The sequence below is a fragment of the Thunnus thynnus genome, chromosome 6 (genome assembly GCF_963924715.1).
Source record: "Thunnus thynnus chromosome 6, fThuThy2.1, whole genome shotgun sequence".
Lineage (NCBI taxonomy): Eukaryota > Metazoa > Chordata > Actinopteri > Scombriformes > Scombridae > Thunnus > Thunnus thynnus.
Window position 1 is genome coordinate 34,716,923 of NC_089522.1, and position 144,179 is coordinate 34,861,101.

Here is a 144,179-nt window from a genome sequence, read left to right on the forward strand (position 1 = left end):
ACAATTTACTTTACTTACTTTACTTTATTTATCTGTGTGACAGGGCACCCGTGAACGCTCCGTCATGCCCTAACCAGCGTGCGTTTCTCTCTCTCTTGGCCGGAGAGAGCGCGCCGGTGCCTGCAGCCAAACTGAGGCACTTCCTGGACACATCATAAATAGCGCTTGGTGGCACCCTAAAGAGGGTCATTTGACCGTGGACCATACCATTAATATTGAATGGACTGATATTTTATGATTTATTTTGGTTTGGGGGTATTTGGCCATAGCTATATGGAGGGCGATTAGTGCCATTTTTCCTTTATGCAAAGTATATCATTGATTTTTGAATTTATGTTTGTTGTGATGTCAAATTTGAACGTAGGACACTATAATTTGTTAATTGGTTTTCCCGGGGGAGGGGCTAAGAATATATAAGGGGAGCTCTGCTCATTTAGGGTTGTTGGGTTTTTGGTCGTGGCCAAGTAACAATGTGGGTGACGAGCTGCCAGTGTGAAACCTGTTGTGTAAATACTTTTTTTTGTTATTGGGTTTTTTCCACTCCTGCACTGTAAATATTTTTGCCACTCTTGTTTGGGGAACTTGGTGTGAATAAAAAATCACCACGCTGAAGTTTCTCGTCATCTGAGCCATCATTGAAAGCGAACCCGCGACAATCTGGCTTTGCTTTGATTCTTCAACTGTGTTTTTACATTTTTCTGTGTCTTTGGTCAACTGTTGTTTTTGAATGTGCTCTATAAATTAATTTGACTTGACTGTTTCTCTGTGTGTTTACAACATGATGATGATGTTGGGACGGGCAGTAGTGTGTTTGGTTATTAGCAATAATTCATAATTATCATAGATAATTATGAATTATGAAAATAAGATATTGTTAACCTTAATCAATAATTCAGGCACCAACTGTTGGATCTGTGAGGAACACAGTTGATTATTTGCAATAATTATCAATTATCGAGGATAATTAACTAATTATGGCAATAGAATTATTAATATGAATTAACAAATACGGGGCACCACCCAGAAACCGGGACCAATAACCAAACAAGGTAGTCTCATAAATGGGAGTTCACCTAGAATGTTAATATCTGAGAGATATCAACATTCGAGGGTGAACAAAGAAGGGTTGAATTCGAGCTCTGACTCCTTCAATCAGCCACTTTTTACATTACACACAATAATGACAGAAGGACTTCTGTCATTATTTATGTTTATTAAACTTAGCAAAATTAACAAAGTTAACAAATGCTTCATTCAATAAACAACTTTTCTAAAATCTAATCCTACCAAACAAAACACAAACAGCTATGTACAGGGTTGGACACATGCAGGGGAATGCATGTTTGTGTGTGCGTGCGTGTGTGTGTGTGAGCGTGCGTGTGTGTGACAAGATGGCGACCGGACCTGACGTGATGACGTCGTCGGTCTGCGACGCGGACGTGACTATGGGAGGAAGTCACGTCGCGCGAGAACCGGATGGCAGAAGTATGGCGGTGTCTTGGTTAGACAGAGGCAAGACGGCGCCACCTGGTGGACAGCGTCTTGCACTCACCCACTTCTGTGAAAAACACACGTGTCTGATGGCGGATAAGGAAAAACAAAGCAAAGCTTTGTCCGACGTTATCTGACCATGTCGGTGCGTGAATGTGTGTGTGCGCGCGCGTGTATGTGTTAGTCAGAAGAGAGAGGGAAGAAGGAGAGAAAGTGATCGTGAGAGGAAGAGAAGCGGTTCCTTTGTCCACAGACAGCGTGTGTATGGACGGCAGTCTGTAACGCACGTTGTCTGGTTTCTGACCGACAAAGCAACTTACTTCCTGACTCACGATGGCACAAACACAGCAGTAGTCCCGAGCGGGACAAACACAAAACAGTTTAGCGTGGTGAACACAACTAAACAGGCAGCAAACTTAAAATACTCCAAAGAGTAAAGCAGGAAAAATGGACTCGGCAGTCCGTCAACAACACAACAAAACAATAGCAAAAGCTAAGAGCTAAATGCTAAACAACAGCAACTGATGCTGATAGGAACACACAACTAACACTGCCTCTGCCCAGACTTATGCCTCTTACTTGGTCGCTTCAGAAAGCGAGCAGGGTGTGTGTGTAGTCCGTCTTTATGTCCGGCTTTGTCCTGGGCTCGGATGCAGACGGTGGCCGTTCTCGCACGGTCAGCAAAAAGCAAAGCAGCTGGCTCTCAGTGGCGTGGCGGAGAGAACAGCAGAGTCGACTCGGTGAAGAAGTTTCTTCCTTCTTGAGGGAGTTTGAGGATGCTGGTTGCAGCAGCGGTCTCTCTCGGATCCGGGAATGTGTTCGGGTGAACACGGGTGAAGTCTTGTCTCGTCCGGCGAGGGGAGTCTTCGATGAGGGGACAACACGTGTGTGGGGTACCCCCTTTAGTCAGCTGACTCACAGAGGAACAGAAGTTACCCCTAGCTCAGTGACACGGGAAAGGCGTGTGCTTCAGGGCACGTTCAGTTTTAAAGGGGCGGTGATGTCACGGCTGCGTCATCAGGACGCTCCGCTGTGCAGGAGCGTCTCCGCCAATGAGACTGTATGTTGACTGTTTCCTGCTGAGGTGTGAAAATCGCAAAGCATCCTTGGAAATGGAGTTTGCAATGGACTCCCATTGTCTGTAAGCAGAATTTTGGCACTATTCCTTTGTCGCAGGGGAAACAAAGGAACAAGCACCTCGTGGTCAGGCCTCACAGGTTACATTTAGGCATGATGATGATGATGATGACAACAGTTAAAGGTACATGAATGAATGAATAGTTTTATTTTGGACCAGTTATGTGACACATTATTCAGACACATTAAACACCAACAAACCAAACATTCCAGTATGTAAACACACCAGCATCTCACAGCACAATACATTTTACTTCATACAGATCTTTACATACTGTATAATATCCCAGGATATATCCAACAATGAAGATTAAATAAATATATACACACAGCCTCACAGATATGAATTTAAGTGTAATATTAATTTGTGTAGATCAGTGGGTTCATATTGAAACTGCTGTGAATCCTCTTTGACAAATCTGACTGAAGATAAGGATAATCACTCTACCTCATTTATGAGCACAATATTAACACTGAATATATAGGTATAAGGTATAAGGGCATTTTATTAATGCTCAGTATTCATTATCACTTCTCCTATGAGGACATATTTTATATGAAGGTGTTTAACCCTTTGTTTCCCACACCAAAGAATGTGTTTGCTTCCATCAATTTGCTTCTCAAGGTTTCTCATGAACTTTAAAATGTATTGCACATTTCTTCTTTGTAAATTAAGAAATGTAAGATGTGAATAGCTACATTTGAGATTTATTTTTGGTTATATTTATGTAGACTTTACTTGCCAAAGAAATACACCTACCATAAGCATTTATTAGAACTCTGAAAATGTCAGACATGAACACTAACCGCTGATTAGTGGACGACCTGCTCTACTTCCTCAGTCACAGCCGCCCTGTGAAGTATAATGAAAACAGCTGAAACAAGCCGACTTCAATGCTCTGCCTGAAAGCTGTGCTCCATTTTTGAAAAAAGCTCCTCATAAATATCACAATATAAAGTGACACATAATGATTACAGTCCAGAAAACATGTGATGCAACATGTGATGTCAAACAGGAAAAGGTAGCAGCTCAGATTAAGAAGCTGCAGCCTTCAGAACAATTTGACAATCAAATGTTGAAGCTCTCTGTGTGTTAAGTGTCTTTTTCAATACTGCCACTAGGAGGCACCAGAGTCAGACACTTTTAAATTTTACACAGACTGGCTGTAAAATAACTCACTATGGTGGACAGACCTTCTCACAGTATTGCTGCTGGAGCAGCAGTCACTTCCTATCTAAAGAGGTTCAGATTCATCGTGATGAGGAGATGAGATCTTTTTTAGATTTAAATGTGTCCCAAACTAAAGAAATGATAATCTCACCACAACACACAGACAGTTCCAACAATCATTCTTGGCTTCAGTAAGTGTTGTCCAAATCTACAAATACTTGGGAACTGTGTTTGATGACAGATTGAGATTTAGTGACAGTACAGATGTTATTGTGAAAAAGGCTCAGCAGCGTCTAAGCTGCAAACTAAACTCCTTTAGAATCGATCGGAGAATATTGACAACGTTTTATTGAAGTTATCCTTTTATTGAAAGTATTTTAACTGCTGGTTTACATTTGTCAAAAGGACAAGAATCGAGTGCAACATGTTGTTAACTTCAGCTCTAAAATTATTGGCAAAACACAAAGATCCCTGTTACATCTTAATACTGAACAAGTCCTCAACAAAGCAGAGAAGATTATCAGCAACCCCACACATGATGTCCTCTATGACTACTTTAACCTGATGCCATCAGGAATGTGTTTTAGGTCTCATGCATGTAAAACAAACAAAAGGAAGTTTTTTTTTTCCAGAAGCCATCAGACTTGTGAATTCTAGAAATGACCTTCATATACGACAAAACTGTTTCACAGTAATGTTGTGTTACCAAACATAATTTCTGCCTGGATGATGTTCACAGTAATGAATGAAGCTACATTTCTATGTGTCTCTGCAGTGGGAGGGAGGAGGTCGGGGTGGATGGGGGGCTACAAGATGCAGGACTCTGACAGCAGAGACCCGGGTTCACATCCTGAGTCCTGTGTGTGTTCAGGTTTGGTTCAGGTTAGTGAAAGATGCTGCTGTGGCTTAAATGTTCACTGCAGACTTTTTTCTGTATTAAACAGAGACCAGGATCTTTCTCTGACCTGAACCAAGTGCTGCCAGAGTCTGAACACAACCACAAACACTTTTATACTGTGAGTTTCTACCAGCAGAGATTTTACTGCAACATCAGATATTTTGGTGGAAAAAAAGACTAGGTACATTGTCTCTGAACATTTCACTCATACGTTCAGTATCAACATTTTTGCAACTTAAACACGTTAATTAACAAAATTTTTCATCATTTTGAGAGAAAATGTGATTCAGTAACGTTACGTTTCTAATAAAACATATTTGCTGTTACAATTGGGTGAGTTGTATATGAATGTAATTTCTAGGAGACAGAGTTGGCTCAAAGTGTAGAAGAACAATATCAAACAACATCTACATTTGTGATAACAGAATGAACATTTCAGAATAAGCAAGTAAGAAGTTGTTTAACATCTCAGAAACATGATCAGTTGTGTGTCATCAGCATAGAGGTGAAAAATAGCATGTTTATAGTTAATATCTGCTGATTAAAAAAAAAGAGTGGAACAAACTGGAACCTTGCAGCACATGTTAACCTGCACAGTACAGAATCCAGATCCAAATCCAAACATCATCATGTGTTTTCTTTGAGTGCAGAGTAGGTTTGGTCCGTATCCTTGCTGTCTGGATCCAGGCTCTGGTAGATGTTGTCTTCATACGTGGAGACTGGAGGACAGTTCTCATAGCTGACAGAATGGTTCTTATAGGTGACACATAACTGAAAATAAAACAGGAATGACATCAAACCTAATATAGCAGTAACCAGGGTAACAGACCAGATATTGTTTTCTTCTTAGACAATTGTTTTCTGATATTTTAGTGATAACAACTGGACAGGCCAGAGATCTATTAACAATAATTATGATTTTATTTAATTATAGCTTTGTTCATACTAGTGAAGTAGTTGCAGACATGAGATTTTTTATTCCTAACTGCAAAAATAAAATGTCTGCCAACAGTAAGAGTTAATATGAGACATACAGAGTTAAAGGAAGTCACCTCTACGTTTCTGCTGTCTGAGGTTCCTCTGGTGTTCAAACCAGAGTTCCTCCTCTTCCTCAATTTGTAGAGGAGCAGCAGAACAACAGCCAACACCACAACAATCACAGCCACATATACAGCCAGAGGCAAGAAGTCACATGGACGAGAGACATCAGAGACAGCTGGGAAGGAAGAGAGAGAGAGAGACATGTAGTAGATTGAAAGACTGGAATCTTTTGTCTTGACCACAAGTAGCTTGTTTTTACGTGTGGATCTACGTTGTGCACACGTGGTTGACGTGATACACAATCCTGCCAGTGGTTTCACATCATCCCACTGATCTACAGGATGCAGGAACCTGCCCAGAAACACAGCAATGCACCAACAAAAACAGGAGAGAAGAAGACCGCAAGCAATGCAAGATTTAAAATACTTTAAATATTCAGCTTTGCAAATATTTTATGATTGAGGAAACATATTCAACACTTATGTTGGACCTAAAGGATACACTCAGCATGTTTTGGTGAGTAACACTGAATATAAATATAACCTTGTTTACAAGAAAACTACACAGGGAACCTTTATCAAAAATGAGATCTTCCTGTTGAAAAAACATCTCAGACTTTAGTCTGAATGTTTCTTGACTTTTCATGTGCTGACATCACATGTTAATAATTATCTTACATCATAAGAAACGTAGGATGTGTTTAAACATTAGGTGTGACGATAAAAAAGAAATTTATTGTAAAATTGAATGTGAAATGTTTTACATGTTGGACCATCTTGTTATTCTTATTAGACAACGTTGTTATGCTGAATTTGACTGTTTTAAGAGGACGTTTTGTTGCAGAGAGACAGTGATGGACAGATGGACAGACATGAACTGTCCTGTACCTGTAAACTGCTCTGTGGTTTCAGGGAAAGATGATGAAGGTGTGAAGCTTCCTGAACTGGAGATTAAACTCTGTGTTGTTGTTGGTGTGGAGGCTGATGGGACTGATGTTGGAAAAGGTCGGACAGTCCGGTTTGGTTTTGAAGTAGTTGGAGCCGTGAACAATGAAAACACATTGAAACGATCAGATACTGAATCAATAATGCAGAGAAATGAGATGCTGCTCTAGACAGAAAGATCATATTGACAGCATCCATCACATACACAAGAAAGTATGCAGAATTAAATATGTTAATGAAGTAAATGATTAAGAATATTTGAAGTGGATTTGATCTATTAATCACAAGAAATTATTTTTATTTGTTTTTTGATTACAGAAGAGTAAGAAAATAACATCCACAGGTTGGTTTTCTGACATTAAACATAAAAGCACAAATGTCTGATTTTTTTTTTTGTGAGTTTCATCTTTAGAAACATTTTAGAGTATGATGTCTTGAACATTAAGGAACCTGAGGAACCGTTCTTCTCTATGTTACCTAATGTTAATAGAAATATAGAAAAGGTCCCAGGTTGGACAACTAGTATGACTCTGCCAACCTCAGCACTCCTCTTGTTGTCACAAATCAACTTCTGACTGTAGCCCAAAAAATAAGATATTTGTTTCTGTCATGTCATTTCCATCCACTCTTTAATTTATTTATTAAAGATTCTTTTATGCCTTTATTATAGGGACTTTGTAGATATGACAGGAAATGAAGGGGGCAAGATGGGGGGGGGTGACATGCAACAAAGGTCCGCTGCTGGATTCAAACCGTGGACACTGTGGTTATGTGACATGCGTTTCAAAAAGGAGGCTACAGGAATGGACCAAGTTCTCATCATTTTAAACATTTAACAACTGATATGCACTGAACAGAATGTGGACAAAAATTAAATATAAAACTCACCATCTACAACAAAGATCCGGAACGTGTCGGATGAATTTGGAGACAAAGCTCTGCCGTAACCACACCAGTACCATCCTGTGTCTGACTTCTTCAGCTGTGTGATGGTCAAATAGAGTCCAAATACAGATCCTTCTCTATATTCAATGCTGTATCTGCCATTCTGAGCTCTGTTCTCTTCTGTTTCAACCAGGATGTCTTCTGTTTTGTTACATTTATCCTTACAGAAGAATTTACTGCTTCCATAGACAGTATCAGTGCATCCTCTTGTCATATTTCCTCCCACAGTTTCTGTATGGATGAAACTAGTGTTGTCATCCAACGTTGCAGCTGAAAAGATGAACAATCAACAGTTACTGTCTGTACTTCCTGTAAGATGCTGCAGTCTGATCACAATATTTCCTGCTTCACATTTACACAGATCCACAGAGTCACACTGGGAGCTGCCCAGTTCAACCACAGTCTGACTGCTGGAGTAATGATTTCATCCAACATTGATACACTGAGTCAATATATCATAAACATCTCACATTCTTCAACAATTTAATTAGATTCTATCTGACTTAATTTATTCTTAAGCTTCAAAATCATTAAATGGGATGAACATAGTAAATATATCAGGTTTTATGACTTTCAGTAGAAACTCACCATCTGTAACTGTGATGACAAAGTCCCAGTAAGAATCTGAGACCAAAGATTCACCCAAACCACATCTGTACCGTCCTGAGTCTGACTTGGTCAGCTGTGTGATGGTCACAATCACAATTCTTCTTCCAGAAGATCCGTCTTTATATTTGATGCTGTATCTGCCACTCTGAGCTGTGACATCATCTGTTTTAATGAGAATGTCTTCTTCTTTACATTCTCCTTTACAGAAGAACTTGGTGCTTCCAGACGAAGTCAAATAGCAATGTATTGAACCACTTCCTCCTTCAGCTCCAGCGAAAACAAATATTGCATTGACGAGTCCAGTGTTTCCATCCTGCAGTGCTGTTGGAAAGATGAACAGTGAATACTGATGATCAATACTTTGTGTATTGTAGACTTACTGTAAACAGACTACAGATTAATGAGGGCTAATCCATCAGTTCACAGAGAAGCAGAGATGATACAGAGGCAGCCATTAGCAAAGTTTTCACTGACTGTACAGCAGTTGCTGTTGTTCTACTTGTAGCTGCAGTTGTAGTCACAGTGTCTCTGTGTAACGTCTGTTTTTCAATGTTTTTGTTTCATACTTTCTAATATCAAACACATTAATGAGCAACAAATATTCATGGATGGATGGTTCATATGTTTTGTTAAATTAGATTACATTTAGTTTAGTTAAATTACAAGATTACATTATAGAGATGTTGCAGCAGCAACTAGTAACAGAATATTTTAGAGAACGACAGGAAAACTAATTAACATGACAGCAACATGAAAACTTGTGTGATACAAATCTGACATTTGTTAAAATGAACACAATGAATGTCCAGAAGCAGTTTGTGCTGCAGTTTTACAGACACAGTCAGGTAATCAGTCCTCACCTGATAAGAAGCAGAAGAACAGAACATGGTGGATATTCATTCTGAGTTTGATCCTGATGCAGAAAATCATCAAACTGTCAGATAACTGCCTCTATATGTCTGTCTGATCAATCAGGAATCTGACGATGCTTTAGGTTAACACTCCTTCCTTTTTCTATCTCTCTCTTAAAACCTTTTCTTTCTTTTGGCGATCTGGAGACAGTTTTACATACTTTTATAACCTCATGTCTCGATAACTGCAACTCACTTTATCTGGGAGTGAGTCAGTCCTTCCTGTCTCGTCTGAAAGTGGTTCAAAATGCAGCAGCGACAATCCTGACTGGATCAAAAAAAGAGAGATCACCCTGTACTGACCTCCCTCCACTGGTTATCAGTAAAATATGGGTCTAACAGTTAACTTCATGGAAATTGTAAGTTATATCAACTTCATTGGAAGTTGGTCCCACCTTCCCTCTCTTTGTCTCTTCTGTCTCAGTCCCTCTCTCTCTCTCTCATGTAAAATTTGATTTGCCTTTTTTCTGTGTTTACAACATAGTGATGATGATGATTGTTAAAGGTACATTAATGAATGAATCATTTTATTTTCAATCCATTATATGACCTATATGACCTCTATGGAATTATTCAGACACATTAAACACCAACAAACCAAACATTCCAGTATGTTAACACACCAGCATCTCACAGCACAATATATTGACCTCATACAAATACAAAATACAAAAATCTTTACATAATGTATAATATCCCTGGAGCTATCCAGCAATGAAGATTAAATAAATACATACACACAGCCTCACAGTTATGAACACAAGTGTAATATTAATTTATGTAGATCAGAGGTTTCCTGATGAAGCTGCTGTGAATCTGACTGAAGATAAGGATAATCACTTTACCCCATTTAACATTTATGATCACCATATAAACATTGAATATATAGTTATAAGGTATAAGAGCATTTTATTAATGCCCAGTACTTATTATAACTTCTCCCATGAAGATATATTTTATATTATTACAACTGAGTTTTACTATATTGTCATTCATTATCTGTTTATACAGCAGTTAACACTTCTGGGTGCCAACAGGAGTTATAACCATTTATTAAATATCTTTATACTGCTTATAAATGATAAATATGGGGACATAAAATCCAGTGTTACCAATATATTTTCAAATCATAAATCAAACAAACTGAAGGAAGCAACATGAAATTGTTCAGTGAAGCCTTTGTTGAGAAAAGGAAGAATATGTCAGCAAGAGATTTCCTGGCTCTTACCGAGACTTGGCAAGAAAAAACAGTGTGTTCCTTTCCTCTCTAAAATGCATCAGACAGCCTCGACTGGAACAAAAAAGAGAGCTGATCCTGTAATGATCTCCCTCCACTGGTTACCCATGAAATATGGGTCTAACTTAATTTAAAGTTGGTATATTTTCATCACTCAATCTACTTAATTGGAAATTGTAAGTTACACCAACTTCATTGGAAGTTGGTCTCACCTTCCCTGTCTCTGTTTCCCTTCCCCTCCTCTCATTTCTCATGTATGTATATATATGTATATAAATGTTGGGACTTAGTAGGAGCAGTTTTTGTTATTAGCAATGATTAAGAATGATCAAAAAATCAATAAAGTTATTAATGTAAATTAATAACAACAGGGCACCACCCTGAGATCACGGACCAACAACCAAAAGTGAAAGCAGTTAAAAGAGGGTGTTCACTTTAAAAATGTCAATATCTAAGAGACACTAACATTTACAGTGCTGCTTGAAAGTTTGTGAACCCTTTAGAATTTTCTATATTTCTGCATAAATATGACCTTAAATCTTAAAACTAGATAAAGGGAACCCAATTAAACAGATGAGACAAAAAAATGTTTTCATTTATTTATTGAGGAAAATTATCCAATCTTACAAATTTGTGTGAGGCAAAAGTATATGAACCTTTGCTTTGATTTGGAATCAAATTGAATTTATTTGAATTTTGAATTTGAATTTATGAATAAGATAGCCCCTTGAGATGTAGCATCTCATTTTCAAGGGGGTCCTAAAAAACACAAAATACAAAATATAACATACTTACAAAGACATTGTTACATAACAAACATAGACTACAAATACACAGATACAGACAGCTCTCTCACCATCTCCCACCCACACCCCCCACCCTCAGCTGTTGTGAGAGATCACACCAAGATCACACTAGAGCAGGCGTGTAATAGTCCGGGAGGACAAGGGACTTGGGGGGGGGGTAACGTCTAGGAACTGAAGGCCTCTCTTGCAGTGGCTACAGTCAATGTTCATGGGTCCACCATATCTGAATATGGTATCCTATAATATCTGGACTAAAAACACCCATCCTGTCAATCTGTTCAACTACTGTGTTAATTTAGATGTTAACTTACACTTTGGTGTGAGTTTGAGAAGTGAGCGCTTGTGATTTGTATGTAAATATTGGCCATAATGTTGACTAGCTTGCTGTGTATGAGTAGAGCACCTATTGAGTGGAAATAGTGCAGGGTGAAGAATTAGCTTTTCAGTTATTGTCTGCTATCTGTCTTGTTATGTCATTTCATTTATTTTCACACTAAATCATATGTTAAGAGTGCCATATTTAAATTAAACATGCATTAATTTGTAATTTTCTTATCGTTTTTATTCTTTTGCACTATTTATTTTGAACATACTACAACATATTTCCTAAAAAAAAGTTTACTTTCACTGCTTTGCAAGGTTATGGAGCCAGCAGCCAGTGTAGTGGACCAGCAACAGAGATGAAACCTCCAAACTGTCCGTAGGGAAATGTAACAGGGTGGACCTGTATCAGCCTGATTTTGAATGCAGTGATTGACGCTATTATTGTTTAGCACCTATTGTGTGTCCTGTGGGTGTGGTCTTCACGTGTGGTGGGGTGAATTGCATGGTGATGGGCTGATGGTATACAGGTGTGTTTGAGTGTGACCTCCAATCTGCAATTACTTAACCAGCCACACACACTAGAGTCAGTCACTTTGTTTGTCTTCTTTTGTGTGTAGATACAGAGTTTAATGGTTGGATTTAATGTAGTTTTGAAGTGCTTCCCTGTGCTTCGCCACACGCAGGAAGAGGTTGAGCACACCCAGCCACAGGCGTCCTATTCCCTCTTGTCTAACTGACTTAGCCCCCCCGGCTTTGGTCTTGTTTTACCTCTATTTATTTATTAGCAGCTATTTAATAAAATATTGGGATTTTTTTTTTTTAACTACACGGTCTGTTGTTTTTTTGCCCATTTTATACACTGGTTGGTCAAATCTGAACTGGGTGTTTTACAGAAACCGACCACAAATAACGAAAGTAACAACACCAAATCTCTGCAGGGAAGCAAGTGAAACAACAGGCAGGAGCCCCAGTTTGAACTAATATCACAGAGAGCGATATGAGTCAAGAAAAGAAGCTCCGTGTGTCACCAACTTCCTGTGCTGGAGTTCTCCACCAGAGAGGCTTCCTTCCCCAGCATGCAATGCGCAGGCTGACCCACAGTGATGACACTTCATGTCTGTGACATATTCTAGAGATAAAGACATTGAAACTTTAGTGAGCCGCATGTGAAACATATGGCTCATGTGGGCTGTGTGGCTGCTCTAATCTGTTAACATGGGTGCCAAAATGAAAAGCAAGTTCCGTGATTCACATGTGCTGCTCACGCAGGCTATGTCCCAGGCATTAGACATGGAGCTCCACAAGGTTCTGTACTAGGACCAATACTATTCAGCTTATATTTGCTACCTTATTATTAAGTAATATTATTAAGAAACACTCCATACATTTTCATTGTTTTGCAGATGATACCCAATTATATTTATCAATGAAGTAAGATGAATCCAACCAGTTAACTAGACTCCAAGCATGCCTTGAGGACATTAAGACCTGGATGACCTGCAATTTTCTGCTACTAAACTCAGACAAAAGTGAAGTTATTGTGCTTGGCCCTAAACACCTTAGAAACACATCATCTAATGATATAGCTACTCTAGATGGCATTACCCTGGCCTCCAGCACCACTGTAAGGAATCTGGGAGTTATCTTTGATCAGGATATGTCCTTCAACTCCCACATAAAACAAATTTCAAGGACTGCCTTTTTTCACTTATGCAATATTTCAAAATTCAGGCAAATCTTCTTCTAGGCTGGACTGTTGCAATTCCTTATTATCAGGCTGCCCTAACAAGTCTCTAAAGACTCTCCAGCTGGTCCAAAATGTAGCTGCAAGTGTACTGACAAAAACTAGTGTAGCAGAATGGAAATGTATTCCTGTCTGGTCTAAGCAGGACTGTAGTGTTTTGCTTTCTTGATTACTTCGGTGATCACTAGCCAATCATCGTCTGTGGGCACTCTATAAAGGCAGGTAGCTGTTTTCTGAGCACTCCTCTGATGCTGACTGCACGCCCCGTCCTCTGTTCACCTGACTTCTGCAATAGCTACAGGTATGAGAATAGTTTCTGTGTTTGGTTCTTAGAGTATCCTCTCATGCTGTTGCTCATATTAGACTTTTATGATTTTGTAGATCCCTCCGTGGTGATTCACCTCCCTTGGAAGTGACCCTCTCACAGATCACTGTTGGTAGGTCCACTTCTCCCTTGCTCTGCAATTTTATTATGCTGTGTGTAGTAAATGAAAGAATGAATGAATAGCTTATTTTGGTCATATATAAAAAGGAACAAAACAACAATATATGTGTGGATATGCAACTGACAAAAACATCATCATCCATGTTTATACCAATCCATTTCACATAATAAAAAAATCACACAATCAATTACCGAAAAAGGAATAGGCTGAAGCCCAAGGCTTATTTTTTCCTATCCTATATAATCCATAAGATTACCCAGAATATCAGCAGTATGAAAGAAAGAAAAAACAAAAATTTATACCCCGTAGTTACCCTGTAACTAAATGTTACAAGGGGGGAACTAACAGTGCTTTAGATTACAGCCTGCATACCCTGTACTTACCAACATAACTTACTCTGTAACTACAGAGGACAATGTGAGAACAGTTTGTTTCAATTTTACTTTCCTCAAAACATGGAAGATTAAACTAAATTAACTTCACAGTTTGCAGGCAGAAGGGGAGGGGAGAAAAGAGGTAAACAGTAAGAAAAGCAAAGATATAAGTAGAAATGAAGAAGTAAGGAAGGAAGGCAAATGAGGAGGGAACAAGATGAGAGGAGAGGAAACAAGAAAGAGAGAAAGGAGAGGAGGAGGAGAAAGGGAGTCCCACCCTGAAGGACAGAGGAGGGGATTTCTGCTGAAGCTAAATGACAAACAGAAACAGAGTCAGAACTAAATCCAGTCAGTTTTTCTCCACACTGACCTCCAATAAGTGAAACAGTGAAACTTTCCTGTCACATCTCTGACAATTAAAACTCCATTAAACAGATTACATGCTATGTGAAAGAGTTAGTAGAACTTAAAAACTCATCCTTCATATGAACGGATTTGGAAAACATCGTGCTGTCGTGGCTCTAAACTTAAACTCCCTGACTGTTCAGTTAGCTTTGTTGCATCTGTCAGACAGGACAAGTTATAACTTAATCATTTTTGTTAGAACATGGAGCCCAGTGAGCTCATAATTACAGCAGAACTCCCCACCTGAATCTGAGCATACGTCTAATGAAACTGATTAACTGGAACACCTGTGTAGGTGTGGAAGGCATTTAACAATTTTACCAACTGCTACCTTTTATCTGCTACCAACCAGCTGTGAAGCAAAAGTTTGGTTCAGGAACTTGCTCCCAAAGTGGGGGTAGTTCAGTGAAAAGCCACAACAACACACCTTAAGTTAGGCTAACTGTCGTCAAGTTCTGTAGTGGAAAAAGCCTGAAAACCACCACAGTTGAGGTCCAACTGAAATCACATGTAATCATCCCTCTTTGCAGTCAAAAGTAATGTTTTTAAATATTGGTAAGAGTTTTATATTAATAGGTCTTAGCTCGAGGGGCATGTCAGTATCTGTGTTTGATTGACAGCATATGGCAGGTGAGTACTGGTGTTTTTATTTTTTATTTTTATGTTTTATTTACTTGAAATGGAGTATCTTAGGCTAGAGTATTTTTACTTTTACTTAATTAAAGGATCTGAATACTTCATCCACCACTGAACTCCAGCTACATAAGAGGATGATGGGATGGTATTTATTTGAAAAATTGCAAAACTAGGAGGCACCATCATGAAACCAAAGAATTTAAAATATAAATCAATCAATATAAATCCATTTGGTTTCAGATTTTTTTTCTCCTCAAATATATTGATTGTTACAGCTTTAAATGGACTGTAATATATTCATGTTGTTGTCTGAGCAAACATTTAGACATTAGTCAGGCTCAACCCTGAATGACCTTCTGATTTGTTTAAAAACAGAATAAATCTGTTTGGTGGGTTAATTAGTCTGTAATTTAGACCAGTGGGTCTGAGACTATGAGAGCAGAAGAGCCAGAGACGCTATTACTGCTTTTCACCATTTTATCTTCATTTTTTCATCAATGTGAGTGAAACAAATAATCTTTTATCATTAAGGTGTTTGTTTCATGTCTCTTGAGCATCCTTGAAACACAATCATGGGTCCAGATATCGTCATACATGATCGTTTAGCCTTGAATGATACAACATGGAGGCTGAAATTTACTTATTCTTCACATGAAACATGGGGTAGACATCATAAAAAGGGGAAATATTTTTGTGTGATGGACATATATTTTTTTCCCCTTACAGTTTACATGTCTCATGATCCCCAAAATCATCGCTGGAGGTCCCTGCAGGATCCTGAGCCCCAGCTTGAAAAAAAACACAGATTTGTCTGATGATGATTAAACACTTTGGTGCTGCTTAGAGCTCCTATACTGCCTCCTTCTGACAGCTCCAAAGAATTACACAACTAGAGCTTTAACTGAATAAATCCGGAATCTCACTGTTTATTGAATTAAAGGCTCTGAAATTTAAAGATTTTGTTGACTTTAAAAGGGTTCAAATTATGTAAGGAGGCAAAAAATCAGTTATTCCCCATTAAAGAATCCAAAAGTTGTTTAAAATGAGAGAAAGTCGATGTGATTTGAGAGAAATTTGCATGTTCAAAAAGCACTGAGTGAGGGCTGAAAAGTCATTGTATTTCAGTGAAATACAATTTGAAAAGATATTCTCTCATTTGGTATTGTAATGATGGTGGTGGAGGGCGCTGTCTAACACATCAGTCCTAAATCTCTCATAGCAGCCAAGGCCTGCTTGTTGCGTTAACTGACAAAGTTTTGGTGATTCAACACTCAGGTTTTACTGATGCACATAAACATTTGAGTGATCTTGCCTGTCAGCTGACAGCAAATGTGAACTCTGAATGGAACAAGTGCTTTAAAGTCACTGGAGTAAAAGTACAAGTAAATGTCTAGAAGGGGTCACTGTTGGTGGTAAATGCCCTAGAAATGATGATGTGTCCATGAAACATATCTTGCGTAATACCAGCAGTGAGATAGCTAGTTCAACATAGGGGGATAAAATGTAAAAAAAGGAGTTATATGCCAAAAAAGGAATACAAGTGTGTAGTAAATGTATAATTGAAACATATTTTCACAAACGTATTGATATTTATCTTCAAGACTGTATTTTCAAAAAGGGATCCATTAGTGAGTTATGGATTTGTTTCACTTGTCATTGAAAAATTCTTGTTGGTAAAATTCCTGAAGAAAACATTATGAACAATTTGGCTTTAGATCCTATTCCACCTCAGCTAAATGGTTCACTCAATATAACAACACTTGATTGCAATGTACATTCCATTCATGAAAGTGCTTGCTTTGCCAAAAGGTAGACAAAATGGTGTTTATGGACCAGTTACATGTGCGCCATCCAATATTACAAGTGTGACTGATGATCTTCCAAGACCAGATAATCATGATCTTATGATTTATGTCAAACTGAAAAGAAACTTAACTTACAAAGGACATTATGAATATCAGTATACTCACACAGATAAAATACAGGGAGCACTGGCATATTTGAAAGAATGCAACAAATGGTATAAACATGCAAATCAAGTAAATGTGAGGAAGAAGCTGACGATGATGATGATGATGATGATGATGATACATCAAAACGTGTGTAAAGACAAAATCCAAAGTGCTAACGTACAATTAGAAGATGAATCCACTGATGAATCATTACATGAAAGACAGCAACATGACATGTTCATGGTCACATTTGCAACCAGTTGATATTGCACAAGAAGTTTTGGATCTGCACTTTGATGACATTTTATCTGTCGCACCAGCAGAAGGCAACAATCCTGTGAGATCATTAACTGAAACCAACAAAGCAAAATGTTTCCCACCTCTGAAATGTTAACAAACAAAGATTCACTTGGAAGCATTTTAAACTTTGATGAAGGATATGAATTTCTGAAACCTATACGAGGTACACCTGCTTGTTGGCAATCTGTACAAAAGGATTTATTTGTTATGGTGAGACAACTGGGTATTCCAAGATGGTTTTGCTCATTCTCGTCTGCTGATTTGTGATGGACAGAACTTCTACAAAGTATAATGAAACAAGAAGCCCAAAAATGCATTGATGACCTGGACTTGTCTGACACATTGGACATGTTAAAAAGGAATCCTGTGACAGCTGCAAGAATGTTTGATGGTTCCACTGTTTCCTATCATGTCGCCAGCTCAGCCAATTGGTAAAATAGTTGATTACTTCTATCGTATTGAATTTCAATAGCATGGAAGTCCACAAACTCATTGTTTGTTGTGGGTTGAGAATGTGCTTCAAATTGACCAAGATGATGAAATATGTAGCATTCATGGATCAATGTGTGACATGTGAAATGCCACCAGAGACAGATCAGTAAATGTATGAAACTGTGTTCATTGTAAAACAACACAGCAAAAGGCACTCAAAATATGCAAAAAGAAGGGAACAACTTGTAGATTCAAATTTCCACGCCCACAAAGCAACAAGACATTTATCACAAGAGGTAATCCTGATGACAAACAAGATAAGAAATGCAATAATGACCAGTGTGATAAAAGTAAGGATTGTGAAACTTGTATCAAAGAAAAACAAGAAATGCAAAGAGAGCATGCAGCAGCTACTATGAAACAAGTGAAAGAACTGTTCAAGTTCACTGTTGACTCTTTGCTTCTATTGGTATATTTCAAGAAATATTTGAAGCAGTGTACAAAAAGCTGACAGAGAAAACCAGCATTCTTTTGAAATGAAGGTTATGATATCTGGATGAATCAATACAACTGTGAACTTTTACGATACTGGAATCCTAATATGGACATTCTATATGTTGTTGATGCATATAGATGTATAATTTACATAATATCCTATATTTCAAAAGCTGAGCCCACATACCTTGTAGTTACCCTGTAACTACATGTAAAAAGGGGTGAACAACCTACATAACTTACTCTGTAACTACAGAGGACAAAATTGGAATCCCAATATGGACATTCTATATGTTGTTGATACATATAGTTGTATAGTTTACATAATATGCTATATTACAAAAGCTGAGCCCGCATACCCTGTAGTTACCCTGTAACTAAATGTAACAAGGGGAGAACTAACAGTGCTTTAGATTACAGCCCACATACACTGTACTTACCCTGTAACTACGCGTAACAAGGGGTGAATAACCAACATAACTTACTCTGTAACTACAGAGGACAATGTGAAAACAGGCCTCCCTCCACTGGATACCAGTGAAATACAGGACTGATTTTAAGCTCTGAATGGTTTGGCACCAGCTTGTCTTCAGTCCATATTCTACATTAAGACCCCTCAGATCCTCTGATCAGTTATTCCTCTCTGTTCCACGTTCCCGGTCAAAATCCAAAAGTGACAAAGCTTTTTCCATCGCTGTTCCCAGACCGTGGAACAGTTTGCCCCTCACCATCAGATCCTCCCCATCTATCACCACTTTTAAATCCCAGCTACAGACCCTCCTTTATAGAATCACTTTTGAGTCCCCTTAATTTTTTTTATAGCATATTAAAATTGTTAATTTTATTTATTACAATTCACTTTACTTACTTTACTTTATTTATCTGTGTGACGGGGCACCCATGAACGCTCCGTCATGCCCTAACCGGCGTGCGTTTCTCTCTCTCTTGGCCGGAGAGAGTGCGCCGGTGCCGGGAGCGCACAGCGCGCAGCGCTCCCACTGTTCCTGCGGAGCCATGCTCCAGTTAAAACTGTTCCTTGCAGGCCCGCACTTGTGTCCCGCGGTCCTGCACTTTCACAAACTTTTCCCCACTGTCCGAACTCTTTTCTTCACGCTAGGCGTTCGAGGGTGCACACTCGGCGCTGACGCGACACACACACATATACACTTGCCTGCTGCTGCTGCCTCTGGTTGCCTCCGGGCATGGGCCAAACTGAGGCACTTCCTGGACACATCATAAATAACGCTTGGTGGCACCCTTAAGAGGGTCATGTGACCGTGGACCATACCATTAATATTGAATGGACTGATATTTTATGATTTATTTTGGTTTGGGGGTATTTGGCCATAGCAATATGGAGGGCGATTAGTGCCATTTTTCCTTTATGCAAAGTATATCATTGATTTTTGAATTTATGTTTGTTGTGATGTCAAATTTGAACATAGGACACTATAATTTGTTAATTGGTTTGCCCGGGGGAGGGGCTAAGAATATATAAGGGGAGCTCTGCTCATTTAGGGTTGTTGGGTTTTTGGTCGTGGCCGAGTAACAATGTGGGTGACGAGCTGCCAGTGTGAAACCTGTTGTGTAAATACTTTTTTTTGTTATTGGGTTTTTTCCACTCCTGCACTGTAAATATTTTTGCCACTCTTGTTTGGGGAACTTGGTGTGAATAAAAAATCACCACGCTGAAGTTTCTCGTCGTCTGAGCCATCATTGAAAGCGAACCCGCGACAATCTGGCTTTGTTTTGATTCTTCAACTGTGTTTTTACATTTTTCTGTGTCTTTGGTCAACTGTTGTTTTTGAATGTGCTCTATAAATTAATTTGACTTGACTGTTTCTCTGTGTGTTTACAACATGATGATGATGTTGGGACGGGCAGTAGTGTGTTTGGTTATTAGCAATAATTCATAATTATCATAGATAATTATGAATTATGAAAATAAGATATTGTTAACCTTAATCAATAATTCAGGCACCAACTGTTGGATCTGTGAGGAACACAGTTGATTATTTGCAATAATTATCAATTATCGAGGATAATTAACTAATTATGACAATAGAATTATTAATATGAATTAACTAATACGGGGCACCACCCAGAAACCGGGACCAATAACCAAACAAGGTAGTCTCATAAATGGGAGTTCACCTAGAATGTTAATATCTGAGAGATATCAATATTCGAGGGTGAACAAAGAAGGGTTGAATTCGAGCTCTGACTCCTTCAATCAGCCACTTTTCACAATATTACACACAATAATGACAGAAGGACTTCTGTAATTATTTATGTTTATTAAACTTAGCAAAATGAACAAAGTTAACAAATGCTTCATTCAATAAACAAGTATTCTAAAATCTAATCCTACCAAACAAAACACAAACAGCTATGTACAGGGTTGGACACATGCAGGGGAATGCATGTGTGTGTGTGCGTGCGTGTGTGTGTGTGTGAGCGCGTGTGTGTGACAAGATGGCGACCGGACCTGACGTGATGACGTCGTCGGTCTGCGACGCGGACGTGACTATGGGAGGAAGTCACGTTGCGCGAGAACCGGATGGCAGAAGTATGGCGGTGTCTTGGTTAGACAGAAGCAAGACGGCGCCACCTGGTGGACGGCGTCTTGCACTCACCCACTTCTGTGAAAAACACACGTGTCTGATGGTGGATAAGGAAAAACAAAGCAAAGCTTTGTCCGACGTTATCTGACCATGTCGGTGCGTGTATGTGTGTGGGCGCGCGCGTGTATGTGTTAGTCAGAAGAGAGAGGGAAGAAGGAGAGAAAGTGATCGTGAGAGGAAGAGAAGCGGTTCCTTTGTCCACAGACAGCGTGTGTATGGACGGCAGTCTGTAACGCACGTTGTCTGGTTTCTGACCGACAAAAGCCTGTTTAGTTGTGGTGAACACAACTAAACAGGCAGCAAACTTAAAATACTCCTAAGAGTAAAGCAGGAAAAATGGACTCAGCGGTCCGTCAACAACACAACAAAACAATAGCAAAAGCTAAGAGCTAAATGCTAAACAACAGCAACTGATGCTGATAGGAACACACAACTAACACTGCCTCTGCCCAGACGTATGCCTCTTACTTGGTTGCTTCAGAAAGCGAGCAGGGTGTGTGTGTAGTCCGTCTTTATGTCCGGCTTTGTCCTGGGCTCGGATGCAGATGGTGGCCGTTCTCGCACGGTCGGCGAAAAGCACGGCAGCTGGCTCTCAGCGGCGTGGCGGAGAGAACAGCAGAGTCGACTCGGTGAAGAAGTTTCTTCCTTCTTGAGGGAGTTTGAGGATGCTGGTTGCAGCAGTGGTCTCTCTCGGATCCGGGAATGTGTTCGGGTGAACACGGGCGAAGTCTCGTCTCGTCTTCGATGAGGGGAAAAGACATGTGTGGGGTACCCCCTTTAGTCAGCTGACTCACAGAGGAACAGAAGTTACCCCTAGCTCAGGACACGGGAAAGGCGTGTGCTTCAGGGTACGTTCAGTTTTAAAGGGGCGGTGATGTCATGGCTGCGTCATTAGGACGCTCCGCTGTGCAGGAGCGTCTACGCCAATGAGACTGTATGTTGACTGTTCCCTGCTGAGGTGTGAAAATCGCAAAGCATCCTTGGAAATGGAGTTTGCAATGGACTCCCATTGTCTGTAAACAGCATTTTGGCGCTATTCCTTTGTCGCAGGGGAAACAAAGGAACAAGCACCTCGTGGTCAGGCCTCACAGGTTACATGTAGGCCTTCTCTGTGTGACCTCATGGTCTGAGGCCCAACAATGATGATGATGATGATGATGATGATGACGACGGTTAAAGGTACATGAATGAATGAATAGTTTTATTTTGGACCAGTTATGTGACACATTATTCAGACACATTAAACACCAACAAACCAAACATTCCACTATGTAAACACACCAGCATTTCACAGCACAATACATTTTACTTCATACAGATCTTTACATACTGTATAATATCCCAGGATATATCCAACAATGAAGATTAAATAAATATATACACACAGCCTCACAGATATGAATTTAAGTGTAATATTAATTTGTGTAGATCAGTGGGTTCATATTGAAACTGCTGTGAATCCTCTTTGACAAATCTGACTGAAGATAAGGATAATCACTTTACCTCATTTATGAGCACAATATTAACACTGAATATATAGGTATAAGGTATAAGGGCATTTTATTAATGCTCAGTATTCATTAAAACTTCTCTTATGGGGACATATTTTATATGAAGGTATTTAACCCTTTGTTTCCCACACCAAAGAATGTGTTTGCTTCCATCAATTTGCTTCTCAAGGTTTCTCATGAACTTTAAAATGTATTGCACATTTCTTCTTTGTAAATTAAGAAATGTATGATGTGAACAGCTGCATTTGAGATTTATGGTAGGTTATATTTATGTAGACTTTACTTGCCAAAGAAATACACCTACCATGAGCATTTATTAGAACTCTGAAAATGTCAGACATGAACACTAACCGCTGATTAGTGGACGACCTGCTCTACCTCCACAGTCACAGCCGCCCTGTGAAGTATAATGAAAACAGCTGAAACAAGCCGACTTCAATGCTCTGCCTGAAAGCTGTGCTCCATTTTTGAAAAAAGCTCCTCATAAATATCACATTATAAAGTGACACATAATGATTACAGTCCAGAAAACATGTGATGCAACATGTGATGTCAAACAGGAAAAGGTAGCAGCTCAGATTAAGAAGCTGCAGCCTTCAGAACAATTTGAATCAAATGTTGAAGCTCTCTGTGTGTTAAGTGTCTTTTTAATACGACCACTAGGAGGCACCAGAGTCACACACTTTTAAATTTTACACAGACTGGCTGTAAAATAACTCACTATGGTGGACAGACCTTCTTACAATATTGCTGCTGGAGCAGCAGTCACTTCCTATCTAAAGAGGTTCAGATTCATCGTGATGAGGAGATGAGATATTTTTTAGATTTAAATGTGTCCCAAACTAAAGAAATGGTGATCTCACCACAACACACAGACAGTTCCAACAATCATTCTTGGCTTCAGTAAGTGTTGAACTCGTCCAGATCTACAAATACTTGGGAACTGTGTTTGATGACAGATTGAGATTTAGTGACAGTACAGATGTTATTGTGAAAAAGGCTCAGCAGCGTCTAAGCTGCAAACTAAACTCATTTAGAGTAGATCGGAGAATATTGACGTTTTATTGAAGTTATCCTTTTATTGAAAGTATTTTAACTGCTGGTTTACATTTGTCAAAAGGACAAGAATGGATTGCAACATGTTGTTAACTTCAGCTCTAAAATTATTGGCAAAACACAAAGATCCCTGTTACAGCTTAATACTGAACAAGTCCTCAACAAAGCAGAGAAGATTATCAGCAACCACACACATGATGTCCTCTATGACTACTTTAACCTGATGCCATCAGGAATGTGTTTTAGATCTCATGCATGTAAAACAAACAGAAGGAAGTTTTTTTTTCCAGAAGCCATCAGACTTGTGAATTCTAGAAATGACCTTCATATACGACAAAACTGTTTCACAGTAATGTTGTGTTATCAAACATAATCTCTGCCTGGATGATGTTCACGGTAATGAATGAAGCTACATTTCAATGTGTCTCTGCAGTGGGAGGGAGGAGGTCGGGGTGGATGGGGGGCTACAAGATGCAGGACTGTGACAGCAGAGACCCGGGTTCACATCCTGAGTCCTGTGTGTGGTCAGGTTTGGTTCAGGTTAGTGAAAGATGCTGCTGTGGCTTAAATGTTCATAAACATGTTGAGCTTCAAGTCACTGCAGACTTTTTTCTGTATTAAACAGAGACCAGGATCTTTCTCTGACCTGAACCAAGTGCTGCCAGAGTCTGAACACAACCACAAACACTTTCACACTGTGAGTTTCTACCAGCAGATATTTTACTGCAACATCACATAATCTGGTGGAAAAAAAGACTAGGTACATTGTCTGAACATTTCACTCATACGTTCAGTATCAACATTTTTGCAACTTAAACACATTAATTAACAAAATTTTTCATCATGTTGAGAGAAAATGTGATTTAGCAGCATTACGTTTCTAATAAAACATATTTGCTGTTACAATTGAGTTGAATATGAATGTAATTTCTAGGAGACAGAGTTGGCTCAAAGTGTAAAAGAACAATATCAAACAACATCTACATTTATGAAGACAATGAACATTTCAGAATAAGTGAGTAAGAAGTTGTTGAACATCTCAGAAACATGATCAGTTGTGTATCATCAGCATAGAGGTGAAAAATAGCATGTTTATAGTTAATATTGGCTGATTAAAAAAAAAGAGTGGAACAAACTGGAACCTTGCAGCACATGTTAACCTGCACAGTACAGAATCCAGATCCAAATCCAAACATCGTCATGTGTTTGCTGTGAGTGCAGAGTAGGTTTGGTCCAGATCCCTGCTGTCTGGATCCAGGCTCTGGTAGATGTTGTCTCCATACTTGGAGACTGGAGGACGGTTCTCATAGGTGACAGATAACTGAAAATAAAACAGGAATGACATCAAACCTAATATAGCAGTAACCACGGTAACAACCCAGATATTGTGTTCTTCAATTGTTTGCTGATATTTTAGTGATAACAACTGGACAGGCCAGAGGTCTATTAACAATAATTATGATTTTATTTAATTATAGTTTTGTTCATACTGGTGAAGAAGTTGCAGACATGAGATTGTTTATTCCTAACTGCAAAAATAAAATGTCTGTCAACAGTAAGAGTTAACATGAGACATACAGAGCTAAAGGAAGTCACCTCCATGTTTCTGCTGTCTGAGGTTCCTCTGGTGTTCAAACCAGAGTTCCTCCTCTTCTTCAATTTGTAGAGGAGCAGCAGAACAACAGCCAACAGCACAACAATCACAGCCACACATACAACTGGAGGCAAGAAGTAACCTGGGCGAGAGACCTCAGAGACGGCTGGAAAGGAAGAGTGAGAGAGACATGTAGTAGTTTAAAAGTCTGGGATCTTTTGTCTTGTATTAGAAGCTTAAAGATTCCCTGTGGAGTTTTTGACCACAAGTAGCTTGTTTTTACATGTGGATCTACGTTGTGCACACGTGTTTGACGTGATACACAATCCTGCCAGTGGTTTCACATCATCCCACTGATCTACAGGATGCAGGAACCTGCCTAGAAACACAGCAATGGACCACCAAAAGCAGGAGAGAAGAAGAATGCAAGCAATGCAAGATTTAAAATACTTTATATAATCAGCTCTGCAAATATTTTATGATTGACGAAACATTTTAAACATTTGTGTTGGACCTAAAGGATACACTCAGCATGTTTTGGTGAGTAACACTGAATATAAATATAACCTTGTTTACAAGAAAACTGCACAGGAAACCTTTATCAAAAATGAGATCTTCCTGTTGAAAAAACATCTCAGACTTTGGTCTGAATGTTTCTTGACTTGTCATGTGCTGACATCACATGTTAATAATTATCTTACATCATTAGAAACATGGGATATGTTTAAACATTAGATGTGAAGATAATAAGGAAATTTATTGTAAAATTGAAATTGAAATGTTTTCTTCTAGGTGCTGAACTGTCTTATGTGCCGAAACACATGTTGGACCATCTTGTTATTCTTATTAGACAACGTTGTTATGCTGAATTTGACTGTTTTAAGAGGACGTTTTGTTGCAGAGAGACAGTGATGGACAGATGGACAGACATGAACTGTCCTGTACCTGTAAACTGCTCTGTGGTTTCAGGGAAAGATGATGAAGGTGTGAAACTACCTGAACTGGAGATTAAACTCTGTGTTGTTGTTGGTGTGGAGGCTGATGGGACTGATGTTGGAAAAGGTCGGAGAGTCCGGTTTGGTTTTGAAGTGGTTGGAGCTGTGAACAATGAAAACACATTGAAACAATCAGATACTGAATCAATAATGCAGAGAAATGAGATGCTGCTCTAGACAGAAAGATCATATTGACAGCATCCATCACATACACAAGAAATATGCAGCATTAAATATGTTAATGAAGTAAATGATTAAGAATATCTGAAGTGGGTTTGTTCTATTAATCACAAGAAATTATTGTTATTTGTTTTTTGAGTACAGAAGAGTAAGAAAATAACATCCACAGGTTGGTTTTATGACATTAAACATAAAAGCACAAATGTCTGAAAAGGTTTTTAAAAATCGTACAAACTGATTGTTGTAAATTTAAAAACTAACATTATAAAGGCAACACATTTTACATCCGATTACTTTTTGACTCTACAAATGAGTTTCATCTTTAGAAACATTTTAGAGTATGATGTCTTGAACATTAAGGAACCTGAGGAACCGTTCTTCTCTATGTTACCTAATGTTAATAGAAATATAGAAAAGGTCCCAGGTTGGACAACTAGTATGACTCTGCCAACCTCAGCACTCCTCTTGTTGTCACAAATCAACTTCTGGCTGTAACCCGAAAAATAAGATTTCTTGTTTCTGTCATGTCATTTCCATCCACTCTTTAATTTATTTATTAAAGATACTTTTATGCCTTTATTATAGGGACTTTGTAGATATGACAGGAAATGAAGGGGGCAAGATGGGGGGGTGACATGCAACAAAGGTACCTGGCTGGATTCAAACCGCGGACACTGTGGTTATGTGACATGCGTTTCAACCAGAAGGCTACAGGAATGCACCAAGTTCTCATCATTTTAAACATTTAACAACTGATATGCACTGAACAGAATGTGGACAAAAATTAAATATAAAACTCACCATCTACAACAAAGATCCGGAACGTGTCATTTGAATTTGGAGACAAAGCTCTGCCGTAACCACACCAGTACCATCCTGTGTCTGACTTGTTCAGCTGTGTGATGGTCACATACAGTCCAAATACAGATCCTTCTCTATATTCAATGCTGTATCTGCCATTCTGAGCTCTGTTCTCTTCTGTTTCAACCAGGATGTCTTCTGTTTTGTTACATTTATCCTTACAGAAGAACTTCCTGCTTCCATAGACAGTATCAGTGCATCCTCTTGTCATATTTCCTCCCTCAGTTTCTGTACGGATGAAACGAGTGTTGTCATCCAACGTTGCAGCTGAGAAGATGAACAATCAACAGTTACTGTCTGTACTTCTTGTAAGATGCTGCAGTCTGATCACAATATTTCCTGTTTCACATTTACACAGATCCACAGAGTCACACTGGGAGCTGCCCAGTTCAACCAGTCTGACTGCTGGAGTAATGATTTCATCCAACATTGATACACTGAGTCAATATATCATAAACGTCTCACATTCTTCAACAATTTAATTAGATTCTATCTGACTTCATTTATTCTTAAGCTTCAAAATCATTAAATGGGATGAACATAGTAAATATATCAGGTTTTATGACTTTCAGTAGAAACTCACCATCTGTAACTGTGATGACAAAGTCCCAGTAAGAATCTGGGACCAAAGATCCACTCAAACCACATCTGTACCGTCCTGAGTCTGACTTGGTCAGCTGTGTGATGGTCACAATCACAATTCTTCTTCCAGAAGATCCGTCTTTATATTTGATGCTGTATCTGCCACTCTGAGCTGTGACATCATTTGTTTTAATGAGAATGTCTTCTTCTTTACATTCTCCTTTACAGAAGAACATGGTGCTTCCAGATGAAGTCAAATAGCAATGTATTGAACCACTTCCTCCTTCAGCTCCAGCGAAAACAAGTATTGCATTGACAAGTCCAGTGTTTCCATCCTGCAGTGCTGTTGGAAAGATGAACAGTGAATACTGATGATCAATACTTTGTGTATTGTAGACTTACTGTAAACAGACTGCAGATTAATGAGGGCTAATCCATCAGTTCACAGAGAAGCAGAGATGATACAGAGGCAGCCATTAGCAAAGTTTTCACTGACTGTACAGCAGTTGCTGTTGTTCTACTTGTAGCTGCAGTTGTAGTCACAGTGTCTCTGTGTAACGTCTGTTTTTCAATGTTTTTGTTTCATAATTTCTAATATCAAACATATTAATGGGCAACAAATATTCATGGATGGATGGTTCATATGTTTTGTTAAATTACATTACATTTAGTTTAGTTAAATTACAAGATTACATTATAGAGATGTTGCAGCAGCAACTAGTAACAGAATAATTTAGAGAACGACAGGAAAACAAATTAACATGACAGCAACATGAAAACTTGATACAAATCTGACATTTGTTAAAATGTACACAACGAATGTCCAGAAGCAGTTTGTGCTGCAGCTTTACAGACACAGTCAGGTAATCAGTCCTCACCTGATCTTCTTGTTCAAAAAAAAATCCCAAAGACTTTCTTCTGAATGTTTCCTGACTTGTCATGTGCTGACATCACATGTTAATAATTATCTTACATCATAAGAAACGTAGGATGTGTTTAAACATTAGGTGTGAAGATAACAAGGAAATTTATTGTAAAATTAAATGTGAAATGTTTTCTTCTAGGTGCTGAACTGTCTTATGTGCTGAAACACATGTTGGACCATCTTATTATTCTTATTAGACAACGTTGTTATGCTGAATTTGACTGTTTTAAGAGGATGTTTTGTTGCAGAGAGACAGTGATGGACAGATGGACAGACATGAACTGTCCTGTACCTGTAAACTGCTCTGTGGTTTCAGGGAAAGATGATGAAGGTGTGAAGCTTCCTGAACTGGAGATTAAACTCTGTGTTGTTGTTGGTGTAGAGGCTGATGGGACTGATGTTGGAAAAGGTCGGAGAGTCCAGTTTGGTTTTGAAGTGGTTGGAGCTGTGAACAATGAAAACACATTGAAACAATCAGATACTGAATCAATAATGCAGAGAAATGAGATGCTGCTCTAGACAGAAAGATCATATTGACAGCATCCATCACATACACAAGAAATATGCAGCATTAAATATGTTAATGAAGTAAATGATTAATAATATTTGAAGTGGGTTTGATCTATTAATCACAAAAAAGTATTTTTATTTGTTTTTTGATTACAGAAGAGTAAGAAAATAACATCCACAGGTTGGTTTTCTGACATTAAACATAAAAGCACAAATGTCTGAAAAGGTTTTTAAAAATCGTACAAACTGATTGTTGTAAATTTAAAAACTAACATTATAAAGGCAACACATTTTACATCAGATTACTTTGTGACTCTACAAATGAGTTTCATCTTTAGAAACATTTTAGAGTATGATGTCTTGAACATTAAGGAACCTGAGGAACCGTTCTTCTCTATGTTACCTAATGTTAATAGAAATATAGAAAAGGTCCCAGGTTGGACAACTAGTATGACTCTGCCAACCTCAGCACTCCTCTTGTTGTCACAAATCAACTTCTGACTGTAACCCGAAAGATAAGATATTTGTTTCTGTCATGTCATTTCCATCCACTCTTTAATTTTTTTATTAAAAAATCTTTTATGCCTTTATTATAGGGACTTTGTAGATATGAGGAAATGAAGGGGGCAAGATGGGGGGGGTGACATGCAACAAAGGTCCGCTGCTGGATTCAAACCACGGACACTGTGGTTATGTGACATGCGTTTCAACCAGAAGCCTACAGGAATGCACCAAGTTCTCATCATTTTAAACATTTAACAACTGATATGCACTGAACAGAATGTGGACAAAAATTAAATATAAAACTCACCATCTACAACAAAGATCAGTAACGTGTTGGATGAATCTGGAGACGAAGCTCTGCTGTAACCACACCTGTACCGTCCTGTATCTGACTTCTGCAGCTGTGTGATGGTCACAGACAGTCCATATTCAGATCCTTTTCTATATTCAATGCTGTATCTGCCATTCTGAGCTCTGTTCTCTTCTGTTTTAACCAGGATGTCTTCTTCTTTTTTACATTCATCCTTACAGATGAACTTCCTGCTTCCACTGACAGTATTGAGGCATCCTCTTGTGATATTTCCTCCCACAATTTCTGTACGGATGAAATGAGTGTTGTCACCCAACGTTGCAGCTGAAAAGTTGAACAATCAACAGTTACTGTCTGTACTTCCTGTAAGATGCTGCAGTCTGATCACAATATTTCCTGCTTTTACACAGATCCACAGAGTCACACTGGGAGCTGCCCAGTTCAACCACAGTCTGACTGCTGGAGTAATGATTTCATCCAACATTGATACACTGAGTCAATATATCATAAACGTCTCACATTCTTCCCACAATTTAATTAGATTCTATCTGACTTCATTTATTCTTATGCTTCAAAATCATTAAATGGGATGAACATAGTAAATATATCAGGTTTAATGACATTCAGTAGAAACTCACCATCTGTAACTATGACGTCAAAGTCACAGTAATCATCTGGGACCGAAGATCCACCCAAACCATATCTGTACCGTCCTGAGTCTGACTTGGTCAGCTGTTTGATGTACACAGTCATAGTTCTTCTTCCAGAAGATTCGTCTTTATATCTGATGCTGTATCGGCCACTCTGAGCTGTGACATCATCTGTTTTAATGAGAATGTCTTCTTCTTTACATTCTCCTTTACAGAAGAACTTGGTGCTTCCAGATGAAGTGAAGGAGCAACTCCTTGAACCACTTCCTCCTTCAGCTCCAGCAAAAAGGTCTATTGCATTGATGAGTCCAGTGTTTCCATCCTGCAGTGCTGTTGGAAAGATGAACAGTGAATACTGATGATCAATACTTTGTGTATTGTAGACTTACTGTAAACAGACTGCAGATTAATGAGGGCTAATCCATCAGTTCACAGAGAAGCAGAGATGATACAGAGGCAGCCATTAGCAAAGTTTTCACTGACTGTACAGCAGTTGCTGTTGTTCTACTTGTAGCTGCAGTTGTAGTCACAGTGTCTCTGTGTAACGTCTGTTTTTCAATGTTTTTGTTTTATAATGTCTAATATCAAACACATTAATGAGCAACAAATATTCATGGATGGATGGTTCATATGTTTTGTTAAATTACATTACATTTAGTTTAGTTAAATTACAAAATTACATTATAGAGATGTTGCAGCAGCAACTAGTGATAGAATAATCTAGAGAACGACAGGAAAATGAATTAAAATGACAGCAACATGAAAACTTGTGTGATACAAATCTGACATTTGTTAATATAAACACAATGAATGTCCAGAAGCAGTTTGTGCTGCAGCTTTACAGACACAGTCAGGTAATCAGTCCTCACCTGATAAGAAGCAGAAGAACAGAACATGGTGGATATTCATTCTGAGTTTGATCCTGATGCAGAAAATCAACAAACTGTCAGAGAACTGCCTCTATATGTCTGTCTGATCAATCAGGAAGCTGAAGATGCTTTAAGTTAACACTCATTCCTTTTTCTATCTCTCTCTTAAAACCTTTTCTTTCTTTTGGCAATCTGGAGACAGTTTTACATGCTTTTATAACCTCATGTCTCGATTACTGCAACTCCTTTAAATTGGGAGTGAGTCAGTCCTTCCTGTCTTTTCTGAAAGTGGTTCAAAATGCAGCAGCGACATTCCTGACTGGAACAAAACAAAAGAGATCACCCTGTACTGACCTCCCTCCACTGGTTACCAGTGAAATATGGGTCACTTAACAGTTCACTTCATGGAAATTGTAAGTTACATGAACTTCACTGGAAGTTGGTTCCACCTTCCCTCTTTGTCTCTTCTGTCTCCGTCCCCCTCTCTCTCTCATGTAATATTTGATTTGCCTTTTTTCTGTGTTTACAACATAGTGATGATGATGATTGTTAAAGGTACATTAATGAATGAATCATTTTATTTTCAATCCATTATATGACCTATATGACCTCTATGGAATTATTCAGACACATTAAACACCAACAAACCAAACATTCCAGTATGTTAACACACCAGCATCTCACAGCACAATATATTGACCTCATACAAATACAAAATACAAAAATCTTTACATAATGTACAATATCCCTGGAGATATCCAACAATGAAGATTAAATAAATACATATACACAGCCTCACAGTTATGAACACAAGTGTAATATTAATTTATGTAGATCAGTGGTTTCCTGATGAAGCTGCTGTGAATCTGACTGAAGATAAGGATAATCATTTTACCCCATTTAACATTTATGATCACCATATAAACATTGAATATATAGTTATAAGGTATAAGAGCATTTTATTAATGCCCAGTACTTATTATAACTTCTCCCATGAAGATATATTTTATATTATTACAACTGAGTTTTACTATATTGTCATTCATTATCTGTTTATACAGCAGTTAACACTTCTGGGTGCCAACAGGAGTTATAACCATTTATTAAATATCTATAAACTGCTTATAAATGATAAATATGGGGACGTAAAATCCAGTCTTGCCAATATATTTTCAAATCATAAATCAAACAAACTGAAGGAAGCAACATGATATTGTTCGGTGAAGCCTTTGTTCAGAAATGGAAGAATATGTCAGCGAGAGATTTCCTGGCTCTTACCGAGACTTGGCAAGAAAAAACGTGTAGGAAACTAAAGGCCTCTCTTGCAGTGGCTACAGTCAATGTTCATGGGTCCACTATATCTGAATATGGTATCCTATAATATCTGGACTAAAAACACTCATCTTATCAATCTGTTCAACTATTGTGTTAATTAAGATGTTAACTTACACTTTGGTGTGAGTTTGAGAAGTGAGCGCTTGTGATTTGTATGTAAATATTGGCCATAATGTAGACTAGCTTGCTGTGTATGAGTAGAGCACCCATTCAGTGGAAATAGTGCAGGGTGAAGAATTAGCTTTTCAGTTATTGTCTGCTATCTGTCTTGTTATGTCATTTCATTTATTTTCACACTAAATCATATGTTAAGAGTGCCATATTTAAATTAAACATGCATTAATTTGTAATTTTCTTATCGTTTTTATTCTTTTGCACTATTTATTTTGAACATACTACAACATATTTCCTAAAAAAAAGTTTACTTTCACTGCTTTGCAAGGTTATGGAGCCAGCAGCCAGTGTAGTGGACCAGCAACAGAGATGAAACCTCCAAACTGTCAGGAGGCAAATGTAACAGGGTGGACCTGTATCGGCCCGATTTTGAATGCAGTGATTGACACTATTATTGTTTAGCACCTATTGTGTGTCCTGTGGGTGTGGTCTTCATGTGTGGTGGGGTGAATTGCATGGTGATGGGCTGATGGTATACAGGTGTGCTTGGGTGTGACCTCCAATCTGCAATTACTTAACCAGCCACACACACTAGAGTCAGTCACTTTGTTTGTCTTCTTTTGTGTGTAGATACAGAGTTTAATGGTTGGATTTGATGTAGTTTTGAAGTGCTTCCCTGTGCTTCGCCACACGCAGGAAGAGGTTGAGCACACCCAACCACAGGCGTCCTATTCCCTCCTGTCTAACTGACTTAGCTCCCCCGGCTTTGGTCTCGTTTTACCTCTATTTATTTATTAGCAGCTATTTAATAAAATATTGGGATTTTTTTTTTTTAACTACACGGTCTGTAGTTAACAAAAGTAACAACACCAAATCTCCGCAGGGAAGCAAGTGAAACAACAGGCAGGAGCCCCAGTTTGAACTAATATCACAGAGAGCGATATGAGTCGAGAAAAGAAGTTCCGTGTGTCACCAACTTCCTGTGCTGGAGTTCCCCACCAGAGAGGCTTCCTTCCCCGGCATGCACCGCGCAGGCTGACCCGCAGTGATGACACTTCATGTCTGTGACATTTTCTAGAGATAAAGACATTGAAACTATAGTGAGCCGCACGTGAAACATATGGCTCATGTGGGCTGTGTGGCTGCTCTAATCTGTTAACATGGGCGCCAAAATGAAAAGCAAGTTCCGTGATTCACATGTGCTGCTAACGCAGGCTATGTCCCAGGCATTAGACACGGAGCTCCACAAGGTTCTGTACTAGGACCAATACTATTCAGCTTATATTTGCTACCTTTAGGTAATACTATTAAGAAACACTCCATACATTTTCATTGTTTTGCAGATGATACCCAATTATATTTATCAATGAAGTAAGATGAATCCAACCAGTTAACTAGACTCCAAGCATGCCTTGAGGACATTAAGACCTGGATGACCTGCAATTTTCTGCTACTAAACTCAGACAAAAGTGAAGTTATTGTGCTTGGCCCTAAACACCTTAGAAACACATCATCTAATGATATAGCTACTCTTGATGGCATTACCCTGGCCTCCAGCACCACTGTAAGGAATCTGGGAGTTATCTTTGATCAGGATATGTCCTTCAACTCCTACATAAAACAAATTTCAAGGACTGCCTTTTTTCACTTATGCAATATTTCAAAATTCAGGCAAATCTTCTTCTAGGCTGGACTGTTGAAATTCCTTATTATCAGGCTGCCCTAACAAGTCTCTAAAGACTCTCCAGCTGGTTCCGAATGTAGCTGCAAGTGTACTGACAAAAACTAGTCTAACAGAATGGAAATGTATTCCTGTCTGGTCTAAGCAGGACTGTAGTGTTTTGCTTTCTTGATTACTTCGGTGATCACTAGCCAATCATCGTCTGTGAGCACTCTATAAAGGCAGGTAGCTGTTTTCTGAGCACTCCTCTGATGCTGACTGCACGCCCCGTCTTCTGTTCACCTGACTTCTGCAATAGCTACAGGTATGGGAATAGTTTCTGTGTTTGGTTCTTAGAGTATCCTTTCATGCTGTTGCTCATATTAGACTTTTATGATTTTGTAGATCCCTCCGTGGTGATTCACCTCCCTTGGAAGTGACCCTCTCACAGATCACTGTTGGTAGGTCCACTTCTCCCTTGCTCTGCAATTTTATTATGCTGCGTGTAGTAAATGAAAGAATGAATGAATAGCTTATTTTGGTCATATATATAACGGAACAAAACAACAATATATGTGTGGATATGCAACTGACAAAAACATCATCATCCATGTTTATACCAATCCATTTCACATAATAAAAAAATCACACAATCAATTACCGAAAAAGGAATAGGCTGAAGCCCAAGGCTTATTTTTTCCTATCCTATATAATCCATAAGATTACCCAGAATATCAGCAGTATGAAAGAAAGAAAAAACAAAAATTTATACCCCGTAGTTACCCTGTAACTAAATGTTACAAGGGGGGAACTAACAGTGCTTTAGATTACAGCCTGCATACCCTGTACTTACCAACATAACTTACTCTGTAACTACAGAGGACAATGTGAGAACAGTTTGTTTCAATTTTACTTTCCTCAAAACATGGAGGATTAAAATAAATTAACTTCACAGTTTGCAGGCAGAAGGGGAGGGGAGAAAATAGGTAAAACGGTAAGAAAAGCAAAGATATAAGTAGAAATGAAGAAGTAAGGAATGAAGGCAAATGAGGAGGGAACAAGATGAGAGGAGAGGAAACAAGGAAGAGAGAAAGGAGAGGAGGGGGAGAAAGGGAGTCCCACCCTGAATGACAGAGGAGGGGATTTCTGCTGAAGCTAAATGACAAACAGAAACAGAGTCAGAACTAAATCCAGTCAGTTTTTCTCCACACTGACCTCCAATAAGTGAAACAGTGAAACTTTCCTGTCACATCTCTGACAATTAAAACTCCATTAAACAGATTACATGCTATGTGAAAGAGTTAGTAGAACTTAAAAACTCATCCTTCATATGGACGGATTTGGAAAACATTGTGCTGTCGTGGCTCTAAACTTAAACTCCCTGACTGTTCAGTTAGCTTTGTTGCATCTGTCAGACAGGTCAAGTTATAACTTAATCATTTTTGTTAGAACATGGAGCCCAGTGAGCTCATAATTACAGCAGAACTCCCCACCTGAATCTGAGCATACGTCTAATGAAACTGATTAACTGAAACACCTGTGTAGGTGTGGAAGGCCTTTAACAATTTTACCAACTGCTACCTTTTATCTGCTGCCAACCAGCTGTGAAGCAAAAGTTTGGTTCAGGAACTTGCTCCCAAAGTGGGGGTAGTTCAGTGAAAAGCCACAACATCACACCTTAAGTTAGGCTAACTGTCGTCAAGTCCTGTAGTGGAAAAAGCCTGAAAACCACCACAGTTGAAGTCCAACTGAAATCACATGTAATCATCCCTCTTTGCAGTCAAAGATAATGTTTTTAAATATTGGTAAGAGTTTTATATTAATAGGTCTTAGCTCGAGGGGCATGTCAGTATCTGTGTTTGATTGACAGCATATGGCAGGTGAGTACTGGTGTTTTTAGTTTTTATTTTTTATTTTTATGTTTTATTTACTTGAAATGGAGTATCTTAGGCTAGAGTATTTTTACTTTTACTTAATTAAAGGATCTGAATACTTCATCCACCACTGAACTCCAGCTACATAAGAGGATGATGGGATGGTATTTATTTGAAAAATTGCAAAACTAGAAGGCACCATCATGAAACCAAAGAATTTAAAATATAAATCAATCAATATAAATCCCTTTTGGTTTCAGTTTTTTTTTCCTCCTCAAATATATTGATTGTAACAGCTTTAAATGGACTGTAATATATTCATGTTGTTGTCTGAGCAAACATTTAGACATTACTCAGGCTCAACCCTGAATGACCCTCTGATTTGTTTAAAAACAGAATAAATCTGTTTGGTGGGTTGATTAGTCTGTAATTTAGACCAGTGGGTCTGAGACTATGAGAGCAGAAGAACCAGAGACGCTATTACTGCTTTTCACCATTTTATCTTCATTTTTTCATCAATGTGAGTGAAACAAATAATCTTCTATCATTAAGGTGTTTGTTTCATGTCTCTTGAGCATCCTTGAGACACAATCATGGGTCCAGATATCGTCATACATGATCGTTTAGCCTTGAATGATACAACATGGAGGCTGAAATTTACTTATTCTTCACATGAAACATGGGGTAGACATCATAAAAAGGGGAAATATTTTTGTGTGATGGACATATATTTTTTTCCCCTATCTTACAGTTTACATGTCTCATGACCCCCAAAATCATCTCTGGAGGTCCCTGCAGGATCCTGAGCCCCAGCTTGAAAAAAACACAGATTTGTCTGATGATGATTAAACACTTTGGTGCTGCTTAGAGCTCCTATACTGCCTCCTTCTGGCAGCTCCAAAGAATTACACAACTAGAGCTTTAACCCTGAATAAACCCGGAATCTCACAGTTTATTGAATTAAAGGCTCTGAAATTTAAAGATGTTGTTGACTTTAAAAGGGTTCAAATTATGTAAGGAGGCAAAAAATCAGTTATTCCCCCTTAAAGAATCCAAAAGTTGTTTAAAATGAGAGAAAGTCGATGTGATTTGAGAGAAATTTGCATGTTCAAAAAGCACTGAGTGAGGGCTGATATAAAAAGTCATTGTATTTCAGCGAAATACAATTTGAAAAGATATTCTCTCATTTGGTGCTGTAATGATGGTGGTGGAGGGCGCTGTCTAAAACATCAGTCCTAAATCTCTCATAGCAGCCAAGGCCTGCTTGTTGCGTTAACTGACAAAGTTTTGGTGATTCAACACTCAGGTTTTACTGATGCACATAAACATTTGAGTGATCTTGCCTATCAGCTGACAGCAAATGTGAACTCTGAATGGAACAAGTGCTTTAAAGTCACTGGAGTAAAAGTACAAGTAAATGTCTAGAAGGGGTCACTGTTGGTGGTAAATGCCCTAGAAATGATGATGTGTCCATGAAACATATCCTGCGTAATACCAGTAGTGAGACAGCAGGTGATGCTCCAGTGAAGTCACACAGTGATACTTACAAGCCTTTGTGCAGTAAAATACGTAGGGATAAACACAAAGTATGTGATGAGAGTTAGTGGTTAATGCCCTTGAGGTCATGATGTGTCCATGAAAGTAATCTTGTGTAGCCCTAGTACCCAGCCACAAGGTGGTGCTACAGTGAAAACAAATATTGCTACTGATAAGCCACTGTACAGTCAAGTATTGAGAAGTAAATGCAAGATATGTGATGCCACAAATATACTAAGAAATGAGTGTTTGGACAGAGATCTAGTTAAGAGTACTCATCACATAGATGATTCATATTCCAAAAAGAAGTGTTTTGGCATAATGAAAAAATCAGACAAATGTGCATCTTCAAACAACTCATCTGTTTTGATCAATGAAAGAGAGAATGTAAGAGTGTCCAATTTGAATGCAGATGAAATTACTCTGATAAGTGGGTCTGAGGCTTCAAACTTTGAATTTTGTCCTTTGATGATACAACAACAAAAGAAGCTGAAACTGAATATTTTCTAGTCAAATGAAGACTGTAGCAGAAAAGAATCAGTTTTAATGGAAACAAAAACTATTGCAGGTGATGCTGACTGCTTTTCTAGAGCTCTATCATTTGTTATAAGTGGGAATGAAAATAGTCAGAAAAATATCACTTGTTATGGTTAAGCATATAAAGAAGAATTCATCTGCCTTCATTAATTGTCTTTGACATGGGTTTTCTTCTGTTGAGGGTTATTTGAATGAATCATGCATGAAGTATGTTGGAGTTTGGGCAAGTGAGGTGGAAATACAGGCAGCTGCTGACTTATTTGGTGTTCATGTACAGTAGGAATAAGTGGTTTTAGTACTGCACATCCGAGCAGCAATCAAATGAGGATGGAGCAATTTACCTGAAACACTATAACAAGTGTCATTATGAAGTGTCAAAGAAGTGTGTACCTCTCTGTGCAAGAAATATTCAACCTCCAAGGACAATAGTGTATCAAATCAGTGCAAACTGGAAAGAAAAAAAAGCTATGTGACACAAACATGCTATTAAGAAATTAGACAGTTCAGAGAGAATTTTGAAGATACCATGAGGGTGTCCAGTACATAGGAAAAAAATAAACGTGAGCAAAGTGAGATATGCAAATGATTAACAACACCAGAAGAATGTCAGAGCGTATAGTGTAAATAGGTACAAAACTGACAAATTTCATGCAGAAAAGAGTAAGAAATATAGAGAGAAGAATGAAAACACGTAAATTAAGGCAAGACATTGACTTTGTGACTGAACAGTTTAAAGTAAGTACTGGTCCAGAATATGTGTGCTCAGTATGTCATTGGCAGCTAGTTCAACATAAGGGGATAAAATGTAAAAAAAGGAGGTATATGCCAAAAAAGGAATACAAGTGTGTAGTAAATGTATAATTGAAACATATTTTCACAAACGTATTGATATTTATCTTCAAGACTGTATTTTCAAAAAGGGACCCATTAGTGAGTTATGGATTTGTTTCACTTGTCATTGAAAAATTCTTGTTGGTAAAATTCCTGAAGAAAACATTATGAACAATTTGGCTTTAGATCCTATTCCACCTCAGCTAAATGGTTCACTCAATATAACAACACTTGATTGCAATGTACATTCCATTCATGAAAGTGCTTGCTTTGCCAAAAGGTGGACAAAATGGTGTTCATGGACCAGTTACATGTGCGCCATCCAATATTACAAGGGTGACTGATGTTCTTCCAAGACCAGATAATCATGATCTTATGATTTATGTCAAACTGAAAAGAAACTTAACTTACAAAGGACATTATGAATATCAGTATACTCACACAGATAAAATACAGGGAGCACTGGCATATTTGAAAGAATGCAAATAATGGTATAAACATGCAAATCAAGCAAATGTGAGGAAGAAGCCGACGACGATGATGATGATGATGATGATACATCAAAACGTGTGTAAAGACAAAATCCAAAGTGCTAACGTACAATTAGAAGATGAATCCACTGATGAATCATTACATGAAAGACAGCAACATGACATGTTCATGGTCACATTTGCAACCAGTTGATATTGCACAAGAAGTTTTGGATCTGCACTTTGATGACATTTTATCTGTCGCACCAGCAGAAGGCAACAATCCTGTGAGATTATTAACTGAAACCAACAAAGCAAATTGTTTCCCACCTCTGAAATGGTAACAAACAAAGATTCACTTGGAAGCATTTTAAACTTTGATGAAGGATATGAATTTCTGAAATCTATACGAGGTACACCTGCTTGTTGGCAATCTGTACAAAAGGATTTATTTGTTATGGTGAGACAACTGGGTATTCCAAGATGGTTTTGCTCATTCTCGTCTGCTGATTTGTGATGGACAGAACTTCTACAAAGTATAATGAAACAAGAAGCCCAAAAATGCATTGATGACCTGGACTTGTCTGACACATTGGACATGTTAAAAAGGAATCCTGTGACAGCTGCAAGAATGTTTGATGGTTTCATTGTTTCCTATCATGTCGCCAGCTCAGCCAATTGGTAAAATAGTTGATTACTTCTATCGTATTGAATTTCAATAGCATGGAAGTCCACAAACCCATTGTTTGTTGTGGGTTGAGAATGTGCTTCAAATTGACCAAGATGATGAAGTATGTAGCATTCATGGATCAATGTGTGACATGTGAAATGCCACCAGAGACAGATCAGTAAATGTTTGAAACTGTGTTCATTGTAAAACAACACAGCAAAAGGCACTCAAAATATGCAAAAAGAAGGGAACAACTTGTAGATTCAAATTTCCACGCCCACAAAGCAACAAGACATTTATCACAAGAAGTAATCCTGATGACAAACAAGATAAGAAATGCAATAATGACCGGTGTGATAAAAGTAAGGATTGTGAAACTTGTATCAAAGAAAAACAAGAAATGCAAAGAGAGCATGCAGCAGCTATTATGAAACAAGTGAAAGAACTGTTCAAGTTCACTGTTGACTCTATGCTTCTATTGGTATATTTCAAGAAATATTTAAAGCAGTGTACAAAAAGCTGACAAAGAAAACCAGCATTCTTTTGAAAAGAAGTTTATGATATCTGGATGAATCAATACAACTGTGAACTTTTACGATACTGGAATCCTAATATGGACATTCTATATGTTGTTGATGCATATAGCTGTATAATTTACATAATATCCTATATTTCAAAAGCTGAGCCCACATACCTTGTAGTTACCCTGTAACTACATGTAAGAAGGGGTGGACAACCTACATAATTTACTCTGTAACTACAGAGGACAAAATTGGAATCCCAATATGGACATTGTATATGTTGTTGATACATATAGTTGTATAGTTTACATAATATGCTATATTACAAAAGCTGAGCCCGTATACCCTGTAGTTACCCTGTAACTAAATGTAACAAGAGAAGAACTAACAGTGCTTTAGATTACAGCCCACATACCCTGTACTTACCTTGTAACTACACGTAACAAGGGTTGAATAACCAACATAACTTACTCTGTAACTACAGAGGACAAAATTGGGATCCCAATATGGACATTCTATGTGTTGTTCATACATATAGTTGTATAGTTTACATAATATGCTATATTTCAAAAGCTGAGCCCACATACCTTGTATTTACCCTGTAACTACATGTAAGAAGGGGTGAACAACCTACATAACTTACTCTGTAACTACAGAGGACAAAATTGGAATCCCAATATGGACATTGTATATGTTGTTGATACATATAGTTGTATAGTTTACATAATATGCTATATTACAAAAGCTGAGCCCGCATACCCTGTAGTTACCCTGTAGTTACCCTGTAACTAAATGTAACAAGGGGAGAACTAACAGTGCTTTAGATTACAGCCCACATACACTGTACTTACCCTGTAACTACGTGTAACAAGGGGTGAATAACCAACATAACTTACTCTGTAACTACAGAGGACAAAATTGGGATCCCAACATGGACATTCTATATGTTGTTGATGCATATAGTTGTATAGTTTACATAATATGCTATATTACGAAAGCTGAGCCCGCATACCCTGTAGTTACCTTGTAATTAAATTTAACAAGTGGAGAACTAACAGTGCTTTAGATTACAGCCCACATACACTGTACTTACCCTGCAACTACGTGTAACAAGGGGTGAATAACCAACATAACGTACTCTGTAACTACAGAGGACAAAATTTGGATCCCAATATGGACATTCTATATGTTGTTGATGCATATACCTGTATAATTTACATAATATCCTATATTTCAACAGCTGAGCCCACATACTTTGTAGTTACCCTGTAACTACATGTAAGAAGGGGTGAATAACCAACATAACTTACTCTGTAACTACAGAGGACAAAATTGGAATCCCAATATGGACATTCTATATGTTGTTGATGCATATACCTGTATAATTTACATAATATCCTATATTTCAAAAGCTGAGCCCACATACCCTGTACTTACCCTGTAACTACATGTAAGAAGGGGTGAACAACTTACATAACTTACTCTGTAACTACAGAGGACAAAATTGGAATCCCAATATGGACATTCTATATGTTGTTGATGCATATAGTTGTATAGTTTACATAATATGCTATATTACAAAAGCTGAGCCCGCATACCCTATAGTTACCCTGTAACTAAATGTAACAAGGGGAGAACTAACAGTGCTTTAGATTACAGCCCACATACACTGTACTTACCCTGTAACTACGCGTAACAAGGGGTGAATAACCAACATAACTTACTCTGTAACTACAGAGGACAAAATTGGGATCCCAATATGGACATTCTATATGTTGTTGATGCATATACCTTTTTCATGCTTTTAACACTGACACCAAACAGAGAGAGCACATTACCACTGTACTGGCCTCCCTCCACTGGATACCAGTGAAATACAGGACTGATTTTAAGCTCTGAATGGTTTGGCACCAGCCTACATCTCTAATGTCTTCAGTCCATATTCTACATTAAGACCCCTCAGATCCTCTGATCAGTTATTCCTCTCTGTTCCACGTTCCCGGTCAAAATCCAAAAGTGACAAAGCTTTTTCCATCGCTGTTCCCAGACCGTGGAACAGTTTGCCCCTCACCATCAGATCCTCCCCATCTATCACCACATTTAAATCCCAGCTACAGACCCTCCTTTATAGAATCACTTTTGAGTCCCCCTAATTTTTTTTATAGCATATGAAAATTGTTAATTTTATTTATTACAATTCACTTTACTTTCTTTACTTTATTTATCTGTGTGACGGGGTACCCATGAACGCTCCGTCATGCCCTAACCGGCGTGCGTTTCTCTCTCTCTTGGCCGGAGAGAGCTCGCCAGTGCCGGGAGGGCACAGTGCGCAGCACTCCCACTTTTCCTGCAGAGCCATGCTCCAGTTCAAACTGTTCCTTGCAGGCCTGCACTTGTGTCCCGCGGTCCTGCACTTTCACAAACTTTTCCCCACTGTCCGAACTCTTTTCTTCACGCTAGGCCTTCGAGGGTGCACACTCGGCGCTGACGCGACACACACACATATACACTTGCCTGCTGCTGCTGCCTCTGGTTGCCTCCGGGCATGGGCCAAACTGAGGTAATTCCGGGACACATCATAAATAGCGCTTGGTGGCACCCTTAAGAGGGTCATGTGACCATGGACCATACCATTAATATTGAATGGACTGATATTTTATGATTTATTTTGGTTTGGGGGTATTTGGCCATAGCAATATGGAGGGCGATTAGTGCCATTTTTCCTTTATGCAAAGTATATCATTGATTTTTGAATTTATGTTTGTTGTGATGTCAAATTTGAACGTAGGACACTATAATTTGTTAATTGGTTTGCCCGGGGGAGGGGCTAAGAATATATAAGGGGAGCTCTGCTCATTTAAGGTTGTTGGGTTTTTGGTCGTGGCCGAGTAACAATGTGGGTGACGAGCTGCCAGTGTGAAACCTGTCGTGTAAATACTTTTTTTTGTTATTGGGTTTTTTCCACTCCTGCACTGTTTTTGCCACTCTTGTTTGGGGAACTTGGTGTGAATAAAAAATCACCACGCTGAAGTTTCTCGTCGTCTGAGCCATCATTGAAAGAGAACCCACGTCAATCTGGCTTTGTTTTGATTCTTCAACTGTGGTTTTGCATTTTTCTGTGTCTTTGGTCAACTGTTGTTTTTGAATGTGCTCTATAAATTAATTTGACTTGACTGTTTCTCTGTGTGTTTACAACATGATGATGTTGATAATCATGTCATAGATAATTATGAATTATGAAAATAAGATATTGTTAACCTTAATCAATAATTCAGGCACCAACTGTTGGATCTGTGAGGAACACAGTTGATTATTTGCAATAATTATCAATTATCGAGGATAATTAACTAATTATGACAATAGAATTATTAATATGAATTAACAAATACGGGGCACCACCCAGAAACCGGGACCAATAACCAAACAAGGTAGTCTCATAAATGGGAGTTCACCTAGAATGTTAATATTTGAGAGATATCAACATTCGAGGGTGAACAAAGAAGGGTTGAATTCGAGCTCTGACTCCTTCAATCAGCCACTTTTCACAATATTACACACAATAATGACAGAAGGACTTCTGTCATTATTTATGTTTATTAAACTTAGAAAAATGAACAAAGTTAACAAATGCTTCATTCAATAAACAACTATTCTAAAATCTAATCCTACCAAACAAAACAGCAGCTATATACAGGGTTGGGTCAAACAGCTATGTACAGGGTTGGACACATGCAGGGGAATGCATGTGTGTGTGTGCGTGCGTGTGTGTGTGTGTGAGCGTGCGTGTGTGTGACAAGATGGCGACCGGACCTGACGTGATGACGTCATCGGTCTGCGACGCGGACGTGACTATGGGAGGAAGTCACGTCGCGCGAGAACCGGATGGCAGAAGTATGGCGGTGTCTTGGTTAGACAGAAGCAAGACGGCGCCGCCTGGTGGACGGCGTCTTGCACTCACCCACTTCTGTGAAAAACACACGTGTCTGATGGTGGATAAGGAAAAACAAAGCAAAGCTTTGTCCGACGTTATCTGACCATGTCGGTGCGTGTATGTGTGTGTGCGCGCGCGTGTATGTGTTAGTCAGAAGAGAGAGGGAAGAAGGAGAGAAAGTGATCGTGAGAGGAAGAGAAGCGGTTCCTTTGTCCACAGACAGCGTGTGTACGGACGGCTAATAACTTTACCTCATTTATGAGCACAATATTAACACTGAATATATAGGTATAAGGTATAAGGGCATTTTATTAATGCTCAGTATTCATTATTACTTCTCTTATGAGGACATATTTTATATGAAGGTGTTTAACCCTTTGTTTCCCACACCAAAGAATGTGTTTGCTCCCATCAATTTGCTTCTGAAGGTTTCTCATGAACTTTAAAATGTATTGCACATTTCTTATTTGTAAATTAAGAAATGTATGATGTGAACAGCTACATTTGAGATTTATGTTTGGTTATATTTATGTAGACTTTACTTGCCAAAGAAATACACCTACCATAAGCATTTATTAGAACTCTGAAAATGTCAGACATGAACACTAACCGCTGATTAGTGGACGACCTGCTCTACCTCCTCAGTCACAGCCGCACTGTGAAGTATAATGAAAACAGCTGAAACAAGCCGACTTCAATGCTCTGCCTGAAAGCTGTGCTCCATTTTTGAAAAAAGCTCCTCATAAATATCACATTATAAAGTGACACATAATGATTACAGTCCAGAAAACATGTGATGCAACATGTGATGTCAAACAGGAAAAGGTAGCAGCTCAGATTAAGAAGCTGCAGCGTTCAGAACAATTTGACAATCAAATGTTAAAGCTCTCTGTGTGTTAAGTGTCTTTTTCAATACTACCACCAGAGGGCACCAGAGTCAGACTCTGAATTTTACACAGACTGGCTGTAAAATAACTCACTATGGTGGACAGACCTTCTTACAGTATTGCTGCTGGAGCAGCAGTCACTTCCTATCTAAAGAGGTTCAGATTCATCATGATGAGGAGATGAGATCTTTTTTAGATTTAAATGTGTCCCAAACTAAAGAAATGATAATCTCACCACAACACACAGTCGGTTCCAATGATCATTCTTGGCTTCAGTAAATGTTGAACTCGTCCAGACCTACAAATACTTGGGAACTGTGCTTGATGACAGATTGCGATTTAGTGACAGTACAGATGCTATTGTGAAAAAGGCTCAGCAGCGTCTGAGCTGCAAACTAAACTCATTTAGAGTCGATCGGAGAATATTGACAACGTTTTATTGAAGTTATCCTTTTATTGAAAGTATTTTAACTGCTAGTTTACATTTGTCAAAAGGACAAGAATGGATTGCAACATGTTGTTAACTTCAGCTCTAAAATTATTGGCAAAACACAAAGATCCCTGTTACATCTTAATACTGAACAAGTCCTCAACAAAGCAGAGACGATTATCAGCAACCACACACATGATGTCCTCTATGACTACTTTAACCTGATGCCATCAGGAATGTATTTTAGGTCTCCTGCATGTAAAACAAACAGAAGGAAGTTTTTTTTTCCAGAAGCCATCAGACTTGTGAATTCTAGAAATGACCTTCATATACGACAAAACTGTTTCACAGTAATGTTGTGTTATCAAACATAATCTCTGCCTGGATGATGTTCACAGTAATGAATGAAGCTACATTTCAATGTGTCTCTGCAGTGGGAGGGAGGAGGTCGGGGTGGATGGGGGGCTACAAGATGCAGGACTGTGACAGCAGAGACCCGGGTTCACATCCTGAGTCCTGTGTGTGTTCAGGTTTGGTTCAGGTTAGTGAAAGATGCTGCTGTGGCTTAAATGTTCATAAACATGTTGAGCTTCAAGTCACTGCAGACTTTTTTCTGTATTAAACAGAGACCAGGATCTTTCTCTGACCTGAACCAAGTGCTGCTAGAGTCTGAACACAACCACAAACACTTTTATACTGTGAGTTTCTACCAGCAGAGATTTTACTGCATCAGATATCTTTGTGGAAAAAGAGACTAGGTACATTGTCTCTGAACATTTCACTCATACGTTCAGTATCAACATTTTTGCAACTTAAACACATTAATTAACAAAATTTTTCATCATGTTGAGAGAAAATGTGATTCAGCAGCATTACGTTTCTAATAAAACATATTTGCTGTTACAATTGAGTTGAATATGAATGTAATTTCTAGGAGACAGAGTTGGCTCAGTGTAGAAGAACAATATCAAACAACATCTACATTTGTGATAACAGAATGAACATTTCAGAATAAGCAAGTAAGAAGAAACATGATCAGTTGTGTATCATCAGCATAGAGGTGAATAATAGCATGTTTATAGTTAATATTGGCTGATTAAAAAAAGAAAGAGAGAAAGTGGAACAAACTGGAACCTTGCAGCACATGTTAACCTGCACAGTACAGAATCCAGATCCAAATCCAAACATCATCATGTGTTTTCTGTGAGTGCAGAGTAGGTTTGGTCCAGATCCCTGCTGTCTGGATCCAGGTTCTGGTAGATGTTGTCTTCATATGTGGAGACTGGAGGACAGTTGTCATAGCTGACAGAATGGTTCTCATAGGTGACACATAACTGAAAATAAAACAGGAAAGACATCAAACCTAATATAGCAGTAACCAGAGTAACAGACCAGATATTGTTTTCTTCTTAGACAATTGTTTTCTGATATTTTAGTGATAACAACTGGACAGGCCAGAGGTCTATTAACAATAATTATGATTTTATTTAATCATAGCTTTGTTCATACTAGTGAAGTAGTTGCAGACATGAGATTGTTTATTCCTAACTGCAAAAATAAAATGTCTGCCAACAGTAAGAGTTAACATGAGACATACAGAGTTAAAGGAAGTCACCTCCATGTTTCTGCTGTCTGAGGTTCCTCTGGTGTTCAAACCGGAGTTCCTCCTCTTCTTCAATTTGAAGAGGAGCAGCAGAACAACAGCCAACACCACAACAATCACAGCCACACATACAACTGGAGGCAAGAAGGCACGTGGACGAGAGACATCAGAGACGGCTGGGAAGGAAGAAAGAGAGAGACATGTAGTAGTTTGAAAGACTGGGATCTTTTGTCTTGTATTAGAAGCGTTAAGGTTCCCTGTGGAGTTTTTGACCACACGTAGCTTGTTTTTACATGTGGATCTACGTTGTGTACACGTGGTTGACGTGATACACAATCCTGCCAGTGGTTTCACATCATCCCACTGATCTACAGGATGCAGGAACCTGCCCAGAAACGCAGCAATGCACCAACAAAAGCAGGAGAGAAGAAGACCGCAAGCAATGCAAGATTTAAAATACTTTATATAATCAGCTTTGCAAATATTTTATGATTGAGGAAACATATTCAACACTTATGTTGGACCTAAAGGATACACTCAGCATGTTTTGGTGAGTAACACTGAATATAAATATAACCTTGTTCACAAGAAAACTACACAGGAAACCTTTATCAAAAATGAGATCTTCCTGTTGAAAAAACATCTCAGACTTTGGTCTGAATGTTTCTTGACTTGTCATGTGCTGACATCACATGTTAATAATTATCTTACATCATTAGAAACGTAGAATGCGTTTAAACATTAGACGTGAAGATAACAAGGAAATTTATTGTAAAATTGAATGTGAAATGTTTTCTTCTAGGTGCTGAACTGTCTTATGTCAACAAAGATCCGGAACGTGTCATTTGAATTTGGAGACAAAGCTCTGCCGTAACCACACCAGTACCATCCTGTGTCTGACTTGTTCAGCTGTGTGATGGTCACATACAGTCCAAATACAGATCCTTTTCTATATTCAATGCTGTATCTGCCATTCTGAGCTCTGTTCTCTTCTGTTTCAACCAGGATGTCTTCTGTTTTGTTACATTCATCCTTACAGAACTTCCTGCTTCCATAGACAGTATCAGTGCATCCTCTTGTCATATTTCCTCCCTCAGTTTCTGTACGGATGAAACGAGTGTTTTGACCCAACGTTGCAGCTGAAAAGATGAACAATCAACAGTTACTGTCTGTACTTCCTGTAAGATGCTGCAGTCTGATCACAATATTTCCTGCTTCACATTTACACAGATCCACAGAGTCACACTGGGAGCTGCCCAGTTCAACCACAGTCTGACTGCTGGAGTAATGATTTCATCCAACATTGATACACTGAGTCAATATATCATAAACATCTCACATTCTTCAACAATTTAATTAGATTCTATCTGACTTAATTTATTCTTAAGCTTCAAAATCATTAAATGGGATGAACATAGTAAATATATCAGGTTTTATGACTTTCAGTAGAAACTCACCATCTGTAACTGTGATGACAAAGTCCCAGTAAGCATCTGGGACCGAAGATCCACCCAAACCACATCTGTACCGTCCTGAGTCTGACTTGGTCAGCTGTGTGATGGTCACAATCACAATTCTTCTTCCAGAAGATCCGTCTTTATATTTGATGCTGTATCTGCCATTCTGAGCTGTGACATCATTTGTTTTAATGAGAATGTCGTCTTCTTTACATTCTCCTTTACAGAAGAACATGGTGTTTCCAGATGAAGTCAAATAGCAATGTATTGATCCACTTCCTCCTTCAGCTCCAGCGAAAACAAGTATTGCATCGACGAGTCCAGTGTTTCCATCCTGCAGTGCTGTTGGAAAGATGAACAGTGAATACTGATGATCAATACTTTGTGTATTGTAGATTTACTGTAAACAGACTGCAGATTAATGAGGGCTAATCCATCAGTTCACAGAGAAGCAGCGATGATACAGAGGCAGCCATTAGCAAAGTTTTCACTGACTGTACAGCAGTTGCTGTTGTTCTACTTGTAGCTGCAGTTGTAGTCACAGTGTCTCTGTGTAACGTCTGTTTTTCAATGTTTTTGTTTCATACTTTGTAATATCAAACACATTAATGAGCAACAAATATTCATGGATGGATGGTTCATATGTTTTGTTAAATTCGATTACATTTAGTTTAGTTAAATTACAAGATTACATTATAGAGATGTTGCAGCAGCAACTAGTAACAGAATATTTTAGAGAACGACAGGAAAACAAATTAACATGACAGCAACATGAAAACTTGTGTGATACAAATCTGACATTTGTTAAAATGAACACAATGAATGTCCAGAAGCAGTTTGTGCTGCAGCTTTACAGACACAGTCAGGTAATCAGTCCTCACCTGATCCTCCTGTTGAAAAAGAATCCCGAAGAATTTCTTCTGAATGTTTCTTGACTTGTCATGTGCTGACATCACATGTTAATAATTATCTTACATCATAAGAAACGTAGGATGTGTTTAAACATTAGACGTGAAGATAACGAGGAAATTTATTGTAAAACTGAATGTGAAATGTTTTCTTCTAGGTGCTGAATTGTCTTATGTGCTGAAACACATGTCGGACCATGTTGTTATTCTTATTAGACAACGTTGTTATGCTGAATTTGACTGTTTTAAGAGGACGTTTTGTTGCAGAGAGACAGTGATGGACAGATGGACAGACATGAACTGTCCTGTACCTGTAAACTGCTCTGTGGTTTCAGGGAAAGATGATGAAGGTGTGAAGCTTCCTGAACTGGAGATTAAACTCTGTGTTGTTGTTGGTGTGGAGGCTGATGGGACTGATGTTGGAAAGGGTCGGAGAGTCCGGTTTGGTTTTGAAGTGGTTGGAGCCGTGAACAATGAAAACACATTGAAACAATCAGAAACATTTTAGCGTATGATGTCTTGAACATTAAGGAACCTGAGGAACCGTTCTTCTCTATGTTACCTAATGTTAATAGAAATATAGAAAAGGTCCCAGGTTGGACAACTAGTATGACTCTGCCAACCTCAGCACTCCTCTTGTTGTCACAAATCAACTTTTGGCTGAAACCCGAAAAATAAGATATTTGTTTCTGTCATGTCATTTCCATCCACTCTTTAATTTTTGTATTCAAAATTCTTTTTTTCATTTTCAATTAAAACAAAACAATTTTTCATAATTTTAATGATTTAACAATTGATATTCATTGAACAGAATATTAAATATAAAACTCACCATCTACAACAAAGATCGAGAACGTGTAGGATGAGTCTGCAGACGAAGTTCTGCCGTAACCACACCAGTACCATCCTGTGTCTGACTTGTTCAGCTGTGTGATGGTCACATACAGTCCATATGTAGATCCTTCTCTATATTCAATGCTGTATCTGCCATTCTGAGCTCTGTTCTCTTCTGTTTCAACCAGGATGTCTTCTTCTTTTTTACATTCATCCTTACAGAAGAACATCCTGGTTGCATTGACAGTATCGAGGCATCCGTGTGTGACACTTCCTCCCTCAGTTTCTGCACGGGAGAAACGAGTGTTTTGACCCAACGTTGCAGCTGAAAAGTTGAACAATCAACAGTTACTGTCTGTACTTCCTGTGAGATGCTGCAGTCTGATCACAATATTTCCTGCTTCACATTTACACAGATCCACAGAGTCACACTGGGAGCTGCCCAGTTCAACCAGTCTGACTGCTGGAGTAATGATTTCATCCAACATTGATACACTGAGTCAATATATCATAAACGTCTCACATTCTTCAACAATTTAATTAGATTCTATCTGACTTCATTTATTCTTAAGCTTCAGAATCATTAAATGGGATGAACATAGTAAATATATCAGGTTTTATGACTTTCATTAGAAACTCACCATCTGTAACTGTGACGTCAAAGTCACAGTAAGAATCTGGGACTGAAGATCCACCCAAACCACATCTGTACCGTCCTGAGTCTGACTTGGTCAGCTGTGTGATGGTCACAGTCACATTTCTTCTTCCAGAAGATTCGTTTTCATATTTGATGCTGTATCTGCCACTCTGAGCTGTGACATTATCTGTTTTAATGAGAATGTCTTCTTCTTTACATTCTCCTTTACAGAAGAACTTGGTGCTTCCAGACGAAGTCACGGGGCAAATAATTGAACCATTTCCTCCTTCAGCTCCAGCATAAAGGTCTATTGCATTGACGAGTCCAGTGTTTCCATCCTGCAGTGCTGTTGGAAAGATGAACAGTGAATACTGATGATCAATACTTTGTGTATTGTAGACTTACTGTAAACAGACTGCAGATTAATGAGGGCTAATCCATCAGTTCACAGAGAAGCAGAGATGATACAGAGGCAGCCATTAGCAAAGTTTTCACTGACTGTACAGCAGTTGCTGTTGTTCTACTTGTAACTGCAGTTGTAGTCACAGTGTCTCTGTGTAACGTCTGTTTTTCAATGTTTTTGTTTTATAATTCCTAATATCAAACACATTAATGAGCAACAAATATTCATGATAGATGGTTCATATGTTTTGTTAAATTACATTTAGTTTAGTTAAATTACAAGATTACATTATAGAGATGTTGTTATTAGTAACAGAATAATTTAGAGAACAACAGGAAAATGAATTAAAATGACAGCAACATGAAAACTTGTGTGATACAAATCTGACATTTGTTAAAATAAACACAATGAATGTCCAGAAGCAGTTTGTGCTGCAGCTTTACAGACACAGTCAGGTAATCAGTCCTCACCTGATAAGAAGCAGAAGAACAGAACATGGTGGATATTCATTCTGAGTTTGATCCTGATGCAGAAAATCATCAAACTGTCAGAGAACTGCCTCTATATGTCTGTCTGATCAATCAGGAAGCTGAAGATGCTTTAAGTTAACACTCATTCCTTTTTCTATCTCTCTCTTAAAACCTTTTCTTTCTTTTGGCGATCTGGAGACAGTTCTACATGCTTTTATAACCTCATGTCTCGATTACTGCAACTCCTTTAAATTGGGAGTGAGTCAGTCCTTCCTGTCTCGTCTGAAAGTGGTTCAAAATGCAGCAGCGACAGTCCTGACTGGAACAAAAGAAGAGAGATCACCCTGTACTGACCTCCCTCCACTGGTTACCAGTGAAATATGGGTCTAACAGTTCACTTCATGGAAATTGTAAGTTATATCAACTTCATTGGAAGTTGGTCCCACCTTCCCTCTCTTTGTCTCTTCTGTCTCCGTCCCTCTCTCTCTCTCTCATGTAAAATTTGATTTGCCTTTTTTCTGTGTTTACAACATAGTGATGATGATGATTGTTAAAGGTACATTAATGAATGAATCATTTTATTTTCGATCCATTATATGACCTATATGACCTCTATGGAATTATTCAGACACATTAAACACCAACAAACCAAACATTCCAGTATGTAAACACACCAGCATCTCACAGCACAATATATTGACCTCATACAAATACAAAATACAAAAATCTTTACATAATGTATAATATCCCTGGAGATATCCAACAATGAAGATTAAATAAATACATACACACAGCCTCACAGTTATGAACACAAGTGTAATATTAATTTATGTAGATCAGTGGTTTCCTGATGAAGCTGCTGTGAATCTGACTGAAGATAAGGATAATCACTTTACCCCATTTAACATTTATGATCACCATATAAACATTGAATATATAGTTATAAGGTATAAGAGCATTTTATTAATGCCCCGTACTTATTATAACTTCTCCCATGAAGATATATTTTATATTATTACAACTGAGTTTTACTATATTGTCATTCATTATCTGTTTATACAGCAGCAAACACTTCTGGGTGCCAACAGGAGTTATAACCATTTATTAAATATCTATTAACTGCTTATAAATGATAAATATGGGTACATAAAATCCAGTGTTACCAATATATTTTCAAATCATAAATCAAACAAACTGAAGGAAGCAACATGATATTGTTCGGTGAAGCCTTTGTTCAGAAATGGAAGAATATGTCAGCGAGAGATTTCCTGGCTCTTACCGAGACTTGGCAAGAAAAAACAGTGTGTTCCTTTCCTCTCTAAAATGCATCAGACAGCCTCGACTGGAACAAAAAAGAGAGCTGACCCTGTAATGATCTCCCTCCACTGGTTACCCGTGATATATGGGTCTAACTTCAATTGAAGTTGGTGTATTTTCATCACTCAATCGACTTAATTGGAAATTGTAAGTTACACCAACTTCATTGGAAGTTGGTCTCACCTTCCCTGTCTCTGTTTCCCTTCCCCTCCTCTCATTTCTCATGTATATATGTATATATATATATATATATATATATATATATATATATATATATATATATATATATATATATATATATATATATATATATATATACACACACAGTACAGACCAAAAGTTTGGACACACCTTCTCATTCAAAGAGTTTTCTTTATTTTCATGACTATGAAAATTGTAGATTCACACTGAAGGCATCAAAACTATGAATTAACACATGTGGAATTATATACTTAACAAAAAAGTGTGAAACAACTGAAAATATGTCTTATATTATAGTTTCTTCAAAGTAGCCACCTTTTGCTCTGATTACTGCTTCGCACACTCTTGGCATTCTCTTGATGAGCTTCAAGAGGTAGTCACCTGAAATGGTCTTCCAACAGTCTTGAAGGAGTTCCCAGAGATGCTTAGCACTTTTTGGCCCTTTTGCCTTCACTCTGCGGTCCAGCTCACCCCAAATCATCTCGATTGGGTTCAGGTCCGGTGACTATGGAGGCCGGGTCATCTGGCGCAGCACCCCATCACTCTCCTTCTTGGTCAAATAGCCCTTACACAGCCTGGAGGTGTGTTTGGGGTCATTGTCCTGTTGAAAAATAAATGATGGTCCAACTAAATGCAAACCGGATGGAATAGCATGCCGCTGCAAGATGCTGTGGTAGCCATGCTGGTTCAGTATGCCTTCAATTTGGAATAAATCCCCAACAGTGTCACCAGCAAAGCACCCCCACACCATCACACCTCCTCCTCCATGCTTTACGGTGGGAACCAGGCATGTAGAGTCCATCCGTTCACCTTTTCTGCGTCGCACAAAGACACGGTGGTTGGAACCAAAGATCTCAAATTTGGACCAAAGCACAGATTTCCACTGGTTTAATGTCCATTCCTTGTGTTCTTTAGCCCAAACAAGTCTCTTCTGCTTGTTGCCTGTCCTTAGCAGTGGTTTCCTAGCAGCTATTCTACCATGAAGGCCTGATTCACACAGTCTCCTCTTAACAGTTGTTCTAGAGATGTGTCTGCTGCTAGAACTCTGTGTGGCATTGACCTGGTCTCTAATCTGAGCTGCTGTTAACCTGCGATGTCTGAGGCTGGTGACTCGGATGAACTTATCCTCCGCAGCAGAGGTGACTCTTGGTCTTCCTTTCCTGGGGCGGTCCTCATGTGAGCCAGTTTCTTTGTAGCACTTGATGGTTTTTGCGACTGCACTTGGGGACACTTTCAAAGTTTTCCCAATTTTTCAGACTGACTGACCTTCAGTTCTTAAAGTAATGATGGCCACTCGTTTTTCTTTACTTAGCTGCTTTTTTCTTGCCATAATACAAATTCTAACAGTCTATTCAGTAGGACTATCAGCTGTGTATCCACCTGACTTCTGCACAACACAACTGATGGTCCCAACCCCATTTATAAGGCAAGAAATCCCACTTATTAAACCTGACAGGGCACACCTGTGAAGTGAAAACCATTTCAGGTGACTACCTCTTGAAGCTCATCAAGAGAATGCAGAGTGTGTGCAAAGCAGTAATCAGAGCAAAAGGTGGCTACTTTGAAGAAACTAGAATATAAGGCGTATTTTCAGTTGTTTTACACTTTTTTGTTAAGTACATATTTCCACATGTGTTAATTCATAGTTTTGATGCCTTCAGTGTGAATCTACAATGTCAATAGTCATGAAAAGAAAGGAAACTCATTGAATGAGAAGGTGTGTCCAAACTTTTGGTCTGTACTGTATGTATATAAATGTTGGGACTTAGTAGGAGCAGTTTTTGTTATTAGCAATGATTAAGAATTATCAAAAATAATTATTAATGATTAAAAATCAGTAAAGTAAATTAATGTAAATTAATAACAACGGGGCACCACCCTGAGATCACGGACCAACAACCAAAAGTGAAAGCAGTTAAAAGAGGGTGTTCACTTTAAAATCCGGTGTTAACAATATATTTTCAAATCATAAATCAAACAAACCGAAGAAAGCAACATGAAATTGTTCAGTGAAGCCTTTGTTCAGAAAAGGAAGAATATGTCAGCGAGAGATTTCCTGGCTCTTACCGAGACTTGGCAAGAAAAAACATGTAGGAAACTAAAGGCCTCTCTTGCAGTGGCTACAGTCAATGTTCATGGGTCCACTATATCTGAATATGGTATCCTATAATATCTGGACTAAAAACACTCATCGTATCAATCTGTTCAACTATTGTGTTAATTAAGATGTTAACTTACACTTTGGTGTGAGTTCGAGAAGTGAGCGCTTGTGATTTGTATGTAAATATTGGCATTAATGTAGACTAGCTTGCTGTGTATGAGTAGAGCACCCATTCAGTGGAAATAGTGCAGGGTGAAGAATTAGGTTTTCAGTTATTGTCTGCTATCCGTCTCGTTATGTCATTTCATTTATTTTCACACTAAATCATATGTTAAGAGTGCCATATTTAAATTAAACATGCATTAATTTGTAATTTTCTTATCGTTTTTATTCTTTTGCACTATTTATTTTGAACATACTACAACATATTTCCTAAAAAAAAGTTTACTTTCACTGCTTTGCAAGGTTATGGAGCCAGCAGCCAGTGTAGTGGACCAGCAACAGAGATGAAACCTCCAAACTGTCAGGAGGCAAATGTAACAGGGTGGACCTGTATCGGCCTGATTTTGAATGCAGTGATTGACACTATTATTGTTTAGCACCTATTGTGTGTCCTGTGGGTGTGGTCTTCATGTGTGGTGGGGTGAATTGCATGGTGATGGGCTGATGGTATACAGGTGTGCTTGGGTGTGACCTTCAATCTGCAATTACTTAACCAACCACACACACTAGAGTCAGTCACTTTGTTTGTCTTCTTTTGTGTGTAGATGCAGAGTTTAATGGTTGGATTTGATGTAGTTTTGAAGTGCTTCCCTGTGCTTCGCCACACGCAGGAAGAGGTTGAGCACACCCAACCACAGGCGTCCTATTCCCTCCTGTCTAACTGACTTAGCTCCCCCGGCTTTGGTCTTGTTTTACCTCTATTTATTTATTAGCAGCTATTTAATAAAATATTGGGATTTTTTTTTTTTAACTACACGGTCTGTTGTTTTTTTGCCCATTTTATACACTGGTTGGTCAAATCTGATCTGGGTGTTTTACAGAAACCGATCACAAATAATGAAAGTAACAACACCAAATCTCCGCAGGGAAGCAAGTGAAACAACAGGCAGGAGCCCCAGTTTGAACTAATATCACAGAGAGCGATATGAGTCGAGAAAAGAAGCTCCGTGTGTCACCAACTTCCTGTGCTGGAGTTCCCCACCAGAGAGGCTCCCTTCCCCGGCATGCACCGCGCAGGCTGACCCACAGTGATGACACTTCATGTCTGTGACATATTCTACAAATACAGACATTGAAACTATAGTGAGCTGCACATGAAACATATGGCTCATGTGGGCTGTGTGGCTGCTCTAATCTGTTAACATGGGCGCCAAAATGAAAAGCAAGTTCCGTGATTCACATGTGCTGCTCACGCAGGCTATGTCCCAGGCATTAGACATGGAGCTCCACAAGGTTCTGTACTAGGACCAATACTATTCAGCTTATATTTGCTACCTTTAGGTAATATTATTAAGAAACACTCCATACATTTTCATTGTTTTGCAGATGATACCCAATTATATTTATCAATGAAGTAAGATGAATCCAACCAGTTAACTAGACTCCAAGCATGCTTTGAGGACATTAAGACCTGGATGACCTGCAATTTTCTGCTACTAAACTCAGACAAAAGTGAAGTTATTGTGCTTGGCCCTAAACACCTTAGAAACACATCATCTAATGATATAGCTACTCTTGATGGCATTACCCTGGCCTCCAGCACCACTGTAAGGAATCTGGGAGTTATCTTTGATCAGGATATGTCCTTCAACTCCCACATAAAACAAATTTCAAGGACTGCCTTTTTTCACTTACGCAATATTGCAAAATTCAGGCAAATCTTCTTCTAGGCTGGATTATTGCAATTCCTTATTATCAGGCTGCCCTAACAAGTCACTAAAGACTCTCCAGCTGGTCCAGAATGTAGCTGCAAGTGTACTGACAAAAACTAGTGTAGCAGAATGGAAATGTATTCCTGTCTGGTCTAAGCAGGACTTTAGTGTTTTGCTTTCTTGATTACTTCGGCGATCACTAGCCAATCATCGTCTGTGGGCACTCTATAAAGGCAGGTAGCTGTTTTCTGAGCACTCCCCTGACATTGAATGCACGCCCCGTCTTCTGTTCACCTGAATTCTGCAATAGCTACAGGTATGGGAATAGTTTCTGTGTTTGGTCCTTAGAGTATCCTCTCATGCTGTTGCTCATATTAGACTTTTATGATTTTGTAGATCCCTCTGTGGTGATTCACCTCCCTTGGAAGTGACCCTCTCACAGATCACTGTTGGTAGGTCCACTTCTCCCTTGCTGTGCAATTTTATTATGCTGCGTGTAGTAAATGAAAGAATGAATGAATAGTTTATTTTGGTCAAATATAAAAAGGAACGAAACAACAATATATGTGTGGATATGCAACTGACAAAAACATCATCATCCATGTTTATACCAATCCATTTCACACAATAAAAAAATCACACAATCAATTACCCAAAAAGGAATAGGCTGAAGCCCAAGGCTTATTTTTTCCTATCCTATATAATCCATAAGATTACCCAGAATATCAGCAGTATGAAAGAAAGAAAAAACAAAAATTTATACCTTGTAGTTACCCTGTAACTAAATGTAACAAGGGGGGAACTAACAGTGCTTTAGATTACAGCCTGCATACCCTGTCTAAGTTAGGCTAACTGTCGTCAAGTCCTGTAGTGGAAAAAGCCTGAAAACCACCACAGCTGAAGTCCAACTGAAATCACATGTAATCATCCCTCTTTGCAGTCAAAAGTAATGTTTTTAAATATTGGTAAGAGTTTTATTTTAATAGGTCTTAGCTTGAGGGTCGTGTCAGTATCTGTGTTTGATTGACAGCATCTGGCAGGTGAGTGCTGGTGTTTTTATTTTTTATTTTTATGTTATTTAATCTTTATTTAACCAGGTAAAATCCAATTGAGGTTAGCAGTCTCTTTTTCAAGGAAAAGCTGGCCATGATGGCAGCATTACAAGTTTCAGACAGGACAACAGAACATCTGGAACACAAATAAAACAATACTAAACACCAAATGACGATATATGAAGGCTCAAAGAACAGAGTAAACTGCTGTAGCAACATATCATGGACAGACAGCATGTTGTCAGCAGTGGTGTTGAAGAATAAGAACCAAACCAGCATCTAACAGGTCTGAAGTGACATTTGCAAGTATGTTTACATGCCCTTTAATGTGCTGCAGCTGAGCAGCTAATTAGCTATCTAGCTGCTAACTGATGTTAGCTTTTCCCGAGTGAATGTTTGTTTGGTGACTCATTCAACAAGCTAAGGTGCAGGAAAAGACGGGCGTTCATGTTTTTAAGTTAGATAAGAAGGAGACTTTAGCAGGAAAGCTAATGTGGGTTGTTGTTGAGAGTCTGTGGCTGTTGTGTTGTGTAACAGGATGCTATCAGGCTCAGTGTGACTGTTTGCTCTGACTGTGATAGAATGAGACATTATTGCTTTATGAAAAGATTTGATTTTCTGTATAGAAATAAGGACTCCAGCAGTAGTGGGAAGTAACTAAGTACATTTACTCAAGTACTATACTTTCTACATTCTACTCCACTACATTTATTAGACAGCTTTAGTCACTTTCCAGATGAAGATTTTACATAAAATATTTTAATATTCTGTTGTTTAAATTATCTGCTTATAATATGATGCAGTACTATTACTATTAATCTACCCAAAGTATCTAAAGTTGGTTGCACATTGATGAACTACAACATTTAAACACTCTTACATGTATTTCTTAATGATAAAAACAATCAATATGATAGACAATAATAATATAACAGTATAAAAGAAGCCAGTCTGCATAGTGAGTATTTCACTTTCGATATTTTAAAGGAATACTATGCAGGATTTGTCAGTTGCTGTTTGTAAACATAATATTCAAAGTTGGCCCCTCCTCCCCAGCTTACTGACACCAGAGCACGGGTGAGGGACAGAGAGAAAGATCAGCAGTGGTCGAGCGAGCTAGAGAGTGAATGAAGAGAGGGAGCGGCGGTAGCAAGAACAAAGCAGTGAATCAGAGAAATAAAACATTCTTTTCTGATTGTTTTTTTTTTTATCAATGGTTAAGTTCTAAAGCCCAAATAAACACACCCACACCTCCGCAAACCTCCACACAACCCTGCAGGAAGGTGCCACATTGCTGGATTTTGTGTGAATGCAGCTGAAGCTTCATCCTGTCTGCTGTGGTGTCTATGCTCTGTGTGTGTAGCTCAGACCCGCCCTGGGTCAAACAGACACGGACAGAGAGCATTTAGGGGAAACACTGAAGCACATAACCTGGTCGATACACTACGAGTCCCGACCTCACAACCTGCACGCTGTTATTGGGTGGGGGCTAAACACCCACTGCCCAAAGGCAGAAATGTCCCAGACATGGCAAAATAATAAGAAAATAAGAAACTACAGGGAGAGGGCAGAGTCTGCAGATAAATACGCTGCCACATACTTCTAATGGGTCATAAATGATGATTGAGAGGGATTATTTTTGTATGAGTTTATACCTTGTTTTTAAGGAAAATCCTCCATAGCATGCCTTTAAGTACATTGTTGATTATACTTCCACACTTTAATTTAAGTAACATTTTGAATTCAAGATTTTTACTTGAAATGGAGTATTTTAGGCTAGAGTATTTTTACTTTTACTTAATTAAAGGATCTGAATACTTCTTCCACCACTGAACTCCAGCTACATAAGAGGATGATGGGATGGTATTTATTCGAAAAATTGCAAAACTAGGGGGCACCATCATGAAACCAAAGAATTTAAAATATAAATCAATCAATATAAATCCCTTTGGGTTTCAGATTTTTTATATATATATATTGATTGTTACAGCTTTAAATGAACAGAATAAATCTGTTAGGTGGGTTAATTAGTCTGTAAATTAGACCAGTGGGTCTGAGACTATGAGAGCAGAAGAGCCAGAGACGCTATTACTGCTTTTCACCATTTTATCTTCATTTTTTCATCAATGTGAGTGAAACAAATAATCTTTTATCATTAAGGTGTTTGTTTCATGTCTCTTGAGCATCCTTGAAACACAATCATGGGTCCAGATATTGTCATACAATATCATTTAGCCTTGAATGATACAACATGGACACTGAAATTTACTTATTCTTCACATGAAACATGGGGTAGACATCATAAAAAGGGCAAATATTTTTGTGTGATGGACATGTCTCATGATCCCCAAAATCATCTCTGGAGGTCCCTGCAGGATCCTGAGCCCCAGCTTGAAAAAAAACACAGATTTGTCTGATGATGATTAAACACTTTGGTGCTGCTTAGAGCTCCTATACTGCCTCCTTCTGACAGCTCCAAAGAATTACACAACTAGAGCTTTAACTCTGAATAAATCCGGAATCTCACTGTTAATTGAATTAAAGGCTCTGAAATTTAAAGGTTTTGTTGACTTTAAAAGGGTTCAAATTATGTAAGGAGGCAAAAAATCAGTTATTCCCCCTTAAAGAATCCAAAAGTTGTTTAAAATGAGAGAAAGTCGATGTGATTTGAGAGAAATTTGCATGTTCAAAAAGCACTGAGTGAGGGCTGATATAAAAAGTCATTGTATTTCAGCGAAATACAATTCGAAAAGATATTCTCTCATTTGGTGTTGTAATGATGGTGGTGGAGGGCGCTGTCTAACACATCAGTCCTAAATCTCTCATAGCAGCCAAGGCCTGCTTGTTGCGTTAACTGACAAAGTTTTGGTGATTCAACACTCAGGTTTTACTGATGCACATAAACATTTGAGTGATCTTGCCTGTCAGCTGACAGCAAATGTGAACTCTGAATGGAACAAGTGCTTTGAAGTCACTGGAGTAAAAGTACAAGTAAATGTCTAGAAGGGGTCACTGTTGGTGGTAAATGCCCTAGAAATGATGATGTGTCCATGAAACACATCCTGCGTAATACCAGTAGTGAGACAGCAGGTGATGCTCCAGTGAAGTCACACAGTGATACTTACAAGCCTTTGTGCAGTAAAATACGTAGGGATAAACACAAAGTATGTGATGAGAGTTAGTGGTTAATGCCCTTGAGGTCATGATGTGTCCATGAAAGTAATCTTGTGTAGCCCTAGTACCCAGCCACAAGGTGGTGCTACAGTGAAAACAAATATTGCTACTGATAAGCCACTGTACAGTCAAGTATTGAGAAGTAAATGCAAGATATGTGATGCCACAAATATACTAAGAAATGAGTGTTTGGACAGAGATCCAGTTAAGAGTACTCATCACATAGATGATTCATATTCCAAAAAGAAGTGTTTTGGCATAATGAAAAAATCTGACAAATGTGCATCTTCAAACAACTCATCTGTTTTGATCAATGAAAGAGAGAATGTAAGAGTGTCCAATTTGAATGCAGATGAAGTTACTCTGATGAGTGGATCTGAGGCTTCAAACTTTGAATTTAGTCCTTTGATGATACAACAACAAAAGAAGCTGAAACTGAATATTCTCTAGTCAAATGAAGACTGTAGCAGAAAAGAATCAGTTTTAATGGAAACAAAAACTATTGCAGGTGATGCTGACTGCTTTTTTAGAGCTCTATCATTTGTTATAAGTGGGAATGAAAATAGTCAGAAAAATATCACTTGTCATGGTTAAGCATATAAAGAAGAATTCATTTGCCTTCATTAATTGTCTTTGACATGAGTTTTCTTCTGTTGAGGGTTATTTGAATGAATCATGCATGAAGTATGTTTGGGCAAGTGAGGTGGAAATACAGGCAGCTGCTGACCTATTTGGTGTTCATGTTTTCATGTACAGTAGGAATAAGTGGTTTTAGTACTGCACATCTGAGCAGCAATCAAATGAGGATGGAGCAATTTACCTGAAACACTGCAACTAATGTCATTATGAAGTGTCAAAGAAGTGTGTACCTCTCTGTGCAAGAAATATTCAACCTCCAAGGACAATAGTGTATCAAATCAGTGCAAACTGGAAAGAAAAAAAAGCTATGTGACAAAAACATGCTATTAAGAAATTAGACAGTTCAGAGAGAATTTTGTAGATACCATGAGGGTGTCCAGTACATAGGAAAAAAATAAACATGAGCAAAGTGAAATATGCAAGTGATTAACAACACCAGAAGAATGTCAGAGCGTTAAGTGTAAATAGGTGCAAAACTGACAAATTTCATGGAGAAAAGAGTAAGAAATATAGAGAGAAGAATGAAAACACGTAAATTAAGGCAAGACATTGACTTTGTGATTGAACAGTTTAAAGTAAGCACTGGTCCAGAATATGTATGAACAGTATGTCATTGGCAGCGAGTCCAACATAAGGGGATAAAATGTAAAAAAAGGAGGTATATGCCAAAAAAGGAATACAAGTGTGTAGTAAATGTATAATTGAAACATATTTTCACAAACGTATTGATATTTATCTTCAAGACTGTATTTTCAAAAAGGGACCCATTAGTGAGTTATGGATTTGTTTCACTTGTCATTGAAAATTTCTTGTTGGTAAAATTCCTGAAGAAAACATTATGAACAATTTGGCTTTAGATCCTATTCCACCTCAGCTAAATGGTTCACTCAATATAACAACACTTGATTGCAATGTACATTCCATTCATGAAAGTGCTTGCTTTGCCAAAAGGTGGACAAAATGGTGTTCATTGACCAGTTATATGTGCGCCATCCAATATTACAAGGGTGACTGATGTTCTTCCAAGACCAGATAATCATGATCTTATGATTTATGTCAAACTGAAAAGAAACTTAACTTACAAAGGACATTATGAATATCAGTATACTCACACAGATAAAATACAGGGAGCACTGGCATATTTGAAAGAATGCAACAAATGATATAAACATGCAAATCAAGTAAATGTGAGGAAGAAGCCGACGATGATGATGATGATGATGATACATCAAAACGTGTGTAAAGACAAAATCCAAAGTGCTAACGTACAATTAGAAGATGAATCCACTGATGAATCATTACATGAAAGACAGCAACATGACATGTTCATGGTCACATTTGCAACCAGTTGATATTGCACAAGAAGTTTTGGATCTGCACTTTGATGACATTTTATCTGTCGCACCAGCAGAAGGCAACAATCCTCTGATATTATTAACTGAAACCAACAAAGCAAAATGTTTCCCACCTCTGAAATGTTAACAAACAAAGATTCACTTGGAAGCATTTTAAACTTTGATGAAGGATATGAATTTCTGAAATCTATACGAGGTACACCTGCTTGTTGGCAATCTGTACAAAAGGATTTATTTGTTATGGTGAGACAACTGGGTATTCCTAGATGGTTTTGCTCATTCTCGTCTGCTGATTTGTGATGGACAGAACTTCTACAAAGTATAATGAAACAAGAAGCCCAAAAATGCATTGATGACCTGGACTTGTCTGACACATTGGACATGTTAAAAAGGAATCCTGTGACAGCTGCAAGAATGTTTGATGGTTCCACTGTTTCCTATCATGTCGCCAGCTCAGCCAATTGGTAAAATAGTTGATTACTTCTATCGTATTGAATTTCAATAGCATGGAAGTCCACAAACCCATTGTTTGTTGTGGGTTGAGAATGTGCTTCAAATTGACCAAGATGATGAAATATGTAGCATTCATGGATCAATGTGTGACATGTGAAATGCCACCAGAGACAGATCAGTAAATGTATGAAACTGTGTCCATTGTAAAACAACACAGCAAAAGGGACTCAAAACATGCAAAAAGAAGGGAACAACTTGTAGATTCAAATTTCCACACCCACAAAGCAACAAGACATTTATCACAAGAAGTAATCCTGATGACAAACAAGATAAGAAATGCAATAATGACCGGTGTGATAAAAGTAAGGATTGTGAAACTTGTATCAAAGAAAAACAAGAAATGCAAAGAGAGCATGCAGCAGCTATTATGAAACAAGTGAAAGAACTGTTCAAGTTCACTGTTGACTCTTTGCTTCTATTGGTATATTTCAAGAAATATTTAAAGCAGTGTACAAAAAGCTGACAAAGAAAACCAGCATTCTTTTGAAAAGAAGTTTATGATATCTGGATGAATCAATACAACTGTGAACTTTTACAAAACTGGAATCCTAATATGGACATTCTATATGTTGTTGATGCATATAGCTGTATAATTTACATAATATCCTATATTTCAAAAGCTGAGCCCACATACCTTGTAGTTACCCTGTAACTACATGTAAGAAGGGGTGAACAACCTACATAACTTACGCTGTAACTACAGAGGACAAAATTGGAATCCCAATATGGACATTCTATATGTTGTTGATACATATAGTTGTATAGTTTACATAATATGCTATATTACAAAAGCTGAGCCCGTATACCCTGTAGTTACCCTGTAACTTAATGTAACAAGAGGAGAACTAACAGTGCTTTAGATTACAGCCCACATACACTGTACTTTCCCTGTAACTACGCGTAACAAGGGGTGAACAACCTACATAACTTACGCTGTAACTACAGAGGACAAAATTGGAATCCCAATATGGACATTCTATATGTTGTTGATACATATAGTTGTATAGTTTACATAATATGCTATATTACAAAAGCTGAGCCCGTATACCCTGTAGTTACCCTGTAACTTAATGTAACAAGAGGAGAACTAACAGTGCTTTAGATTACAGCCCACATACACTGTACTTACCCTGTAACTACGCGTAACAAGGGGTGAATAACCAACATAACTTACTCTGTAACTACAGAGGACAAAATTGGAATCCCAATATGGACATTCTATATGTTGTTGATACATAAAGTTGTATAGTTTACATAATATGCTATATTACAAAAGCTGAGCCCGCATACCCTGTAGTTACCCTGTAACTAAATGTAACAAGGGGAGAACTAACAGTGCTTTAGATTACAGCCCGCATACACTGTACTTACCCTGTAACTACGCGTAACAAGGGGTGAATAACCAACATAACTTACTCTGTAACTACAGAGGACAAAATTTGGATCCCAATATGGACATTCTATATGTTGTTGATGCATATAGCTGTATAGTTTACATAATATCCTATATTTCAAAAGCTGAGCCCACATACCCTATAGTTACCCTGTAACTACACGTAAGAAGGGGTGAATAACCAACATAACTTGCTCTGTAACTACAGAGGACAAAATTGGGATCCCAATATGGACATTCTATATGTTGTTGATACATATAGTTGTACAGTTTACATAATATGCTATATTACAAAAGCTGAGCCCGCATACCCTGTAGTTACCCTGTAACTAAATGTAACAAGGGGAGAACTAACAGTGCTTTAGATTACAGCCCACATACACTGTACTTACCCTGTAACTACGCGTAACAAGGGGTGAATAACCAACATAACTTACTCTGTAACTACAGAGGACAAAATTTGGATCCCAATATGGACATTCTATATGTTGTTGATGCATATAGCTGTATAGTTTACATAATATCCTATATTTCAAAAGCTGAGCCCACATACCCTATAGTTACCCTGTAACTACACGTAAGAAGGGGTGAATAACCAACATAACTTACTCTGTAACTACAGAGGACAAAATTGGGATCCCAATATGGACATTCTATATGTTGTTGATACATATAGTTGTACAGTTTACATAATATGCTATATTACAAAAGCTGAGCCCGCATACCCTGTAGTTACCCTGTAACTAAATGTAACAAGGGGAGAATGTTGGTTATTCACCCCTTCTTACGTGTAGTTACAGGGTAACTACAGGGTATGCGGGCTCAGCTTTTGTAATATAGCATATTATGTAAACTATACAACTATATGTATCAACAACATATAGAATGTGCATATTGGGATTCCAATTTTGTCCTCTGTAGTTACAGAGTAAGTTATGTTGGTTATTCACCCCTTGTTACGCGTAGTTACAGGGTAAGTACAGTGTATGTGGGCTGTAATCTAAAGCACTGTTAGTTCTCCTCTTGTTACATTAAGTTACAGGGTAACTACAGGGTATACGGGCTCAGCTTTTGTAATATAGCATATTATGTAAACTATACAACTATATGTATCAACAACATATAGAATGTCCATATTGGGATTCCAATTTTGTCCTCTGTAGTTACAGAGTAAGTTATGTTGGTTATTCACCCCTTGTTACGCGTAGTTACAGGGTAAGTACAGTGTATGTGGGCTGTAATCTAAAGCACTGTTAGTTCTCCTCCCCTGTAGTTACCCTGTAACTAAATGTAACAAGGGGAGAACTAACAGTGCTTTAGATTACAGCCCACATACACTGTACTTACCCTGTAACTACGCGTAACAAGGGGTGAATAACCAACATAACTTACTCTGTAACTACAGAGGATAATGTGAAAACAGGTTGTTTGAATTTTACTTTCCTCAAAACATAGAAGAACAAACTAAATTAACTACACAGTTTGCAGTCAGAAGAGCATATGAACCATATATATGCGTTCTGATTCATACCTCATGTTTTATCTGTAGTTATATATTTATTTCCTGCGATGAAAGGAGACTGTGCACAGAGCTGAAAAAAGGGTAAGCTTGCACCTTGAGGAGCCATAATGCTAGACGAAAACAAAAGCCAGCATTCAACATTTTAATGATGTCACATCTTGTTCTCCTGTGCCTACATATATGTACGTACTGTACTGGTACACCGTTAATGAAAAACATTACACCGTACATTCTCGTTTGCTGATTTGTGATGGACAGAACTTCTACAAAGTATAATGTAGTTACACCGTAACTACAGAGTAATAACCTTTTTTGCTTTTGGCAATCTGAAGACAGTTTTTCATGCTTTTAACACTGACACCAAACAGAGAGAGCACATCACCACTGTACTGGCCTCCCTCCACTGGATACCAGTGAAATACAGGACTGATTTTAAGCTCTGAATGGTTTGGCACCAGCCTGTCTTCAGTCCATATTCTACATTAAGACCCCTCAGATCCTCTGATCAGTTATTCCTCTCTGTTCCACGTTCCCGGTCAAAATCCAAAAGTGACAAAGCTTTTTCCATCGCTGTTCCCAGACCGTGGAACAGTTTGCCCCTCACCATCAGATCCTCCCCATCTATCACCACTTTTAAATCCCAGCTACAGACCCTCCTTTATAGAATCACTTTTGAGTCCCCCTAATTTTTTTTATAGCATATTAAAATTGTTAATTTTATTTATTACAATTTACTTTACTTACTTTACTTTATTTATCTGTGTGACGGGGCACCCGTGAACGCTCCGTCATGCCCTAACCGGCGTGCGTTTCTCTCTCTCTTGGCCGGAGAGAGCGCGCCAGTGCATGCAGCCAAACTGAGGCACTTCCTGGACACATCATAAATAACGCTTGGTGGCACCCTTAAGAGGGTCATGTGACCGTGGACCATACCATTAATATTGAATGGACTGATATTTTATGATTTATTTTGGTTTGGGGGTATTTGGCCATAGCAATATGGAGGGTGATTAGTGCCATTTTTCCTTTATGCAAAGTATATCATTGATTTTTGAATTTATGTTTGTTGTGATGTCAAATTTGAACGTAGGACACTATAATTTGTTAATTGGTTTGCCCGGGGGAGGGGCTAAGAATATATAAGGGGAGCTCTGCTCATTTAGGGTTGTTGGGTTTTTGGTCGTGGCCGAGTAACAATGTGGGTGACGAGCTGCCAGTGTGAAACCTGTCGTGTAAATACTTTTTTTTGTTATTGGGTTTTTTCCACTCCTGCACTGTAAATATTTTTGCCACTCTTGTTTGGGGAACTTGGTGTGAATAAAAAATCACCACGCTGAAGTTTCTCGTCGTCTGAGCCATCATTGAAAGCGAACCCGCGACAATCTGGCTTTGCTTTGATTCTTCAACTGTGTTTTTACATTTTTCTGTGTCTTTGGTCAACTGTTGTTTTTGAATGTGCTCTATAAATTAATTTGACTTGACTGTTTCTCTGTGTGTTTACAACATGATGATGATGTTGGGACGGGCAGTAGTGTGTTTGGTTATTAGCAATAATTCATAATTATCATAGATAATTATGAATTATGAAAATAAGATATTGTTAACCTTAATCAATAATTCAGGCACCAACTGTTGGATCTGTGAGGAACACAGTTGATTATTTACAATAATTATCAATTATCGAGGATAATTAACTAATTATGACAATAGAATTATTAATATGAATTAACAAATACGGGGCACCACCCAGAAACCGGGACCAATAACCAAACAAGGTAGTCTCATAAATGGGAGTTCAACTAGAATTTTAATATCTGAGAGATATCAACATTCGAGGGTGAACAAAGAAGGGTTGAATTCGAGCTCTGACTCCTTCAATCAGCCACTTTTCACAATATTACACACAATAATGACAGAAGGACTTCTGTCATTATTTATGTTTATTAAACTTAGCAAAATGAACAAAGTTAACAAATGCTTCATTCAATAAACAAGTATTCTAAAATCTAATCCTACCAAACAAAACACAAACAGGTATGTACAGGGTTGGACACATGCAGGGGAATGCATGTGTGTGTGTGCGTGCGTGTGTGTGTGTGTGAGCCTGTGTGTGTGTGTGACAAGATGGCGACCGGACCTGACGTGATGACGTCGTCGGTCTGCGACGTGGACGTGACTATGGGAGGAAGTCACGTCGCGCGAGAACCGGATGGCAGAAGTATGGCGGTGTCTTGGTTAGACAGAAGCAAGACGGCGCCACCTGGTGGACGGCGTCTTGCACTCACCCACTTCTGTGAAAAACACACGTGTCTGATGGCGGATAAGGAAAAACAAAGAGGAAGTGAGAGGAAGAGAAGCGGTTCCTTTGTCCACAGACAGCGTGTGTACGGACGGCAGTCTGTAACGCATGTTGTCTGGTTTCTGACCGACAAAGCAACTTACTTCCTGACTCACGATGACACAAACACAGCAGTAGTCCCGAGCGGGACAAACACAAAACAGTTTAGCGTGGTGAACACAACTAAACAGGCAGCAAACTTAAAATACTCCAAAGAGTAAAGCAGGAAAAATGGACTCGGCGGTCCGTCAACAACACAACAAAACAATAGCAAAAGCTAAGAGCTAAATGCTAAACAACAGCAACTGATGCTGATAGGAACACACAACTAACACTGCCTCTGCCCAGACTTATGCCTCTTACTTGGTCGCTTCAGAAAGCGAGCAGGGTGTGTGTGTAGTCCGTCTTTATGTCCGGCTTTGTCCTGGGCTCGGATGCAGACGGTGGCCGTTCTCACACGGTCGGCAAAAAGCACAGCAGCTGGCTCTCAGCGGCGTGGCGGAGAGAACAGCAGAGTCGACTTGGTGAAGAAGTTTCTTCCTTCTCGAGGGAGTTTGAGGATGCTGGTTGCAGCAGCGGTCTCTCTCGGATCCGGGAATGTGTTCGGGTGAACACGGGTGAAGTCTCGTCTCGTCCGGCGAGGGGAGTCTTCGATGAGGGGAAAACAAGTGTGTGGGGTACCCCCTTTAGTCAGCTGACTCACAGAGGAACAGAAGTTACCCCTAGCTCAGTGACATGGGAAAGGCGTGTGCTTCAGGGCACGTTCAGTTTTAAAGGGGCGGTGATGTCACGGCTGCGTCATCAGGACGCTCCATTGTGCAGGAGCGTCTCCGCCAATGAGACTGTATGTTGACTGTTCCCTGCTGAGGTGTGAAAATCGCAAAGCATCCTTGGAAATGGAGTTTGCAATGGACTCCCATTGTCTGTAAACAGCATTTTGGCGCTATTCCTTTGTCGCAGGGGAAACAAAGGAACAAGCACCTCGTGGTCAGGCCTCACAGGTTACATGTAGGCCTTCTCTGTGTGACCTCATGGTCTGAGGCCCAACAATGATGATGATGATGATGATGATGATGACGACAGTTAAAGGTACATGAATGAATGAATAGTTTTATTTTGGACCAGTTATGTGACACATTATTCAGACACATTAAACACCAACAAACCAAACATTCCAGTATGTAAACACACCAGCATCTCAAAGCACAATACATTTTACTTCATACAGATCTTTACATACTGTATAATATCCCAGGATATATCCAACAATGAAGATTAAATAAATATATACACACAGCCTCACAGATATGAATTTAATGTAATATTAATTTGTGTAGATCAGTGGGTTCATATTGAAACTGCTGTGAATCCTCTTTGACAAATCTGACTGAGGATAAGGATAATCACTTTACCTCATTTATGAGCACAATATTAACACTGAATATATAGTTATAAGGTATAAGGGCATTTTATTAATGCTCAGTATTCATTATCACTTCTCATATGAGGACATATTTTATATGAAGGTGTTTAACCCTTTGTTTCCCACACCAAAGAATGTGTTTGCTCCCATCAATTTGCTTCTGAAGGTTTCTCATGAACTTTAAAATGTATTGCACATTTCTTATTTGTAAATTAAGAAATGTATGATGTGAACAGCTACATTTGAGATTTATGTTTGGTTATATTTATGTAGACTTTACTTGCCAAAGAAATACACCTACCATGAGCATTTATTAGAACTCTGAAAATGTCAGACATGAACACTAACCGCTGATTAGTGGACGACCTGCTCTACCTCCTCAGTCACAGCCACCCTGTGAAGTATAATGAAAACAGCTGAAACAAGCCGACTTCAATGCTCTGCCTGAAAGCTGTGCTCCATTTTTGAAAAAAGCTCCTCATAAATATCACATTATAAAGTGACTGAAAATAATGATTACAGTCCAGAAAACATGTGATGCAACATGTGATGTCAAACAGGAAAAGGTAGCAGCTCAGATTAAGAAGCTGCAGCCTTCAGAACAATTCGACAATCAAATGTCAAAGCTCTCTGTGTGTTAAGTGTCTTTTTCAATACTACCACTAGGAGGCATCAGAGTCAGACTCTGAATTTTTCACAGACTGGCTGTAAAATAACTCACTATGGTGGACAGACCTTCTTACAATATTGCTGCTGGAGCAGCAGTCACTTCCTATCTAAAGAGGTTCAGATTCATCATGATGAGGAGATGAGATCTTTTTTAGATTTAAATGTGTCCCAAACTAAAGAAATGATAATCTCACCACAACACACAGACAGTTCCAACAATCATTCTTGGCTTCAGTAAGTGTTGAACTCATCCAAATCTACAAATACTTGGGAACTGTGTTTGATGACAGATTGAGATTTAGTGACAGTACAGATGTTATTGTGAAAAAGGCTCAGCAGCGTCTGAGCTGCAAACTAAACTCCTTTAGAATCGATCGGAGAATATTGACAACATTTTATTGAAGTTATCCTTTTATTGAAAGTATTCTAACTGCTGGTTTACATTTGTCAAAAGGACAAGAATCAATTGCAACATGTTGTCAACCTCAGCTCTAAAATTATTGGCAAAACACAAAGATCCCTGTTACATCTTAATACTGAACAAGTCCTCAACAAAGCAGAGAAGATTATCAGCAACCCCACACATGATGTCCTCCATGACTACTTTAACCTGATGCCATCAGGAATGTGTTTTAGGTCTCCTGCATGTAAAACAAACAGAAGGAAGTTTTTTTTTCCAGAAGCCATCAGACTTGTGAATTCTAGAAATGACCTTCATATACGACAAAACTGTTTCACAGTAATGTTGTGTTATCAAACATAATCTCTGCCTGGATGATGTTCACAGAAATTAATGAAGCTACATTTCTATGTGTCTCTGCAGTGGGAGGGATGAGGTCGGGTGGATGTTGATGTTGAGCTTCAAGTCACTGCAGACTTTTTTCTGTATTAAACAGAGACCAGGATCTTTCTCTGACCTGAACCAAGTGCTGCTAGAGTCTGAACACAACCACAAACACTTTCATACTGCTGGAGTTTCTACCAGCAGAGATTTTACTGCATCAGATATCTTGGTGGAAAAAGAGACTAGGTACATTGTCTCTGAACATTTCACTCATATGTTCAGTATCAACATTTTTGCAACTTAAACACATTAATTAACAAAATTTTTCATCATGTTGAGAGAAAATGTGATTCAGCAGCATTACGTTTCTAATAAAACATATTTGCTGTTACAATTGAGTCGAATATGAATGTAATTTCTAGGAGACAGAGTTGGCTCAAAGTGTAGAAGAACAATATCAAACAACATCTACATTTATGAAGACAGAATGAACATTTCAGAATAAGCAAGTAAGAAGAAACATGATCAGTTGTGTGTCATCAGCATAGAGGTGAATAATAGCATGTTTATAGTTAATATTGGCTGATTAAAAAAAGAAAGAAAGAAAGTAGAACAACCTGGAATCTTGCAGCACATGTTAACCTGCACAGTACAGAATCCAGATCCAAATTCAAACATCATCATGTGTTTGCTGTGAGTGTAGAGTAGGTTTGGTCCGTATCCCTGCTGTCTGGATCCAGGCTCTGGTAGATGTTGTCTTCATATGTGGAGACTGGAGGACACTTCTCATCGCTGACAGAATGGTTCTCATAGGTGACACATAACTGAAAATAAAACAGGAATGACATCAAACCTAATATAGCAGTAACCAGAGTAACAGACCAGATATGGTGTTCTTCTTAGACAATTGTTTTCTGATATTTTAGTGATAACAACTGGACAGGCTAGAGGTCTATTAACAATAATTATGATTTTATTTAATTATAGCTTTGTTCATACTAGTGACATAGTTGCAGACATGAGATTTTTTATTCCTAACTGCAAAAATAAAATGTATAAATGCCAACAGTAAGAGTTAACATGAGACATACAGAGTTAAAGGAAGTCACCTCCATGTTTCTGCTGTCTGAGGTTCCTCTGGTGTTCAAACCAGAGTTCCTCCTCTTCTTCAATTTGTGGAGGAGCAGCAGAACAACAGCCAACAGCACAACAATCACAGCCACACATACAGCCAGAGGCCAGAAGGCATGTGGACGAGAGACATCAGAGACAGCTGGGAAGGAAGAGAGAGAGAGACATGTAGTAGTTTGAAAGACTGGGATCTTTTGTCTTGTATTAGAAGCGTTAACGTTCCCTGTGGAGTTTTTGACCACACATAGCTTGTTTTTACATGTGGATCTACGTTGTGTACACGTGGTTGACGTGATACACAATCCTGCCAGTGGTTTCACATCATCCCACTGATCTACAGGATGCAGGAACCTGCCCAGAAACGCAGCAATGCACCAACAAAAGCAGGAGAGAAGAAGACCGCAAGCAATGCAAGATTTAAAATACTTTATATAATCTGCTTTGCAAATATTTTATGATTGAGGAAACATATTCAACACTTATGTTGGACCTAAAGGATACACTCAGCATGTTTTGGTGAGTAACACTGAATATAAATATAACCTTGTTCACAAGAAAACTACACAGGAAACCTTTATCAAAAATGAGATCTTCCTGTTGAAAAAACATCTCAGACTTTGGTCTGAATGTTTCTTGACTTGTCATGTGCTGACATCACATGTTAATAATTATCTTACATCATTAGAAACGTAGAATGCGTTTAAACATTAGACGTGAAGATAACAAGGAAATTTATTGTAAAATTGAAATTGAAATGTTTTCTTCTAGGTGCTGAACTGTCTTATGAGCTGAAACACATGTTGGACCATCTTGTTATTCTTATTAGACAACGTTGTTATGCTGAATTTGACTGTTTTAAGAGGATGTTTTGTTGCAGAGAGACAGTGATGGACAGATGGACAGACATGAACTGTCCTGTACCTGTAAACTGCTCTGTGGTTTCAGGGAAAGATGATGAAGGTGTGAAGCTTCCTGAACTGGAGATTAAACTCTGTGTTGTTGTTGGTGTGGAGGCTGATGGGACTGATGTTGGAAAAGGTCGGAGAGTCCGGTTTGGTTTTGAAGTGGTTGGAGCCGTGAACAATGAAAACACATTGAAACAATCAGATACTGAATCAATAATGCAGAGAAATGAGATGCTGCTCTAGACAGAAAGATCATATTGACAGCATCCATCACATACACAACAAATACGCAACATTAAATATGTTAATGAAGTAAATGATTAAGGTTTGTTCTATTAATCACAAAAAAGTATTGTTATTTGGACAACTAGTATGACTCTGCCAACCTCAGCACTCCTCTTGTTGTCACAAATCAACTTCTGACTGTAACCCGAAAAATAAGATATTTGTTTCTGTCATGTCATTTCCATCCACTCTTTAATTTTTTTATTAAAGATTCTTTTATGCCTTTATTATAGGGATTTTGTAGATATGACAGGAAATGAAGGGGGCAAGATGGGGGGGTGACATGCAACAAAGGTCCGCTGCTGGATTCAAACCACGGACACTGTGGTTATGTGACATGCGTCTCAACCAGAAGGCTACAGGAGTGCACCAAGTTCTCATCATTTTAAACATTTAACAACTGATATGCACTGAACAGAATGTGGACAAAAATTAAATATAAAACTCACCGTCTACAACAAAGATCGGGAACGTGTCAGATGAATCTGGAGACAAAGCTCTGCCGTAACCACACCTGTACCGTCCTGTGTCTGACTTCTTCAGCTGTGTGATGGTCACATACAGTCCAAATACAGATCCTTTTCTATATTCAACGCTGTATCTGCCATTCTGACCTCTGTTCTCTTCTGTTTCAACCAGGATGTCTTCTTCTTTTTTACATTCATCCTTACAGAAGAACTTCCTGCTTCCATTGACAGTATCGAGGCATCCTCTTGTCATATTTCCTCCCTCAGTTTCTGTATGGATGAAACGAGTGTTGTCACCCAACGTTGCTGCTGAAAAGATGAACAATCAACAGTTACTGTCTGTACTTCCTGTAAGATGCTGCAGTCTGATCACAATATTTCCTTCTTCACATTTACACAGATCCACAGAGTCACACTGGGAGCTGCCCAGTTCAACCACAGTCTGACTGCTGGAGTAATGATTTCATCCAACATTGATACACTGAGTCAATATATCATAAACGTCTCACATTCTTCCAACAATTTAATTAGATTCTATCTGACTTTATACATTCTTATATTTTAAAATCATTAAATGGGATGAACATAGTAAATATATCAGGTTTTATGACTTTCAGTAGAAACTCACCATCTGTAACTGTGATGACAAAGTCCCAGTAAGCATCTGGGACCGAAGATCCACCCAAACCACATCTGTACCGTCCTGAGTCTGACTTGGTCAGCTGTGTGATGGTCACAATCACAATTCTTCTTCCAGAAGATCCGTCTATATATTTGATGCTGTATCTGCCACTCTGATCTGTGACATCATCTGTTTTAATGAGAATGTCTTCTTCTTTACATTCTCCTTTACAGAAGAACTTGGTGCTTCCAGATGAAGTCAAATAGCAATGTATTGAACCACTTCCTCCTTCAGCTCCAGCGAAAACAAGTATTGCATTGACGAGTCCAGTGTTTCCATCCTGCAGTGCTGTTGGAAAGATGAACAGTGAATACTGATGATCAATACTTTGTGTATTGTAGACTTACTGTAAACAGACTGCAGATTAATGAGGGCTAATCCATCAGTTCACAGAGAAGCAGAGATGATACAGAGGCAGCCATTAGCAAAGTTTTCACTGACTGTACAGCAGTTGCTGTTGTTCTACTTGTAGCTGCAGTTGTAGTCACAGTGTCTCTGTGTAACGTCTGTTTTTCAATGTTTTTCTTTCATACTTTCTAATATCAAACACATTAATGAGCAACAAATATTCATGGATGGATGGTTCATATGTTTTGTTGAATTACATTACATTTAGTTTAGTTAAATTACAAGATTACATTATAGAGATGTTGCAGCAGCAGCTAGTAACATAATAATTTAGAGAACGACAGGAAAACAAATTAACATGACAGCAACATGAAAACTTGTGATACAAATCTGACATTTGTTAAAATGAACACAATGAATGTCCAGAAGCAGTTTGTGCTGCAGCTTTACAGACACAGTCAGGTAATCAGTCCTCACCTGATAAGAAGCAGAAGAACAGAACATGGTGGATATTCATTCTGAGTTTGATCCTGATGCAGAAAATCATCAAACTGTCAGAGAACTGCCTCTATATGTCTGTCTGATCAATCAGGAAGCTGAAGATGCTTTAAGTTAACACTCCTTCCTTTTTTTTTTATTTCTCTCTTAAAACCTTTTCTTTCTTTTGGCGATCTGGAGACACTTTTACATGCTTTTATAACCTCAAGTCTCGATTACTGCAACTCCCTTAAATTGGGAGTGAGTCAGTCCTTCCTGTCTTTTCTGAAAGTGGTTCAAAATGCAGCAGTGACAATCCTGACTGGAACAAAAAAAGAGAGATCACCCTGTACTGACCTCCCTCCACTGGTTATCAGTGAAATATGGGTCTAACAGTTCACTTCATGGGAAATTGTAAGTTACATGAACTTCACTGGAAGTTGGTCCCACCTTCCCTCTCTTTGTCTCTTCTGTCTCCGTCCCTCTCTCTCTCGCTCATGTAAAATTTGATTTGCCTTTTTTCTGTGTTTACAACATAGTGATGATGATGATTGTTAAAGGTATATTAATGAATGAATCATTTTATTTTTGATCCATTGTATGACCTACACTGTAAAATGTAATTAGTTGGCGTTACTCAAAAAAAATATGCAAACTCATTGCCTTAAACTAACTGAGTTAAGTAAACTTGATTAAGTTAAGTATATGTAACTTACTAAATATAAGTGTGCAGTACTTGTGAGAACTTGTTTATAATAAGTTTACTAAACTAAACTAAACATGATTATTTTGAGTTCACAGCTCTTGAATTAACTTGCTGGTTATGACTGCATTGGACTTAAAATAAGTAATTTATTGTAACTTTATTGTATTGAAATTAACTCGTCAATTCTGAGTCTTCAGTACTTAAAATAACTTTGTTATCATCTCTTAATTTGAAAGAAAAAAATACTGCGAAAAAGAATGTCATCTGCATTCAATTTATTTAAAATGTGTACAGAATTAACAGTATGCAGATTTTGTGCTCACAATTTTTGATGGATTATGTGCTGGTCACAGTATCCAAATATCCAACATATCACATTTCTTTTAACACGTTAATACCTGAATTCACAAGGCACTATTGTAAAAAAAATTGAAATGAAATGAAAATGTTTTCACGTCACTCTTGAACATTTCAAAATGCTAAAAGCAAACCTCTCTTCCTGTCATAAAAACATTAACAGTATGCAGACTTACTGTGAATCTTAACACGCACAATTTATGCTGGATTACAGGTATTTGCTGGCTAGATCATCCAACATATCACATTTCTTTTTAATCAACATTTTAACATCAGAATTCACAAGAAGGCATTATTGTAAAAGCAATCAACAGGTCTGAGTATCAATTGAACAATGAAATGATGATTATATTTTCACTTGACTCTTAAACAGTTCAAAATGCTGTTTATAAAAGCATCAAACGCCTCTTCTCTGTCATAAGAACATTAACGGTATGCCACATTATCCAACATATATTTCTTTTTACACAACATTTTAATACCTGAATTCACAAGAGGGCACTATATATACCACCAGCATAAAAGCACTGAACAGATTTGAAAATCAACTCAACAAATAAACTGCATCTAGGCAGCTCTTAAAATGTTCAAAATACTGTTTAGTTAAGGCATCTCTTCTCATGTCTCTGTCATAAGCAGTTCTTGAGTGCTACCTCACATCTGACTCCTCATTCGTCAAACAACATGTTTTTAACTGTTAACAGTTTTGGGGGGAGGGCTTTGTTTCCCAAACCAAGCATTACACTTTGAATGAATTTGAATGTGTTTCCAACACATTTTGGGTAATCGAGGTTCAAGGCATATGTGAGGCCAAATATGAGGCAAAATGCCTGTGGCAAGTCCCGAATTTTGTCCATCACAATACCTCCCTCAAGGACGATGGCTGTGGACACGGGCTGCTCAGGATCGTCTTCACTTAGGATGGTCAATACACCGACTGTGACATTGTCTATGGCCTCATCTTTCGTTGTCTCCTGCAAAGAAACAAACAATCAGCAAAACAATGTGTAGTCAGGAAGTATTTGGATAGTTAGACACTATGATCATTATAAACTATACACTAAGATCTGCGATGGAGAGACAAAAAATGAACAATAGAATAACAATCAATAGCTACAATAACACCCTCTAAATTTGAAATGAAGTGAAAGATAAGAAAGTAAAGGAAGGCCTACATTAATGAATACAGGCAGAAATGTGAGGGACATATATCTTTGATGTCGGTATTACAAGTGAATATACTGCATTTTGTGCAAGTACTTACAAAACATGTCTTATAGAACTTGTTTGGGTCATCACCAAAGACGATGGGAAGGCCTTTGAGGACCACGGAGCGTCTTGCAGTTACATCCGATGACTTATAAGACAGAGACAGAAAACATCAATTAGAATAAAAAAAGTCAGACAAAGAATGAAAATGTTGGTCTGTAAGTGTATGTAGATGAGAGTAAGAACTTAAAACTTAAATTATTAAATTAATTTCTTACCAAGTTGGCCATTAACTCTTGAATCTTCAGTCCAGCAGCTCCCTTTTTTGACTGCAGGAGTTCAATGATCCGTGGAGTGTGCTTGTCAAGAGACTCAAAGAAACTGCTTTCAAGATGTTTGGTGGCAATTCTGCTAAACTCTGCAAAGACCTAAGAAAAAAAAAGTAGGGCAATGGGGTAGTGGGGGGGCAGTGAGAATACCAGTTAAGTATGGTAAAATCACACACCATACTATTTCATATAAAACTGAATGACATCAATAAATTCTCACTGTAAGAGCAAGAGTTCTTTACTTGAAAAGAACATGTTAACGCATAAACATTTACAAAGACTTATATCTTTGTGAATCTGCAGTGAATTTATTCTTTCTCAAGTTCAATTTTTATTTTGTTTATCTTATCAAACCTGCTTTCAAATATGCAGTCAAGAGTAAAAACTCCCAGTGACCATTCATGACAAAAATAACTTACCTCTCCCTCTGTAAACAGGGCTGGCCACCGTTCCACTATGTCCTGTACAGCAGGCTCCTTTTTCACGATCTCTTGCCGGCGTAGTGAGAATGTCTGGTCCATCAAGTTTGCCATGAGCAAGCCATTGTGTTGTTTTTTCTTCATTTCTTCCACGAGAACGAGTCTGGCACTTTCAAGGCCTTCTTCATTCTGTCTGTCGGGTAAATTGGGGAGATAGTTTGCTTCCCCCCTCTTCGGCCGTTTGATGTTTTTTCTTGATGATTCACCTTCTGGGTTGTTTTTGCTTCTTTTGCCCCCATTAACTATGACATCCTCACATCCAGCCCTTCTGAGCTTCGTACGATAATTTCCCATTTTAAATTTAAGGCTGTTTTTCCAGCCATAGTATCCTGGCTGAGGACCAGGCTCAGTAAGGCTTGGATGCTTGCTGATAAGAGATTGGGACACACTGGTGTAATCATCATCATCAGGGTACGCTTTAAAACTGTACATGGCCTCTGCTAGTTTTTCCAGAATATCATGCTTCATATCACGTGACAGCAACATACGTGTTCCATCTTTCATAAAGGCAAGATCAGCTTGTCTCAACCTGTATTCAACATCCACCGAAAAATTTGGAATATCAAAAAACTCCGGCCATTGTCTTCTTAATGGAGTTTCAGTGAGAGGCAGTATATCCGTATCTATTGAGCTGCAGTCAGCATCTGATGACAACATTTGTAATATCGGGACATACATAACTGTCTGCTTGTCATTTTTCAGCACAAATTCAATTGGCATTACCACAGAGAAGTTGTTTAAAATGTATGCTTTTCGTTTGCTTGCAGTTGACAACGACCCTCCAGGAGAAGTGAATCTCAGGAATGCATTACTCTTAGTAACTTCTCTCACTATTTCACCCACTAAAGAGTCATTAGGCTGATCGAGTATTCTTTGAAGTGAGGTATGTAACAACGGCTGTGACAGTAAATTAATCTGATTGATCTGTTCTATAACTTCTTGCAGGGAAGTCTCCGAAATGTTAAGAACTGAGGACATTTTCAGAAATAGAGCAGCCAAATTATGTTCCAACTGACTCTCCAGTCCTTCTGCATCTTCGCTCTCCACGACTTCAAAGTCAGAATCATCAGCTACAGAGACATTATCCTCGGCTTGAATATTTAAACTGGGGGGAGGTTCTTCAGGTAACTTCCCTGAAAGAATTTCAGTTTTGAATGGCATTGTACTATGTACTGGATGCTCTTTGGATTTATGTGCATTAAATGTGGAATAATTGCTGCTCTGGAAGTTACATCCTTGATATGGACAACTAACCTTTTGTTTCAGTCTCAAATGCCCACGTAAATGGGTGAAAAAGTTTGAATCAGTGCCAGGCTCAACAAAGTCACACAGCGGACAGTGGAATGCTGTTTCACTCCTTTTGCCTGGATCTTTTTGAGTGTGCCAGGTAGATAAATGCACCTTAAGTGCATTAAAAGACTTAAACGTGCATATGCATTCCTTATGTGGGCAAGGAAGTTGTGCAATCCGTGTATGGGACCCATGTTTTAAGCGGTAATGTTTAAGTAAATGGCCTCTCTTTTCTGCACAAAATGTGCAGCACTTACATGTCCACTGCATTTGAAGGTTTAATCTGGTTTTGAAGGGTCCTGATTGATAAATCTGAAATGAAAGAAAATAAGAAAATGATTAGAATATGTAGTTGTAGCCTGAGAGATAAACACACACACACAGACAATGAGAATCCTCACCTTGGAGGATACTCTAGATGTGTCCACTTCAGCGGAATGAAGGCCAGGCAGGGGTTTGGTCTGCTTGATAAATCTGAAATGATAGAAAATAAGAAAATGATTAGAACATGTAGTTGTAATGATATATTAATTACTGCACAAGGAGAATCATGAGAAAATACCGTCTACTGCTGAGATTGTGCACTGTGTGGACTCCTCATTAGTTTGAGCCTGTGTTAGACATAGTTAAAAAGAATAAAACAATTCAACTGTTAATACTTAATATTCAAGCATTCACAGTATTTTAGCCATCTCCTATATGACCAGGCTTTACAATGCTGTTGGTCAAATACAAGTGAAAACTATGACAAACACATTAGTCACAAAGACAGTTCTAAGGCTGACAGATATGTAGCTTATGAGTCTAACAGTGATCCTATTATCCTTAAAACATTACTGTTTGTCAGTCTTGATGTTAACTAGGTACTAATGGATTTAATTTCAGTTTCAATCTAAACACACACACACACACCTGGATTATTATTTTTTTGAAAGGTTATGTATTACGCGCCATACGAATTAATCACAAACTACATCAACCTCATGTAGGTGTTCCTGTCAGCTGCCAAAGTCACATATGAACAACTAAATCTACATTTTTTTGTGAATATGCTGGAAACTGTCTTAGCCGAGAGGGCTCTCTCCCTGCCTGTGTGTAACGTTACAAAGTCGGATAGACAGAGTTGAGACCGTGATGCTTGCGGACCTGGGCGCAAGCGCCTCGGTCCCGACCGCATCACTGTCGTGCTCAAATGGCGCTAAAGAACACCCACTCGAGTAATATTGCTTAAGTGAACATGACCCACCAGGCATGCACCCTCATGGTTTCACCTAAAAAAAAGCCTACGTTAGCGACAACAACAAAAGCACCTAATTTCACTGACGTTTTGGGATTTTACAACTTTATTCTACGTTTGACAGTCGTGTTTTGCGAGTAACGTGTCCTTGCATCTCCAAGCTAACTTAACTTCTAAGGAAATAACCCCCCTTCCCCCCACCCCCAGCCCTAGACTTGTACTGTGTCTCAAATCACATACTTCTGTACTTACACTTAACATTTTGAGAAAGTAAGTGCGTTCACACTGAGAAGTATGTAAAAATACACTGTGAGTACCCAGATGTTTCACTCAAAACAGTCAAAAAGTTGAGTGTGGAACTATGGACACTTCTCACCCTTAATGGCCACCATCTTGGCTACGTGGGGGGGGGGGGGGGACTACTTTTCAAACTGAAAATCACCACATCACACAAATGTAAGTTATAAATGTGTTTTGAGCACTAAGCACCACTATACTGTTGTTGGATATAAGCCATCAATATATTTTTTGGGTTGATTTAGAGGTCTGTAATTATTTGGTAGCACAAACTATAAATGCTAACGCTAGCGATTGCTAACGCTAGCTAATGCTAACCCCAAATGACGGATAAGACTACACAGAGACACACGTCCTAACATCGTACATGATAGATAATGTTATCCATCGCTCTATCGATTGTTTTCTGGTCGGTTTCATCGAAAACAAATGCATTGGCCGGGAGAACTGTTAGTGAAACAGCAGAAAATCGAACACACTTGCATAGTTCCCCTTTTAGTCAAGCATGGATTCACCATATCAATGTTCCAAGCAGCAGCAGAACGATAAATCCCAAAATTGAAATAATGGCCGTTGCAGCCGTGTCCAAGTCCAACGACATAGGCATACCGCGCCAAGAGGCAGGTGGTTGATGATCTGTGCAGTGCGCATGTGCAGCCGTTGAACCGTTAGAGGGGGGGGGGGGCTGTAGCACTTTGTGGCACTGCCAGCCCTGGTCGTTCAATAAAGTTGTACCAATAATGTTATGTAAAAGCAAGAAAAGAAATTAAGTAAAAAAAAAAAAATAAAAAAAAAAATAGAGGAGCATTTTCCTGTGTAAGTGTAAGGAGGTAGAAATAGGAAGTAACTTAACAAGAAAAAATACTTTAAGTGCCAACACTTCTAATATGTAGGGTGTTTAAGTATAAGAGTAATTGCACATAGTTACATGTAACTAAGTACATTAACTCATGAAAAGGCCTAAGTTGCCAGGACTTGTTTTTTCTAAATCAATACAACTCGAGCATACTGAGTTTGGAAGGTTTTTCAACTACAAAGTACAGGTAACTTATTCAAAATGAGTGTTAGCAACATGTTAATAAAAACTGAGTTTAGTACACTCAATACCTTTTATTAAAGCCAATGTTTAGATTTACAGTGTATATGACCTCTACGGAATTATTCAGACACATTAAACACCAACAAACCAAACATTCCAGTATGTTAACACACCAGCATCTCACAGCACAATATATTGACCTCATACAAATACAAAATACAAAAATCTTTACATAAGGTATAATATCCCAGGAGATATCCAACAATGAAGATTAAATAAATACATATACACAGCCTCACAGATATGAACACAAGTGTAATATTAATTTATGTAGATCAGTGGTTTCCTGATGAAGCTGCTGTGAATCTGACTGAAGATAAGGATAATCACTTTACCCCATTTAACATTTATGATCACCATATAAACATTGAATATATAGTTATAAGGTATAAGAGCATTTTATTAATGCCCCGTACTTATTATAACTTCTCCCATGAAGATATATTTTATATTATTACAACTGAGTTTTACTATATTGTCATTCATTATCTGTTTATACAGCAGTTAACACTTCTGGGTGCCAACAGGAGTTATAACCATTTATTAAATATCTATAAACTGCTTATAAATGATAAATATGGGGACGTAAACTCCAGTGTTACCAACATATTTTCTTTTTTTTTTAAATTTTCTTTTTATTTGCCGTTTTCACATACATTCTGCTTACAACTGGTACACAATGACGTATTCTTTTCTCCATTCCTAATATTATAATATTATTCATTTAAACATGACAGTCTTCCTTAGTTTTTTACTTTGGATCCAGATAGAGAACAACTGTGCCCACTCATACATATCAAGAGGAAAAGTAAAATAAAATAAAATATAGAATATATTATTCATATACCTATGGCTATATATCCATACATGGATACATATACACATGTCCAGAGCACAACAGTTATTCACAATCTTCCATACCTCATGGCCAGTTGAATTAACAGAGTTCTACCATGTGATCGATTCTGCAGATATTATGAAATAGAATAAAATTAACAAAAACAAACAAACAAACCAAAAAAAACCCAACAAAAAAACAGAACCTTTCAACATCTGTAGCTATGAAATATGAACTAGGGGTCTTTGTTCCTATAATGTACATCTCAAATAAAGTCTAATCTAGTTGGTTTTATGTACTCTATCCAATTTTCCCAAATTCTTTCAAATCTGTCCATCTCCAGTCTCACAGAGAAAGTTAACTTTTCCATCCCATATATATTGTGCATAACCTCAACCCAGTCCTCAACCTTAGGTACCTCATTCTTCAACCACTTTCTGGTAATCGCTTTTTTACTTGCAATCAGCATTATTCTGTAAATATATTTGTCCCCAAATCTTGTTAAATCTATGTCCAATATCCCCAAGTATAACACCTCAAATGTAAGTGGAAGATTTACCTTCAATACTTTATCCATACACTTTTTAAGCTCCTGCCAGTAGGTACGAATGGAGGGACAACTCCAGAACACATGGAAGTGGTCAGCTTTCTCAGCTCCACACAATCTCCAGCACTTTGTATCGTGATACTTTGACTGTGCTGGTGTTCTAAAAAATCTTATAATATTCTTCCACCCATGTTCTCTCCAAGATAAAGAACAGGTTGTTCTCCATTGCTGTTCATTTATCTCTTCCCATTCATCCACTGATATAACAATATTTGCATCCCTCTCCCACCTCTCTTTTATATACACTGTGTCTGTTCCCTTTAAGTCCTCCACTGCCTTATATAGTCTTGAGATAAGCTTCGTTCCCAATTTTGATTCATATGTTGCAGTAAACATCTCAATAATTTCTGTCCTCCTCCTGCTTATGACCCCCCTCATTGATTGCTCCAGATAGTTCCATAATTGCAAATACCTATATTGATCCGAATTTGTTAGGTGATATTGGTCTTTTAGCTCCTGAAAACTTTTAATTTTCTTCTTACTTAGGAGCTCCAGGAATAATGTAGGGCCCCTTTCCCAATTTTTAAAACTCTTATCTATTCTATTTGGCATGAATTCAGAATCAAACCCAATCCATCTTAATAATCTACTTTGAGTTTTCAAGTCGTTTTCCACAATTAATTTGAACCAGATCTTCAATGATATATCCATCCATGGGTTTGCCCCTTCTCTAATGTGCTTTCTCAGGTTACTGTCCCCTATTATAGCCTGTATTAGGACCCCATCTGTTGTGCCGGCCTCTATCTCTTTCCATCTCGCTGAGTAGTAAGGATTGTATATATTCAACAATGTTTTTATTTGTGCAGCTTGGTAATAGCTCTTCAGGCATGGAAGTCCTAACCCTCCTTTGTTTTTGGGTAACTGCAGTGTTCTGTACCTGATCCTCAGTCTTTTCCCCTGCCAAATGTATCTAGAGATCATTTTATTCCATTCCCTAAATTCATCTTCTTTTAAATCCTCTGGTAGACTCTGAAACAGGTATAAAATCCTCGGCAGTACATTAATTTTTATCACCTCCACTTTTTGTGTAATGCTCATATATGGTATCAGGTTCCACCTGTTAATATCTGATTTAATTCTACTAAGCAATGGATCGTAGTTGATGGACTTCAATTGTCCTAAGTCTTGAGGTAGATTAACTCCCAAATATTTTAATGATTTTTATTCCCAATTAATTTTGTAATTGTCCCTAATCGCTTGGCCTGGTCTATAGTTGAAAGTAATAATCTGAGTTTTTTGTATATTTATTTTATAGCCTGATAAATGACCATAATCTGTGAGGGTTGTCATAAGTGCAGGGAAGGATGTATCTGGGCTTGTTAAGTACATTAATATGTCATCTGCAAATAGAGCTATCACCAATATATTTTCAAATCATAAATCAAACAAACTGAAGGAAGCAACATGAAATTGTTCAGTGAAGCCTTTGTTCAGAAAAGGAAGAATATGTCAGCGAGAGATTTCCTGGCTCTTAGCGAGACTTGGCAAGAAAAAACAATGTGTTCCTTTCCTCTCTAAAATGCATCAGACAGCATCAACTGGAAAAAAAAAGAGAGCTGACCCTGTAATGATCTCCCTCCACTGGTTACCCGTGATATATGGGTCTAACTTCATTTGAAGTTGGTGCATTTTCATCACTCAATCGACTTAATTGGAAATTGTAAGTTACACCAACTTCATTGGAAGTTGGTCTCACCTTCCCTGTCTCTGTTTCCCTTCCCCTCCTCTCATTTCTCATGTATGTATATATGTATATAAATGTTGGGACTTAGTAGGAGCAGTTTTTGTTATTAGCAATGATTAAGAATGATCAAAAAATCAATAAAGTTATTAATGTAAATTAATAACAACGGGGCACCACCCTGAGATCAGGGACCAACAACCAAAAGTGAAAGCAGTTAAAAGAGGGTGTTCACTTTAAAAATGTCAATATCTAAGAGATACTAACATTTACAGTGCTGCTTGAAAGTTTGTGAACCCTTTAGAATTTTCTCTATTTCTGCATAAATATGACCTTAAATCCTAAAACTAGATAAAGGGAACCCAATTAAACAGATGAGACAAAATAATGTTTTCATTTATTTATTGAGGAAAATTATCCAATCTTACAAATTTGTGTGAGGCAAAAGTATATTAACCTTTGCTTTGATTTTGAATCAAATTGAATTTATTTGAATTTTGAATTTGAATTTATGAATAAGATAGCCCCTTGAGATGTAGCATCTCATTTTCAAGGGGCTCCTAAAAAACACAAAATATAAAATATAACACATACTTACAAAGACATCGTTACATAACAAACATAGACTACAAATACACAGATACAGACAGCTCTCTCACCATCTCCCACCCACACCCCCCACCCTCAGCAGTTGTGAGAGATCACACCAAGATCACACTAAGAGCAGGCGTGTAATAGTCCGGGAGGACAAGGGACTCGGGGGGTAACATCTAGGAACTAAAGGCCTCTCTTGCAGTGGCTACAGTCAATGTTCATGGGTCCACCATATCTGAATATGGTATCCTATAATATCTGGACTAAAAACACCCATCCTGTCAATCTGTTCAACTACTGTGTTAATTTAGATGTTAACTTACACTTTGGTGTGAGTTTAAGAAGTGAGCGCTTGTGATTGGTATGTAAATACTGGCCATAATGTTGACTAGCTTGCTGTGTATGAGTAGAGCACCTATTGAGTGGAAATAGTGCAGGGTGAAGAATTAGGTTTTCAGTTATTGTCTGCTATCTGTCTTGTTATGTCATTTCATTTATTTTCACACTAAATCATATGTTAAGAGTACTGTATTTAATTTAGACATGCATTAATTTGTTATTTTCTTATCGTTTTTATTCTTTTGCACTATTTATTTTGAATATACTAGAACATATTTCCTAAAAAAAGTTTACTTTCATTGATTTGCAAGGTTATGGAGCCAGCAGCCAGTGTAGTGGACCAGCAACAGAGATGAAACCTCCAAACTGTCAGAAGGCAAATGTAACAGGGTGGACCTGTATCGGCTGATTTTGAATGCAGTGATTGACGCTATTATTGTTTAGCACCTATTGTGTGTCCTGTGGGTGTGGTCTTCACATGTGGTGGGGTGAATTGCATGGTGATGGGCTGATGGTATACAGATGTGCTTGGGTGTGACCTCCAATCTGCAATTACTTAACCAGCCACACACACTAGAGTCAGTCACTTTGTTTGTCTTCTTTTGTGTGTAGATACAGAGTTTAATGGTTGGATTTGATGTAGTTTTGAAGTGCTTCCCTGTGCTTCGCCACATGCAGGAAGAGGTTGAGCACATCCAGCCACAGGCGTCCTATTCCCTCCTGTCTAACTGACTTAGCTCCCCCGGCTTTGGTCTCGTTTTACCTCTATTTATTTATTAGCAGCTATTTAATAAAATATTGGGATTTTTTTTTTTTAACTACACGGTCTGTTGTTTTTTTGCCCATTTTATACACTGGTTGGTCAAATCTGAACTGGGTGTTTTACAGAAACTGACCACAAATAACAAAAGTAACAACACCAAATCTCCGCAGGGAAGCAAGTGAAACAACAGGCAGGAGCCCCAGTTTGAACTAATATCACAGAGAGCGATATGAGTCGAGAAAAGAAGCTCCGTGTGTCACCAACTTCCTGTGTTGGAGTTCCCCACCAGAGAGGCTCCCTTCCCCAGCATGCACCGCGCAGGCTGACCCACAGTGATGACACTTCATGTCTGTGACGTATTCTACAAATAGGACCAATACTATTCAGCTTATATTTGTTACCTTATTATTAAGTAATATTATTAAGAAACAATCCATACATTTTCATTGTTTTGCAGATGATACCCAATTATATTTATCAATGAAGTAAGATTAATCCAACCAGTTAACTAGACTCCAAGCATGCTTTGAGGACATTAAGACCTGGATGACCTGCAATTTTCTGCTACTAAACTCAGACAAAAGTGAAGTTATTGTGCTTGGCCCTAAAGACCTTAGAAACACATCATCTAATGATATAGCTACTCTAGATGGCATTACCCTGGCCTCCAGCACCACTGTAAGGAATCTGGGAGCTATCTTTGATCAGGATATGTCCTTCAACTCCCACATAAAACAAATTTCAAGGACTGCCTTTTTTCACTTACGCAATATTGCAAAATTCAGGCAAAACTTCTTCTAGGCTGGATTATTGCAATTCCTTATTATCAGGCTGCCCTAACAAGTCACTAAAGACTCTCCAGCTGGTCCAGAATGTAGCTGCAAGTGTACTGACAAAAACTAGTGTAGCAGAATGGAAATGTATTCCTGTCTGGTCTAAGCAGGACTGTAGTGTTTTGCTTTCTTGATTACTTCGGTGATCACTAGCCAATCATCGTCTGTGGGCACTCTATAAAGGCAGGTAGCTGTTTTCTGAGCACTCCCCTGATGCTGACTGCACGCCCTGTCTTCTGTTCACCTGACTTCTGCAATAGCTACAGGTATGGGAATAATTTCTGTGTTTGGTCCTTAGAGTATCCTCTCATGCTGTTGCTTATATTAGACTTTTATGATTTTGTAGATCCCTCCGTGGTGATTCACTTCCCTTGGAAGTGACCCTCTCACAGATCACTGTTGGTAGGTCCACTTCTCCCTTGCTCCGCAATTTTATTATGCTGCGTGTAGTAAATGAATGAATGAATGAATAGTTTATTTCGGTCATACATAAAAAGGAAAACAACAACAATATATGTGTGGATATGCAACTGACAAAAACATCATCATCCATGTTTATACCAATCCATTTCACATAATAAAAAAATCACACAATCAATTACCGAAAAAGGAATAGGCTGAAGCCCAAGGCTTATTTTTTCCTATCCTATATAATCCATAAGATTACCCAGAATATCAGCAGTATGAAAGAAAGAAAAAACAAAAATTTATACCCCGTAGTTACCCTGTAACTAAATGTAACAAGGGGGGAACTAACAGTGCTTTAGATTACAGCCTGCATACCCTGTACTTACCAACATAACTTACTCTGTAACTACAGAGGACAATGTGAGAACAGTTTGTTTCAATTTTACTTTCCTCAAAACATGGAGGATTAAACTAAATTAACTTCACAGTTTGCAGGCAGAAGGGGAGGGGAGAAAAGAGGTAAAACGGTAAGAAAAGCAAAGATATAAGTAGAAATAAAGAAGTAAGGAAGGAAGGCAAATGAAGGAGGAAAAAAGGAGGGATGAAAGGTTTTGGGATAGGGGAGTCAAAGAAGGAAAGTCTAAAGGGACAGAGGAGGAGGAGGAGAAGGAAGAAAGAAAGTGAAGGAGGAAGAAGACAAGGAAGGTTTGGGAGTGAAAAGTGAGGCAAAAAAGAGGGGTGAGAGAAGGACAGAAAAGAGAGAGTAGAAGAGATAGTGATAGGAAAGAGACAATAAACATTTTAAGAGATGAAAGAAAATCAATGGATGGAGGGAGGAACAGGGATACAGAGAGAGGAAGAGTGATGGAGGAACAATGAAAAGGTCAAATAAAATAGAGGAACCCCACCCAAATAGGGAGGGGGGGGACGGGGTTGTTAAGAGACAAAAAGAGGGGAAAGAGAGGGTGAAATGATGATGTACAAGAGGGAGGACAAAAGAAAATGAGGAGAGAATGATAAAGGAGAGGAGAAAAAAACACAGGAGGGAACAAGATGAGAGGAGAGGAAACAAGGAAGAGAGAAAGGAGAGGAGGAGGAGAAAGGTAGTCCCACCCTGAATGACAGAGGAGGGGATTTCTGCTGAAGCTAAATGACAAACAGAAACAGAGTCAGAACTAAATCCAGTCAGTTTTTCTCCACACTGACCTCCAATAACTGAAACAGTGAAACTTTCCTGTCACATCTCTGACAATTAAAACTCCATTAAACAGATTACATGCTATGTGAAAGAGTTAGTAGAACTTAAAAACTCATCCTTCATATGGACGGATTTGGAAAACATCGTGCTGTCGTGGCTCTAAACTTAAACTCCCTGACTGTTCAGTTAGCTTTGTTGCATCTGTCAGACAGGACAAGTTATAACTTAATCATTTTTGTTAGAACTTGGAGCCCAGTGAGCTCATAATTACAGCAGAACTCCCCACCTGAATCTGAGCATACGTCTAATGAAACTGATTAACTGGAACACCTGTGTAGGTGTGGAAGGCCTTTAACAATTTTAGCAACTGCTACCTTATATCTGCTACCAACCAGCTGTGAAGCAAAAGTTTGGTTCAGGAACTTGCTCCCAAAGTGGGGGTAGTTCAGTGAAAAGCCACAACAACACATCTTAAGTTAGGCTAACTGTCGTCAAGTCCTGTAGTGGAAAAAGCCTGAAAACCACCACAGTTGAAGTCCAACTGAAATCACATGTAATCATCCCTCTTTGCAGTCAAAAGTAATGTTTTTGAATATTGGTAAGAGTTTTATATTAATAGGTCTTAGCTCGAGGGGCATGTCAGTATCTGTGTTTCATTGACAGCATTTTTATTTTTATGTTTTATTTACTTGAAATGGAGTATCTTAGGCTAGAGTATTTTTACTTTTACTTAATTAAAGGATCTGAATACTTCATCCACCACTGAACTCCAGCTACATAAGAGGATGATGGGATGGTATTTATTTGAAAAATTGCAAAACTAGGGGGCACCATCATGAAACCAAAGAATTTAAAATATAAATCAATCAATATAAATCCATTTGGTTTCAGATTTTTTTTTCTCCTCAAATATATTGATTGTTACAGCTTTAAATGGACTGTAATATATTCATGTTGTTGTCTGAGCAAACATTTAAACATTAGTCAGGCTCAACCCTGAATGACTTTCTGATTTGTTTAAAAACAGAATAAATCTGTTTGGTGGGTTAATTAGTCTGTAATTTAGACCAGTGGGTCTGAGACTATGAGAGCAGAAGAGCCAGAGACGCTATTACTGCTTTTTACCATTTTATCTTCATTTTTTCATCAATGTGAGTGAAACAAATAATCTTCTATCATTAAGGTGTTTGTTTCATGTCTCTTGAGCATCCTTGAAACACAATCATGGGTCCAGATATTGTCATACATGATCGTTTAGCCTTGAATGATACAACATGGAGGCTGAAATTTACTTATTCTTCACATGAAACATGGGGTAGACATCTTAAAAAGGGGAAATATTTTTGTGTGATGGACATATATTTTTTCCCCTTACAGTTTACATGTCTCATGATCCCCAAAATCATCGCTGGAGGTCCCTGCAGGATCCCGAGCCCCAGCTTGAAAAAAACACAGATTTGTCTGATGATGATTAAACACTTTGGTGCTGCTTAGAGCTCCTATACTGCCTCCTTCTGACAGCTCCAAAGAATTACACAACTAGAGCTTTAACTCTGAATAAATCCGGAATCTCACTGTTTATTGAATTAAAGGCTCTGATATTTAAAGATTTTGTTGACTTTAAAAGGGTTCAAATTATGTAAGGAGGCAAAAAATCAGTTATTCCCCCTTAAAGAATCCAAAAGTTGTTTAAAATGAGAGAAAGTCGATGTGATTTGAGAGAAATTTGCATGTTCAAAAAGCACTGAGTGAGGGCTGATATAAAAAGTCATTGTATTTCAGCGAAATACAATTTGAAAAGATATTCTCTCATTTGGTGCTGTAATGATGGTGGTGGAGGGCGCTGTCTAACACATCAGTCCTAAATCTCTCATAGCAGCCAAGGCCTGCTTGTTGCGTTAACTGACAAAGTTTTGGTGATTCAACACTCAGGTTTTACTGATGCACATAAACATTTGAGTGATCTTGCCTGTCAGCTGACAGCAAATGTGAACTCTGAATGGAACAAGTGCTTTAAAGTCACTGGAGTAAAAGTACAAGTAAATGTCTAGAAGGGGTCACTGTTGGTGGTAAATGCCCTAGAAATGATGATGTGTCCATGAAACATATCCTGTGTAATACCAGTAGTGAGACAGCAGGTGATGCTCCAGTGAAGTCACACAGTGATACTTACAAGCCTTTGTGCAGTAAAATACGTAGGGATAAACACAAAGTATGTGATGAGAGTTAGTGGTTAATGCCCTTGAGGTCATGATGTGTCCATGAAAGTAATCTTGTGTAGCCCTAGTACCCAGCCACAAGGTGGTGCTACAGTGAAAACAAATATTGCTACTGATAAGCCACTGTACAGTCAAGTATTGAGAAGTAAATGCAAGATATGTGATGCCACAAATATACTAAGAAATGAGTGTTTGGACAGAGATCCAGTTAAGAGTACTCATCACATAGATGATTCATATTCCAAAAAGAAGTGTTTTGGCATAATGAAAAAAACAGACAAATGTGCATCTTCAAACAACTCATCTGTTTTGATCAATGAAAGAGAGAATGTAAGAGTGTCCAATTTGAATGCAGATGAAGTTACTCTGATAAGTGGGTCTGAGGCTTCAAACTTTGAATTTTGTCCTTTGATGATACAACAACAAAAGAAGCTGAAACTGAATATTTTCTAGTCAAATGTAGACTGTAGCAGAAAAGAATCAGTTTTAATGGAAACAAAAACTATTGCAGGTGATGCTGACTGCTTTTTTAGAGCTCTATCATTTGTTATAAGTGGGAATGAAAATAGTCAGAAAAATATCACTTGTCATGGTTAAGCATATAAAGAAGAATTCATTTGCCTTCATTAATTGTCTTTGACATGAGTTTTCTTCTGTTGAGGGTTATTTGAATGAATCACGCATGAAGTATGTTGGAGTTTGGGCAAGTGAGGTGGAAATACAGGCAGCTGCTGACCTATTTGGTGTTCATGTTTTCATGTACAGTAGGAATAAGTGGTTTTAGTACTGCACATCCGAGCAGCAATCAAATGAGGATGGAGCAATTTACCTGAAACACTGCAACTACTGTCATTATGAAGTGTCAAAGAAGTGTGTACCTCTCTGTGCAAGAAATATTCAACCTCCAAGGACAATAGTGTATCAAATCGGTGCAACCTGGAAAGAAAAAAAAGCTATGTGACACAAACATGCTATTAAGAAATTAGACAGTTCAGAGAGAATTTTGTAGATACCATGAGGGTGTCCAGTACATAGGAATAAAATAAACGTGAGCAAAGTGAGATATGCAAGTGATTAACAACACCAGAAGAATGTCAGAGCGTATAGTGTAAATAGGTACAAAACTGACAAATTTCATGCAGAAAAGAGTAAGAAATATAGAGAGAAGAATGAAAACACGTAAATTAAGGCAAGACATTGACTTTGTGACTGAACAGTTTAAAGTAAGTACTGGTCCAGAATATGTGTGCTCAGTATGTCATTGGCAGCGAGTTCAACATAAGGGGATAAAATGTAAAAAAAGGAGGTATATGCCAAAAAAGGAATACAAGTGTGTAGTAAATGTATAATTGAAACATATTTTCACAAACGTATTGATATTTATCTTCAAGACTGTATTTTCAAAAAGGGACCCATTAGTGAGTTATGGATTTGTTTCACTTGTCATTGAAAAATTCTTGTTGGTAAAATTCCTGAAGAAAACATTATGAACAATTTGGCTTTAGATCCTATTCCACCTCAGCTAAATGGTTCACTCAATATAACAACACTTGATTGCAATGTACATTCCATTCATGAAAGTGCTTGTTTTGCCAATAGGTAGACAAAATGGTGTTCATGGACCAGTTACATGTGCGCCATCCAATATTACAAGGGTGACTGATGTTCTTCCAAGACCAGATAATCATGATCTTATGATTTATGTCAAACTGAAAAGAAACTTAATACAAAGGACATTATGAATATCAGTATACTCAAACAGATAAAATACAGGGAGCACTGGCATATTTGAAAGAATGCAAATAATGGTATAAACATGCAAATCAAGCAAATGTGAGGAAGAAGCCAACGACGATGATGATGATGAAGATGATACATCAAAACGTGTGTAAAGACCATCCAAAGAAAATCCAAAGTGCTAACGTACAATTAGAAGATGAATCCACTGATGAATCATTACATGAAAGACAGCAACATGACATGTTCATGGTCACATTTGCAACCAGTTGATATTGCACAAGAAGTTTTGGATCTGCACTTTGATGACATTTTATCTGTCGCACCAGCAGAAGGCAACAATCCTGTGAGAATATTAACTGAAACCAACAAAGCAAATTGTTTCCCACCTCTGAAATGGTAACAAACAAAGATTCACTTGGAAGCATTTTAAACTTTGATGAAGGATATGAATTTCTGAAATCTATACGAGGTACACCTGCTTGTTGGCAATCTGTACAAAAGGATTTATTTGTTATGGTGAGACAACTGGGTATTCCAAGATGGTTTTGCTCATTCTCGTCTGCTGATTTGTGATGGACAGAACTTCTACAAAGTATAATGAAACAAGAAGCCCAAAAATGCATTGATGACCTGGACTTGTCTGACACATTGGACATGTTAAAAAGGAATCCTGTGACAGCTGCAAGAATGTTTGATGGTTCCACTGTTTCCTATCATGTCGCCAGCTCAGCCAATTGGTAAAATAGTTGATTACTTCTATCGTATTGAATTTCAATAGCATGGAAGTCCACAAACCCATTGTTTGTTGTGGGTTGAGAATGTGCTTCAAATTGACCAAGATGATGAAGTATGTAGCATTCATGGATCAATGTGTGACATGTGAAATGCCACCAGAGACAGATCAGTAAATGTTTGAAACTGTGTTCATTGTAAAACAACACAGCAAAAGGCACTCAAAACATGCAAAAAGAAGGGAACAACTTGTAGATTCAAATTTCCACGCCCACAAAGCAACAAGACATTTATCACAAGAAGTAATCCTGATGACAAACAAGATAAGAAATGCAATAATGACCAGTGTGATAAAAGTAAGGATTGTGAAACTTGTATCAAAGAAAAACAAGAAATGCAAAGAGAGCATGCAGCAGCTATTATGAAACAAGTGAAAGAACTGTTCAAGTTCACTGTTGACTCTTTGCTTCTATTGGTATATTTCAAGAAATATTTAAAGCAGTGTACAAAAAGCTGACAAAGAAAACCAGCATTCTTTTGAAAAGAAGTTTATGATATCTGGATGAAACAATACAACTGTGAACTTTTACAAAACTGGAATCCTAATATGGACATTCTATATGTTGTTGATGCATATAGCTGTATAATTTACATAATATCCTATATTTCAAAAGCTGAGCCCACAAACCCTGTAGTTACCCTGTAACTACACGTAAGAAGGGTTGAATAACCAACATAACTTACTCTGTAACTACAGAGGACAAAATTGGGATCCCAATATGGACATTCTATATGTTGTTGATACATATAGTTGTATAGTTCATATAATATGCTATATTACAAAAGCTGAGCCCACATACCCTGTAGTTAACCTGTAACTAAATGTAACAAGGGGACAACTAACAGGTTTGGCACCAGCCTACATCTCTAATGTCTTCAGTCCATATTCTACATTAAGACCCCTCAGATCCTCTGATCAGTTATTCCTCTCTGTTCCACGTTCGCGGTCAAAATCCAGAAGTGACCAAGCTTTTTCCATCGCTGTTCCGACCGTGGAACAGTTTGCCCCTCACCGTCAGATCCTCCCCATCTATCACCACTTTTAAATCCCAGCTACAGACCCTCCTCTATAGAATCGCTTTTGAGTTCCCTTAATTTTTTTTATAGCATATTAAAATTGTTAATTTTATCTATTACAATTTACTTTACTTACTTTACTTTATTTATCTGACTTTGTTTTGATTCTTCAACTGTGTTTTTACATTTTTCTGTGAAGCAGTTTGGTCAACTGTTGTTTTTAAATGTGCTCTATAAATTAATTTGACTTCACTGTTTCTCTGTGTGTTTAAAACATGACGATGATGATGATGATGATGATGATGATGACGACGGTTAAAGGTACATGAATGAATGAATAGTTTTATTTTGGACCAGTTATGTGACACATTATTCAGACACATTAAACACCAACAAACCAAACATTCCAGTATGTAAACACACCAGCATCTCACAGCACAATACATTTTACTTCATACATACTGTATAATATGCCTGGAGATATGCAACAATGAAGATTAAATAAATATATACACACAGCCTCATAGATATGAACATAATTGTAATATTAATTTGTGTAGATCAGTGGTTTCATATTGAAGCTGCTGTGAATCCTCTTTGACAAATCTGACTGAAGATAAGGATAATCACTTTACCTCATTTATGAGCACAATATAAACACTGAATATATAGGTATAAGGTATAAGGGCATTTTATTAATGCTCAGTATTCATTATTACTTCTCTTATGAGGACATATTTTATATGAAGGTGTTTAACCCTTTGTTTCCCACACCAAAGAATGTGTTTGCTCCCATCAATTTGCTTCTCAAGGTTTCTCATGAACTTTAAAATGTATTGCACATTTCTTATTTGTAAATTAAGAAATGTATGATGTGAACAGCTACATTTGAGATTTATGTTTGGTTATATTTATGTAGACTTTACTTGCCTATGAAATACACCTACCATAAGCATTTATTAGAACTCTGAAAATGTCAGACATGAACACTAACCGCTGATTAGTGGACGACCTGCTCTACCTCCACAGTCACAGCCGCCCTGTGAAGCATAATGAAAACAGCTGAAACAAGCCGACTTCAATGCTCTGCCTGAAAGCTGTGCTCCATTTATGAAAAAGCTCCTCATAAATATCACATTATAAAGTGACACATAATGATTACAGTCCAGAAAACGTGATGCAACATGTGATGTCAAACAGGAAAAGGTAGCAGGTCAGATTAAGAAGCTGCAGCGTTCAGAACAATTTGACAATCAAATGTTGAAGCTCTCTGTGTGTTAAGTTTCTTTTTCAATACTACCACTAGGAGGCACCAGAGTCAGACTCTAAATTTCACACAGATTGGCTGTAAAATGACTCACTATGGTGGACAGACCTTCTTACAGTATTGCTGCTGGAGCAGCAGTCACTTCCTGTCTAAAGAGGTTCAGATTCATCATGATGAATAGATGAGATCTTTTTTAGATTTAAATGTGTCCCGAACTAAAGAAATGATAATCTCACCACAACACACAGACAGTTCCAACAATCATTCTTGGCTTCAGTAAGTGTTGAACTCGTCCAGACCTACAAATACTTGGGAACTGTGTTTGATGACAGATTGAGATTTAGTGACAGTGCAGATGTTATTGTGAAAAAGGCTCAGCAGCGTCTGAGCTGCAAACTAAACTCCTTTAGAGTCGATCAGAGAATATTGACAACGTTTTATTGAAGTTATCCTTTTATTGAAAGTATTTTAATTGCTGGTTTACATTTGTCAAAAGGACAAGAATCGATTGCAACATGTTGTTAACTTCAGCTCTAAAATTATTGGCAAAACACAAAGATCCCTGTTACAGCTTAATACTGAACAAGTCCTCAACAAAGCAGAGAAGATTATCAGCAACCACACACATGATGTCCTCTATGACTACTTTAACCTGATACCATCAGGAATGTGTTTTAGGTCTCCTGCATGTAAAACAAACAGAAGGAAGTTTTTTTTCCAGAAGCCATCAGACTTGTGAATTCTAGAAATGACCTTCATATACGACTAAACTGTTTCACAGTAATGTTGTTTTATCAAACATAATCTTTGCCTGGATGATGTTCACAGTAATGAATGAAGCTACATTTCTATGTGTCTCTGCAGTGGGAGGGAGGAGGTCGGGGTGGATGGGGGGCTACAAGATGCAGGACTCTGACAGCAGAGACCTGGGTTCACATCCTGAGTCCTGTGTGTGTAAAGACAAAATCCAAAGTGCTAACGTACAATTAGAAGATGAATCCACTGATGAATCATTACATGAAAGACAGCAACATGACATGTTCATGGTCACATTTGCAACCAGTTGATATTGCACAAGAAGTTTTGGATCTGCACTTTGATGACATTTTGTCTGTCGCACCAGCAGAAGGCAACAATCCTGTGAGATTATTAACTGAAACCAACAAAGCAAAATGTTTCCCACCTCTGAAATATTAACAAACAAAGATTCACTTGGAAGCATTTTAAACTTTGATGAAGGATATGAATTTCTGAAATCTATAAGAGGTACACCTGCTTGTTGGCAATCTGTACAAAAGGATTTATTTGTTATGGTGAGACAACTGGGTATTCCAAGATGGTTTTGCTCATTCTCGTCTGCTGATTTGTGATGGACAGAACTTCAACAAAGTATAATGAAACAAGAAGCCCAAAAATGAATTGATGGCCTGGACTTGTCTGACACATTGGACATGTTAAAAAGGAATCCTGTGACATCTGCAAGAATGTTTGATGGTTCCACTGTTTCCTATCATGTTGCCAGCTCAGCCAATTGGGAAAATAGTTGATTACTTTTATCGTATTGAATTTCAATAGCATGGAAGTCCACAAACCCATTGTTTGTTGTGGGTTGAGAATGTGCTTCAAATTGACCAAGATGATGAAATATGTAGCATTCATGGATCAATGTGTGACATGTGAAATGCCACCAGAGACAGATCAGTAAATGTATGAAACTGTGTCCATTGTAAAACAACACAGCAAAAGGCACTCAAAACATGCAAAAAGAAGGGAACAACTTGTAGATTCAAATTTCCACGCCCACAAAGCAACAAGACATTTATCACAAGAAGTAATCCTGATGACAAACAAGATAAGAAATGCAATAATGACCAGTGCGATAAAAGTAAGGATTGTGAAACTTGTATCAAAGAAAAACAAGAAATGCAAAGAGAGCATGCAGCAGCTATTATGAAACAAGTGAAAGAACTGTTCAAGTTCACTGTTGACTCTTTGCTTCTATTGGTATATTTCAAGAAATATTTAAAGCAGTGTACAAAAAGCTGACAAAGAAAACCAGCATTCTTTTGAAAAGAAGTTTATGATATGTGGATGAATCAATACAACTGTGAACTTTTACAATACTGGAATCCTAATATGGACATTCTGTATGTTGTTGATGCATATAGCTGTATAATTTACATAATATCCTATATTTCAAAAGCTGAGCCCACATACCTTGTAGTTACCCTGTCACTACATGTAAGAAGGGGTGAACAACCTACATAACTTACTCTGTAACTACAGAGGACAAAATTGGAATCCCAATATGCACATTCTATATGTTGTTGATACATATAGTTGTATAGTTTACATAATATGCTATATTACAAAAGCTGAGCCCGCATACCCTGTAGTTACCCTGTAACTAAATGTAACAAGAGGAGAACTAACAGTGCTTTAGATTACAGCCCACATACACTGTACTTACCCTGTAACTACGCGTAACAAGGGGTGAATAACCAACATAACTTACTCTGTAACTACAGAGGACAAAATTGGGATCCCAATATGGACATTCTATATGTTGTTGATACATATAGTTGTATAGTTTACATAATATGCTATATTACAAAAGCTGAGCCCGCATACCCTGTAGTTACCCTGTAACTAAATGTAACAAGGGGAGAACTAACACTGCTTTAGATTACAGCCCACATACCCTGTACTTACCCTGTAACTACACGTAACAAGGGTTGAATAACCAACATAACTTACTCTGTAACTACAGAGGACAAAATTGGGATCCCAATATGGACATTCTATATGTTGTTGATACATATAGTTGTATAGTTTACATAATATGCTATATTACAAAAGCTGAGCCCGCATACCCTGTAGTTACCCTGTAACTAAATGTAACAAGGGGAGAACTAACAGTGCTTTAGATTATAGCCCACATACACTGTACTTACCCTGTAACTACGCGTAACAAGGGATGAATAACCAACATAACTTACTCTGTAACTACAGAGGATAATGTGAAAACAGGTTGTTTGAATTTTACTTTCCTCAAAACATAGAAGAACAAACTAAATTAACTACACAGTTTGCAGTCAGAAGAGCATATGAACCATATATATGCGTTCTGATTCATACCTCATGTTTTATCTGTAGTTATATATTTATTTCCTGCGATGAAAGGAGACTGTGCACAGAGCTGAAAAAAGGGTAAGCTTGCACCTTGAGGAGCCATAATGCTAGACGAAAACAAAAGCCAGCATTCAACATTTTAATGACGTCACATCTTGTTCTCCTGTGCCTACATATATGTACGTACTGTACTGGTACACCGTTAATGAAAAAAGATTACACCGTAACTACAGAGTAATAACCTTTTTTTGCCTTTGGCAATCTGAAGACAGTTTTTCATGCTTTTAACACTGACACCAAACAGAGAGAGCACATCACCACTGTACTGGTCTCCCTCCACTGGATACCAGTGAAATACAGGACTGATTTTAAGCTCTGAATGGTTTGGCACCAGCCTGTCTTCAGTCCATATTCTACATTAAGACCCCTCAGATCCTCTGATCAGTTATTCCTCTCTGTTCCACGTTCCCGGTCAAAATCCAAAAGTGACAAAGCTTTTTCCATCGCTGTTCCCAGACCGTGGAACAGTTTGCCCCTCACCATCAGATCCTCCCCATCTATCACCACTTTTAAATCCCAGCTACAGACCCTCCTTTATAGAATCACTTTTGAGTCCCCCTAATTTTTTTTATAGCATATTAAAATTGTTAATTTTATTTATTAGAATTTACTTTACTTACTTTACTTTAGTTATCTGTGTGACAGGGCACCCGTGAACGCTCCGTCATGCCCTAACCGGCGTGCGTTTCTCTCTCTCTTGGCCGGAGAGAGCGCGCCAGTGCATGCAGCCAAACTGAGGCACTTCCTGGACACATCATAAATAGCGCTTGGTGGCACCCTTAAGAGGGTCATGTGACCATGGACCATACCATTAATATTGAATGGACTGATATTTTATGATTTATTTTGGTTTGGGGGTATTTGGCCATAGCAATATGGAGGGCGATTAGTGCCATTTTTCCTTTATGCAAAGTATATCATTGATTTTTGAATTTATGTTTGTTGTGATCAAATTTGAACGTAGGACACTATAATTTGTTAATTGGTTTGCCCGGGGGAGGGGCTAAGAATATATAAGAGGAGCTCTGCTCATTTAGGGTTGTTGGGTTTTTGGTCGTGGCCGAGTAACAATGTGGGTGACGAGCTGCCAGTGTGAAACCTGTCGTGTAAATACTTTTTTTTGTTACTGTGTTTTTTCCACTCCTGCACTTTAAATATTTTTGCCACTCTTGTTTGGGGAACTTGGTGTGAATAAAAAATCACCACGCTGAAGTTTCTCGTCGTCTGAGCCATCATTGAAAGCGAACCCGCGACAATCTGGCTTTGCTTTGATTCTTCAACTGTGTTTTTACATTTTTCTGTGTCTTTGGTCAACTGTTGTTTTTGAATGTGCTCTATAAATTAATTTGACTTGACTGTTTCTCTGTGTGTTTACAACATGATGATGATGTTGGGATGGGCAGTAGTGTGTTTGGTTATTAGCAATAATTCATAATTATCATAGATAATTATGAATTATGAAAATAAGATATTGTTAACCTTAATCAATAATTCAGGCACCAACTGTTGCATCTGTGAGGAACACAGTTGATTATTTGCAATAATTATCAATTATCGAGGAAAATTAACTAATTATGACAATAGAATTATTAATATGAATTAACAAATACGGAGCACCACCCAGAAACCGGGACCAATAACCAAACAAGGTAGTCTCATAAAGGGGAGTTCACCTAGAATGTTAATATCTGAGAGATATCAACATTCGAGGGTGAACAAAGAAGGGTTGAATTCAAGCTCTGACTCCTTCAATCAGCCACTTTTCACAATATTACACACAATAATGACAGAAGGACTTCTGTCATTATTTATGTTTATTAAACTTAGCAAAATGAATCCTACCAAACAAAACACAAACAGGTATGTACAGGGTTGGACACATGCAGGGGAATACATGTGTGTGTGTGCGTGTGTGTTTGTGTGTGTGCATGCGTGTGTGTGTGTGTGTGAGTGTGTGTGTGTGTGACAAGATGGCGACCGGACCTGACGTGATGACGTCGTCGGTCTGCGACGTGGACGTGACTATGGGAGGAAGTCACGTCGCGCAGGAACCGGATGGCAGAAGTATGGCGGTGTCTTGGTTAGACAGAAGCACCACCTGGTGGATGGCGTCTTGCACTCACCCACTTCTGTGAAAAACACACGTGTCTGATGGCGGATAAGGAAAAACAAAGAGGAAGTGAGAGGAAGAGAAGCGGTTCCTTTGTCCACAGACAGCGTGTGTATGGACGGCAGTCTGTTACGCATGTTGTCTGGTTTCTGACCGACAAAGCAACTTACTTCCTGACTCACGATGGCACAAACACAGCAGTAGTCCCGAGCGGGACAAACACAAAACAGTCTAGCGTGGTGAACACAACTAAACAGGCAGCAAACTTAAAATACTCCAAAGAGTAAAGCAGGAAAAATGGACTCGGCGGTCCGTCAACAACACAACAAAACAATAGCAAAAGCTAAGAGCTAAATGCTAAACAACAGCAACTGATGCTGATAGGAACACACAACTAACACTGCCTCTGCCCAGACTTATGCCTCTTACTTGGTCGCTTCAGAAAGCGAGCAGGGTGTGTGTGTAGTCCGTCTTTATGTCCGGCTTTGTCCTGGGCTCGGATGCAGACGGTGGCCGTTCTCGCACGGTCGGCAAAAAGCACAGCAGCTGGCTCTCAGCGGCGTGGCGGAGAGAACAGCAGAGTCGACTTGGTGAAGAAGTTTCTTCCTTCTCGAGGGAGTTTGAGGATGCTGGTTGCAGCAGCGGTCTCTCTCGGATCCGGGAATGTGTTCGGGTGAACACGGGTGAAGTCTCGTCTCGTCCGGCGAGGGGAGTCTTCGAGGAGGGGACAACAGAGGAACAGAAGTTACCCCTAGCTCAGTGACACGGGAAAGGCGTGTGCTTCAGGGCACATTCAGTTTTAAAGGGGCAGTGATGTCACGGCTGCGTCATCAGGACGCTCCACTGTGCAGGAGCGTCTCCGCCAATGAGACTGTATGTTGACTGTTCCCTGCTGAGGTGTGAAAATCGCAAAGCATCCTTGGAAATGGAGTTTGCAATGGACTCCCATTGTCTGTAAGCAGCATTTTGGCGCTATTCCTTTGTCGCAGGGGAAACAAAGGAACAAGCACCTCGTGGTCAGGCCTCACAGGTTACATGTAGGCCTTCTCTGTGTGACCTCATGGTCTGAGGCCCAACAATGATGATGATGATGATGATGATGACGACGGTTAAAGGTACATGAATGAATGAATAGTTTTATTTTGGACCAGTTATGTGACACATTATTCAGACACATTAAACACCAACAAACCAAACATTCCAGTATATAAACACACCAGCATCTCACAGCACAATACATTTTACTTCATACAGATCTTTACATACTGTATAATATCCCAGGATATATCCAAATATGAAGATTAAATAAATATAATACATACAGCCTCACAGATATGAATTTAATGTAATATTAATTTGTGTAGATCAGTGGGTTCATATTGAAACTGCTGTGAATCCTCTTTGACAAATCTGACTGAGGATAAGGATAATCACTTTACCTCATTTATGAGCACAATATTAACACTGAATATATAGTTATAAGGTATAAGGGCATTTTATTAATGCTCAGTATTCATTATCACTTCTCCTATGAGGACATATTTTATATGAAGGTGTTTAACCCTTTGTTTCCCACACCAAAGAATGTGTTTGCTCCCATCAATTTGCTTCTCAAGGTTTCTCATGAACTTTAAAATGTATTGCACATTTCTTCTTTGTAAATTAAGAAATGTATGATGTGAACAGCTACATTTGAGATTTATGTTTGGTTATATTTATGTAGACTTTACTTGCCAAATAAATACACCTATTATGAGCATTTATTAGAACTCTGAAAATGTCAGACATGAACACTAACCGCTGATTAGTGGACGACCTGCTCTACCTCCTCAGTCACAGCCGCCCTGTGAAGTATAATGAAAACAGCTGAAACAAGCCGACTTCAATGCTCTGCCTGAAAGCTGTGCTCCATTTTTGAAAAAAGCTCCTCATAAATATCACATTATAAAGCGACACATAATGATTACAGTCCAGAAAACATGTGATGCAACATGTGATGTCAAACAGGAAAAGGTAGCAGCTCAGATTAAGAAGCTGCAGCCTTCAGAACAATTTGACAATCAAATGTCAAAGCTCTCTGTATGTTAAGTGTCTTTTTCAATACTACCACTAGGAGGCATCAGAGTCAGACTCTGAATTTTTCACAGACTGGCTGTAAAATAACTCACTATGGTGGACAGACCTTCTTACAATATTGCTTCTGGAGCAGCAGTCACTTCCTATCTAAAGAGGTTCAGATTCATCATGATGAGGAGATGAGATCTTTTTTAGATTTAAATGTGTCCCAAACTAAAGAAATGGTGATCTCACCACAACACACAGACAGTTCCAACAATCATTCTTGGCCTCAGTAAGTGTTGAACTCGTCCAAGTCTACAAATACTTGGGAACTGTGTTTGATGACAGATTGAGATTTAGTGACAGTACAGATGTTATTGTGAAAAAGGCTCAGCAGCGTCTGAGCTGCAAACTAAACTCCTTTAGAGTCGATCAGAGAATATTGACAACGTTTTATTGAAGTTATCCTTTTATTGAAAGTATTTTAACTGCTGGTTTACATTTGTCAAAAGGACAAGAATCGATTGCAACATGTTGTTAACTTCAGCTCTAAAATTATTGGCAAAACACAAAGATCCCTGTTACATCTTAATACTGAACAAGTCCTCAACAAAGCAGAGAAGATTATCAGCAACCACACACATGATGTCCTCTATGACTACTTTAACCTGATGCCATCAGGAATGTGTTTTAGATCTCCTGCATGTAAAACAAACAGAAGGAAGTTTTTTTTTCCAGAAGCCATCAGACTTGTGAATTCTAGAAATGACCTTCATATACGACTAAACTGTTTCACAGTAATGTTGTGTTATCAAACATAATCTCTGCCTGGATGATGTTCACAGTAATGAATGAAGCTACATTTCTATGTGTCTCTGCAGTGGGAGGGAGGAGGTCGGGGTGGATGGGGGGCTACACGATGCAGGACTCTGACAGCAGAGACCCGGGTTCACATCCTGAGTCCTGTGTGTGTTCAGGTTTGGTTCAGGTTAGTGAAAGATGCTGCTGTGGCTTAAATGTTCATAAACATGTTGAGCTTCAAGTCACTGCAGACTTTTTTCTGTATTAAACAGAGACCAGGATCTTTCTCTGACCTGAACCAAGTGCTGCTAGAGTCTGAACACAACCACAAACACTTTTATACTGTGAGTTTCTACCAGCAGAGATTTTACTGTATCAGATATCTTGGTGGAAAAAGAGACTAGGTACATTGTCTCTGAACATTTCACTCATACGTTCAGTATCAACATTTTGCAACTTAAACACATTAATTAACAAAATTTTTCATCATGTTGAGAGAAAACGTGATTCAGTAACATTACGTTTCTAATAAAACATATTTGCTGTTACAATTTAGTCGAATATGAATGTAATTTCTAGGAGACAGAGTTGGCTCAAAGTGTAGAAGAACAATATCAAACAACATCTACATTTATGAAGACAGAATGAAGAAGAAGAAACATGATCAGTTGTGTATCATCAGCATAGAGGTGAAAAATAGCATGTTTATAGTTAATATTGGCTAATTAAAAAAAAAAGAAAGAATGAAAGTGGAACAAACTGGAACTTTGCAGCACATGTTAACCTGCACAGTACAGAATCCAGATCCAAATCCAAACATCATCATATGTTTGCTGTGAGTGCAGGGTAGGTTTGGTCCAGATCCCTGCTGTCTGGATCCAGGCTATGTGGAGACTGGAGGACGGTTCTCATTGCTGACAGATAACTGAAAATAAAACAGGAATGACATCAAACCTAATATAGCAGTAACCAGAGTAACAGACCAGATATGGTGTTCTTCATAGACAATTGTTTTCTGATATTTTAGTGATAACAACTGGACAGGCCAGAGGTCTATTAACAATAATTATGATTTTATTTAATTATAGCTTTGTTCATACTAGTGAAGTAGTTGCAGACATGAGATTTTTTATTCCTAACTGCAAAAATAAAATGTATAAATGCCAACAGTAAGAGTTAACATGAGACATACAGAGTTAAAGGAAGTCATCTCCATGTTTCTGCTGTCTGAGGTTCCTCTGGTGTTCAAACCAGAGTTCCTCCTCTTCTTCAATTTGTGGAGGAGCAGCAGAACAATAGCCAACAGCACAACAATCACAGCCACACATACAACCAGAGGCCAGAAGGCATGTGGACGAGAGACATCAGAGACAGCTGGGAAGGAAGAGAGAGAGAGACATGTAGTAGTTTGAAAGTCTGGGATCTTTTGTCTTGTATTAGAAGCGTAAAGGTTCCCTGTGGAGTTTTTGACCACACGTAGCTTGTTTTTGCAGGTGGATCTACGTTGTGCACACGTGTTTGATGTGATACACAATCCTGCCAGTGGTTTCACATCATCCCACTGATCTACAGGATGCAGGAACCTGCCCTGAAATGCAGCAATGCACCAACAAAAGCAGGAGAGAAGAAGACTGCAAGCAATGCAAGATTTAAAATACTTAATATAATCAGCTTTGCAAATATTTTATGATTGAGGAAACATATTCAACACTTATGTTGGACCTAAAGGATACACTCAGCATGTTTTGGTGAGTAACACTGAATATAAATATAACCTTGTTTACAAGAAAACTACACAGGGAACCTTTATCAAAAATGAGATCTTCCTGTTGAAAAAACATCTCAGACTTTACTCTGAATGTTTCTTGACTTGTCATGTGCTGACATCACATGTTAATAATTATCTTACATCATTAGAAACGTAGGATGTATTTAAACATTAGACGTGAAGATAAAAAAGGAAATTTATTGTAAAATTAAATGTGAAATGTTTTCTTCTAGGTGCTGAACTGTCTTATGTGCTGAAACACATGTTGGACCATCTTGTTATTCTTATTAGACAACGTTGTTATGCTGAATTTGACTGTTTTAAGAGGACGTTTTGTTGCAGAGAGACAGTGATGGACAGATGGACAGACATGAACTGTCCTGTACCTGTAAACTGCTCTGTGGTTTCAGGGAAAGATGATGAAGGTGTGAAGCTTCCTGAACTGGAGATTAAACTCTGTGTTGTTGTTGGTATGGAGGCTGATGGGACTGATTTTGGAAAAGGTCGGAGAGTCCGGTTTGGTTTTGAAGTGGTTGGAGCCGTGAACAATGAAAACACATTGAAACAATCAGATACTGAATCAATAATGCAGAGAAATGAGATGCTGCTCTAGACAGAAAGATCATATTGACAGCATCCATCACATACACAAGAAATACGCAGCATTAAATATGTTAATGAAGTAAATGATTAAGAATATTTGAAGTGAGTTTGTTCTATTAATCACAAGAAATTATTATTTGTTTTTTGATTACAGAAGAGTAAGAAAATAACATCCACAGGTTGGTTTTCTGACATTAAACATAAAAGCACAAATGTCTGAAAAGGTTTTTAAAAATCGTACAAACTGATTGCTGTAAATTTAAAAACTAACATTATAAAGGCAACACATTTTACATCAGATTACTTTGTGACTCTACAAATGAGTTTCATCTTTAGAAACATTTTAGAGTATGATGTTTTGAACATTAAGGAACCTGAGGAACCGTTCTTCTCTATGTTACCTAATGTTAATAGAAATATAGAAAAGGTCCCAGGTTGGACAACTAGTATGACTCTGCCAACCTCAGCACTCCTCTTGTTGTCACAAATCAAATTTTGACCGTAACCCGAAAAATAAGATATTTGTTTCTGTCATGTCATTTCCATCCACTCTTTAATTTTTTTATTAAAGATTCTTTTATGCCTCTATTATAGGGACTTTGTAGATATGACAGGAAATGAAGGGGGCAAGATGGGGGGGTGACATGCAACAAAGGTCTGCTGCTGGATTCAAACCGCGGACACTGTGGTTATGTGACATGGGTCTTAACCAGAAGGCTACAGGAGTGCACCAAGTTCTCATCATTTTAAACACTTAACAACTGATATTCATTGAACAGAATGTGCACAAAAATTAAATATAAAACTCACCATCTACAACAATGATCGGGAACGTGTCAGATGAATCTGGAGACGAAGCTCTGCCGTAACCACACCTGTACCATCCTGTGTCTGACTTCTTCAGCTGTGTGATGGTCACATACAGTCCAAATAAAGATTTTTCTCTATATTCAATGCTGTATCTGCCATTCTGAGCTCTGTTCTCTTCTGTTTTAACCAGGATGTCTTCTTCTTTTTTACATTCATCCTTACAGAAGAACGTCCTGTTTCCATTGACAGTACTGAGGCATCCATATTTGATATTTCCTCCCTCAGTTTCTGTACGGATGAAACGAGTGTTTTGACCCAGCGCTGCTTCTGAAAAGATGAACAATCAGCAATTACTGTCTGTACTTCCTGTAAGATGCTGCAGTCTGATCACAATATTACCTGCTTCACATTTACACAGATCCACAGAGTCACACTGGGAGCTGCCCAGTTCAACCACAGTCTGACTGCTGGAGTAATGATTTCATCCAACATTGATACACTGAGTCAATATATCATAAACGTCTCACATTCTTCCCACAATTTAATTAGATTCTATCTGACTTCATTTATTCTTATGCTTCAAAATCATTAAATGGGATGAACATAGTAAATATATCAGGTTTTATGACTTTCAGTAGAAACTCACCATCTATAACTGTGAGCTCAAAGTCCCAGTAAGAATCTGGGACCGAAGATCCACCCAAACCACATCTGTACTGTCCTGAGTCTGACTTGGTCAGCTGTGTGATGTACACAGTCACAGTTCTTCTTCCAGAAGATCCGTCTTCATATCTGATGCTGTATCTGCCACTCTGAGCTGTGACATCATCTGTTTTAATGAGAATGTCTTCTTCTTTACATTCTCCTTTACAGAAGAACTTGGTGCTTCCAGACGAAGTGAAGGAGCAATCCATTGAACCATTTCTTCCTTCAGCTCCAGCATAAAGGTTTATTGCATTGACGAGTCCAGTGTTTCCATCCTGCAGTGCTGTTGGAAAGATGAACAGTGAATACTGATGATCAATACTTTGTGTATTGTAGACTTACTGTAAACAAACTGTAGATTAATGAGGGCTAATCCATCAGTTCACAGAGAAGCAGAGATGATACAGAGGCAGCCATTAGCAAAGTTTTCACTGACTGTACAGCAGTTGCTGTTGTTCTACTTGTAGCTGCAGTTGTAGTCACAGTGTCTCTGTGTAACGTCTGTTTTTCAATGTTTTTGTTTCATACTTTCTAATATCAAACACATTAATGAGCAACAAATATTCATGGATGGATGGTTCATATGTTTTGTGAAATTACATTTAGTTTAGTTGAATTACAAGATTACATTATAGAGATGTTGTAATTAGTAACAGAATAATTTAGAGAACGACAGGAAAACTAATTAACATGACAGCAACATGAAAACTTGTGTGATACAAATCTGACATTTGTTAAAATGAATACAATGAATGTCCAGAAGCAGTTTGTGCTGCAGCTTTACAGACACAGTCAGGTAATCAGTCCTCACCTGATAAGAAGCAGAAGAACAGAACATGGTGGATATTCATTCTGAGTTTGATCCTGATGCAGAAAACCATCAAACTGTCAGAGAACTGCCTCTATATGTCTGTCTGATCAATCAGGAAGCTGAAGATGCTTTAAGTTAACACTCCTTCCTTTTTCTATCTCTCTCTTAAAACCTTTTCTTTCTTTTGGCGATCTGGAGACACTTTTACATGCTTTTATAACCTCATGTCTCGATTACTGCAACTCACGTTATCTGGGAGTGAGTCAGTCCTTCCTGTCTTTTCTGAAAGTGGTTCAAAATGCAATCAATCCTGACTGGATCAAAAAAAGAGAGATAACCCTGTGCTGACCTCCCTCCACTGGTTACCAGTGAAATATGGGTCTAACAGTTAACTTCATGGGAAATTGTAAGTTATATCAACTTCATTGGAAGTTGGTCCCACCTTCCCTCTCTTTGTCTCTTCTGTCTCCGTCCCTCTCTCTCTCTCTCATGTAAAATTTGATTTGCCTTTTTTCTGTGTTTACAACATAGTGATGATGATGATTGTTAAAGGTACATTAATGAATGAATTATTTTATTTTCAATCCATTATATGACCTATATGACCTCTATGGAATTATTCAGACACATTAAACACCAACAAACCAAACATTCCAGTATGTAAACACACCAGCATCTCACAGCACAATATATTGACCTCATACAAATACAAAATACAAAAATCTTTACATAAGGTATAATATCCCTGGAGATATCCAACAATGAAGATTAAATAAATACATACACACAGCCTCACAGTTATGAACACAAGTGTAATATTAATTTATGTAGATCAGTGGTTTCCTGATGAAGCTGCTGTGAATCTGACTGAAGATAAGGATAATCACTTTACCCCATTTAACATTTATGATCACCATATAAACATTGAATATATAGTTATAAGGTATAAGAGCATTTTATTAATGCCCCGTACTTATTATAACTTCTCCTATGAAGATATATTTTATATTATTACAACTGAGTTTTACTATATTGTCATTCATTATCTGTTTATACAGCAGTTAACACTTCTGGGTGCCAACAGGAGTTATAACCATTTATTAAATATCTTTATACTGCTTATAAATGATAAATATGGGGACATAAAATCCAGTGTTACCAATATATTTTCAAATCATAAATCAAACAAACTGAAGCGAGCAACATGAAATTGTTCAGTGAAGCCTTTGTTCAGAAAAGGAAGAATATGTCAGCGAGAGATTTCCTGGCTCTAACCGACACTTGGCAAGAAAAAACAGTGTGTTCCTTTCCTCTCTAAAATGTATCAGACAGCCTCGACTGGAACAAAAAAGAGAGCTGATCCTGTAATGATAACGTAAATTAATAACAACAGGGCACCACCCTGAGATCACGGACCAACAACCAAAAGTGAAAGCAGTTAAAAGAGGGTGTTCACTTTAAAAATGTCAATATCTAAGAGACACTAACATTTACAGTGCTGCTTGAAAGTTTGTGAACCCTTTAGAATTTTCTCTATTTCTGCATAAATATGACCTTAAATCCTAAAACTAGATAAAGGGAACCCAATTAAACAGATGAGACAAAAAAAATGTTTTCATTTATTTATTGAGGAAAATTATCCAATCTTACAAATTTGTGTGAGGCAAAAGTATATGAACCTTTGCTTTGATTTTGAATTTATTTGAATTTTGAATTTGAATTTATGAATAAGATAGCCCCTTGAGATGTAGCATCTCATTTTCAAGGGGGTCCTAAAAAACACAAAATACAAAATATAACACATACTTACAAAGACATTGTTACATAACAAACATAGACTACAAATACACAGATACAGACAGCTCTCTCACCATCTCCCACCCACACACCCCACCCTCAGCTGTTGTGAGATCACACCAAGATCACACTAAGAGCAGGCCTGTAATAGTCCGGGAGGACAAGGGACTTGGGGGGTAACATCTAGGAACTAAAGGCCTCTCTTGCAGTGGCTACAGTCAATGTTCATGGGTCCACCATATCTGAATATGGTATCCTATAATATCTGGACTAAAAACACCCATCCTGTCAATCTGTTCAACTACTGTGTTAATTTAGATGTTGACTTACACTTTGGTGCGAGTTTGAGAAGTGAGCGCTTGTGATTTGTATGTAAATATTGGCCATAATGTTGACTGGCTTGCTGTGTATGAGTAGAGCACCTATTGAGTGGAAATAGTGCAGGGTGAAGAATTAGCTTTTCAGTTATTGTCTGCTATCTGTCTTGTTATGTCATTTCATTTATTTTCACACTAAATCATATGTTAAGAGTGCTGTATTTAATTTAGACATGCATTAATTTGTTATTTTCTTCTCGTTTTTATTCTTTTGCACTATTTATTTTGAACATACTAGAACATATTTCCTAAAAAAAAGTTTACTTTCACTGCTTTGCAAGGTTATGGAGCCAGCAGCCAGTGTAGTGGACCAGCAACAGAGATGAAACCTCCAAACTGTCCGTAGGGAAATGTAACAGGGTGGACCTGTATCGGCCTGATTTTGAATGCAGTGATTGACACTATTATTGTTTAGCACCTATTGTGTGTCCTGTGGGTGTGGTCTTCGCGTGTAGTGGGGTGAAATGCATGGTGATGGGCTGATGGTATACAGGTGTGTTTGGGTGTGACCTCCAATCTGCAATTACTTAACCAGCCACACACACTAGAGTCAGTCACTTTGCTTGTCTTCTTTTGTGTGTAGATACAGAGTTTAATGGTTGGATTTGATGTAGTTTTGAAGTGCTTCCCTGTGCTTCGCCACACGCAGGAAGAGGTTGAGCACACCCAGCCACAGGCGTCCTATTCCCTCCTGTCTAACTGACTTAGCCCCCCCGGCTTTGGTCTTGTTTTACCTCTATTTATTTATTAGCAGCTATTTAATAAAAAATTGGGATTTTTTTTTTTTGACCACACGGTCTGTTGTTTTTTTGCCCATTTTATACACTGGTTGGTCAAATCTGAACTGGGTGTTTTACAGAAACTGACCACAAATAACAAAAGTAACAACACCAAATCTCCGCAGGGAAGCAAGTGAAACAACAGGCAGGAGCCCCAGTTTGAACTAATATCACAGAGAGCGATATGAGTCAAGAAAAGAAGCTCCGTGTGTCACCAACTTCCTGTGCTGGAGTTCCCCACCAGAGAGGCTTCCTTCCCCGGCATGCACCGCGCAGGCTGACCCGCAGTGATGACATTTCATGTCTGTGACATTTTCTAGAGATAAAGACATTGAAATTATAGTGAGCCGCACGTGAAACATATGGCTCATGTGGGCTGTGTGGCTGCTCTAATCTGTTAACATGGGCGCCAAAATGAAAAGCAAGTTCCGTGATTCACATGTGCTGCTCACGCAGGCTATGTCCCAGGCATTAGACATGGAGCTCCACAAGGTTCTGTACTAGGACCAATACTATTCAGCTTATATTTGCTACCTTTAGGTAATATTATTAAGAAACACTCCATACATTTTCATTGTTTTGCAGATGATACCCAATTATATTTATCAATGAAGTAAGATGAATCCAACCAGTTAACTAGACTCCAAGCATGCTTTGAGGACATTAAGACCTGGATGACCTGCAATTTTCTGCTACTAAACTCAGACAAAAGCGAAGTTATTGTGCTTGGCCCTAAACACCTTAGAAACACATAATCTAATGATATAGCTACTCTAGATGGCATTACCCTGGCCTCCAGCACCACTGTAAGGAATCTGGGAGTTATCTTTGATCAGGATATGTCCTTCAATTCCCACATAAAACAAATTTCAAGGACTGCCTTTTTTCACTTACGCAATATTGCAAAATTCAGGCAAATCTTCTTCTAGGCTGGATTATTGCAATTCCTTATTATCAGGCTGCCCTAACAAGTCTCTAAAGACTCTCCAACTGGTCCAGAACATAGCTGCAAGTGTACTGACAAAAACTAGTGTAGCAGAATGGAAATGTATTCCTGTCTGGTCTAAGCAGGACTGTAGTGTTTTGCTTTCTTGATTACTTTGGTGATCACTAGCCAATCATCGTCTGTGGGCACTCTATAAAGGCAGGTAGCTGTTTTCTGAGCACTCCCCTGATGCTGACTGCACGCCCCGTCCTCTGTTCACCTGACTTCTGCAATAGCTACAGGTATGGGAATAGTTTCTGTGTTTGGTCCTTAGAGTATCCTCTCATGCTGTTGCTTATATTAGACTTTTATGATTTTGTAGATCCCTCCGTGGTGATTCACCTCCCTTGGAAGTGACCCTCTCACAGATCACTGTTGGTAGGTCCACTTCTCCCTTGCTCTGCAATTTTATTATGCTGCGTGTAGTAAATGAATGAATGAATGAATAGTTTATTTTGGTCATATATAAAAAGGAACAAAACAACAATATATGTGTGGATATGCAACTGACAAAAACATCATCATCCATGTTTATACCAATCCATTTCACATAATAAAAAATCACATAATCAATTACCGAAAAAGGAATATGCTGAAGCCCAAGGCTTATTTTTTCCTATCCTATATAATCCATAAGATTACCCAGAATATCAGCAGTATGAAAGAAAGAAAAAAAGAAAATTTATACCCTGTATTTACCCTGTAACTAAATGTAACAAGGGGGGAACTAACAGTGCTTTAGATTACAGCCTGCATACCCTGTCTAAGTTAGGCTAACTGTCGTCAAGTCCTGTAGTGGAAAAAGCCTGAAAACCACCATAGCTGAAGTCCAACTGAAATCACATGTAATCATCCCTCTTTGCAGTCAAAAGTAATGTTTTTAAATATTGGTAAGAGTTTTATATTAATAGGTCTTAGCTTGAGGGTCGTGTCAGTATCTGTGTTTGATTGCCAGCATCTGGCAGGTGAGTACTGGTGTTTTTATTTTTTATTTTTATGTTATTTAATCTTTATTTAACCAGGTAAAATCCAATTGAGGTTAGCAGCCTCGTTTTCAAGGAAAAGCTGGCCATGATGGCAGCATTACAAGTTTCAGACAGGACAACAGAACATCTGGCACACAAATAAAACAATACTAAACACCAAATGACGATATATGAAGGCTCAAAGAACAGAGTAAACAAACTGCTGTAGCAACAAATCATGGACAGACAGCATGTTGTCAGCAGTGGTGTTGAAGAGTAGGAACCAAACCAGCATCTAACAGGTCTGAAGTGACATTTGCAAGTATGTTTACATGCCCTTTAATGTGCTGCAGCTGAGCAGCTAATTAGCTATCTAGCTGCTAACTGATGTTAGCTTTTCCCGAGTGAATGTTTGTTTGGTGACTCATTCAACAAGCTAAGGTGCAGGAAAAGACGGGCGTTCATGTTTTTAAGTTAGATAAGAAGGAGACTTTAGCAGGAAAGCTAATGTGGGTTGTTGTTGAGTCTGTGGCTGTTGTGTTGTGTAACAGGATGCTATCAGGCTCAGTGTGACTGTTTGCTCTGACTGTGATAGAACGAGACATTATTGCTTTATGAAAAGATTTGATTTTCTGTATAGAAATAAGGACTCCAGCAGTAGTGGGAAGTAACTAAGTACATTTACTCAAGTACTATACTTTCTACATTCTACTCCACTACATTTATTAGACAGCTTTAGTCACTTTCCAGATGAAGATTTTACATAAAATATTTTAATATTCTGTTGTTTAAATTATCTGCTTATAATATGATGCAGTACTATTACTATTAATCTACCCAAAGTATCTAAAGTTGGTTGCACATTGATGAACTACAACATTTAAACACTCTTACATGTATTTCTTAATGATAAAAACAATCAATATGATAGACAATAATAATATAACAGTATAAAAGAAGCCAGTCTGCATAGTGAGTATTTCACTTTCGATATTTTAAAGGAATACTATGCAGGATTTGTCAGTTGCTGTTTGTAAACATAATATTCAAAGTTGGCCCCTCCTCCCCAGCTTACTGACACCAGAGCACGGGTGAGGGACAGAAAGAAAGATCAGCAGTGGTCGAGCGAGCTAGAGAGTGAATGAAGAGAGGGAGCGGCGGTAGCAAGAACAAAGCAGTGAATCAGAGAAATTAAACATTCTTTTCTGATTTTTTTTTTTATCAATGGTTAAGTTCTAAAGCCCAAATAAACACACCCACACCTCCGCAAACCTCTGCACAACCCTGCAGGAAGGTGCCACATTGCTGGATTTTGTGTGAATGCAGCTGAAGCTCCATCCTGTCTGCTGTGATGTCTCTGCTCAGTGTGTGTAGCTCAGACCCGCCCTGGGTCAAACAGACACGGACAGAGAGCATTTAGGGGAAACACTGAAGCACATAACCTGGTCGATACACTACGAGTCCCGACCTCACAACCTGCACGCTGTTATTGGGTGGGGGCTAAACACCCACTGCCCAAAGGCAGAAATGTCCCAGACATGGCAAAATAATAAGAAAATAAGAAAATACAGGGAGAGGGCAGAGTCTGCAGATAAATACGCTGCCACATACTTCTAATGGGTCATAAATGATGATTGAGAGGGATTATTTTTGTATGAGTTTATACTTTGTTTTTAAGGAAAATCCTCCATAGTATGCCTTTAAGTACATTGTTGATTATACTTCCACACTTTAATTTAAGTAACATTTTGAATTCAAGATTTTTACTTGAAATGGAGTATTTTAGGCTAGAGTATTTTTACTTTTACTTAATTAAAGGATCTGAATACTTCTTCCACCACTGAACTCCAGCTACATAAGAGGATGATGGGATGGTATTTATTCGAAAAATTGCAAAACTAGGTGGCACCATCATGAAACCAAAGAATTTAAAATATAAATCAATCAATATAAATCCCTTTTGGTTTCAGATTTTTTATATATATATATTGATTGTTACAGCTTTAAATGAACAGAATAAATCTGTTAGGTGGGTTAATTAGTCTGTAAATTAGACCAGTGGGTCTGAGACTATGAGAGCAGAAGAGCCAGAGACGCTATTACTGCTTTTCACCATTTTATCTTCATTTTTTCATCAATGTGAGTGAAACAAATAATCTTTTATCATTAAGGTGTTTGTTTCATGTCTCTTGAGCATCCTTGAAACACAATCATGGGTCCAGATATTGTCATACAATATCGTTTAGCCTTGAATGATACAACATGGAGACTGAAATTTACTTATTCTTCACATGAAACATGGGGTAGACATCATAAAAAGGGCAAATATTTTTGTGTGATGGACATGTCTCATGATCCCCAAAATCATCTCTGGAGGTCCCTGCAGGATCCTGAGCCCCAGCTTGAAAAAAAACACAGATTTGTCTGATGATGATTAAACACTTTGGTGCTGCTTAGAGCTCCTATACTGCCTCCTTCTGACAGCTCCAAAGAATTACACAACTAGAGCTTTAACTCTGAATAAATCCGGAATCTCACTGTTTATTGAATTAAAGGCTCTGAAATTTAAAGGTTTTGTTGACTTTAAAAGGGTTCAAATTATGTAAGGAGGCAAAAAATCAGTTATTCCCCCTTAAAGAATCCAAAAGTTGTTTAAAATGAGAGAAAGTCGATGTGATTTGAGAGAAATTTGCATGTTCAAAAAGCACTGAGTGAGGGCTGATATAAAAAGTCATTGTATTTCAGCGAAATACAATTTGAAAAGATATTCTCTCATTTGGTGTTGTGATGATGGTGTTGGAGGGCGCTGTCTAACACATCAGTCCTAAATCTCTCATAGCAGCCAAGGCCTGCTTGTTGCGTTAACTGACAAAGTTTTGGTGATTCAACACTCAGGTTTTACTGATGCACATAAACATTTGAGTGATCTTGCCTGTCAGCTGACAGCAAATGTGAACTCTGAATGGAACAAGTGCTTTGAAGTCACTGGAGTAAAAGTACAAGTAAATGTCTAGAAGGGGTCACTGTTGGTGGTAAATGCCCTAGAAATGATGATGTGTCCATGAAACACATCCTGCGTAATACCAGTAGTGAGACAGCAGGTGATGCTCCAGTGAAGTCACACAGTGATACTTACAAGCCTTTGTGCAGTAAAATATGTAGGGATAAACACAAAGTATGTGATGAGAGTTAGTGATTAATGCCCTGGAGGTCATGATGTGTCCATGAAAGTAATCTTGTGTAGCCCTAGTACCCAGCCACAAGGTGGTGCTACAGTGAAAACAAATAGTGCTACTGATAAGCCACTGTACAGTCAAGTATTGAGAAGTAAATGCAAGATATGTGATGCCACAAATATACTAAGAAATGAGTGTTTGGACAGAGATCCAGTTAAGAGTACTCATCACATAGATGATTCATATTCCAAAAAGAAGTGTTTGGGCGTAATGCAAAAATCAGACAAATGTGCATCTTCAAACAACTCATCTGTTTTGATCAATGAAAGAGAGAATGTAAGAGTGTCCAATTTGAATGCAGATGAAGTTATTCTGATAAGTGGGTCTGAGGCTTCAAACTTTGAATTTTGTCCTTTGATGATACAACAACAAAAGAAGCTGAAACTGAATATTTTCTAGTCAAATGAAGACTGTAGCAGAAAAGAATCAGTTTTAATGGAAACAAAAACTATTGCAGGTGATGCTGACTGCTTTTTTAGAGCTCTATCATTTGTTATAAGTGGGAATGAAAATAGTCAGAAAAATATCACTTGTCATGGTTAAGCATATAAAGAAGAATTCATCTGCCCTCATTAATTGTCTTTGACATGGGTTTTCTTCTGTTGAGGGTTATTTGAATGAATCATGCATGAAGTATGTTGGAGTTTGGGCAAGTGAGGTGGAAATACAGGCAGCTGCTGACCTATTTGGTGTTCATGTTTTCATGTACAGTAGGAATAAGTGGTTTTAGTACTGCACATCCGAGCAGCAATCAAATGAGGATGGAGCAATTTACCTGAAACACTATAACAAGTGTCATTATGAAGTGTCAAAGAAGTGTGTACGTCTCTGTGCAAGAAATATTCAACCTCCAAAGACAACAGTGTATCAAATTGGTGCAAACTGGAAAGAAAAAAAAGCTATGTGACACAAACATGCTATTAAGAAATTAGACAGTTCAGAGAGAATTCTGGAGATACCATGAGGGTGTCCAGTGCATAGGAAAAAAATAAACATGAGCAAAGAGAAATATGCAAGTGATGAACAGTACCAGAAGAATGTCAGAGCGTATAGTGTAAATAGGTACAAAACTGACAAACTTCATGCAGAAAAGAGTAAGAAATATAGAGAGAAGAATGAAAACACGTAAATTAAGGCAAGACATTGACTTTCTGACTGAACAGTTTAAAGTAAGTACTGGTCCAGAATATGTGTGCTCAGTATGTCACTGGCAGCGAGTTCAACATAAGGGGATAAAATGTAAAAAAAGGAGGTATATGCCAAAAAAGGAATACAAGTGTGTAGTAAATGTATAATTGAAACATATTTTCACAAACGTATTGATATTTATCTTCAAGGCTGTATTTTCAAAAAGGGACCCATTAGTGAGTTATGGATTTGTTTCACTTGTCATTGAAAAATTCTTGTTGGTAAAATTCCTGAAGAAAACATTATGAACAATTTGGCTTTAGATCCTATTCCACCTCAGCTAAATGGTTCACTCAATATAACAACACTTGATTGCAATGTACATTCCATTCATGAAAGTGCTTGCTTTGCCAAAAGGTGGACAAAATGGTGTTCATGGACCAGTTACATGTGCGCCATCCAATATTACAAGGGTGACTGATGTTCTTCCAAGACCAGATAATCATGATCTTATGATTTATGTCAAACTGAAAAGAAACTTAACTTACAAAGGACATTATGAATATCAGTATACTCACACAGATAAAATACAGGGAGCACTGGCATATTTGAAAGAATGCAACAAATGGTATAAACATGCAAATCAAGTAAATGTAAGGAAGAAGCCGACGATGATGATGATGATGATGATACATCAAAACGTGTGTAAAGACCATCCAAAGAAAATCCAAAGTGCTAACGTACAATTAGAAGATGAATCCACTGATGAATCATTACATGAAAGACAGCAACATGACATGTTCATGGTCACATTTGCAACCAGCTGATATTGCACAAGAAGTTTTGGATCTGCACTTTGATGACATTTTGTCTGTCGCACCAGCAGAAGGCAACAATCCTGTGAGATTATTAACAGAAACCAACAAAGCAAAATGTTTCCCACCTCTGAAATGTTAACAAACAAAGATTCACTTGGAAGCATTTTAAACTTTGATGAAGGATATGAATTTCTGAAATCTATACGAGGTACACCTGCTTGTTGGCAATCTGTACAAAAGGATTTATTTGTTATGGTGAGACAACTGGGTATTCCAAGATGGTTTTTTACTCATTCTCGTCTGCTGATTTGTGATGGACAGAACTTTTACAAAGTATAATGAAACAAGAAGCCCAAAAATGCATTGATGACCTGGACTTGTCTGACACATTGGACATGTTAAAAAGGAATCCTGTGACAGCTGCAAGAATGTGCGATGGTTCCACTGTTTCCTATCATGTCACCAGCTCAGCCAATTGGTAAAATAGTTGATTACTTCTATCGTATTGAATTTCAATAGCATGGAAGTCCACAAACCCATTGTCTGTTGTGGGTTGAGAATGTGCTTCAAATTGACCAAGATGGTGAAATATGTAGCATTCATGGATCAATGTGTGACATGTGAAATGCCACCAGAGACAGATCAGTAAATGTTTGAAACTGTGTTCATTGTAAAACAACACAGCAAAAGGCACTCAAAACATGCAAAAAGAAGGGAACAACTTGTAGATTCAAATTTCCACGCCCACAAAGCAACAAGACATTTATCACAAGAAGTAATCCTGATGACAAACAAGATAAGAAATGCAATAATGACCAGTGTGATAAAAGTAAGGATTGTGAAACTTGTATCAAAGAAAAACAAGAAGTGCAAAGAGAGCATGCAGCAGCTATTATGAAACAAGTGAAAGAACTGTTCAAGTTCACTGTTGACTCTTTGCTTCTATTGGTATATCTCAAGAAATATTTGAAGCAGTGTACAAAAAGCTGACAAAGAAAACCAGCATTATTTTGAAAAGAAGTTTATGATATCTGGATGAATCAATACAACTGTGAACTTTTACGATATTGAAATCCTAATATGGACATTATATATGTTGTTGATGCATATAGCTGTATAGTTTACATAATATCCTATATTTCAAAAGCTGAGCCCACATAGCCTGTACTTACCCTGTAACTATACATAAGAAGGGGTGAATAACCAACATAACTTACTCTGTAACTACAGGGGACAAAATTGGGATCCCAATAAGGACATTCTATATGTTGTTGATACATATAGTTGTATAGTTTATGTAATATGCTATATTACAAAAGCTGAGCCTGTATACCCTGTAGTTACCCTGTAACTAAATGTAACAAGGGGAGAACTAACAGTGCTTTAGCAGCCCACAATTTCCGTACTTACCCTGTAACTACACGTAACAAGGGGTGAATAACCAACATAACTTACTCTGTAACTACAGAGGACAATGTGAAAACAGGTTGTTTGAATTTTACTTTCCTCAAAACTTTCCTCGAAATAACTACACAGTTTGCAGTCAGAAGAGCATATGAACCATATATATGCGTTCTGATTCATACCTCATGTTTTATCTGTAGTTATATATTTATTTGATGAATAGTGCACAGAGCTGAAAAAAGGGTAAACTTGCACCTTGAGGAGCCATAATGCTAGACGAAAACAAAAGCCAGCATTCAACATTTTAATGACGTCACATCTTGTTCCCCTGTGCCTACATATATGTACGTACTGTACTGGTACACCGTTAATGAAAAAAGATTACACCGTAACTACGGAGTAATTACCTTTTCTTTCTGTTGGCAATCTGAAAACAGTTTTTCATGCTTTTAACACCGACACCAAACAGAGAGAGCACATCACCACTGCACTGGCCTCCCTCCACTGGATACCAGTGAAATACAGGACTGATTTTAAGCTCTGAATGGTTTGGCACCAGCCTACATCTCTAATGTCTTCAGTCCATATTCTACATTAAGACCCCTCAGATCCTCTGATCAGTTATTCCTCTCTGTTCCACGTTCCCGGTCAAAATCCAAAAGTGACCAAGCTTTTTCCATCACTGTTCCCAGACCGTGGAACAGTTTTTCCCTCACCATCAGATCCTCCCCATCTATCACCACTTTTAAATCCCAGCTACAGACCCTCCTTTATTGAATCACTTTTGAGTCCCCCTATTTTTTATAGCATATTAAAATTGTTAATTTTATCTATTACAATTTACTTTACTTACTTTACTTTATTTATCTGGCTTTGTTTTGATTCTTCAACTGTGTTTTTACATTTTTCTGTGAAGCAGTTTGGTCAACTGTTGTTTTTAAATGTGCTCTATAAATTAATTTGACTTGACTGTTTCTCTGTGTGTTTACAGCATGATGATGATGATGATGATGATGATGATGATGATGATGGTTAAAGGTACATGAATGAATGAATAGTTTTATTTTGGACCAGTTATGTGACACATTATTCAGACACATTAAACACCAACAAACCAAACATTCCAGTATGTAAACACACCAGCATCTCACAGCACAATACATTTTACTTCATACAGATCTTTACATACTGTATAATATCCCAGGAGATATCCAACAATGAAGATTAAATAAATATATACACACAGCCTCATAGATATGAACATAAGTGTAATATTAATTTGTGTAGATCAGTGGTTTCATATTGAAACTGCTGTGAATCCTCTTTGACAAATCTGACTGAAGATAAGGATAATCACTTTACCTCATTTATGAGCACAATATTAACACTGAATATATAGGTATAAGGTATAAGGGCATTTTATTAATGCTCAGTATTAATTATTACTTCTCCTATGAGGACATATTTTATATGAAGGTGTTTAACCCTTTGTTTCCCACACCAAAGAATGTGTTTGCTCCCATCAATTTGCTTCTCAAGGTTTCTCATGAACTTTAAAATGTATTGCACATTTCTTATTTGTAAATTAAGAAATGTATGATGTGAACAGCTACATTTGAGATTTATGTTTGGTTATATTTATGTAGACTTTACTTGCCAAAGAAATACACCTATTATGAGCATTTATTAGAACTCTGAAAATGTCAGACATGAACACTAACCGCTGATTAGTGGACAACCTGCTCTACCTCCTCAGTCACAGCTGCCCTGTGAAGCATAATGAAAACAACTGAAACAAGCCGACTTCAATGCTCTGCCTGAAAGCTGTGCTCCATTTTTGAAAAAAGCTCCTCATAAATATCACATTATAAAGTGACACATAATGATTACAGTCCAGAAAACATGTGATGCAACATGTGATGTCAAACAGGAAAAGGTAGCAGCTCAGATTAAGAAGCTGCAGCGTTCAGAACAATTTGACAATCAAATGTTGAAGCTCTCTGTGTGTTAAGTGTCTTTTTCAATACTACCACTAGAGGGCACCAGAGTCAGACTCTGAATTTTACACAGACTGGCTGTAAAATAACTCACTATGGTGGACAGACCTTCTTACAGTATTGCTGCTGGAGCAGCAGTCACTTCCTATCTAAAGAGGTTCAGATTCATCATGATGAAGAGATGAGATCTTTTTTAGATTTAAATGTGTCCCAAACTAAAGAAATGATAATCTCACCACAACACACAGACAGTTCCAACAATCATTCTTGGCTTCAGTAAGTGTTGAACTTGTCCAGATCTACAAATATTTGGCAACTGTGTTTGATGACAGATTGAGATTTAGTGACAATACAGATGTTATTGTGAAAAAGGCTCAGCAGCGTCTAATCTGCAAACTAAACTCATTTAGAGTCGATCAGAGAATATTGACAACGTTTTATTGAAGTTATCCTTTTATTGAAAGTATTTTAACTGCTGGTTTACATTTGTCAAAAGGACAAGAATGGATTGCAACATGTTGTTAACTTCAGCTCTAAAATTATTGGCAAAACACAAAGATCCCTGTTACATCTTAATACTGAACAAGTCCTCAACAAAGCAGAGAAGATTATCAGCAACCACACACATGATGTCCTCTATGACCACTCTTACCTGATGCCATCAGGAATGTGTTTTAGATCTTCTGCATGTAAAATAAACAGAAGGAAGTTTTTTTTTCCAGAAGCCATCAGACTTGTGAATTCTAGAAATGACCTTCATATACGACAAAACTGTTTCACAGTAATGTTGTGTTATCAAACATAATCTCTGCCTGGATGATGTTCACAGTAATGAATGAAGCTACATTTCTATGTGTCTCTGCAGTGGGAGGGAGGAGGTTGGGGTGGATGGGGGGCTACAAGATGCAGGACTGTGACAGCAGAGACCCGGGCTCACATCCTGAGTCCTGTGTGTGTTCAGGTTTGGTTCAGGTTAGTGAAAGATGCTGCTGTGGCTTAAATGTTCATAAACATGTTGAGCTTCAAGTCACTGCAGACTTTTTTCTGTATTAAACAGAGACCAGGATCCTTCTCTGACCTGAACCAAGTGCTGCTAGAGTCTGAACACAACCACAAACACTTTTATACTGTGAGTTTCTACCAGCTGAGATTTTACTGCAACATCAGATATTTTGGTGGAAAAAAAGACTAGGTACATTGTCTCTGAACATTTCACTCATACGTTCAGTATCAACATTTTTGCAACTTAAACACATTAATTAACAAAATTTTTACGTTTCTAATAAAACATATTTGCTGTTACAATTGAGTTGAATATGAATGTAATTTCTAGGAGACAGAGTTGGCTCAAAGTGTAAAAGAACAATATCAAACAACATCTACATTTATGAAGACAGAATGAACATTTCAGAATAAGCAAGTGAGAAGTTGTTGAACATCTCAGAAACATGATCAGTTCTGTATCATCAACATAAAGGTGAAAAATAGCATGTTTATAGTAAATATCTGCTGATTAAAAAAAAAGAAAAGAAAGAAAGTGGAACAAACTGGAATCTTGCAGCACATGTTAACCTGCACAGTACAGAATCCAGATCCAAATCCAAACATCGTCATGTGTTTGCTGTGAGTGCAGAGTAGGTTTGGTCCAGATCCCTGCTGTCTGGATCCAGGCTCTGGTAGATGTTGTCTCCATACTTGGAGACTGGAGGACGGTTCTCATAGGTGACACATAACTGAAAATAAAACAGGAATGACATCAAACCTAATATAGCAGTAACCACGGTAACAGCCCAGATATTGTGTTCTTCAATTGTTTGCTGATATTTTAGTGATAACAACTGGACAGGCCAGAGGTCTATTAACAATAATTGTGATTTTATTTAATTATAGTTTTGTTCATACTAGTGACATAGTTGCAGACATGAGATTGTTTATTCCTAACTGCAAAAATAAAATGTATAAATGCCAACAGTAAGAGTTAACATGAGATATACAGAGTCACCTCCATGTTTCTGCTGTCTGAGGTTCCTCTGGTGTTCAAACCAGAGTTCCTCCTCTTCTTCAATTTGTAGAGGAGCAGCAGAACAACAGCCAACAGCACAACAATCACAGGCACACATACAACTGGAGGCAAGAAGTCACATGGACGAGAGACCTCAGAGACGACTGGGAAGGAAGAGAGAGAGAGACATGTAATAGTTTAAAAGACTGGGATCTTTTGTCTTGTATTAGAAGCTTAAAGGTTCCCTGTGGAGTTTTTGACCATAAGTAGCTTGTTTTTACGCGTGGGTCTACGTTGTGCACACGTGGTTGACGTGAAACACAATCCTGCCAGTGGTTTTACATCATCCCACTGATTTACAGGATGCAGGAACCTGCCCAGAAACACAGCAATGCACCAACAAAAGCAGGAGAGAAGAAGACCGCAAGCAAAGCAAGATTTAAAATACTTTAAATATTCAGCTTTGCAAATATTTTATGATTGAAGAAACATATTCAACACTTATGTTGGACCTAAAGGATACACTCAGCATGTTTTGGTGAGTAACACTGAATATAAATATAACCTTGTTTACAAGAAAACTACACAGGAAACCTTTATCAAAAATGAGATCTTCCTGTTGAAAAAACATCTCAGACACAGTCTGATTGCTGGAGTAAAACGAATTAACATGACAGCAACATGAAAACTTGTGATACAAATCTGACATTTGTTAAAATGAACACAACGAATGTCCAGAAGCAGTTTGTGCTGCAGCTTTACAGACACAGTCAGGTAATCAGTCCTCACCTTATCTTCCTGTTGAAAAAAAATCCCAAAGACTTTCTTCTGAATGTTTCTTGACTTGTCATGTGCTGACATCACATGTTAATAATTATCTTACATCATGAGAAACGTAGGATGTGTTTAAACATTAGGTGTGAGGACAAAAAAAGAGGACCAACTTGTTATTCTTATTAGACAACGTTGTTATGCTGAATTTGACTGTTTTAAGAGGATGTTTTGTTGCAGAGAGACAGTGATGGACAGATGGACAGACATGAACTGTCCTGTACCTGTAAACTGCTCTGTGGTTTCAGGGAAAGATGATGAAGGTGTGAAGCTTCCTGATCTGGAGATTAAACTCTGTGTTGTTGTTGGTGTGGAGGCTGATGGGACTGATGTTGGAAAAGGTCGGAGAGTCCGGTTTGGTTTTGAAGTGGTTGGAGCCGTGAACAATGAAAACACATTGAAACAATCAGATACTGAATCAATAATGCAGAGAAATGAGATGCTGCTCTAGACAGACAGATCATATTGACAGCATCCATCACATACACAAGAAATACACAACATTAAATATGTTAATGAAGTAAATGATTAAGAATATCTGAAGTGAGTTTGTTCTATTAATCACAAGAAATTATTGTTATTTGATTTTTGATTACAGAAGAGTAAGAAAATAACATCCACAGGTTGGTTTTATGACATTAAACATAGAAGCACAAATGTCTGAAAAGGTTTTTAAAAATCGTACAAACTGATTGTTGTAAATTTAAAAACTAACATTATAAAGGCAACACATTTTTCATTAGATTACTTTGTGACTCTACAAATGAGTTTCATCTTTAGAAACATTTTAGAGTATGATGCCTTGAACATTAAGGAACCTGAGGAACCGTTCTTCTCTATGTTACCTAATGTTAATAGAAATATAGAAAAGGTCCCAGGTTGGACAACTAGTATGACTCTGCCAACCTCAGCACTCCTCTTGTTGTCACAAATCAACTTCGGGCTGTAACCCGAAAAAAGAGATATTTGTTTCTGTCAGGTCATTTCCATCCACTCTGTAAATTTTGAAATCCTAATTATTTTTTTTTATCATATGTTTTGGACATTTTATGGCTCTATTTGATAGTGATAGTGGAGAGAGACAGGACATGTGGGGAAAGAGAGTAGGGGGATTTGTTCGTGACCACAAGTAGCTTGTTTTTGCATGTGGATCTACGTTGTGCACACGTGGTTGACGTGACACACAATCCTGCCAGTGGTTTCACATCATCCCACTGATCTACAGGATGCAGGAACCTGCCCAGAAACACAGCAATGCACCAACAAAAGCAGGAGAGAAGAAGACTGCAAGCAATGCAAGATTTAAAATACTTTATATAATCAGCTTTACAAATATTTTATGATTGAGGAAACATATTCAACACTTATGTTGGACCTAAAGGATACACTCAGCATGTTTTGGTGAGTAACACTGAATATAAATATAACCTTGTTTACAAGAAAACTACACAGGGAACCTTTATCAAAAATGAGATCTTCCTTCCAGACTTTGCTCTGAATGTTTCTTGACTTGTCATGTGCTGACATCACATGTTGGACCATCTTGTTATTCTCATTAGACAATGTTGTTATGCTGAATTTGACTGTTTTAAGAGGACGTTTTGTTGCAGAGAGACAGTGATGGACAGACGGACAGACATGAACTGTCCTGTACCTGTAAACTGCTCTGTGGTTTCAGGGAAAGATGATGAAGGTGTGAAGCTTCCTGAACTGGAGATTAAACTCTGTGTTGTTGTTGGTGTGGAGGCTGATGGGACTGATGTTGGAAAAGGTCGGAGAGTCCAGTTTGGTTTTGAAGTGGTTGGAGCTGTGAACAATGAAAACACATTGAAACAATCAGATACTGAATCAATAATGCAGAGAAATGAGATGCTGCTCTAGACAGAAAGATCATATTGACAGCATCCATCACATACACAAGAAATACGCAGCATTAAATATGTTAATGAAGTAAATGATTAAGATTTGTTCTACTAATCACAAAAGAGTTTTGTTATTTGGACAACTAGTATGACTCTGCCAACCTCAGCACTCCTCTTGTTGTCACAAATCAACTTCGGGCTGTAACCCGAAAAAAGAGATATTTGTTTCTGTCATGTCATTTCCATCCACTTTGTAAATTTTATATTCCAAATACTTTTTTTATCATATGTTTTGGGCATTTTATGGCTCTATTTGATAGTGATAGTGGAGAGAGACAGGACATGTGGGGAAAGAGAGTAGGGGGATGTGTTCTTGACCACAAGTAGCTTGTTTTTGCATGTGGATCTACGTTGTGCACACGTGGTTGACGTGATACACAATCCTGCCAGTGGTTTCACATCATCCCACTGATCTACAGGATGCAGGAACCTGCCCAGAAACACAGCAATGACCAACAAAAGCAGGAGAGAAGAAGACCACAAGCAATGCAAGATTTAAAATACTTTAAATATTCAGCTTTGCAAATATTTTATGATTGAGGAAACATATTCAACACTTATGTTGGACCTGAAGGATACACTCAGCATGTTTTGGTGAGTAACACTGAATATAAATATAACCTTGTTTACAAGAAAACTACACAGGAAACCTTCATCAAAAATGAGATCTTCCTTCCAGACTTTGGTCTGAATGTTTCTTGACTTGTCATGTGCTGACATCACATGTTGGACCATCTTGTTATTCTTATTAGACAACGTTGTTATGCTGAATTTGACTGTTTTAAAAGGACGTTTTGTTGCAGAGAGACAATGATGGACAGATGGACAGACATGAACTGTCCTGTACCTGTAAACTGCTCTGTGGTTTCAGGGAAAGATGATGAAGTTGTGAAGCTTCCTGAACTGGAGATTAAACTCTGTGTTGTTGTTGGTGTGGAGGCTGATGGGACTGATGTTGGAAAAGGTCGGAGAGTCCGGTTTGGTTTTGAAGTGGTTGGAGCTGTGAACAATGAAAACACATTGAAACAATCAGATACTGAATCAATAATGCAGAGAAATGAGATGCTGCTCTAGACAGAGAGATCATATTGACAGCATCCATCACATACACAAGAAATATGCAGCATTAAATATGTTAATGAAGTAAATGACTAAGATTTGTTCTACTAATCACAAAAGAGTTTTGTTATTTGGACAACTAGTATGACTCTGCCAACCTCAGCACTCCTCTTGTTGTCACAAATCAACTTCGGGCTGTAACCCGAAAAAAGAGATATTTGTTTCTGTCATGTCATTTCCATCCACTTTGTAAATTTTATATTCCAAATACTTTTTTTATCATATGTTTTGGGCATTTTATGGCTCTATTTGATAGTGATAGTGGAGAGAGACAGGACATGTGGGGAAAGAGAGTAGGGGGATGTGTTCTTGACCACAAGTAGCTTGTTTTTGCATGTGGATCTACGTTGTGCACACGTGGTTGACGTGATACACAATCCTGCCAGTGGTTTCACATCATCCCACTGATCTACAGGATGCAGGAACCTGCCCAGAAACACAGCAATGACCAACAAAAGCAGGAGAGAAGAAGACCACAAGCAATGCAAGATTTAAAATACTTTAAATATTCAGCTTTGCAAATATTTTATGATTGAGGAAACATATTCAACACTTATGTTGGACCTGAAGGATACACTCAGCATGTTTTGGTGAGTAACACTGAATATAAATATAACCTTGTTTACAAGAAAACTACACAGGAAACCTTCATCAAAAATGAGATCTTCCTTCCAGACTTTGGTCTGAATGTTTCTTGACTTGTCATGTGCTGACATCACATGTTGGACCATCTTGTTATTCTTATTAGACAACGTTGTTATGCTGAATTTGACTGTTTTAAAAGGACGTTTTGTTGCAGAGAGACAGTGATGGACAGATGGACAGACATGAACTGTCCTGTACCTGTAAACTGCTCTGTGGTTTCAGGGAAAGATGATGAAGGTGTGAAGCTTCCTGATCTGGAGATTAAACTCTGTGTTGTTGTTGGTGTGGAGGCTGATGGGACTGATGTTGGAAAAGGTCGGAGAGTCCGGTTTGGTTTTGAAGTGGTTGGAGCTGTGAACAATGAAAACACATTGAAACAATCAGATACTGAATCAATAATGCAGAGAAATGAGATGCTGCTCTAGACAGAAAGATCACATTGACAGCATCCATCACATACACAAGAAATATGCAGCATTAAATATGTTAATGAAGTAAATGATTAAGAATATTTGAAGTGGGTTTGTTCTATTAATCACAAAAAAGTATTTTTATTTGTTTTTTGATTACAGAAGAGTAAGAAAATAACATCCACAGGTTGTTTTTCTGACATTAAACATAAAAGCACAAATGTCTGAAAAGGTTTTTAAAAATCGTACAAACTGATTGTTGTAAATTTAAAAACTAACATTATAAAGGCAACACATTTTACATCAGATTACTTTGTGACTCTACAAATTAGTTTCATCTTTAGAAACAAACATTACCTAATGTTAATAGAAATATAGAAAAGGTCCCAGGTTGGACAACTAGTATGACTCTGCCAACCTCAGCACTCCACTTGTTGTCACAAATCAACTTCTGGCTGTAACCCGAAAAAAGAGATATTTGTTTCTGTCATGTCATTTCCATCCACTCTGTAAATTTTGAAATCCAAATTCTTTTTTTAACATATGTTTTGGACATTTTATGGCTCTATTTGATAGTGATAGTGGAGAGAGACAGGACATGTGGGGAAAGAAAGTAGGAGGATGTGTTTTTGACCACAAGTAGCTTGTTTCTATATGTGGATCTACGTTGTGCACACGTGGTTGACGTGATACACAATCCTGCTGGTGGTTTCACATCATTCCACTGATCTACAGGATGCAGGAACCTGCCCAGAAACACAGCAATGACCCACAGAAGCAGGAGAGAAGAAGACCACAAGCAATGCAAGATTTAAAATACTTTAAATAATCAGCTTTACAAATATTTTATGATTGAGGAAACATATTCAACACTTATGTTGGACGTAAAGGATACACTCAGCATGTTTTGGTGAGTAACACTGAATATAAATATAACCTTGTTCACAAGAAAACTGCACAGGAAACCTTCATCAAAAATGAGATCTTCCTGTTGAAAAAACATCTCAGACACAGTCTGATTGCTGGAGTAAAACGAATTAACATGACAGCAACATGAAAACTTGTGATACAAATCTGACATTTGTTAAAATGAACACAATGAATGTCCAGAAGCAGTTTGTGCTGCAGCTTTACAGACACAGTCAGGTAATCAGTCCTCACCTTATCTTCCTGTTGAAAAAAAATCCCAAAGACTTTCTTCTGAATGTTTCTTGACTTGTCATGTGCTGACATCACATGTTAATAATTATCTTACATCATAAGAAACGTAGGATGTGTTTAAACATTAGGTGTGAAGATAACGAGGAAATTTATTGTAAAACTGAATGTGAAATGTTTTCTTCTAGGTGCTGAACTGTCTTATGTGCTGAAACACATGTTGGACCATCTTGTTATTCTTATTAGACAATGTTGTTATGCTGAATTTGACTGTTTTAAGAGGACGTTTTGTTGCAGAGAGACAGTGATGGACAGATGGACAGACATGAACTGTCCTGTACCTGTAAACTGCTCTGTAGTTTCAAGGAAAGATGATGAAGGTGTGAAGCTTCCTGATCTGGAGATTAAACTCTGTGTTGTTGTTGGTGTGGAGGCTGATGGGACTGATGTTGGAAAAGGTCGGAGAGTCCGGTTTGGTTTTGAAGTGGTTGGAGCTGTGAACAATGAAAACATATTGAAACAATCAGATACTGAATCAATAATGCAGAGAAATGAGATGCTGCTCTAGACAGACAGATCATATTGACAGCATCCATCACATACACAAGAAATACGCAGCATTAAATATGTTAATGAAGTAAATGATTAAGAATATCTGAAGTGAGTTTGTTCTATTAATCACAAGAAATTATTGTTATTTGATTTTTGATTACAGAAGAGTAAGAAAATAACATCCACAGGTTGGTTTTATGACATTAAACATAGAAGCACAAATGTCTGAAAAGGTTTTTAAAAATCGTACAAACTGATTGTTGTAAATTTAAAAACTAACATTATAAAGGCAACACATTTTACATCAGATTACTTTTTGACTCTACAAATGAGTTTCATCTTTAGAAACATTTTAGAGTATGATGTCTTGAACATTAAGGAACCTGAGGAACCGTTCTTCTCTATGTTACCTAATGTTAATAGAAATATAGAAAAGGTCCCAGGTTGGACAACTAGTATGACTCTACCAACCTCAGCACTCCTCTTGTTGTCACAAATCAACTTCGGGCTGTAACCCGAAAAAAGAGATATTTGTTTCTGTCATGTCATTTCCATCCACTCTTTAATTTTTTTATTAAAAATTCTTTTATGCCTTTATTATAGGGACTTTGTCGATATGACAGGAAATGAAGGGGGCAAGATGGGGGGGGTGACATGCAACAAAGGTCCGCTGCTGGATTCAAACCGCGGACACTGTGGTTATGTGACATGCGTTTCAACCAGAAGGCTACAGGAATGCACCAAGTGCTCATCATTTTAAACATTTAACAACTGATATGCACTGAACAGAATGTGGACAAAATTAAATATAAAACTCACCATCTACAACAAAGATCCGGAACATGTAGGATGAATCTGGAGACGAAGCTCTGCCGTAACCACACCAGTACCATCCTGTGTCTGACTTCTTCAGCTGTGTGATGGTTACATACAATTCATATAAAGGTCCTTCTGTATATTCAATGCTGTATCTGCCATTCTGAGCTCTGTTCTCTTCTGTTTCAACCAGGATGTCTTCTTCTTTTTTACATTCATTCTTACAGAAGAACTTCCTGCTTCCATAGACAGTATCGAGGCATCCTCTTGTGATATTTCCTCCCTCAGTTGCTACACGGGAGAAACAAGTGTTTTTACCCAACGTTGCTGCTGAAAAGATGAACAATCAACAGTTACTGTCTGTACTTCCTGTAAAATGCTGCAGTCTGATCACAATATTTCCTTCTTCACATTTACACAGATCCACAGAGTCACACTGGGAGCTGCCCAGTTCAACCAGTCTGACTGCTGGAGTAATGATTTCATCCAACATTGATACACTGAGTCAATATATCATAAACGTCTCACATTCTTCCAACAATTTAATTAGATTCTATCTGACTTCATTTATTCTTATGCTTCAGAATCATTAAATGGGATGAACATAGTAAATATATCAGGTTTTATGACTTTCAGTAGAAACTCTTCTAAAGATGAACAGTGAATACTGATGATCAATACTTTGTGTATTGTAGACTTACTGTAAACAGACTGTAGATTAATGAGGGCTAATCCATCAGTTCACAGAGAAGCAGAGACGATACAGAGGCAGCCATTAGCAAAGTTTTCACTGACTGTACAGCAGTTGCTGTTGTTCTACTTGTAGCTGCAGTTGTAGTCACAGTGTCTCTGTGTAACGTCTGTTTTTCAATGTTTTTGTTTCATACTTTCTAATATCAAACACATTAATGAGCAACAAATATTCATGAATGGATGGTTCATATGTTTTGTTAAATTAGATTACATTTAGTTTAGTTAAATTACAAGATTACATTATAGAGATGTTGTAATTAGTAACAGAATAATTTAGAGAACGACAGGAAAACTAACTGACATTTGTTAAAATGAACACAATGAATGTCAGGAAGCAGTTTGTGCTGCAGCTTTACAGACACAGTCAGGTAATCAGTCCTCACCTGATAAGAAGCAGAAGAACAGAACATGGTGGATATTCATTCTGAGTTTGATCCTGATGCAGAAAATCATCAAACTGTCAGATAACTGCCTCTATATGTCTGTCTGATCAATCAGGAAGCTGAAGATGCTTTAAGTTAACACTCCTTCCTTTTTCTATCTCTCTCTTAAAACCTTTTCTTTCTTTTGGCAATCTGGAGACAGTTTTACATGCTTTTACAACCTCATGTCTCGATTACTGCAACTCCCTTGAATTGGGAGTGAGTCAGTCCTTCCTGTCTTGTCTGAAAGTGGTTCAAAATGCAGCAGCGACAATCCTGACTGGATCAAAAAAAGAGAGATCACCCTGTACTGACCTCCCTCCACTGGTTACCAGTGAAATATGGGTCTAACAGTTAACTTCATGGGAAATTGTAAGTTATATCAACTTCATTGGAAGTTGGTCCCACCTTCCCCCTCTCTCTCTCTCTCATGTAAAATTTGATTTGCCTTTTTTCTGTGTTTACAACATAGTGATGATGATGATTGTTAAAGGTACATTAATGAATGAATCATTTTATTTTCGATCCATTATATGACCTATATGACCTCTATGGAATTATTCAGACACATTAAACACCAACAAACCAAACATTCCAGTATGTAAACACACCAGCATCTCACAGCACAATATATTGACCTCATACAAATACAAAATATAAAAATCTTTACATAAGGTATAATATCCCTGGAGATATCCAGCAATGAAGATTAAATAAATACATACACACAGCCTCACAGTTATGAACACAAGTGTAATATTAATTTATGTAGATCAGTGGTTTCCTGATGAAGCTGCTGTGAATCTGACTGAAGATAAGGATAATCACTTTACCCCATTTAACATTTATGATCACCATTTAAACATTGAATATATAGTTATAAGGTATAAGAGCATTTTATTAATGCCCCGTACTTATTATAACTTCTCCCATGAAGATATATTTTATATTATTACAACTGAGTTTTACTATATTGTCATTCATTATCTGTTTATACAGCAGTTAACACTTCTGGGTGCCAACAGGAGTTATAACCATTTATTAAATATCTTTATACTGCCTATAAATGATAAATATGGGGACATAAAATCCAGTGTTACCAATATATTTTCAAATCATAAATCAAACAAACTGAAGCGAGCAACATGAAATTGTTCAGTGAAGCCTTTGTTGAGAAAAGGAAGATGTCAGTGAGTGATTTCCTGGCTCTTACCGAGACTTGGCAAGAAAAAACAGTGTGTTCCTTTCCTCTCTAAAATGCATCAGACAGCCTCGACTGGAACAAAAAAGAGAGCTGATCCTGTAATGATAACATAAATTAATAACAATGGTGCACCACCCTGAGATCACGGACCAACAACCAAAAGTGAAAGCAGTTAAAAGAGGGTGTTCACTTTAAAAATGTCAATATCTAAGAGACACTAACATTTACAGTGCTGCTTGAAAGTTTGTGAACCCTTTAGAATTTTCTATATTTCTGCATAAATATGACCTTAAATCCTAAAACTAGATAAAGGGAACCCAATCAAACAGATGAGACAAAAAAAAATGTTTTCATTTATTTATTGAGGAAAATTATCCAATCTTACAAATTTGTGTGAGGCAAAAGTATATGAACCTTTGCTTTGATTTTGAATTTATTTGAATTTTGAATTTGAATTTATTAATAAGATAGCCCCTTGAGATGTAGCATCTCATTTTCAAGGGGCTCCTAAAAAACACAAAATACAAAATATAACACATACTTACAAAGACATCGTTACATAACAAACATAGACTACAAATACACAGATACAGACAGCTCTCTCACCATCTCCCACCCACACCCCCCACCCTCAGCTGTTGTGAGATCACACCAAGATCACACTAAGAGCAGGCGTGTAATAGTCCGGGAGGACAAGGGACTTGGGGGGTAACGTCCAGGAACTAAAGGCCTCTCTTGCAGTGGCTACAGTCAATGTTCATGGGTCCACCATATCTGAATATGGTATCCTATAATATCTGGACTAAAAACACCCATCCTGTCAATCTGTTCAACTACTGTGTTAATTTAGATGTTGACTTACACTTTGGTGTGAGTTTGAGAAGTGAGCGCTTGTGATTTGTATGTAAATATTGGCCATAATGTTGACTAGCTTGCTGTGTATGAGTAGAGCACCTATTGAGTGGAAATAGTGCAGGGTGAAGAATTAGCTTTTCAGTTATTGTCTGCTATCTGTTATGTCATTTCATTTATTTTCACACTAAATCATATGTTAAGAGTGCTGTATTTAATTTAGACATGCATTAATTTGTTATTTTCTTCTCGTTTTTATTCTTTTGCACTATTTATTTTGAACATACTACAACATATTTCCTAAAAAAAAGTTTACTTTCACTGCTTTGCAAGGTTATGGAGCCAGCAGCCAGTGTAGTGGACCAGCAACAGAGATGAAACCTCCAAACTGTCCGTAGGGAAATGTAACAGGGTGGACCTGTATCAGCCTGATTTTGAATGCAGTGATTGACACTATTATTGTTTAGCACCTATTGTGTGTCCTGTGGGTGTGGTCTTCACGTGTGGTGGGGTGAAATGCATGGTGATGGGCTGATGGTATACAGGTGTGTTTGGGTGTGACCTCCAATCTGCAATTACTTAACCAGCCACACACACTAGAGTCAGTCACTTTGTTTGTCTTCTTTTGTGTGTAGATACAGAGTTTAATGGTTGGATTTGATGTAGTTTTGAGGTGCTTCCCTGTGCTTCGCCACACGCAGGAAGAGGTTGAGCACACCCAGCCACAGGCGTCCTATTCCCTCTTGTCTAACTGACTTAGCTCCCCCGGCTTTGGTCTTGTTTTACCTCTATTTATTTATTAGCAGCTATTTAATAAAATATTGGGATTTTTTTTTTTTAACTACACGGTCTGTTGTTTTTTTGCCCATTTTATACACTGGTTGGTCAAATCTGAACTGGGTGTTTTACAGAAACCGACCACAAATAACAAAAGTAACAACACCAAATCTCCGCAGGGAAGCAAGTGAAACAACAGGCAGGAGCCCCAGTTTGAACTAATATCACAGAGAGCGATATGAGTCAAGAAAAGAAGCTCTGTGTGTCACCAACTTCCTGTGCTGGAGTTCCCCACCAGAGAGGCTTCCTTTCCCGGCATGCACCGCGCAGGCTGACCCGCAGTGATGACATTTCATGTCTGTGACATTTTCTAGAGATAAAGACATTGAAATTATAGTGAGCCGCACGTGAAACATATGGCTCATGTGGGCTGTGTGGCTGCTCTAATCTGTTAACATGGGCGCCAAAATGAAAAGCAAGTTCCGTGATTCACATGTGCTGCTCACGCAGGCTATGTCCCAGGCATTAGACATGGAGCTCCACAAGGTTCGGCACTAGGACCAATACTATTCAGCTTATATTTGCTACCTTATTATTAAGTAATACTAAGAATACTTTAGTAAGAAACACTCCATACATTTTCATTGTTTTGCAGATGATACCCAATTATATTTATCAATGAAGTAAGATGAATCCAACCAGTTAACTAGACTCCAAGCATGCTTTGAGGACATTAAGACCTGGATGACCTGCAATTTTCTGCTACTAAACTCAGACAAAAGTGAAGTTATTGTGCTTGGCCCTAAACACCTAGACACACATCATCTAATGATATAGCTACTCTAGATGGCATTACCCCGGCCTCCAGCACCACTGTAAGGAATCTGGGAGTTATCTTTGATCAGGATATATCCTTCAATTCCCACATAAAACAAATTTCAAGGACTGCCTTTTTTCACTTACGCAATATTGCAAAATTCAGGCAAATCTTCTTCTAGGCTGGATTATTGCAATTCCTTATTATCAGGCTGCCCTAACAAGTCTCTAAAGATTCTCCAGCTGGTCCAGAATGTAGCTGCAAGTGTACTGACAAAAACTAGTGTAGCAGAATGGAAATGTATTCCTGTCTGGTCTAAGCAGGACTGTAGTGTTTTGCTTTCTTGATTACTTCGGCGATCACTAGCCAATCATCGTCTGTGGGCACTCTATAAAGGCAGGTAGCTGTTTTCTGAGCACTCCCCTGACATTGAATGTACGCCTCGTCTTCTGTTCACCTGAATTCTGCAATAGCTACAGGTATGGGAATAGTTTCTGTGTTTGGTCCTTAGAGTATCCTTTCATGCTGTTGCTCATATTAGACTTTTATGATTTTGTAGATCCCTCCGTGGTGATTCACCTCCCTTGGAAGTGACCCTCTCACGGATCACTGTTGGTAGGTCCACTTCTCCCTTGCTGTGCAATTTTATTATGCTGCGTGTAGTAAATGAATGAATGAATGAATAGTTTATTTTGGTCATATATAAAAAGGAACAAAACAACAATATATGTGTGGATATGCAACTGACAAAAACATCATCATCCATGTTTATACCAATCCATTTCACATAATAAAAAAATCACACAATCAATTACCCAAAAAGGAATATGCTGAAGCCCAAGGCTTATTTTTTCCTACCCTATATAATCCATAAGATTACCCAGAATATCAGCAGTATGAAAGAAAGAAAAAACAAAAATTTATACCCTGTAGTTACCCTGTAACTAAATGTAACAAGGGGGGAACTAACAGTGCTTTAGATTACAGCCTGCATACCCTGTCTAAGTTAGGCTAACTGTCGTCATGTCCTGTAGTGGAAAAAGCCTGAAAACCACCACAGCTGAAGTCCAACTGAAATCACATGTAATCATCCCTCTTTGCAGTCAAAAGTAATGTTTTTAAATATTGGTAAGAGTTTTATATTAATAGGTCTTAGCTTGAGGGTCGTGTCAGTATCTGTGTTTGATTGCCAGCATCTGGCAGGTGAGTACTGGTGTTTTTATTTTTTATTTTTATGTTATTTAATCTTTATTTAACCAGGTAAAATCCAATTGAGGTTAGCAGCCTCTTTTTCAAGGAAAAGCTGGCCATGATGGCAGCATTACAAGTTTCAGACAGGACAACAGAACATCTGGAACACAAATAAAACAATACTAAACACCAAATGACGATATATGAAGGCTCAAAGAACAGAGTAAACAAACTGCTGTAGCTACAAATCATGGACAGACAGCATGTTGTCAGCAGTGGTGTTGAAGAGTAAGAACCAAACCAGCATCTAACAGGTCTGAAGTGACATTTGCAAGTATGTTTACATGCCCTTTAATGTGCTGCAGCTGAGCAGCTAATTAGCTATCTAGCTGCTAACTGATGTTAGCTTTTCCCGAGTGAGTGTTTGTTTGGTGACTCATTCAACAAGCTAAGGTGCAGGAAAAGACGGGCGTTCATGTTTTTAAGTTAGATAAGAAGGAGTCTTTAGCAGGAAAGCTAATGTGGGTTGTTGTTGAGAGTCTGTGGCTGTTGTGTTGTGTAACAGGATGCTATCAGGCTCAGTGTGACTGTTTGCTCTGACTGTGATAGAATGAGACATTATTGCTTTATGAAAAGATTTGATTTTCTGTATAGAAATAAGGACTCCAGCAGTAGTGGGAAGTAACTAAGTACATTTACTCAAGTACTATACTTTCTACATTCTACTCCACTACATTTATTAGACAGCTTTAGTCACTTTCCAGATGAAGATTTTACATAAAATATTTTAATATTCTGTTGTTTAAATTATCTGCTTATAATATGATGCAGTACTATTACTATTAATCTACCCAAAGTATCTAAAGTTGGTTGCACATTGATGAACTACAACATTTAAACACTCTTACATGTATTTCTTAATGATAAAAACAATCAATATGATAGACAATAATAATATAACAGTATAAAAGAAGCCAGTCTGCATAGTGAGTATTTCACTTTCGATATTTTAAAGGAATACTATGCAGGATTTGTCAGTTGCTGTTTGTAAACATAATATTCAAAGTTGGCCCCTCCTCCCCAGCTTACTGACACCAGAGCACGGGTGAGGGACAGAGAGAAAGATCAGCAGTGGTCGAGCGATCTAGAGAGTGAATGAAGAGAGGGAGCGGCGGTAGCAAGAACAAAGCAGTGAATCAGAGAAATAAAACATTCTTTTCTGATTGTTTTTTTTTATTATCAATGGTTAAGTTCTAAAGCCCAAATAAACACACCCACACCTCCGCAAACCTCCACACAACCCTGCACGAAGGTGCCACATTGCTGGATTTTGTGTGAATGCAGCTGAAGCTTCATCCTGTCTGCTGTGGTGTCTCTGCTCTGTGTGTGTAGCTCAGACCCGCCCTGGGTCAAACAGACACAGACAGAGAGCATTTAGGGGAAACACTGAGGCACATAACCTGGTCGATACACTACGAGTCCCGACCTCACAACCTGCGCGCTGTTATTGGGTGGGGGCTACACACCCACTGCCCAAAGGCAGAAATGTCCCAGACATGGCAAAATAATAAGAAAATAAGAAACTACAGGGAGAGGGCAGAGTCTGCAGATAAATACGCTGCCACATACTTCTAATGGGTCATAAATGATGATTGAGAGGGATTATTTTTGTATGAGTTTATACTTTGTTTTTAAGGAAAATCCTCCATAGCATGCCTTTAAGTACATTGTTGATTATACTTCCACACTTTAATTTAAGTAACATTTTGAATTCAAGATTTTTACTTGAAATGGAGTATTTTAGGCTAGAGTATTTTTACTTTTACTTAATTAAAGGATCTGAATACTTCTTCCACCACTGAACTCCAGCTACATAAGAGGATGATGGGATGGTATTTATTCGAAAAATTGCAAAACTAGGGGGCACCATCATGAAACCAAAGAATTTAAAATATAAATAAATCAATATAAATCCCTTTGGGTTTCAGATTTTTTATATATATATATTGATTGTTACAGCTTTAAATGAACAGAATAAATCTGTTAGGTGGGTTAATTAGTCTGTAAATTAGACCAGTGGGTCTGAGACTATGAGAGCAGAAGAGCCAGAGACGCTATTACTGCTTTTCACCATTTTATCTTCATTTTTTCATCAATGTGAGTGAAACAAATAATCTTTTATCATTAAGGTGTTTGTTTCATGTCTCTTGAGCATCCTTGAAACACAATCATGGGTCCAGATATTGTCATACAATATCGTTTAGCCTTGAATGATACAACATGGAGACTGAAATTTACTTATTCTTCACATGAAACATGGGGTAGACATCATAAAAAGGGCAAATATTTTTGTGTGATGGACATGTCTCATGATCCCCAAAATCATCTCTGGAGGTCCCTGCAGGATCCTGAGCCCCAGCTTGAAAAAAAACACAGATTTGTCTGATGATGATTAGACACTTTGGTGCTGCTTAGAGCTCCTATACTGCCTCCTTCTGACAGCTCCAAAGAATTACACAACTAGAGCTTTAACTCTGAATAAATCCGGAATCTCACTGTTTATTGAATTAAAGGCTCTGAAATTTAAAGGTTTTGTTGACTTTAAAAGGGTTCAAATTATGTAAGGAGGCAAAAAATCAGTTATTCCCCCTTAAAGAATCCAAAAGTTGTTTAAAATGAGAGAAAGTCGATGTGATTTGAGAGAAATTTGCATGTTCAAAAAGCACTGAGTGAGGGCTGATATAAAAAGTCATTGTATTTCAGCGAAATACAATTCAAAAAGATATTCTCTCATTTGGTGTTGTAATGATGGTGGTGGAGGGCGCTGTCTAACACATCAGTCCTAAATCTCTCATAGCAGCCAAGGCCTGCTTGTTGCGTTAACTGACAAAGTTTTGGTGATTCAACACTCAGGTTTTACTGATGCACATAAACATTTGAGTGATCTTGCCTGTCAGCTGACAGCAAATGTGAACTCTGAATGGAACAAGTGCTTTGAAGTCACTGGAGTAAAAGTACAAGTAAATGTCTAGAAGGGGTCACTGTTGGTGGTAAATGCCCTAGAAATGATGATGTGTCCATGAAACATATCCTGCGTAATACCAGTAGTGAGACAGCAGGTGATGCTCCAGTGAAGTCACACAGTGATACTTACAAGCCTTTGTGCAGTAAAATATGTAGGAATAAACACAAAGTATGTGATGAGAGTTAGTGGTTAATGCCCTTGAGGTCATGATGTATCCATGAAAGTAATCTTTTGTAGCCCTAGTACCCAGCCACAAGGTGGTGCTACAGTGAAAACAAATAGTGCTACTGATAAGCCACTGAACAGTCAAGTATTGAGAAGTGAATGCAAGATATGTGATGCCACAAATATACTAAGAAATGAGTGTTTGGACAGAGATCCAGTTAAGAGTACTCATCACATAGATGATTCATATTCCAAAAAGAAGTGTTTTGGCGTAATGAAAAAATCAGACAAATGTGCATCTTCAAACAACTCATCTGTTTTGATCAATGAAAGAGAGAATGTAAGAGTGTCCAATTTGAATGCAGATGAAGTTACTCTGATAAGTGGGTCTGAGGCTTCAAACTTTGAATTTAGTCCTTTGATGATACAACAACAAAAGAAGCTGAAACTGAATATTTTCTAGTCAAATGAAGACTGTAGCAGAAAAGAATCAGTTTTAATGGAAACAAAAACTATTGCAGGTGATGCTGACTGCTTTTTTAGAGCTCTATCATTTGTTATAAGTGGGAATGAAAATAGTCAGAAAAATATCACTTCTCATGGTTAAGCATATAAAGAAGAATTCATCTGCCTTCATTAATTGTCTTT

The 144,179-nt window shown here is 38.0% G+C and overlaps 2 protein-coding genes and 1 long non-coding RNA gene across 6 annotated transcripts; all 3 read right to left on the bottom strand.

Annotated features, from left to right (window-relative positions):
* Positions 1 to 24,687: 24,687 nt before the first annotated feature.
* Positions 24,688 to 110,843, bottom strand: LOC137185290 (CMRF35-like molecule 5). The gene is made up of 5 exons (XM_067593636.1): positions 110,515 to 110,843; positions 27,060 to 27,386; positions 26,029 to 26,181; positions 25,086 to 25,249; positions 24,688 to 24,810 (listed from the first exon to the last, which is right to left on the bottom strand). The coding sequence occupies exons 1-5, from the start codon at positions 110,780 to 110,782 to the stop codon at positions 24,688 to 24,690; spliced, it is 1,035 nt and encodes a 344-aa protein (XP_067449737.1). The 5' UTR covers positions 110,783 to 110,843.
* LOC137185417 (uncharacterized) lies at positions 73,119 to 74,262 on the bottom strand. The gene is made up of 2 exons (XR_010928865.1): positions 74,042 to 74,262; positions 73,119 to 73,756 (listed from the first exon to the last, which is right to left on the bottom strand). It is a non-coding gene; the product is annotated as an uncharacterized lncRNA (long non-coding RNA).
* Positions 77,839 to 84,013, bottom strand: LOC137185203 (uncharacterized). Of its 4 annotated transcripts, XR_010928805.1 has the most exons (6): positions 83,647 to 84,013; positions 81,999 to 82,071; positions 81,855 to 81,909; positions 79,778 to 79,927; positions 79,555 to 79,647; positions 77,839 to 79,264 (listed from the first exon to the last, which is right to left on the bottom strand). XR_010928805.1 is itself a non-coding variant. In XM_067593533.1 (5 exons), the coding sequence occupies exons 2-5, from the start codon at positions 80,389 to 80,391 to the stop codon at positions 78,959 to 78,961; spliced, it is 693 nt and encodes a 230-aa protein (XP_067449634.1). In that variant the 5' UTR covers positions 80,392 to 80,440; positions 83,647 to 83,980; the 3' UTR covers positions 77,839 to 78,958. The 4 variants fall into 4 exon arrangements, 3 of the variants coding, with proteins under 3 accessions (XP_067449634.1, XP_067449635.1, XP_067449633.1); XM_067593533.1 differs by lacking the exons at positions 81,855 to 81,909; positions 81,999 to 82,071 and adding an exon at positions 80,248 to 80,440 and having other exon boundaries at positions 83,647 to 83,980; XM_067593534.1 differs by lacking the exons at positions 81,855 to 81,909; positions 81,999 to 82,071 and adding an exon at positions 80,248 to 80,301 and having other exon boundaries at positions 83,647 to 83,976.
* Positions 110,844 to 144,179: the final 33,336 nt, after the last annotated feature.

What these genes read in the sequence shown, in the direction of transcription:
- LOC137185203 (XM_067593532.1), bottom strand. Translation starts at nt 80,811, where the DNA reads ATGAAAGATGGAACACGTATGTTGCTGTCACGTGATATGAAGCATGAT. An exon ending in AAGAGTTAATGGCCAACTTG is followed by an intron (nt 79,648 to 79,777) that starts GTAAGAAATTAA and finishes CTGTCTTATAAG; the next exon opens with TCATCGGATGTAACTGCAAG. An exon ending in AGTTCTATAAGACATGTTTT is followed by an intron (nt 79,265 to 79,554) that starts GTAAGTACTTGC and finishes GTTTCTTTGCAG; the next exon opens with GAGACAACGAAAGATGAGGC.
- LOC137185290 (XM_067593636.1), bottom strand. Translation starts at nt 110,782, where the DNA reads ATGGATTGCTCCTTCACTTCGTCTGGAAGCACCAAGTTCTTCTGTAAA. An exon ending in CCGGATCTTTGTTGTAGATG is followed by an intron (nt 26,182 to 27,059) that starts GTGAGTTTTATA and finishes CATTGTTCACAG; the next exon opens with CTCCAACCACTTCAAAACCA. An exon ending in AACCACAGAGCAGTTTACAG is followed by an intron (nt 25,250 to 26,028) that starts GTACAGGACAGT and finishes CTTCCTTTCCAG; the next exon opens with CCGTCTCTGAGGTCTCTCGC.